General features: G+C 41.7%; 10 protein-coding genes and 1 pseudogene across 15 annotated transcripts; 4 read left to right on the top strand and 7 right to left on the bottom strand.

The window, feature by feature from the left end:
• Positions 1-2,002: 2,002 nt before the first annotated feature.
• On the bottom strand, positions 2,003-7,613 carry LOC103706974 (GDT1-like protein 2, chloroplastic). The gene is made up of 10 exons (XM_008791273.3): positions 7,160-7,613; positions 6,514-6,673; positions 6,200-6,383; positions 5,131-5,178; positions 4,044-4,140; positions 3,539-3,699; positions 2,923-2,988; positions 2,665-2,715; positions 2,445-2,549; positions 2,003-2,329 (listed from the first exon to the last, which is right to left on the bottom strand). The coding sequence occupies exons 1-10, from the start codon at positions 7,275-7,277 to the stop codon at positions 2,264-2,266; spliced, it is 1,056 nt and encodes a 351-aa protein (XP_008789495.2). The 5' UTR covers positions 7,278-7,613; the 3' UTR covers positions 2,003-2,263.
• An 845-nt stretch (positions 7,614-8,458) lies between these two features.
• LOC103706975 (ankyrin repeat domain-containing protein 13C-A-like) lies at positions 8,459-14,469 on the bottom strand. Of its 3 annotated transcripts, none has more exons than XR_003385694.2 (3): positions 12,424-14,469; positions 9,251-9,353; positions 8,901-9,041 (listed from the first exon to the last, which is right to left on the bottom strand). XR_003385694.2 is itself a non-coding variant. In XM_008791274.4 (2 exons), the coding sequence occupies exons 1-2, from the start codon at positions 14,065-14,067 to the stop codon at positions 8,679-8,681; spliced, it is 2,007 nt and encodes a 668-aa protein (XP_008789496.2). In that variant the 5' UTR covers positions 14,068-14,469; the 3' UTR covers positions 8,459-8,678. The 3 variants fall into 3 exon arrangements, 1 of the variants encoding a protein (XP_008789496.2); XR_003385693.2 differs by having other exon boundaries at positions 8,996-9,041; positions 9,251-9,436; XM_008791274.4 differs by lacking the exon at positions 9,251-9,353 and having other exon boundaries at positions 8,459-9,041.
• Positions 14,470-22,145: 7,676 nt separating this feature from the next.
• LOC103707025 lies at positions 22,146-24,240 on the top strand (annotated as a pseudogene).
• A 5,880-nt stretch (positions 24,241-30,120) lies between these two features.
• Positions 30,121-36,170, bottom strand: LOC120104382. 2 transcript variants are annotated; one of them, XM_039115328.1, is made up of 3 exons: positions 33,695-36,170; positions 33,291-33,570; positions 30,121-30,256 (listed from the first exon to the last, which is right to left on the bottom strand). In XM_039115328.1, exons 1-3 carry the CDS (start codon positions 33,908-33,910, stop codon positions 30,243-30,245), a joined length of 510 nt encoding a protein of 169 aa, XP_038971256.1. In that variant the 5' UTR covers positions 33,911-36,170; the 3' UTR covers positions 30,121-30,242. The 2 variants fall into 2 exon arrangements, with proteins under 2 accessions (XP_038971256.1, XP_038971255.1); XM_039115327.1 differs by lacking the exon at positions 30,121-30,256 and adding an exon at positions 32,049-33,186.
• A 515-nt stretch (positions 36,171-36,685) lies between these two features.
• On the bottom strand, positions 36,686-49,476 carry LOC103706977 (beta-adaptin-like protein C). Its single transcript, XM_008791277.4, has 16 exons — positions 49,110-49,476; positions 47,607-47,804; positions 46,302-46,415; positions 45,942-46,192; positions 43,968-44,103; positions 42,288-42,467; positions 42,100-42,192; positions 40,820-41,031; positions 40,626-40,689; positions 40,346-40,525; positions 39,683-39,775; positions 39,196-39,602; positions 38,892-39,081; positions 38,602-38,805; positions 36,958-37,250; positions 36,686-36,853 (listed from the first exon to the last, which is right to left on the bottom strand). Exons 1-16 carry the CDS (start codon positions 49,347-49,349, stop codon positions 36,820-36,822), a joined length of 2,889 nt encoding a protein of 962 aa, XP_008789499.2. The 5' UTR covers positions 49,350-49,476; the 3' UTR covers positions 36,686-36,819.
• An 872-nt stretch (positions 49,477-50,348) lies between these two features.
• On the bottom strand, positions 50,349-54,701 carry LOC103706976. The gene is made up of 4 exons (XM_008791276.3): positions 54,294-54,701; positions 54,154-54,207; positions 54,010-54,069; positions 50,349-50,705 (listed from the first exon to the last, which is right to left on the bottom strand). Exons 1-4 carry the CDS (start codon positions 54,636-54,638, stop codon positions 50,577-50,579), a joined length of 588 nt encoding a protein of 195 aa, XP_008789498.1. The 5' UTR covers positions 54,639-54,701; the 3' UTR covers positions 50,349-50,576.
• A 645-nt stretch (positions 54,702-55,346) lies between these two features.
• Positions 55,347-56,175, bottom strand: LOC103707026 (putative ripening-related protein 1). Its single transcript, XM_008791355.2, has one exon. The coding sequence runs from the start codon at positions 56,153-56,155 to the stop codon at positions 55,583-55,585; it is 573 nt and encodes a 190-aa protein (XP_008789577.1). The 5' UTR covers positions 56,156-56,175; the 3' UTR covers positions 55,347-55,582.
• A 2,411-nt stretch (positions 56,176-58,586) lies between these two features.
• LOC103706978 (mediator of RNA polymerase II transcription subunit 15a) lies at positions 58,587-77,987 on the top strand. 2 transcript variants are annotated; one of them, XM_008791280.4, is made up of 4 exons: positions 58,587-58,861; positions 59,864-59,975; positions 61,368-61,491; positions 77,357-77,987. In XM_008791280.4, exons 1-4 carry the CDS (start codon positions 58,743-58,745, stop codon positions 77,569-77,571), a joined length of 570 nt encoding a protein of 189 aa, XP_008789502.1. In that variant the 5' UTR covers positions 58,587-58,742; the 3' UTR covers positions 77,572-77,987. The 2 variants fall into 2 exon arrangements, with proteins under 2 accessions (XP_008789502.1, XP_008789501.1); XM_008791279.4 differs by having other exon boundaries at positions 58,589-58,861; positions 77,354-77,955.
• Positions 77,988-80,675: 2,688 nt separating this feature from the next.
• LOC103706979 (mediator of RNA polymerase II transcription subunit 15a) lies at positions 80,676-106,115 on the top strand. Its single transcript, XM_008791281.3, has 11 exons — positions 80,676-81,013; positions 82,026-82,134; positions 83,502-83,625; positions 86,153-87,535; positions 95,084-95,154; positions 96,404-96,478; positions 96,635-98,059; positions 99,681-100,025; positions 105,044-105,235; positions 105,313-105,401; positions 105,512-106,115. Exons 1-11 carry the CDS (start codon positions 80,898-80,900, stop codon positions 105,711-105,713), a joined length of 4,131 nt encoding a protein of 1,376 aa, XP_008789503.2. The 5' UTR covers positions 80,676-80,897; the 3' UTR covers positions 105,714-106,115.
• Positions 106,116-111,021: 4,906 nt separating this feature from the next.
• LOC103707027 (probable indole-3-pyruvate monooxygenase YUCCA5) lies at positions 111,022-113,530 on the bottom strand. 2 transcript variants are annotated; one of them, XM_039115632.1, is made up of 4 exons: positions 113,106-113,530; positions 112,821-113,066; positions 112,270-112,641; positions 111,022-111,776 (listed from the first exon to the last, which is right to left on the bottom strand). In XM_039115632.1, exons 1-4 carry the CDS (start codon positions 113,496-113,498, stop codon positions 111,552-111,554), a joined length of 1,236 nt encoding a protein of 411 aa, XP_038971560.1. In that variant the 5' UTR covers positions 113,499-113,530; the 3' UTR covers positions 111,022-111,551. The 2 variants fall into 2 exon arrangements, with proteins under 2 accessions (XP_038971560.1, XP_008789578.1); XM_008791356.2 differs by having other exon boundaries at positions 112,821-113,530.
• A 9,444-nt stretch (positions 113,531-122,974) lies between these two features.
• Positions 122,975-131,354, top strand: LOC103706981 (NADH dehydrogenase [ubiquinone] 1 alpha subcomplex subunit 9, mitochondrial). The gene is made up of 12 exons (XM_008791283.3): positions 122,975-123,109; positions 123,271-123,367; positions 123,748-123,812; positions 124,161-124,246; positions 124,398-124,482; positions 124,566-124,636; positions 127,985-128,116; positions 129,188-129,303; positions 129,466-129,589; positions 129,782-129,850; positions 130,747-130,867; positions 130,943-131,354. Exons 1-12 carry the CDS (start codon positions 123,016-123,018, stop codon positions 131,077-131,079), a joined length of 1,197 nt encoding a protein of 398 aa, XP_008789505.1. The 5' UTR covers positions 122,975-123,015; the 3' UTR covers positions 131,080-131,354.
• The last annotated feature ends 1,073 nt before the right edge of the window (positions 131,355-132,427 follow it).

A 132,427-nucleotide genomic window follows, 5' to 3' on the forward strand; every position in this document is an offset into this window, starting at 1 on the left:
CCAATTACGCATCTTCTTATTATAGATCAATTATAAATAAAGCCCATAAAAAGGAGACAATATGATTGATATGGTGTATAGTCATTTGTTATATGCAGATATAATTTTTCTTAGAAGAGGAAGACTAGCGCGAATCTTGTTCCTAAATGAAACAACAATTTCTCGCCCAGAGTCAACATCGTCACTTTGAAATCAAGCGCCAAGAGGTGATACCGATCATCAAAAAATGGGTGTCATACTCCATACATGCAGGTGAATGGGATCCCGTGCACCTGATGGGTTGAATGGATGATTGCAATGGTGTTAAGAGTATGGTTGCAGATTAATGAATCAAGATGTTTATGAACAGCTTAAGCAAACCCTAATAACATGCTTGTTCTGTTGGAAAGCAAGCTAGGCTAAAATTTTATTTAGAGTTTGAGCCATACATGAGCCAAACTTGAACACGTTTGACTTGTGAAAATTAAGCAGAAGCTTGAGCTACTCAACTCAAGTACCTGACAAGCTAAGCTTCGAGACTAATTCTCTTTCATATAATAAGTTGAACCGGAGCAACTTAGTACTGCTATGATTCATTCAATGATATAACTGCCAGTCAGAGATTTAAATCTGAATATTCAATAGATAGGTCTACATAGGTTGATTAATGCTCATAGCTTAGTATGCAATTCTGGATTTCAGTGATGACCAAGATTCCAACAGCAGCACATGGACTTGAGAAACATCTGATACGCTGGAAAGTTGAAATACTATGAACTGATATAATATAATATTTCTGTCTCCACCAAAAAAAAAAATAATTATAAGCTGATATGTGAATTTCAAAGTAACACCAAAAAAATAAGCAACGGGCAGAGTTGTGATCTCCCATTTCCGATGCAAGAGACTGGATTTGATTCAACCATACAACTCAACTGCGCTAAACCTTAATGTCAAACTATTTAGGGCTGGCTGTATGAATCCTTTTCTCATTTTAGGGGCAGACTTTCTACTAGATGCGGAGTTGAATCACACCCTCAAATAGCAAAAAAGAAAAAAAAATGGATTTCTGTCCTTTGATATATTATTTTGACATAATTCCCCAGAGTTTCTATATCTATTGTCCATTTCCTGCTTCCCATTAACATTCTTAACGGAGTTACAGAGGCAAATGCATTCATGAATAAAAAAAAAATCAAGAAAATATTATTTTATGAAGCAGAAGACGTCCACATTCATCATTGCCCAACATCTATCACACATACACACACTCAAATAAAAATAAAAATAAAATAATAAAAAATCATCCCAATAAACGGGCCAAAATCACTCCAGCATCCACTCTAAAAACCTCCAAACTATTTCTCAAGCTATAGTGTCAGCCAAGGATATCAACCCTTGTACAAAACTATAGTCCAGCAATTGTTTGCTTATGATGTTAGACCCACCAAACAGTTATTACTATTCACCAGACCCCATGAATCAAAAACACAACTTACCAGTCATATAACAGCTAAATTTTATTCAAGATCATTCTTTTGAAATCAAACTCCCGTATTTTTTCAGACATGGGCTAGCATTTCCTTTCTCACGAACCAGATCTTGTGTTTTCCTGCCATACGGTAAAATAAGGGGTGGTTGTGTGGAATCCTTGAATTAAGGGGACAAAGCAAAGAATGCAAGCTGAAGTATCCTGCTCATTTCATGGGACCCGTGTTCCAGCCAGCCAAAATAAATAGACAGAATTCAAAAGTTTTAGAGATGGGAGCATATGCACCAACTCTACTAAAAACCCAGAGTGATAAAACTATAAGATGATTTTAGAAACTTAAAAAGTCACTAGTTGTGCCAATCCACTCTTCAGATATTCAATTCTAATGGTTTCCATATTTATTGTAATACTTTAGTGCCCCATTTTCCAAATGTTATATGGGCTCCCGCTACTCAGCAATCAGATATCAAACAATATTACGACCAACTTAGCTGTGGGACGCCAAAGTGCTCATGCAGTTCACTACAAAGCTTTTGATTAACGTCTCTCCATTCCTTTAAAAAGAATTTGATATAATACTTTGGCAATTACAATTGAACTATAGCTACCAGATTCTCATATAAAGAAACTACATGTCATACATTTTTTGAAGTACAACCTAATGTATTCTTGGAGAAAACCATATACCTCGGGGTAGTCCAACCATTCTTGTGCTGCGCTGCAACATTTTTTTTCTGGAACATGGATTGTTTGTTTGACGGCTACATAATAATTTTGTTTGCACTCTCTGTATTAGAAAACTCCAAAAAGTGTAGCCACCGCAAAAATTAGAAATAGTAATCCACCAAAATAACCAACCTGATCATAGAAAATTCCATATCAACAGATATATGCATTTCCAGAACACAACATTCACTTGCAAGCATAAAACAAAGCAAGTAATAACCAAAAAATAAGTTTTAGTAGTTCTAACCAGTTTCTCTGAAATGTATTTGGCTAGAAAAGCTCCACCTAAAATTGCAATTGATGTTGCAAATAGGTGACCAGCAATGGCTCCACTAGCTACACCCCAAGGGGACTACAGAAAGAACATAAAATGGAAGTTAGTGACACTGTCCTACCTTAAAAAATGATGCTTGCCACAATAAATGATAGATATATGAAGTACAAAAGGTGCATTCACATGACCGCACCTGTGCAGCACCCAGAGCAATTGTAGCTAGCATTGACCTATCACCCCATTCCTGAAATTCATAATTAAAATTTTGGATGATGATAATCAATGAATGAATCAAAAGCTCATCTGTGACATTAGCATCGCCATGACATCATGCCAAGAACTTTATCCCTATTCTACTTCATATCTAAGCGCCGTTCGAGCTAACATAATGTGTACTTGTTCATTTTGATTTTTGAAAATGATGCATAAATATCAAAAATAGGTTGCTTACCGCGAAAAACACAAGGCTGAAAGACTTCCAAAGGAGTTCAAGAGGATTAGTGAGCTTCTTGGCTACCTGAAGGCATTCAACATGCCATTTATCACGTAAGAGCAAATGGTACAACAAGCAATTTCTTAAAATTAACAATTGTAGGAAACAAAATACTAACTATGTGAAGTCAATCTGGACTAAGGAGGATTACATAGAAAAGGAGGCTATTCTACTTACAGAGTATATGGGTAAGTAATCTATGTTGTCACAGAGCAAACTAGTAGATGTAAGTAGGTGATTTTCATACTTAACACTTCCCATGTTAACACCAAAAGGAAAAAAATGTTTGTCAAACCACAGAGGAGTAACCTCTGTCACAGAGACTTGTAACTGACATAGGTTTTAGACTAGGGTATGCCATATATGAAAAAATCATTATGATAGAGGACCTTGGCTCCATTTTGCTAACTGAGAATGAATACATGATAAAGTAAAGCATGAGTTTTGCATTTCCCACATTATCATTTGGCATGCACAAGCACGGCGTCTCCACTTCCACAAATTCACTTGATAAAAAAAATATTTATAGAAGAAAAAGGGAGGAAGGCTTCTCAGGCTCTGTAGGGCAGCTAACCTTTTCCTTCACAAGCTCCTCAGCTTCAACAAGCTCTCCAAGGTCAGAACTCTCTTTATTATTAGTATTTAAATATGATGGAAGTTCCCATGCATCTTTTATTGACTTGAGACCGAAGAATGTAAGAAGTGCCACTGCCGCATACTCTCCAATTGGCAAAGCTTAAAAAGTTCACATTGTAAGCAACATTACCAGTACCAGACATTTGAATTGATCAAAACAGAAACATGATAAGGAAATTATGCATTACAAAAATAAAAATCCATTGCACAAGATGTAGGAATTAGGAGATTAAGAGCATCTATCTGTTAAAATAAAAGTTGGATGACAGAAAAATTGTTTATGATATTTAAGCATCTAGTTAACTTCTAGAATGACTTACCTAGGAAAATAATATCCATTAATAGATTTCTCTAGACCTGAAATTTTTTTTTTCTTACTTCAAACTTAATTGATTTTTATCCTCTTGATTCCTCAATGGATATACCAATAGCTCATAACTTACTTGTCTGGAAATGTGCTGGTACAGAATGAAAAATCCGTCCTATCACCACGGATAAGACTGTCATAAGTGAAAGAGCACCCATTGATCCAAATAGAACCTGCTCATGGGCAAGAAGCCATAAATATAAAGAAAAAGAGCTCCAATATAGAAAAATATTAGTTAAATACACTTTCACAGGAGATAGCATAATAAAGCAAACAGTATGGCGATATTAACCTAAGGTTGAACTCCCATACTGCAAAATGTTGATTGTCTGATTTGCCATTTCTACATATTCCTAATTAGTCAATGAGTTACTGAACAGTTAGGCATGTCTTAGAACTAGCAATAAATGATGAATGTATCGCACTCCTCTTTCATAGTTTGCATATCCTTGAAGAATGGAGACTTCTCAGAGTTCTGTCTCGTTCATCATCAAGAAAAATGGTTGTACAAGATCCTGATGTACTCTATCCTTTAGGAGATTCAAGAATAATAATTATCTCCCTGAAAATGAATGGCTGATTAAGAGATGCAATCAAAATAAGTATTCTTAGTATCATGTTTAGGCATTAAGAATTTAGCTTATAGATCATTGTATGAACCCAAAGCAAGGAATCAAACTGTAAACCACTTTTGAGGAGTAGCAGAGGGGCTAGAAAGCCTTTAATATCATATATTCACATTACGTATTCCCATTATTGAAATTGTATAGATTGCGGCAGTCCTTGTGCCACCAACCATGGTAAATGAACAAAATAGCCAGTGAAAAACAATAACAATATGGGATTCCATGTTGATTATTTATGATGTAATGTGTTTACGTGTGTCTAAGTATGTCCAAATATGTACATAAACAGTATCATTTTGTTCAAAAGACAAAATTTAACTGCATGTTGGATCTCATCATCGATGCCTTTGTTCACTTTCAAACACTAAAACTGTTGTTAAGTTTCTCAAACAACACCCCCCCCCCCCTCCCCTTTTTCCCAACCCACCCACCCCAAACACACACAAAAAAAAGGGATAGATAAGTACAACAACTATTCAAACCGAAGCGACCACAACTAAAAAGATAAAACAAATATTAACAGGTTGGATGAAATACCAGTGCCTTGTCATATTGCATAGCCAACAATGCAGCAATGAAAAAAGTCTGCAACAACAATGAGCATCAAAGATATAATGATACTCTTCTTTGTATGAATAATAATCTAAAATACGGCAATTTTAGAAAGACGCATACTCAACAAATCAGGCCATAAAATTTCTGTCCAACACATCTTTAGAAATCTCAAAATTTCATCAATAGCATTAAAATATTCATAGAATTTGAAATTTTAAGGTAAATACTGATATAATATCACATCATGGAATGACTCAGTCTGCAAAAACAAGGGCATGCATTTTAAAAGATTCAGATGAGGGTAAATATAACTTAAAATGCTTACAATTTTCAACATGTGCCTATAGTCAGATGTCCCAGTTGGAATTCTAAAATTGACGAGCAACCACTTAGATGGACCATGCCCATTGGAATTGTGATATGAGCATCTGAAACTACATGGTTCAAAGTATTGATGATTCTATAATTTCTAAATGGTTTGTGACAAAATAATTCTGATATAGATAACTAAGCAACAAGCAAAAAAGCTACAAGCTTTATAGAAATCAACATCATTAAGCATTAGATTACAACTATAAACATTATAGAGGCATATGATTCAACCTCTATGCAAGATTCAGTATTGTACATATAATATTTTTTTATAAAAAATTGCCAACAAATTTTTATCTATATATTCATGAAGAAAGACTCAAGAAAATTTCTTCATTGTGAAAATCAAAACTCAGGAGCAAAGAAAATGACGATACGTAATCCAGGAGGTGCATGGCAATAAAAGCACACTACTTTTACCCTTTAAAATAATAATACGAGGGGCAAGAAAAGAACCCTACTTTTATACTTTAAATAAGCAATAGTTGTAGGAAATGAGTTAGAGAATGAACTGAACATAATCAATGTTGAAGTACGCGCACATACTCAAGAACAAATAACAGTTTGGCAAGCTATTGCTGTCGTAATTATGAATAAGTAGTTCTTGATGTAAAATAGTTCAAGTAGTCTTTCATAAGAACAGATAGAGGAAAGAAACAAGTTGATGTGAGTTGATCACCTTGTCTCCAATTTCAGAAACAAATATCAATGTGAATGCAGCAGTGAAGCCTGATTTTGCGAGTGCCGCCACAAGTGCAGACGGGCCTCCCTTCGAGAAAGCAACAAGTGAAAATGCTAATGCGCACACAAGGAGCACAGCAGCAATAGATAGCTGGTAACGAACTCCTGAAAGAGGCTTCCCTCTGCCATTTCATAAGTTATACATGAGCTTGCTCTGTCATTTGTATACACTACTGAAAAAGATTATAGCTGTTTTTTACTGCTGATGAAAAGGAAAATATGAGCACTTAGAATTAAAGAAGAACAACTCACGATCTAGATGAAGTCTCACTCATAGAACCATCCATGAGATTCCTGCGTCTCTCTGTTTCTCGTTCTCCTCCATAGCTCCCATCTCCGATATTGACATTGGATGCTTGAGCTCTGATTATATGACTTGTTGATTTCGACCTTGGTATGCATCTATATCTTACTGCAAACAAGCAAACTTTTACTAATTTTACAACCGTTATTTCTGAAACGATAACTTGCTATCATATTGCAAAAAGTAGATATACAGGGAGGAAAAAAAGAGAAGCTACAGAGATTTTCATTTTTTTTTTCAACACACGTACACACACACACTATCGAACAAAGCAAAGACTTGAACTTTTAACATCATCTATGATGAAATTGCAAGCTTCTTCTACTTAATTTCATTTATCTGTACATAGAAACGCATGTTACGAGATCAAAATAGCTTCAGGAATTGCAAAGACAGTAGATTTACCTTTGAGAACTAAGAAATTTGTTATCAAAGAGGGTAGAATTACAAACTTCTAGCAATGCATATAATGAAACTGGGAGGTTCTACTTTAGACTCCGCAACTGATCTTTTGAAATTAAAGAGGGAAGAAGAATTATTTACCAAAAAAGAAAAAAAAAAGAGGGAAGAAGAACAAAGAAGGAGTAGCCTTACAGGAGATGGAATTCCTCCGGGATCTCCGATCGAGATGATAGGGGGACGAGCCGAAGAAGGTTAGAGGAGGGGATCTCCCACTGGAGAGCACCTGGATCTGGAGATTGCCGCCTAGCATCTTCTCCTTCTCGGCTTATTGCCCAGATTAGAAATCCCTTTTTATCCGCCCTCAACTGTAACCCTAAACCTCATTATTGTTTTCTTTCGTTCTTTCTTTCTTTCTTTTAATTTAATCTTGTTTGTGCGAATTTTATTTTTTATTAGTGTTAAATATACGTTCAAAGAGAGCACTAGCAGCCGGAACAAGGAGGGAGAGCAAAGATGAAGCTCAGTCGCTAAAATTTCAATTGCAAGGACGGAGTTTTTCGAGAGGGAGCTTCCACAATCGGCCACGTGTTGGATTAAAGAGAAGAGTGCGTCAAGAGGGGATCAAGCCATAGGCTCCGGGTACTGAGAAATATGGTGAGCAATCCACGCCCCTGCACGCGTACTTTAATAGTTCCAAGCAAAAGGCAAATCAAATGCATATTGCACGCCAAAGATATTTCTTTAATTACAAAAAAAAAGATATTTTTTTTTTAAAAAAAAAACGTCCCAGGTTCCTTCATCGGTTTAGGTGTTCGCTTCATGGATCACTCCCCTCTGTTTAGCAAAGTTGAATTTCTAAACATCCAGATATCCATGTCTCACTCAAAAAAAAAAATAAAAAAAATTAAAAAAAAAAAACAGACAAGAGGAGTGAGAGGTGGTTATTGGAAATATGGATGAACAACTGAAACATGAAAACCTGTGAGGATTTTCATTGGAGAAGTCTTAATTTCTATTTTCAGAAATTTAGATTAAAATTTTTTAATTATATTTTCTCTATCCTTTTGTTAGTAGCATCAAAGGAAAATATAAGGTATTTTGACTTATAATACGAACAAATGTATTTTGACTTGAATAAGTTAACATCATGTTAAATTTCTTTCAAATTCCTTGTTTCTCGTAGAGTTGAAAAAGCATAATAATAGACTGCTTGGTCTAATCTTTTTTTCTCAAAAGAAAAGGTTTAAAGGGTATAACGTTTAAACTTGGGACCACATTGATGCTGATATATAAGAAGGAAACAATTAATAAACATGGTTACATACTTAGAAAAATATTATTTTTATGGAAAAGAAAAATAATATCAAAAGTAATTTAGTAAATTATTTTTTACAATTATGGTCAATAATCTCTTTTGTGCACTATGTTATAAAATTGAAAATTGTTATATTTAAAATATATGAGCAAGGACATGAGAGAGAGAAAGAGAGAGACTCACGAAAGCAAGGGTTTATGGTGTTGCCAGTGAAAAATTACACCACGGGGAATCATTCATCTCACTTACATTGGTCAAAATCAGTTTCCAGACGCTCTTATTTACCAGAAGACGTCAGGAATTCATTTCGCATTGAGCATAGATAGCCCAGGAATTTACTTCCAACTAGCATCTTCTCATAGAGCTTACATGCTCTTGTCAACAGTCTCCATCCAGTCACCATTCTTCTCTCACAGATTTAGGCCCTTGTCTCTTTTGCTCTGGCCTCTTCTTAGATTTGCTTCCATTCTCCTGCAACTTCTTTTTCTTTGTTTCAGGTGATACCCAAGCATAATCTGGGGGTATCATGAAAGGGTCCTGGATATTTTCAACACGGTTGCTGGGTCCTGATGATTTTGATGGTTTCTGACGGGAGGACCCCTTCATCCACTGAAGCCATGAACTTGAGGGCAGATTTTTACTAGGGTATTTCTTCTCAGGACTTGAAGAAGGTGTGGAGAAATCTTCCAATGGTTGTAAATCTTCAAACTTAGTAAATGTGACCAGGACTCTGATGGTAGGGACAACTGGAATGGCAACCTGAAAATAACTATCATTTACTCAGGGACTACATGAAAGCACGTCGGAAATAAAATGATTGGGAGATTAGTAAATTTATAGGAAGCAAAAGAGCGCGAAGGGAAATGCAAAGTTACAGAATCTAACACATGATAATCCATTGCTGGATTTCCTGACCTGCATCGAACTAGATAAAATGGGCATGGAGTATGAGATTAAAGATAACAGACCTGCTTTGAGCCTAGTCCACACTAGGCGAAATATCCAATACAGAAAGCATAGCACTGGTAATTGACCATGGGTTCACAAGCATCCAACAGTCCATGCATACCTCTTCAAACAATAAGCAAAGCCCAGTCATTTACAGTTCACCCCACGGATACTTGTGTCAAATTTTCAAGGTTGCTTGTGACAACCTGATTTAAAAACAAAATCTGGTCTGAAACAGGGTAACAAAACAAGAATCACTAAAACTTTGCAACCACAAGAATCTGAGTGATCATTAGCATCATCTAATTGGTTGTTCAATGATCCTATCATAAAATAAGCTAGCCATTCAAACATTTATACAATAACCAAGCAAAAAAGTTTTTACTACAAAAAAGGGAAGCTTTAAATGCCTCTTCCTACCCTTAATAAATCCGAAACCGAACCAACAATCTATAAAAGCCGCTTGAAATCAACCTGAAAAATTCGATTCAATTTGGTTCGTAGGGTTGATATTCAATGGGCTAGCCTAAGTCTAAACATAAAAAATTTTATTTATATAGGGTTGATATTCAATAGACTAGACTAAATAGGTTGGACTAAATCTAAACATAAAAATTTTATTTTTTATATAAAAAATATAAGAAAAATTTAAAAACAAAATTTATATGTATGGACATATATAGGTTGGGTTGGGTCATGATTTGAATTAGATTTTTTGAAAACTTAAACCAAAATCGAATTGAATTTTTTTGATTCAAGACGGTTTCATATCAAAATCAAACCAAATTAAAAATAAAAAAATCATGGATACCCTTCCAAATATCTAAATATCATGGCGGCGGCGGCGCCGGGGGGGGGGGGGGGGGGGGGGGGGTGGCGGGGCGGTGGGAGGAAATGTAAGAATAGTAACGTCATTTCAAATTTTTATTTTATTTTTAATTAATATAAATATAATTTTTTTAACACCGTTAAAACAACCGTTATATTAGGGGTATTTGTACAATAACAGAGTTTTACGAGGATATACATGCAACTATCAATTTTGAAAGGGTATTCACGCAAAATTCGATATTTAGAAGGATATCCATGCAAAAAACCCTAAAAAATAATATAAACCAAATTGAACAGACCGGTTCAAATTGGGTTCGCACTTTGGTTGATTTTTTGCACACCACTATTAATAATGTAGCACTCTTAAAAAATGCGAAGTACCATGGCCATGCCAGTTATTTCTATATGTTATACATTCCTCTTTAATTGTGGTTGCCAGCCATCACAACTGTCCTGTCAAATAGCACCATCCAATGTGGATTAGTTCCAATTTTGACTCAAGAAACAGAGCAAACTTTCTCCCGTTGAACTACCCAAGTGTTATTTCACAAGCCATGCTTCTGTAACACAATCCTGTTCACCATACCTGCTTTATATCTTAAACTAATAATAAAATCCTAGTTACCTACCTCCTAACAATAACCTTCTACAGAATATAAAAACTTCTTACATAACTGGTACTCCATTCATTCCTTTCCCTGGGGCCTGGTGGTGCATGCTTTTACCACTTGGGACACCTCCAACCCCTAGAATAACCCCCAGCCAATCCCAAAATTACAGGTCATGCAAACAAAACCTGAGAAGCTGACTAAAGAGCCCAAAGGGCCAACTCAATTGACAGACTTAAGCCCCGCAAACATTTCCAGCCAATCTGCCATTTGCTCAGCTTGACCACAGATGTGAGAAATCATAAGGGCATAGAGAGAGTTCAAACAGTCCCACACAAAGGCGGCATCCAATGGATTCAGACTAGAGTCTTGCAATCAAAATAATACCAAAGGTAAGCATAACAGAGTTCTCTAATTCTGCATTCAAGGATAGACAGCACCATCCCTCCTCAAACTCCACGTATTGCAGCCATGAGAATAGACAGAAATATGATATGCAAGTTCTGCTGCACTAAATTTGCACAAATTTGCCTCAAGCCTGAAATCAATAATAGCTCTAGCCATATGTATGTTCATAGCCCTATCAAACTTAGCTGCAAAATTCTAAAGTTTAAACACATCTCTAAAGGTGAACCAATTATGGTCCGTGAATAAAGAATCTTTTTTCCAAGTTCATCAATGGAGAATCTTTTTTCCTCGTTCTCCAATATCTATCAGGTAAGACCTATAGAAAATTAGCGGTTTTTGACAATTTATCGGTTCATACCACAAGGATGACGCGTACATATCGCATAACCAGTCCATCTGCCTAGAACTAGCATTTCTCTAACATCTACTTAGGCTATTTATTTATTTGGTTGCTCCTCCTTCCAAGGTAGTTCAATAGAAGCAAGGAAAAAGAGTCATCCACCTATCAAGAAGAGCACCTAATATAATGAGGCTGCAGGGAATGACTGTTCTGGCTATGAAAGTGCAAATAGGAGCTTTATGTTGTTATCTGAGGAATTTCTGATGTTCCAATTTTTGAAGATTACCTTTCCAGACATGGATTAACAAAAAAGGTATGTAGAGGACTTGTCAAAAAATGACTACGCGACGATGGAAAGCTATGCACGCAAAGGTGGGGGAGCCACAAGCAGTTTCTTGTGTAAGGAACAAAAGGTCCATACATATTGAGAGGGATATGGAAAATAGTTTGCTGATTAACACAATCGCTGTTTTAGAATTCCATCTCAAATTGATATACTAGTGACATCCACTATAAAAACGAAAAATTATATTAGAAACGCCAAGCATTTATCAACCATCAAAAACTTAAACATCTTCCATTTTTTCTACTCAGGGTACTAGCACACAATTCAGAGTGATCAATTACTTGTCTTGCAATCACAAATTATTTTCTCTGAAGACAAAAGCTGTCTAAAAATCAAGATAAAAGTTGACTATTTGAAGCATGCATCTTCCACTAAAACATACTGATAGCAACACGTAGAGATCTATCTAAAGAAACAAGATGCCACAAAAAGAATTGGCCGATACCATGACAATTCACAGAAATGGCAGATGCTAATCTACAGATGTTCGCAAAAGACATGACCTGCTCCAGCTAACAAGATGAAACTACATCTAGCAATTAAAGAAAGATGCAGCAACGGTTATCATCACAAGCAATGGATAAAGAGACTGTTTGCCGAGCAAGTCATTAAATTAAAGATAAGTAAAAGACCCATGCAACATATATCATTATGACATACCTTGACTGGAAAAGTCCCGGAAGGAAGTTTCGTAGTAAGTAGTTCTCTCAAGCGACGTACAGCCTTCACCTTATTTGAAAGTATGTCAAGCAGCGGCAGAAGCTCCTCAGTCCTCAGTGGAAAGTTGGGGGATAGCCAGAAAACAGGAGTCAAACCTCTCTTAAACTCGCTCTCCCGGTTACCTTCTTTCCGTCGACCCCCATTCGCCGAATTCGCTGAAGATTTCTTCGAATCCCTGTCCCTTGCCTCTTTTAGGACCTCCCTTCTGCAGGCAATCTCTATGGAATGCCTTCCCTGACTACTACGAGCCCTAGATGGAGAATCCCCAAGGAGGTCGCTCACCTTCTCATCTATACAAAGCGAGCTTCTTGGTGGTGCCATCTTCTGCTGCAAATCCTGGTTGTGATTATTTTGATCCCCCTTCTTTCCCCGGTTCCCGAGCCACCGTTTCTTGTCTTGCTTCCTCCCACCATTGCCACAGCTACTCGCATCCTCGACCGGAATTTCTCTCGGCTCGTAGCAACTCTGCCGGTGCCCGACGAAGTCATCGGAGATATCTTCGTCGATCGCATCCGGTGACTCCATTTTCAAAGCGATTTCCAATTGCTTCCGCTCTTCGGCGTTCAAGATATCCTCGTACTCATCGTTCTCCGTCTCATTGTCATTGGAAGAAGAGACGACGGCCTCCTCATCGTTGGCCGCCGCCACACGGGGGACGCGCCGGGACTTGACGCTCACGACCACATGATGCATCTCATACACCTTCGCCTTCCACGAGCCGACGGCCTCCGAGCGCTCCTGCCGCCTCCAGGTCAGCTGCGGCAGCAGCACCGCCCGCGCCACGTCGATGCCCGGCCGGCAGATATTGGTCTCGGACATGGCCGAGATTTCCTGCTGGACCTCGGCGTTGCTCGCCGGCGCCCCGGCGGCATCGAGAGCATTCACCACCTCCTTATCCTTATGCGAGACGATGCACAGCGATCCGGAGGACACGTTGCCGTCCTCCGAGCCCTCCCCGAGGAAGAGAACGCTCTGGTCGGCCCGCTGAATCTTGAACCCGTCGAATCCGGAGAGCGTCATGTCGGCCCGCAGATTGGAGCCCCTCTTCCAGATCTTGTAGGTATCGGAGGGGGCGATTCTTGAGACAAAAGGGATGACGGAGCTCTCGAAATGGAAGGTGATCTCCATGTAGAAGTCTCTCATCCTCCGCATGGTGGCGATGAGACGGGGGAGGCGGCGGCACCACTTAGCCCAGGCCTGGGGCTGGCGGTGGCGGACGATGATGCGGGCGATTTGCTCCTCGCCGGCGCAGATGGCCTCGTGGAGGGCGCTCCAGCCCTTCTCGTTGTGGAGGCTCCAGTCGGCGCCGGCGGCCATCAGGAGCTCGGCGGCGGAGGCGTCGCCAAGGCGGACAGCGAGGTGGAGAGGGGTCTCGCGGTTAGGGACGTCGCGGCGGTCGAGAGCGGCGGAGATGGCGTCGGCCTTGGCCTCCTCGGCGAAGGAGTCCGCCTCGGTGCCGATCTCGGAGGGCTCGGCGAGGCGGGGAAGGAAGGAGATGATGGACTTGAGGGCGTCGTAATCGCGGGCCAGGACGGCCTCGTGGGCAGGGCTGTGCGAGTACATGGACGCATCGATTCCGTCCATGCTTGCTTTCTTTTCTTTTCTTCTCTAGAGAGGGAACTAACAAGCTTCCCTCTTCAGCCCAATGATAACGTAATTTTCCCCAAGAAAGAAGTTAAAAGATTGAAACCAAGAACTGGGTTTACATAAATATATAGAGAGAGATGAAGGTCAAACTATGAGAATATATGGATAGAGAAAGAAGAGAGGAATCAAGAAAGGGATGGAATGGAATAAGGGGAGTTGTTAAAGGAAAGAAAAGGAAACGGAAGAGGAGGTAACGTAGAGAAAGAAATTTACATTGCCCTTTGTCTGGCGTTCTTCACTTTGGCGGAGGAGGCGGCGGCGGCGGCGGAGGCTGGAATTGGACGTGGATAGAGAACAAAGAGATAGAGGGAGGGAAGAAGTGCGAGGGACGGAGAGGAATGCCATGCTCCCCCGGCCGAAGACCACCCAGAAAGTATACCGACCCATTTTTATAAAGTACTGCTTGACGTACTTTTTAACGTACCGCGAACGAGCACAGAACAGGATTTAAGATTTTTATTTTATTTTATTTTATTGGGTGGGTAGGCTGCTCAAACTGCTCTCACATGCGTGCATAACCAGCTACATTACTACAGAGTGCAAAAAAAACTAAATATTGCTGGGACCATAAACTCTTCGAAATGTTGAGCAACGAAGGAGGCAATCCAATCATCAGTTTGGTTTGCCTCCCGAAGGACGTGTCTGACTTGGATAGCCCGAGACTTCCGTAGCATCCGACGCATGTTGTACAGTAGCGGATGCTCCACCTCCTTCCGTCCCTTTGCCTAGAGGAGATCAATCAAGACAGAGGAATCCCCCTCCAGAATAATCCTGTCTGCCCCCAGCACATATCTCGCATGAGATAGCCCCTTCCATGCCACCCCGAGCTCCGCTCTAAATGTCGAGGCCTCAAAGGAACGACATCCCCCTGCAGCAATTAGTCTAGAGCTATGGTCTCTGATCACAAATGCCACACCTACCCAATCTCCACTGGCGTACAGGCTCCCATCGAAATTGACCTTAAAACGGCTAGGAGGTGAGGGCTCCCAAGAGACAAAAACAAACTTGGGCGCTATAGTAGCAAAGGGGGGTCCCAGATGTCCCTAGCCATCACCGGTGAATACAGCCCAAAACACTCAATGGTCTGCACTACCTAATGGAGTGCCCGCTCAACTACAGCCCTCAGTGGGACTCTCCTCTCCTCAAGGACTCTGGTGTTCCTGTCTAGCCAAATATGATAAGCCAAGTAGACCGCAGCAATACCCCACCCCGCAGTGCCCAGTGATCGAACGGCAGATCTCACCTGCCGAAGAAAGTCCTCTTTAACAAAACCGAATCCTGAGAGGGAGAACGATGCTCTCCTCCAAACCTGGGCAGCCCGTGGGCACTCAAACAAAACATGACTGATAGTCTCCACCGAATCAAGACTGTCCACACACAGCGGCGAAATCGTGACCCCTCTCCTAGCCAGCATGCTCCTAGTCGGCAGGCAGTCTTAGACCACCTTCCAGATGAATAATACCACACGTGGGTGAACCCGTATCCTCCAGATCTAGCTCCCATCACAACGCCTGACCATCCACCCCTCATCACAACATGGATATCAGCCGCCCTCACCCCGGCTAACCGAGTTGCCGCCTACGCCAGTCTATCCTGTCCACCCAGGGGTATCAGAATGGCAAGTATCCTCTCCACAAACTGTGCCCCAAAAACCTCGCGGATCAAGGGCTCATCCCACCAGCCCTCTCTGGGAACCATTATATCGCAAACTTTGAGACCAGCCAGTCTCGCAGAGTCCACCATCGTCAACATTCTGCACAGCGGAAGCTCCACCTACCCTCCAAAACGTCAATGGACTGCCCATCGCCAACTATCCACCTGATTGCCGGTAGCACCACCTAGGTAGAGGAACAGATCTCCCGCCAAATATAGGAACAATGACGCCCAGCCCGAAACTCCCCTCCGGACGGGAAAGCACCATACTTAGCCCTCATCAGGGCGCTCCATAAGATGTCCGGCTCCAAGATAAACCTGGCCGCCCGCCACGCTGCTAGGATCTCACGCCTCGCCCGTAATGACAGGACCCCCAGCCCACCATATCTGAGCGACTGACAGACAACCTCCCATGCCATCAGATGAATGCCACATCTATCGTCTTGTCTAGAAGTTTGAACATCACCCGGGTTCGTCGTGGAAGAATCCCAAATTTGGATAGTCGAGGTTGTTTGTATCGATCTATTTCATGACCGGTAACAACTCGAAGCACTTTTTGTTCTACTTCTGTTTGCATCTCGAACTTTTATATTTTTCATACAAGAGTCTTCACTTTTGAGTTTTCCTTAAAGTCAACTTCAATGGATATGTGCTTGATAGTGGCAGAATAGATGGTGCAGACTCCGTCATCAGAAGCTCGGACTCCAGAGTAGTTGCTACTCGCGGGTGCTAAATCTTCGACACCTTTATTCTGAAGGCAGAGTTGAGAGCGGCATGGGCTGGCATGGATTATGTACGGAATGTTCTGCAGGTCCAAGTGGTCCCGCTTAAAGATGACTTGACCATAATGATCGGCTAAATCCAGAAGGGCATCGGTGGTATAGATGGGTGCCACCCCTGCTCTGGAACATCTGAGCCATAGTGAGAAGCGATGTTGTGTTCTACGTTGGGCATGTTTACAGAAAGGCTAATGGGGCTGCGGATTGAATGGCCTCATACGTGCCGATCACTCCGAGAAATCCTATGGGTCGGGGAAGAGGAGCTGCCTAAAGCACTAAGTGATGTGTTATTTTGTGACTTTGTTTTTTGATATATTCATATTAAAAGCATATGAGCCATCTGATGTCATTTTATTTAGATTGTAAAAAATTGAATCTAAAAATACATGAATCATTTTCCAGTTTCATATTCTTTTCCCTGTTCACAGAAGTTTGGGCCGGCGGGTTCCTTGTTTATTTTCTCAGTTCTCATCGACGGAATATGACAATTTTGCCAGCAAAACAGCTGGGTTACTTAGCTCGTTCCTTTGGGTGGCATCGTAAGAGGAAGCCTGTCATTTTCCCGATTTTTCAGTTTCCCCTTCGCCCAATTTCTAATAAGAGGGCAAGGTAGGGGGGCGTGCAAGGGAGAGGAGACAACGGTCGTCGAGGACACGTCTCCGATCCCAGATTCCCCGGCCACGGAGCAATCGTAGTACGGCGCGTGTCGACTGAAATATTTGCTGTTTGATGTTCAATACGAGTTAGCGAGAGTTAATTATCTGATATCCGAAATCGACCGTGGTCCGCGAGGATTTCGTCCACCGACCGGTGCATTTTTGGACAACGTGTCTCTCGGGCTTGAAAGGTACTCGCACCGAAGTACAGTCACATCTACGATTTAAAAACAGTTCACGTTTTCAGAGTCATGGTATACGTGTTGGTCGCACAACTGTGAGTAAATTATTCTGCTGTTCCGGCTCCACAGCTGAGCTGAAAGTAGCCTCTAGCGAGTGAAACAGAGTCCAACGATCAGACGGTCAAGGTCTCTCCGCGCTTTTAATTTTCGCAAGTTTTAATTCCGTGGTCGTCAAAACGTTTGGTTAGGCTTCTTCCCATACTCACATCGTGGCTGACGGAGAGCAAGACTAGGTACAAAAGAACTTGGAATTATTGGGCGAGTCGGAGAGAAGACTGCAGAGTGTCCCATTTCTTTTTTTTGGGAAGGGACAATGATGCCTCCGTTCCTCCTTTGTCTTCTTCAAACAAAAGCGCTTGAGCTACGTCAGTGAGAGGATTGGTGTGTTAGGATGAAAAGCAGTACCACTCAAAAATGACTCGGCTATTTTATTCAAATTTATATAACTCATTTTATTTGGATTTGTAAAAAATAGAATCGAGATATACTAAAAATACACGAATCATTTTCTAGTTTCATATTCTTTTCCCTATTTACTAAGATTTGGGCAAGTGGTTCCTTGTCTACTTTCGCAGTTTTCATCAATGGAATATGACTGCTTGTTACTGGCCCGAACGACAAAACAGTCGGCTCCAGCGATTCAGAGGATTCTGGATAAGTACCATATAGTGTCCGGACAGCAGTTCAATTTGGCGAAATCAGCTATCTATTTCAGCCCGAAGATCCACCCAAGAGTGAGGACGTCTATTAATGGCAGCTATGCAGGGCAGATTGCACCCCTGTGGAGCAGGGCATCGATGCAAACTAGAGAGTTGGTAGACGAGTGCTTTGTTGATGATGGGTAAAGTCATATTGGTGAGGTCAGTTTTGACTTTAATCCCTATTTATCTGTTATCCCATATCTTGGTGCCTTTCGCAGCATTGCGGAGTATGGAGTGACAGTTTAGGAGCTTCCTCTTGGGGAGACATGGGGGCAGTAGTGGCGTTCATCTATTGGCATGCGACACCATCTGTCAGTCGACCAGCAGTGGGTGCTGAGGGTCCACTCTTTGATCGAGCGACGAGAGATCTTCATGACTAGGTTGGCAACCAGGTTTCTTATGAAGCGGGAGAGTATCTAGGGCGCTCTGATAAGGGCCAATGGAGATCTGACTAACCCGACAGTCTTCTGTATAGGCCGTCGCAGCTCCTTCATCTGGAGAGAGATTTGTACTCACGCCCTAGAGGTACCAGAGATCAGATGGGAGATTGGGGAAGGGCTAGCCATCGACATCTTGGAGGACAGCTGGCTTTTTAAAGTGCCATTGAGTAGCTAGCCTACCTTGAAGGGGTGCAAAGTCTACAATTTGTTTACTCCTAGTAGGTGGGCATGGGACGAGAACCTCTTCTGACGAATTTCTGAGGATAGGCTGGCTGTCACTGCCAATCCCTACTGGAGAGGCTGCGGACAGAAGGGTCTAGAGTGTGACTGGGAGGTTAGAGGTGAGGGCCCGGGACTTTCTCCGGGTGGTCAGGAGGTCTACAGCTCGGCAGATTGATGGAGGATGAATCTAAAGGCTCCGCATCCACCCACGAGTTGCCTTGTTTATCCGGAAGGTGGCGTGGGAGTGCTTGGCTACCAGAGGTGTGCTAGCTCGATGAGGGATAAACATCTCTCTAGACTGCGTGGACTACCTAGAGGAGAAGGAGACTATTTTCCATGTCCTCATGGAATGCCCGAGAGATGCCCATATCTAGGGGTACGCCATGAGCCCCCATGACCCTCGGCGGAGGTGGACGTCTATTGAGGACTTCTTGCATTTTCTGGAGACCTTGCGGAGACCTGACCGAGAGGAACCAAGAATCACAATTGCCTACCTAGCCTATCATTGTTGGTTAGATAGAAATGTCTGGGTCTTCGAGGACAATAGAGTGCATCTGAGACAGGTGGCAGACAATGCTCTTCTTCATGCGGCGGAGGTCATCTACACCACCACGCCATCGTCCCTCGGGATGGCCAGAGAAATCTGGGGGCCCCCTTTCGCTCTTGCAACGCCTAGGACCGTGTTGGTCTCATGGGCCCCACCTTCTAGTTTTCTCAAGGTGAACTTCGATGGGAGTATTGGCGAGGAAGAGTGCACAGAAGGCATGGGATTTATCATCAGGGACCATGATGTCAGGCTGGTAGCGGCTGGGGGTCGACGGATCTTTGACACGTTCGCGGTCTGTGCCAAGCTCAGAGCTGCATGAGAGAGTATCACCTATATAAAGCGTATGCTGGGGGTTGATCGCATCCTCCTTGAGGGAGATTCGGCCATGGTAATTGAGTGGATCAGGGGTTGGGGATGTGGCACTAGCTCTAGACTGCTACTCTATAACATTCGTAGGTTTTTAGATGTTTGTGGTCTTTTGCGAGCCTCACATGTTTATAGGAAAGCGAATAGCGCTACTGATTGGCTGGCTTCCTTCGCGACTCACCATTATGAGGGCTTCATCCAGGTAGATTATGTATTGGTGTCTTTTTTCTTGTGTTTTTTTTTTTGATTTTGTTGGCTGCATTCATATTTTTTATGTGTGAATGACTATTGTACTTTATTAAAAAAAAAATAGAAGGGTTAATTGGCTCGTCCCTTTGGGTAGCCTCGTAGGAGGAAGCCGGTCATTTTTCCGATTTTTCAGTTCTCTCCGCCCAAGTTCTAAGAGGGCAAGTAGGGAGCAATGCAAGGGGGAGGAGACACCCATCGTCGAGGGCCCGCCTCCGATACCAGATTCCCGTGCCACTGAGCAATAGTAGTACGGCACGTGTTGACTAAAATATTTGCTGTTTGATGCTCGATACGAGTTAGCGAGAGATGATTATCTGACCAATCCGAAATCGACCGTGGTCCGCGAGGATTTCGTTCACATGCACGATTTTAAAGCAGTTCCCGTTTTCAGAGTCATGAAATACGTGCTGGTCGCACAACTGTGAATAAATTATTCTGCTGTTGCGGCTCCACAGCCGAGCTGAAAGGAGCCTCTAGCGAGTGAATCAGTGTCCAACGATCAGACGGTCAAGGTTTCTCCACGGTTTTAATTTTGGTAAGTTTTAATCGCATGGTCGTGAAAACGTTTGGTTAGGCTTCTTTCTGTACTCAAATCGAGGCTGACGGAAAGCAAGGCTAGGTACAAAAGAACTTGGAATTATTGGGCGAGTCGGGAGAAGACTGCAGAGAGTGTCCCTTTTTTTGGGGGAAGGGTCAAAGATGCCTCCGTTCCTTCAAAGCAAATGGCCTTGAGCTACGTCAGTGAGAGAATTGGTGTGTTAGGATGACAATGAACAAGTAGGTAAGGTGTTGTTTTATTTGCAGCCATTTCGGCTATCCCAATGGTATATTCCATCGCTTTTCGTTTTTAATTTTTTTTGTTAAAAAAAATTAAAACCAAATAGCTATAAAATGATGGTTTTTATTTACTAGTTTGGAACCATTGAATTCATTAGATAATAATTTCATATCGAAAAAGTGTATGGTATTTGATTTTTAGCTTGCTCAAATTATGAACATAATGGGACCATGAGCCTTTGCACAGGAGAGATGGAGTTTTTGAATGGAATTTCATAACAGTTGCAGATGGGCACTCCATTAGGGAATTTGCTTCCAAAATTATTCCATAGACAATGATCTACAATCTATTCTCAACCTTTTCCATTCTGCCTCGGTTTTTTTTTTTTTTTTACTTTTTTTATTTTTTTGATAACAAAGCCATTGATTCTGCCCATGTTTATATATACAGCGGAGTTCATCAACTTGAATCTTTCAAAGTCAAGGCCCAAATTGCAAGATTTATCATAGGAATTATATATCTTCAACCTGGCACTTTGAGGTGGAGAATATTAATTCCATTTTAAGTGAAAGAAATTTTTTGCTCCATTCCATTGCTGAGAGATCCTGCCCCATGTTGAACCATTGTGATCATGGGATCATCTCCTGATGAACGAGCTCTCAACGCTTCTCTTGTTGCTCCTTTTTTAGCAAAACTAATAAACATATATTTTTATGAAAATTATATACTGTATATGATGCCCTAATTATTAATGGTATATTGAAGGGAGACTCGAGACCATGTAAGAAGGCTCAAAATAATTTGTGTCATAAGAGAGGACAGTAAATATTCCACATGTCATGGGCTGGTAGGTCAAACTACTAGCATGTAACTATTTCTAGAGTTGCAAATAAGTTAGATTACTCATAGATCTTACTTCAACAAAAAAATCCAGCTTAAATCAGTCTAAATATATGAGCTAGACCTAGATTTGACTCATCGATCAGTTTAGGCAGGAGCCATTCTATAGTCAATTTTAACTGATCAATATCTTCAGCTAACGTGGTAACTCCTTAATTTAACGTCAAAATACAACAAAATTTGTAGTTGACTTGGTTGATATAAGTCACAATTAAGTTTTCAGAGCACTTCAATCCAAACCCCGGGCATTCGAAAATCTAGCCAGGTAGAACGACCTCGCGCCACGTGTCATCCGCCCTTTCCCCTGGGGAGGCCATTGACACGTGGAGCCTACTTCCTCCCGACGTATGGCCGGTCCCTGGTCTGGATACCGACAGCTTCGTGTCACCCTCCGCCCTCTTCTTCATGGAGGCTGCTTACTCTCGCTTAGTTGGCGTCCTCCCTCGCCGCCGCGCTGACCCCAAGCCCACCCCTTTCCGTGATAAGATAGGGACCCTCCTCCCACCCCTTTACATCCCCCAAACCCTCCTCCCCTGTCCCCTCTGTGGATCACTGTACAAAGTTGGTGCAGTTCCCATGGGACCTGAAGAAAAGAAGCACAAGAAGTGCTGCCCTCTGAGGAGGTCCAGGAAAGGCTGCATGAAAGGGAAGGGTGGGCCTGAGAACCAGGGCTGCACCTTCAGAGGTGTTCGCCAGAGGACCTGGGGGAAGTGGGTCGCCGAGATCCGGGAGCCCAACCGTGGCACCCGCATCTGGCTCGGGACTTTCAACACCTCCCTCGAGGCCGCCCAGGCCTATGATGCCGCCGCCCGCGGCCTCTATGGCGACTGTGCGCGGCTCAACTTGCCTGATTCGTCCTCTGTCGGATCGGCATCGGTCAAGTCGGAGATCTCGTGCTCTCCGAACCAGTCAACCAGCACTGATACCGGAGGGTCAAGGGTGAGCTTCCCCGATAGCAGTATCGAACCACCGACCCATTTCTATGACGGCGGCGGCGGCGGCGGCGGCCGTCTTGATGAGTTAGATGATTATGTCGCGAGGGTTGCTGAAGGCTGAGGATTTTGGGCTGGAGGATTTCCAGTATGTGCCGCTGTTCGACGATATCGGATACTCGAGTACAGGATTTGATGGAGAGCTGATGGGCCTCCATGCCTTGCAATCGTCTTGGTGTCCGTAAGCAGATTGATATATAGCATAAAGTGCATGTGTGCGTGCGTGTGCGCATATGCGAACCTTTGTGGATGTGTATATATATATACATATAGCCTGTAGAATGATGCAAATAAGCTTGTTCGTGTGCTGTATACGGTCACCAGCATCCCCCTTTTATTCAGTGATGCGCTTTGGTGATAGTTCGCTCAATGGATATATGGATGGATACAGAGTATTTCTTTTTAAATAATACCTCTTTCATGAGCTTCGTTGCAATGAAGGTGGTTTCTTTGTTTTTTTTTTTTTTTTGAGAGAGAGAGAGAGAATAAAAATCTGTCCCATCTGGCCATAGAGGGGTGATCTCTTCCATTGGACCAAGTGAAGTCCCAACACTTCAGTTCAATATTAATCTAGTCACCACGAGGGGAGATCTATTTCATGAATGCCAGTTTTTCATCCGCCTATCCCAGATGGCCTTGGTGATGTTGAAGTCTCCACCAATCAACCAAGGACTGTTAAATTCTTCGATCTCTAATAATAGATAACTCTTGAAAACTTCTTGATGGAGGATTTAAGCGATGAGAAGAACAACTGATTCCATCCAACCACTATCCCCCTGTAGAGTAGAGCTGGTAGCATGCATCCAGGCAAACTCGATCTGAAATTTTTGCTCCTCCCATGGATTGAAGAATAGCTGGAGAACATCACAACTAAAATCTTGAACCACATCCTTGACAGTACACCTCTTTGCAGGATCCCCTAAGCCTCTCGCGTTCCACGTCAAAATGATCATAGAGGGGTGGAGTCAACCAATTCAACAACAAAGCATCCAACTGAGAGAAGCAGGCACCATCATTGCAAAGCGAGAGAACCAAAATATCATCAATTGAAGAAGCTCCAACTGTTCGTTCCATGACAAGAAGAGGCCAGAATATATAAATAGCAACCACCTGGACAGGGATGATCAACACAAAACCGAGAGGAAGTAAGAAGAATCCAGGGACTCCCGAGGGTGCAGAGGGGAGAGGCAAAGAGAATTTTGAGATACATGACGGAAGCCAAACAACAAAAGCTGTCACGCCCCGAACCCGGGGCCCGGGGCGCGAGCAGACGCCGCGCACCTGCAGGGCGAACCCCGCAGGCACGCAAGGCAGATGAATCAGATTCCACATCAATAGCTAAACAAAGATAAATTCCAACTTTCAATTCAAATGTCCATATATACATAAGTCAAAAGAAAAAGTCAATATCTACTAGCTAACTACATCATGATCACTCCACCCCGTAATCCCCATAGTCACATATCATCACCTGTAAAAAATGTAAATAGTAGGAATGAGCTAACAGCTCAGTAGGCAACATCATGCAATAAAGTCATCATATAACATGTCATAATGCATATAAAAGCAGCTAAACTCATAAATCCAAAAATCCACACAATAATCTGTAAACCCGATCCGAGACTCAAAATATCTCAACCGCATGACTACGGCCACATCACCCAGTGGCATGGTTACACCGAAGTGCCAATACAACTCTCCGAAGAGCCGCTCCACTGAGCCAACGCACCACTGTGCCGCACCCCCTGGTGCCAAACTCACGCTCCACTGAGCCGCTCCGAAGAGCAAAACGCACCCCTGTGCCGCCACTATTCTATCACCGGTGGTCGCGGTGTCGGAACTAGTTCCTCAGTACAAGTCGACAGGGCCAACGTATCATCCCATTGGCGGGGCCTAGACTATAGTCACGCGGATTTTAAAAATCAATAAATCAACTTTCCAAATCAAAGTCATAATCATACTCCCAACAGTAAAGCACATAATAATTTATAAAATTAAATATTTAATTCTAATTCTAACACGTATTGCCAATAATAAATTAATAAATCAACATATGCAAGATACATGTTAAAATTCTACTTTAAAGCAACGGTCACCTACCTGGGATCGCTTAAAAAATTCCTGCCACAGATATCACGAACCCCTGGTTAAACATAAATATTAATTATTTAATTAATTTAGAAACATAATTTAAACTAATTCCAACCCCTTAAATTCCTAAGTTCATAAATCCAAGAATGGGCCCCCAAGATCAAACATATACCCTAAAATCAGAATCCTTTAGACCCAAGTCAATTGTGGCCCAACACAGATTAGGCCCAATTGAACCAAACCAGATTACAGGTCCAGATCAGATCTCGGGCCCAAATCAAACCAGCCTACAGATCCAATCAAGCCCAACTCAGCCCAAAAACAGACCCCCAACCCAACCCAGACCAGGTCTGATCAGACCATAACAAAACCCATTCACTTAAACTCAGACCCAACCCAAGCCAGGTCTGATCAGACCAGATTAGACTCAAGTCAGACTAACCCAAATTTCTGACTCAGATCCAAACCATAACCCAAATCCACTCACTCAATTCTAGATCAAACCAAATACAAGGATTAGATGGAACCGGTTCATAATCTAAATCGGCTCATGGTCTGATCCCCACTTGAGGCACGGATTTCAAAGCAAGGAAAACCCAGCCGGAAGAAGAAGAAGAAGAAGAAGAAGAAAAAGAAGGAGAAGAGGAAGAAGGAGAAGAAGAAGAAGAAAGAAAGAAGGGGGGGTGGCTGGTGGCTCCGGTCGGTCCTCGGCGGCCGACCGTGGCCCTCGGCGGCGGTGCTCGGCCAGCCGCCGTCGGCCACGCCGCTGTCCCGAGCCGGGCGGAGAAAGAAGAAGGGAAGAAGAAGAGGAAGCAAGGGAGGAAGGGAGGGACCGAGGCTAGGAAGCCCGGCCTCCGTTCGCCCACCTCCGGCCGAACTGGTTTCGGCCGGATTGACCCCGACCGGCCACCGTTGGTCGGACGAATCCTACAAAAAAATCATCTCCGAAATAGGGAAGTGAAACCGAAAACATACTCTCATTCCTTTCCCCTTAAATTCATAAAAAAAATAGTAAATAAGTTATCTTCCTCACCTCCGGTTGTCGGGGAATGGATTCCCGACGGCGTTGGCGGCTCCGGCGGCACCTACGGCTCCGGCGATCGTCTCAAAAGAGGGGGAAAAGAAGAGGAAGGAATGGGGCTCTCAGAGAAGAGAACGAGAGGGAGAGAGAGAGAGAGAGAGGGGGAGAGAGGGAGAGAGGGAAGAGAGGGGTGGCTTGCGGAGATCACGCTGGCCGTTCGGCCGGCATGGTCTTCGTGGGCAACCCACGATGATCCAACTGAAGTCGGCACTCCTTGCCGACTTCAGTTCGGGTCTTCACACTCTAACCAACTAAAAAGAAATTTCGTCCTCGAAATTAAAAACATACCTCAATCCGAGAACAAGGCTGGATACTTCTCTCTCATCTCCTCCTCCAGCTCCCAGGTGGCTTCTCTCTCACTATGATTGCTCCACTGGACCTTGACATATGGGATAGTGCGTCTTCTCAAGACTTGGTCCTTCCTATCCACTATACGGACAGGCTGCTCCACATATGTAAGATCGGCGCGAAGCTGCAAAGGTGCCACATCAATCACATGATTTGGATCAGCAATATACTTCCTCAGCATGGAGACATGAAATACAGAATGAACTCCCGATAGAGCAGGTGGAAGTGCCAGTCTATAAGCAACAGATCCAACTCTCTCGAGAATCTCGAAGGGTCCCACATATCTCGGACTGAGCTTGCCTCGAACTCCAAACCGCATGATCCCTTTAGAAGGGGATACTCTGAGGAACACATGATCTCCGACCTGAAATTCCAATTCCCGCCTCCTGATATCTGCATAGCTTTTCTGTCTACTCTGAGCTGCTCGGAGTCGTTCTCTGATCAACTGAATCTTTTCCACTGTCTGCTGCACCATCTCTGGACCCAAGATCTTCCAGAATATCCTTCTGAGTAGTAATCAAGGCTGCAATATTCCCTGAAGATTTTTGGCTCAGTGCATCTGCTACTACATTTGCCTTTCCAGGGTGATAGTGGATAGTCAGATCATAATCTTTTAACAACTCCAGCCACCTCCTCTGTCTCATGTTCAGCTCTTTTTGAGTAAAGAGATATTTCAGGCTTTTATGATCAGTATATACCTGACATGTCTCTCCATACAAATAGTGCCTCCATATTTTCAGAGCAAATACAACTGCTGCAAGCTCGAGATCATGTGTGGGATAGTTTTCTTCATAAGGCTTGAGCTGTCTAGAGGCGTAGGCAATAACTTTTTCATTCTGCATCAGCACACAGCCCAAACCCTTCTTAGAGGCATCACTGTAAATAGTATAATCAACACCCGTGACTGGCAGAGTCAAAATAGGTGCTGAACTAGCCGGCGCTTCAATTCCTCGAAGCTCTTCTCACACTGATCTGACCACTCGAATTTCACTCCTTTGCGAGTGAGTCGAGTCAAGGGCCCAGCAATACTAGAGAAGCCTTCTACAAATCTTCTGTAATAGCCGGCTAATCCAAGGAAACTGCGGATCTCTGATACATTTGTCGGTCTGTTCCAGTCAACTACAGCTTCGATCTTCTTCGGGTCAACCATAATTCCTTCTTTAGATACCACATGTCCCAAGAACATCACCTGATCCAGCCAGAACTGACATTTCTTCAGTTTCCCATACAATTGATTCTGTCTCAAAATTTCCAAAACAATTTTCAAGTGTTGCTCATGCTCAGTATGACTCTTGGAATAGATTAAGATGTCATCAATAAACACAATTACAAATTTGTCCAAGAAAGGTTTAAATACCCTGTTCATCAGATCCATAAATGCAGCTGGAGCATTTGTCAACCCGAAAGGCATCACCAGATACTCATAATGGCCATATCTGGTGCGGAAGGCAGTCTTGGCTATATCAGACTCCTTTATCCTCAATTGATGATATCCAGATCGCAGATCAATCTTTGAAAACACCTGGGCACCCTGAAGCTGATCAAACAAGTCATCAATCCGGGGCAGGAGGTACCTGTTCTTGATAGTCACTTTGTTAATTTCCCGGAAATCAATGCATAGCCTCATACTGCCATCCTTCTTCCTCACAAATAACACTGGTGCACCCCAAGGAGAGACACTGGGTCGAATGAAACCCAGATCCAATAGCTCCTGCAACTGTTCCTTCAGTTCTTTTAGTTCAGCAGGGGCCATTCTGTAAGGAGGTCTAGATATGGGTGCCGTACCAAGGTTTAGATCAATGGCAAATTCCACCTCTCTAACTGGTGGTAAACCAGGAAGCTCATCAGGAAAAACATCAGGGTATTCCCTGACCACGGGTATGTCTTCAATTTTCTGTTCCGACTGTTCAGAATCCATGACGGCTGCCATATACACAGAGCACCCCTTCCTGAGAGACCGAATACCCTGTAAGGCTGCCACTATCTGAGGGGAGACACACCCTCCATCACCCACAAAATAAAACTCTTCAATGTCAGGGATTCGGAAAGTCACCCGCTTCGAGAAGCAGTCAATGGTAGCGTGATATATAGCTAACCAATCCATACCCAGAATTAAATCAAATTCATGTAAGTCCATGACAATAAGGTCAGCTTTCAAGTCTCTACCCTCTACAATTACTGGGCAAGACTTGCATATCAGTGAGGTGATCATCTTACCCCCAGCTGGGGTACTAACACATAATTCTCTCTCCAAGGGTGAGCAAAATATGTCATGCTTATGCACATATGTGGATGAAATAAAAGAGTGTGTGGCCCCTGAGTCGAATAGTGCATATGCATAAGTAGAATGTACTAATAAGGTACCTGTCACTGCCGTGTTGGATGCCTGAGCATCCTGCTGTGTCAGTGCATATACCCGTCCCTGGGTGCGAGATCCTCCTTCCCTTTGCTGCCTGAGGACAGCTGACTGGGTAGCCTGTACTGGAGTAAAGGAAGTCTGTCGTTGAGGAGCTACAGAACTCGGTGGCCTCTGCGCAGATCTAGTACGAGGACAATTGGAAATCCTGTGACCCGGCTGACCACACCCGAAACAAACTCCAGAAACTGTCTGAGTCTGAGGGCACTCAGCTATCCGGTGGCCCTGCTGACCACACCTGAAACATGCCCCAATACCAGGCCGTGTCTGAAGACACTCAACAGCTCTATGTCCAGTCTGGCCACACTTGAAGCACATTCCTGATATCCCCCTGCGATCCGGTGCAGTCCTCCCATATGGAACTCGCTGCCCTGCTCCTGGACGGAACTGCATAGGTCGGCGCAGATGCCGCTCACCGTCAGAATCAAAGTCCCTGGTCCTCTTTGACTTCCCTTTCTGAGCATCCTGTGTCTCCTTCCAGATGATCTCCATATTTTTAGCTCTGTCAACTAGGTCATCATAATCAGTCGAGTGAACAGCAGCTAAACCCTGACGCAGGCGAGGCCTCAGTCCTTCCTCAAATCTACTCATCCTAGATTTAGGGTCTTGGACAAGAGATGGTGCAAAACGTGACAGTCGATCGAACTCAGCCTCATAATCCTCCACAGTCATACTCCCCTGAGAGAGACTCAAAAACTCCCTCTCCAACTCCCTGATACGACTGGAAGGGAAATACTTGGAGTAGAAGGCCATGCGGAATCCCGGCCAGGTCACATATCCTGCATCCTGCATCATAGTCCTCTCCACAGACTCCCACCAATGATGAGCCCGGTCCTGAAGCATATAGGTGGCAAATCTGATCTTCTCCTCCTCAGTACAACCCATGGCCCTGAAAGCCTTCTCCATCTCATCTATCCACCATTCGGCCTCTTGGGGATCGGTAGTTCCCTTGAAGGCCGGAGGAGCCAACTTCCGGAATTCTGCAATGCTCCTCCCCTGATCCGACGAGCTAGCAGAGGGATGCTGTGGATGTGGGTCCCTCTGCTGTCTGACCAAACCACCTCCCTGACCAGTTCCAATACTGGGGTCGATCCTCCCGCCTGATCCTGTTCTGGTCGGTCTAAAACTGTCGGAGCAATCTCCTCTTCCTGAACTCGCTCAGCTGGGCGAGGAGTCGCCGGATCATCTCCCATCGTCTCAATCAGACGACGAGGTGGTATACGAGTACGGCGGGGCGGCATCCTGATACAGACATAATACCACAAGTTAGGGTTAAGTCAAAAATCTTCCTATGAGTTTACTACCCCACTCTCATTTCCTCACATGTGTCCCTATGCTCCTAGGGTTTTCATTAGTTATTGTTTTTTTTTTTTTTTTGTTCTGATGTCCCTAGTGATCGTTAACCTAAGCTCTGATACCAATAAATCTGTCACGCCCCGAACCCGAAGCCCGGGGCGCGAGCAGACGCCGCGCACCTGCAGGGCGGACCCCGCAGGCGCGCAAGGCAGATAAATCAAATTCCACATCAATAGCTAAACAAAGATAAATTCCAACTTTCAATTCAAATGTCCATATATACATAAGTCAAAAGAAAAAGTCAATATCTACTAGCTAACTACATCATGATCACTCCACCCCGTAATCCCCATAGTCACATATCATCACCTGTAAAAAATGTAAATAGTAGGAATGAGCTAACAGCTCAGTAGGCAACATCATGCAATAAAGTCATCATATAACATGTCATAATGCATATAAAAGCAGCTAAACTCATAAATCCAAAAATCCACACAATAATCTGTAAACCCGATCCGAGACTCAAAATATCTCAACCGCATGACTACGGCCACATCACCCAGTGGCATGGTTACACCGAAGTGCCAATACAACTCTCCGAAGAGCCGCTCCACTGAGCCAACGCACCACTGTGCCGCACCCCCTGGTGCCAAACTCACGCTCCACTGAGCCGCTCCGAAGAGCAAAACGCACCCCTGTGCCGCCACTATTCTATCACCGGTGGTCGCGGTGTCGGAACTAGTTCCTCAGTACAAGTCGACAGGGCCAACGTATCATCCCATTGGCGGGGCCTAGACTATAGTCACGCGGATTTTAAAAATCAATAAATCAACTTTCCAAATCAAAGTCATAATCATACTCCCAACAGTAAAGCACATAATAATTTATAAAATTAAATATTTAATTCTAATTCTAACACGTATTGCCAATAATAAATTAATAAATCAACATATGCAAGATACATGTTAAAATTCTACTTTAAAGCAACGGTCACCTACCTGGGATCGCTTAAAAAATTCCTGCCACAGATATCACGAACCCCTGGTTAAACATAAATATTAATTATTTAATTAATTTAGAAACATAATTTAAACTAATTCCAACCCCTTAAATTCCTAAGTTCATAAATCCAAGAATGGGCCCCCAAGATCAAACATATACCCTAAAATCAGAATCCTTTAGACCCAAGTCAATTGTGGCCCAACACAGATTAGGCCCAATTGAACCAAACCAGATTACAGGTCCAGATCAGATCTCGGGCCCAAATCAAACCAGCCTACAGATCCAATCAAGCCCAACTCAGCCCAAAAACAGACCCCCAACCCAACCCAGACCAGGTCTGATCAGACCATAACAAAACCCATTCACTTAAACTCAGACCCAACCCAAGCCAGGTCTGATCAGACCAGATTAGACTCAAGTCAGACTAACCCAAATTTCTGACTCAGATCCAAACCATAACCCAAATCCACTCACTCAATTCTAGATCAAACCAAATACAAGGATTAGATGGAACCGGTTCATAATCTAAACCGGTTCATGGTCTGATCCCCACTTGAGGCACGGATTTCAAAGCAAGGAAAACCCAGCCGGAAGAAGAAGAAGAAGAAGAAGAAGAAGAAGAAGAAGGAGAAGAGGAAGAAGGAGAAGAAGAAGAAGAAAGAAAGAAGGGGGGGTGGCTGGTGGCTCCGGTCGGTCCTCGGCGGCCGACCGTGGCCCTCGGCGGCGGTGCTCGGCCAGCCGCCGTCGGCCACGCCGCTGTCCCGAGCCGGGCGGAGAAAGAAGAAGGGAAGAAGAAGAGGAAGCAAGGGAGGAAGGGAGGGACCGAGGCTAGGAAGCCCGGCCTCCGTTCGCCCACCTCCGGCCGAACTGGTTTCGGCCGGATTGACCCCGACCGGCCACCGTTGGTCGGACGAATCCTACAAAAAAATCATCTCCGAAATAGGGAAGTGAAACCGAAAACATACTCTCATTCCTTTCCCCTTAAATTCATAAAAAAAATAGTAAATAAGTTATCTTCCTCACCTCCGGTTGTCGGGGAATGGATTCCCGACGGCGTTGGCGGCTCCGGCGGCACCTACGGCTCCGGCGATCGTCTCAAAAGAGGGGGAAAAGAAGAGGAAGGAATGGGGCTCTCAGAGAAGAGAACGAGAGGGAGAGAGAGAGAGAGAGAGGGGGAGAGAGGGAGAGAGGGAAGAGAGGGGTGGCTTGCGGAGATCACGCTGGCCGTTCGGCCGGCATGGTCTTCGTGGGCAACCCACGATGATCCAACTGAAGTCGGCACTCCTTGCCGACTTCAGTTCGGGTCTTCACAAAAGCAAAGGACCAACAGAAGCCATCGCACAAGCACAGCAGCTCTCTCTTTTTCCTTGGCCCGAAGGGAGTTCGAGATCTCCACGGCTGTTTCCTCCGAGATAGAATACCCGCAAGCCCTCCCCCACCCAATTTAAGAAGTTCATGCGGAACTGTTAAGGGCAAAATCTTTTTCCTCCTCTTACATTATTTTGAATAATTAGGCTAAAAATTTTATCGAATTCATAAATTAGCCTAGTACAAAACTATTCAAAACTATCCAGCAAAATTATAAAATTATAAATTGGATTAGACCTATATTCATAAATATTCTTGAATCGATTTGGAATGAGCCGGCCTGAATCATATAACTCTAGGGTTACATACTATTTTTTTTTTCCTTCTTCCTATATAAGGTTCAGATTGGCTCCTTTCAAAGCTATTCATGGGCACTTATGAATATAGATTTAGTCTAGCATATAATCTTACGATTTTGCTTACTAGTCCAACCAACAAATTGAATAAAATTTTTAGCCTAATCATCTAAACAAACCGTAAGAAGGAACTAGTTTCACCGTATTAATCTTTCACCGCCCCCATGGCTCTCAAGCAGGCAGCTCCTTCTATGATCCCCGGTGGCTTTGGAAGACTCGAGCGCCGGACCTGATGCCGTCTGAATTGGATTCTCTTCCAAGGGATCCTGAGGTTGGAGAGAAGACTTATTGATCCAAACATTAAAATCAATCACTCAGAATTTTTTCTCAAAACTCATTGAGAAGTAAACAGATCCCTGCGTGGGTTACTCCATGTCCACCATTTTGGTCTTTCAACTTATTGGTCCATTTTCTCCCAAAAACAATGCACATCCTTCGGTTTGAGGAAGCCAAAATATTAACCCTCCACAAGACATCGTGCTTGAGAACCAAGAAATATCTGAGCAATCCATCAGTTTGCTCAATGCCGCAGGTATCTGAAAGCATGAGTGCTTCAGAGTTCCAGCACCACAACTGCCAATTCATGGAACAGATAAGAAAAGGTCACACGTAACCCTTAACAATTCTCTACCTCACATGGGAAGACATGGGGAAATTAAAGATTTGATGAAGCTTACAGTCAGAGTCTGTAGTTATCCAATGTCCGGTCCTCACGTAATCTTCAGTCTTCGAGCTAGCATTCGCATCACATTCTGAACTCCGAAAATTAGCTGAAAGATTGGAAGAATTCTTCGCCCATGTTTGATCATATCCAGACATCGATGCCAGCGATACTGGAGAATACACGGATGATGAAGTCGAGCAGCCGCCCACATCCCATCTGAAACTTCTACTAGAATTTGAACTTGTATCATCCACTTGGGCTTTAAGAGCCACGCTCTTTTGGAAGTAGAAGACCTTCGTCGATAAGAATGAGATTAAAGATCAGTACTTATACAGCTTAAAGAAAATAAGAGATCAGTAGCTTCAGATCATAGGAGCAAGCAACCAAGACGCAGCTTCCCCTTTGTTAAGTGCTTACCTTCTTCCATCCCTTGCTTCCACCTTTATGGGACTTGGCAGCAGCAGCCCATCTAAGAAGCTCCTTCATTCGAGAAACTGCCTTCCTTGGCTGGCCCTTGCGAACATCTTTCTCGGAGCCATTGCTGCTCTCCCCACCATTAGAGCCAGTCGACGCAGAATCACATATTGGTAGGACTTTGCAGCCTACGTTTGGGGACCCTGCCTTGTGGCCCATCCTCAGCTCGCTGTTCTCAGGGTGCCACAAATTTTGATTCAAATAGAGGCTTCTGAGATGCTTCGAGTGCAGTGTGTTATAAAAGCATGTCCTCTCTCCTCATTAGAATTGCGAATGTTCTTTTATTTCCCTCCTCATCCTCTTCTTCTTCCAATTCTACTTTCCAGCTCTGGGGTGAAACACCTCGATTATATATGACCAAATCTGTTGGTTTCAGTTCATCTAAGCATTTGACAAATGTCGTTAAAAGTAGGTCGAAAACGATGTCGGCAAGATACTTTGTTCGGCAAACAAAATGAAGAAAGATCAGATTCATGAGCTGTACGTTACCTTCAAACTCCCTCTTCCTTCTGCCACGAGTACTAGTGACCTCCGAATGGTCATGCGGTGGTTTGAACAGCCATCGCAGGATCTAACGTCAAGCAATTCACAGCAATTTGTAACGTGAGTGAACATGCATAGTCATAGTTCGAGTTATCTTAAGACTAATTTAATCACCAAACTTTACATGCATGTTCGCTAGCTGTAATGTGATGACAATAGTTGTGGTACGTGCGAATCTTTGGTGGTCAAGGACAGCAACCCTGATAGATTTCTATACAAATATTTTCTCTGTCGCTCCTGTCTCTCTCTATCTCCACCCTTAAAATAAAAAAGCATCAGATCAGAGAATCAATTGAGAGTTGGAATTTATCAAAGGCAAGGTGGTGGGAAGACAGCAGAGCGCAAGATTAGAGTGTGTTGGCTATTAAGAGAGCATATGGATGGTGGTCAAGGGGTAGATTTGGAGATGGTTTATATGCGCAATGAGGTGGTCATGTGAGGTGTGTGTGTATATATATATATATATATCTGCCCTTTTCGGTGGGTGTCCCACATGGGCGACACGCCATCTAACGTCAACCAATCCTCCTCAGGTAGTATTAAAAGGCTCGAGACGTACTTACTTTTGGTAATGCATGTGTTGAAGTTCCGTTTGCTTCCTTACCTTTGAGGCATTTGCGGCACTCATGGGACGCGTCGCGACCTTTTCCATTTGAATGCGAAGCGGTAGTTCGAGCTGAAGCACCCAACGAGATAGAGTCATCACACATTTTTCAAACGAGATAGAGTCATCACACATTTTTCGGAAGACAAACAGAGCTATAGATTAGATTGCTTTCTTCATGGCTCGGCACTTCGATAAGTTTGTTTGAACGAGGGCCACTGGAATCTCTTCTTCTTTGTATCACTTTTTTTCTTTTGACTTGTCTGGCTGTACTCATGTGATGGCAATATGAAATGCCAGTTAAAAAAAAAAAGAAGAGGGCATATAGTTGTTTCAAGTCAAGGTGGAGAGTTTTGGTGAGAGAAATCTAGGTAGGCTCTCCATATTCGAAGACCCATGTGGTTTCTGATCAGACCGTCCAACTCTGTCTCAATTGCTCTTTCACGTATTTATTTTTTAAAAAAAATATTTGTTACCTCATCTAAATTCTAAGATCTTTCTCCCCAGCATGCTCTGTCTCCTTATTCTTTCTTGTTTTTTCCTTGATCAAATGAGATGAGATCTAATTAGATTTCAAAACTAAAATAACAAAAAATTTCAAAAGAACGAAAGAAAATTTCGGAATATATCTCCAATCCCGTCTCAACAGCCCATCTCTCTCTCACACACACCCCATCCCCATAAACCCTCATCCTTCTTCTTGCCCTTGATGCCAGACTTTCTTATCCTCATTTTCATCAATCCTAATCTCGGTCGTCAGCAGTTGGGAGCATAGCTAATCACGGGCCAAACTTAAGTATAAATAACATCAAGTTTTACATCAGCCCAGCCTGAAGTGTGATTAAAAATGAATAGAATTTAGGCCCGAGCCTCGGCCCATAATTAGCTCTAGTTGGCGGGCCCTTTGCCGACATTTTATTGAGGTAAAAAGACAATAATAGCCTCCATCCCATCTCCCAAGTCCTTCAGCCTTCTCCTTCCTTTAATAACATAATAATATTATATAATCAATATTTAATATGATACAATGGATAATATTATATTATAATAGTATAATATTACATAATTAATATTAAATTATTCTCTCTTTTTTTTGGAATATATAAAGCAATTAACTTGAATTGTGTTTTTTTAAGGAAGAAATAGTGAAGTTAGAGAGGACAAACCTATCCACTTTCCAGAAATATAGCTTCAAACCCCTATAAATAACTACACAGTATATTCTAACATGTCCTTAGCATCCAAACACATTCTCCCAACAGCATCTTTTACCAAACACGAGATAAATTTGAAACCCATAAAACCGAGTCTCATTCACGCCGCTTGATCTTCCTTCTCTAAAACTAGGTGTCATCAAAACCGGTTCCAAACAAAGCCTACAAGAGAGCAACAACCAGTTTTGTATCATCCTACGATTAAGAACTAGAAGCTTTTCAAGCTGGTCAATTGAGATTTTTTCTTTTGACAGAAAGGAAAAACATTCCTCCTTCATTTTCTATTAAAAACCATTGTAATTGCTTGCAGCAAAACCTGATTTTAGACAACATAGATTAGGAACCATGGACGCCAGCACCTTTCCCTGGTAATGCGCACCAAATCACCTTCAAATGACTATGGTTAATATACCTTCAGCTGCAATATAATACTTCAGAAATGGCACACTACACAATACATCAGACCTAAGTTCTTGACCGGCTTTTGCCATTTCACAGTGAGGGGAGAAAATGGTTTTATATGAACTGTTAAGACTCCTAACACAACTCATGTCATGCCACTGCCAAAAAGGCTAGCCTCAACAAAGGATGGTCTATCACTTTCAAAGGGGCATTCCGTCGGTGAGACGATAGTACATGTAAAACAAAATAATAATATGAGCTATATTCTTGAAGCAATTCAAGGTCCTGGGAAGGTTGTTCCTAACCTAATTTATTGTTTGCAGATTTGTCAAAACCGAACTGCATAAGAAAAGATACCCACAAGATTACACTAGAGCCTTCCACCAACAATCAGAAAGAAATGAAGTAATGAATTTTACGCAAATTATAAAAATCCGCATTACTTGAGAAGAGTCTCCATGGCTTCGAAGAACAGTGGTACCAGTTCGGGGCTTGGTGTCTTGACTGCACATTTTACACCAGGTATACCAACGACAACTGTAAGCTCTATCAAGAATGGAATACCTCGAGGAATCTTGGCCGAGAGATACAAGAGCTCTTTGTTTGTGTTTCTGCGCTTTGCTACAAAGAACACATTGGATGCAGCCAAACGTTCAAGGGTAACATCAACACTATTGACAACAGAGTTCGTCAAGTCCTTCGAGGCCTCATTTGCATCAGGAAGTGATTTCCATGTCTGCATGTGAGAGAGGTAATTATAAGTACAACATGTAAATTCCCCATTTTCAAGAAGAATTAAAGATGTAACCAATGACATTGTTATTCGCAACTAAATAATCAAATACTTGTTTCTATAAAGTAAGTGCAATAGAAGATGCCATATAAATCAGATTCAAATAATACAATATTTTAATATTAAGAAAAAGAAAAGTCTGTATATCATTGCTCCTGATAGAATTACTTGGGTGGTAACTTTAGTAGTTCTCTGAAATACTTCTGCTTGGAAATGGGAACTTAAAGAATGGTACAACTTGAATAGCTAAGAAATCATCCAAAATCAGATTCAGCATGAGCAAGAAGATCAAGGGGAAAAGGTCATGCCCTTCAGTCTTCATCATTATATGACTTCAAGCAGGATGTGAGCTTCCACAACATCAGAGCCCACCCAAAGTGTCCTCTCCTTATCCATCATTGCGATCCCATTCCCAACCTTCCAGTAAACCATGTTTTTATTCCACTCAGTGAGGTTTTCTCTGTTTATATGTTTCCGTTTATATGAATCTCATTTCTTATCAAAGCCATCTATTATCAAAACATTTGGCTATCATCCATACCACATGTCAATTGCTTGTGCCTACACTAGTAAGAATATCAGAAGCAATAAAACATTGAATACCATATGTTCTGCAAAGTGTGGCATAAAATAACAGGCTTAATTTTAAGGCTAGCATTACAATGACAAAGAAAATGTAAGTGATAGAATATACGATAAATACAAGGAGCCTTTTCCAGGGTAATGGTCCTTATGATGAACTCCATCTTGAAGCACCCTCTGTGTTCATGAATACTGTCTGGCAACACCACTTATGGCAGTTAAAAGTAACATTTAAATTTGGATGCTGTGAGTGTCTGAAAATAGAGGTTTTATTTGTGTTCATGAATACCGTCTGGCAACACCACTTATGGCAGTAAAAAGTAACATTTAAATTTGGATGCTGTGAGTGTCTGAAAATAGAGGTTTTAATTAGAAACAAGCATTTGCTAATATTCATATCAGCAACATGTTAAAGAGGTTATTGGCACAGCGACATAATTGTCTGGATGCAGTAGGAACAGGTCAACTTAAACCAAAACCAGGACAGATTCAAAATTGACATCTTAAACCAAGGCTTGGAATAAATTATTAGATCCAGATCATGATGAAGGATTTTTCAACAGCATGATCCAAATTGAACCATACACCATGCAAACAGAATCGAACTGCTTTAAAAATGGATTCATGTAATGCTTTGAACTGATCCAAGATTCGTTTTCAATAAAAAAAAATGTTTAGGAAAGAAAACAGTCACAGTGCTTTAATCACTTACCTCCAGAAAATTTGCACGCTCCATTCTACCATCTTCCACAAAGAATACATGCAATGGCATTTTATCATTGAAATACCAGACTGGCTGCTGGTTATTTTTCACCGCAACCTGCAGAAGCAAGGTTGGAGGCCCAGGCGAGACATTCTGGAAAAGAACCATAGGTAGAAGGGTCCTGGCTGATGTTCCAGGTTGCAATGGTGGGACCTAATAAAAGAGAAGAATGCCCAATACATTTTAAGTTTTGTCCAACCAACATCTTAAATATCTGGAGTTCTAGACAATATAATCACCTGTAGAGGTCCAGCAGCTGCAAGACCAAATGTATTTTTGTTAAATTGTATCATGAACCCATCTAGCACAGCCTGTGAATTGTTCTCAAATAATAACCCATAAAATATTTGGCCATCGCGCCGCAGTAGCTGTGCACTTATTTGTAGACCTTGACCAGTTGACGAAGGTAGTAATACAGGTAAAGGAGGCCTGCCTCAACAATTAAAGCAATTATTACATTGACAAGCAGGAGGTTGATCAATATTTCAAAATGCAATAGAATAGACTAAAGAGATGCAGAAAGATAAATCATGTAAACCTCACCCTGAAGGCGGTGTTGTTGGCTGGTCGACAGGTACAATGGCATTATCCAGACCAATCAAATCACCAAGTAAATCAGGCACAGGAGCAGCAGGTGAAGAGAGTGCTGGTGCTGCCACTGGCTGCCTTGTTGAAGCATGTGGAGCAGTACTTGGACTAGACGGGGCAGGTGCACCCTCAACTGCATGAGATGGTGACTCAGAATATGCAGTTTCACCCCCATCAGGATATTCATCATCATCTGGTCGAGGTGCAGCTTTGACACGGCTTACAAATGCATCTGGAGGCTTATGATAAACAGAAGATAAGGTAGCAATGTTTGCAAGGAGCTCATCAAGAAGCGAAGGATCAAGCTGATTTGAATCATCACTGATTACTGGCTTCTCGGCTAACACAACATCTTTAGCAGCCTGAGAAAAAGAAAAGAATCATACTCACCAAATAATATGGCATTTTGAAAATGACCGACTATCCAAACAGCTTATTATACCTCAGGATCAGTAGAAAGAAGACGCCAATATATGTAGGCACGATCACGCAAATCGGGATTGTCAGTCTCCACTGTGGCATTATTAAGAACAGCCTATAGCACATGAATGCATGCCAATTAGGGCGCTAAATAACAAACAGAATTGCTTTTCATAGTTACACAATTAACCCTTACACAAAGGTCTATAGAAGTTAAATGTTCTTCATGTATGAGAAAAAAATAGATTTCCTAAAAAAATATAATACGTCAAATGCTGGTAACATTGTACAGAAAAGAAAGAGAGGGGGGGGGGGGGGGTGAGGTCCAGATTTCTAGACTTCTTAAAGAGGGTTGTACGAAAAATAATAATGACTAATTTGTAAAAGAATGCTTTCTGAGCATTAGAAGATCCATACAGCTGAAGATTTCATTATAAGATTGATGCTTTCAATATCATCCTAAGTGACAAGTATAAATCTGTCCTGAAAAGTGCATGCAAAAGTTCCGATGAAATTGGAATGGACAATCAGAAACAAATTCGAGAAAAGTACAACAACCAGCATTCTCTTGCACGATGGTGATAATTTCTTGTTGATGCTAAGCTCAACATATACTTTTTATCAGCAATATGGGAACATCAATTAAGTTCAAGTCATGCGAACATAAGAAATAAATATAGGAAACCTGAATCATCTGCTGTGGACCTTCAGTTGGCTTTTTAAGAAACAACTTGACAGTTGCAGTGAGTAATTGCAGTTGAACAAGTGGAGGCTCTTCGGGAAAGCTTTCTAGAAAGCTCTCAAGGAGCTCATCAGCATTGTCAATTCTTTCTGCATATTCCCCAATTATCCAAATCATTGATGCCTGCAGCAAGAAAAGCAGTTGGGCAGAAACAAAAATACTAAATACATTAAGTTAGAACTTAAACTATTTTTCTAGCTAATCTTCAAGGATGAGACTTTACCTTAGCTTCTGGCTCATCTAATGTGTCCAAACTCTCGCAGAGCGTTGCAATGATGGATTCATAGCTGTAAATATAAATTACAGTGCATAATAAGGTCCAAAGTTATAAAGCAGCCTAAGCATCCTAGTGTTAAAAATGAAAAACAAATGAAGAAGCAAGGCATCCGCAACAAGCATTAAATAATCCACACTCACGTGTTCGGATAACGCCTGAAGATATCCTTGATGACAATGATAGCCTCCTGCACAACATAATTTACTTTTATCTTTATGAGCTCGAGCAACACGCTGATGCACCGCTCAGCAGCTCTCTCTAACTTTATGGCACAGCGACCAATTGCACGCACAGCCTTCCGAACAAAGTCAACATCTACTTCTGTAGCATACTCTTTGAACTCCAACAGAACCTGAAAGCAAGACCATTAATTTCTGAAAAAGAGGTAGTACCAGAATCTCAAAGCCCTTGAATGCACAAATATTACTACAAAAGCCAGAACTCTCAAAAAGGAATATCAAAAAACCAGAATGAAAAGCTAGTTAAATGTTGTCCTAGAATTCAATAAATCACAATAAGGTTATAGCATTGATAACATGCTTGCTCAAAATACAATTATGTAATATGTCAACTCTCATCAAGAAAAGCTGCCTTTCAGCATCTTGCTACATGTTTGTACATTACATATTTCAGTAAAGGCCCATTGGAGGCTACATAAACCTTTTGACTGTAAATTCTAGAAACCAGGCATTACTAGAAGAGGTTAGTCTTCAGCAAAGACCTCAGATCACAAACCAGGAGCAGATAGAATATATAGGGGAAAGAAATTGCAGAACTAGAGCTGATTGGATGACACGGAGAGGGGCATCCGCAATATTATAGGCGCACGCCTGCAAGATTAAAGGAGAAATAGAACAACAATAAAGCCTGCAATATCATATAGCTTGGAGTATTGGGCAATAAAGAAAATATACAAAAACAAGTTGAGTATGGTACATGTGAGAATTTTAAGATGGATGTATGATAAAACCAGAATTAGGTTGCAAAATGAATATATTGGAGGAGTTGTAAGAATTGGATGAATTAAGGACAAAGTGATGGATAATAGATTAAGATGGTAATGGACATGTACAACAAAGATATGAGAAAGCTCCAGCAATGAGGGGTACATTAGTTTGTATCGACGATTGTAAGAAAGGAAGGGAAGACAACAAGATAACATGGATGGAGGTCGTAAGGAAGGACAGGGAGAAGTTTATGACAACACCAAAGGTGGCCTTACATAGGAAAGCCTAGCGAATGAGAATCCATAAAGCTGACCCAAATTGTTGGGAAAAGGCTGGATGCAATAAATAAACATGTAATTTCTTCCAGAATACCCTTCTTACATTAATGGAAGAAAACTCGTATAAAGTAAGATTAATAAAGCATGGACTTGATGTTCTTCATCGGAAATCACATTAAGTGTTTTAATTAATACCTGGTCTATGTTCCGATCAGATGCAAGCTTTATCATAATCTCCAGTTTCTCCATCTTAACATAAATTGGATCATTGTACTTGCAGAAAAAAACCTGTAGATAGTTTACTCAGAACAACAAAAACTGTAACAATAGTTTAAATCAAGAATTTGTTGAGAATTCAATACGACATATTCATCTAATTTCACCTTAATTTCATGTGCAAGTATTGTAGGTCGTTTCTGTACAATAAGATTGATGTTGCGTAATGCTACATACTGTATTTCAGGTTCTGCGGAAAGAAGAGTTACTAGAGGAGGTGCCATCTTCTTGCAAAGATTTCGGACCACATCAGTACTAGTAATAAGTTCCATCTGCTGAAGAATCATCTGCAGCAATCAAATCCATAATCATAAATCTTGCAAATGTCACGTACAAAAGCAAATCTTCAGTTATGAACCAACAGGTGTTGCTTTGAAAAGCAAACTAGAAAAAATGTTCTCCATATCTACCTTCATATAATTAATGGAGATGTTATATAGCCAACATTCCCTTCTAGTTCACTTCAAGAAAATGGCCAGAAAAGTTTACGGATCTAAAATTATCTTCTGAAGTTCTCATTCTTTAGGAAATTTGAGGCCTTTCCTATCTTCTACAAATATTCAATCTTTTACAACCATCTATAGTTCCACACCAATGAATGCTTTCTTCTTTTCCAACCTTTACAAATTATTTTCAAGAAAATGCAATTTTTTTCATATAAAAGATTGAATGAATTCCATGATTCCTAGTTTGGTTGCTGTACCACACAGGAAAACCATATATTTTCATGTCAGTCACGCATACATTTGTCCTAATATAATATATGACCTGTACCTGTTGTGTCTAAATCCTCTAAGAAAAACTGACTAGCCTCTTGTAAGGATGTTGTGCCTTGCAACATATAAACTCTGTGAATCAGGTTTCCATCATATTCACTTGCAAGTCATCTAAACCTTTTCATATCAACTCTTACCCAAATCCATAACATGCAGACCGTATCCCCACCCCCCCCCCCCCACCCCCCGCGCTGGAGCCCCCAAAACCCAAAAAAAAAAATATCATCTTAATTTCTACTCTTTATTCCATGGAAACATTCCCTTAAAATATTGCTATGTTTCCCCTCTATTATTATCCATAAACAAGAAAAAAATTAAAAAAAAGGAGAAGTCCCCGATCTATTGGATCATCAAGGATGATCTTGTAGACCCTTCCCCACCTCATCACTCCAAAAAAGGTGACCTCCTGGGGGTGTGCAAGGTATAACTTCATGAAATTTAATAAGTGAAAAAATATGAGCTTTCACACGATGCATTTGCTCTAATACTATCCATCTGCACTCTCTCCACCTAGACGCAGTCCCCTCATCCCTTGCCAAAACTCCGATTATTTAATGACAAATTAATTTGTGATTTTGCATGTCACAGATTAATCTAAGGAAGACAATTATAATCTCCTCAGCAGTCCAAGTATAGGCAAAAACTAGAAAATTGTTGTCTTCTGTTAGAACATCCTATCAAACATAACATTTAATTGCAAAGTAGCCTACTTTGTTCATATACTATACATGGATTCTCCTGCTACATAAAAAACATTTTATACCAGGCACTTAAATGCAACCATATGAAAATGATTTTTCAAAGAGAACTATACGAAATGCTATTCGAAATGCATGCTAGCTAGGCATCAATCAATGGAAACAAAAATTGTTATATTTAAGATTCATCATGGTGCTAGACCAAGAATATGCCATGGCTGTCTTTTACGTACAAATCAGTTATTCATGTTTCCCTTGTTCCCATTAAAAGTGCAAACGAATAATCTTAAAAAAAATTGAAGAGTATACATACTTTGACAGCAGAAAGCACAACTGCACAATTTGCATGCTGGAGACGTGGTGTAACTCTTTCCACTATGTTCTCAGCATCACGGGCATCAGATGCTTTGTACCTTGAAAGGGCATCCAAAATGAAAACCTGACCCCATCTGCAGAACAATCAGATTCTCCTCATAATCTAGTTTTGAGCAAATATAAAACAGAAATGCATCTTAGCAACAGAAAAAGGTATAGGGTTATCTTTCGTTAAAAAAGGTTCTAGGATTTAGTGTTATACATAGTGGTTACCAATAACAATTTACTGTATTATTAGACTGATTGTTAAGAAGGGGAGGGAAAAAACCTCAAGCTAATGCAGAAAAGGTACACCATAATAGGAATCAATGGGACCAAAAAAACACCCATTTTATTCAAATGGATGTTCCTGAACAAATGGATTTGAAATTTTGAATTCCATGTGCAGTAAAAATATCAGACCCCAATCTAACCATTTAAGCACTATGTTTAGGGAAATAACTTGTTATACGTAAATGTATGCTTTCAAGTTTTATGTTCTTGTTAAAATCATGACTTTGTAGTTTTTATGGCACGGAATTCTACCATCTTCCAATGAAAATTTTTGAATTTCAGATTTTCAGGTTTGGCATGATGATTCACCAACATAATCATTTATTTAGCAATTTTTGAACATAGACTCATGCAATATAATCAAGAAATAAGGCATATCAAACAATTTATAATTGATAACTTTTACAACATCAAGAGGAACTCCCAAATGAGGTTAATTGTTAATATTTATTATCTGAAAAACTCGACTTCTGACAAAAAAATGCTTGTGTCTTTCCTCTATTCCCATTTTAACCGATTTAGTCTATTATTACAAATATTATAATGTCTTTAACATTTTTGCTTTCTATACATGTTTACTCGTGATATCCCACTTTGGGACATGAAGGTTTCTCTTCTTCCTTACAACAGAGGATAGAGAATGTAACAGCATCAGCTCATCATGGACCAACACTAATAGGTACGTTTAAGTAAGACTGTAATGAAACTTGATAGCCTGTGAAGCACAAATATTCATAAGACTTATCATTACAAAATATGTTACATAAATTTATGGACAAACACATATGTAAGACTGTAACCGCTGCTGACTATCAACCATATTGACTTTGCATGATGATCCCAACTATCAACTATATCCAAAGGTACCATGCAGTACAAGTATGGGAGCACATCTCTCTATAATATATAACAGAGACAACGATGTGGTTGCTAGACAATTGCACAAGAGATCATGTGTCACATTTTGGTAAAGTTATGTATCCCACATCCCTTCCATGCATACACTATTCTTATATAAAATACAGGCTTTTCTAAAAACTTATGATATATGACTAAATGGCTACCAAAACATAGGTACATAAAGTAAAATGGAGATCTATTTATCACATATAGTCTAAACAACCATGATTGATGGGATTGCAGCCATCTATCAAATGCTCCTTACTCCTGACCAAGCACGAGCACAACACAAGCCCAACAGATGCACAAGTATAAAATACTGATTGTGAAGCTAAATTTACACGGACACTATGTAACTAATGCCATATAATGGATAAAATAAACTAGCACATATTCATGCCAACATATTGATTATATAAGCAAATTTAGCCAGTTATCCTAAGTCCATGAATAAAGAGCATAGGGTTGCAGACAAGGTTCGCCGTACCGGTACCGAACCCCGTACCGGTGCCGCACTAGTATAGGCGTACCGAGTGTCGGTACGGTACGGTATGCGGTACGCCAGGCGTACCGACATTGGTGTACCGATACCGGTACCCATCGGTACGGGTACGGTACGCTCGGTACCGACCGGTACCGATCGGTACAGCGAACCTTGGTTGCAGACAAATGCCCCACAAACTACTTATCAGCAAAACAGTGGTAATGATGAAACCAGCTTTTCCATGCATAAACATACTCGGTGCATTCATTCAATGCAGTCAGGAGTTTCGAAAGAGTATGACTGGTGATCTCAAAGATTGGTCTAGAACTACATTCATGGATCTCTGCAAGCGCCGCAACTGCATTTGCTACTACCATTGGATTATTATCAGATATCAAGTCCTTGAGACTCTCAAGGAATCCTCTGTCTTCCACTAACTCAGCATTTATATCGTAAAGCTTAGCTACACAAATGGCTGCAGTCTTTCGAACATAAGGATCATCATCCTGTATAAATTAAACTAAATTAGATTATGACTCATAATGAAGAAAACATATGACGCTGCACTAAAAAAATGAAAGAAGTAATTATACATGTGAAGGAACACAAAGGGACCTTGAGGCATCTCTGAAGAGGATCACATAGATATTCTGTAATTTTGTCAACACGAATGCATCCCATTGTCCTCACAGCCAAAGCACGAATTAGTGGATTGGGATCTTGTGAATCCTGCAAAGATGATACGGCATATCAAATATAAGTGCAATTAAATTTATGAAATGTCGGAAATTTTGTTGCAAAGAATTAATATCCAGGTTTCCGAGAAGTTTCCAATCAAGTCCAAGTAGAATCAAAAGAAAATCGAGTATATATCTATTGCAACCTTGAAAAGCAAAATTGAGGACTTGAAAGCACCAATTTTATACCTATGCAGAAAAGAAAAAGATCATGGGTCATGGATCTTGTATTTTAGGGGGATTTTTTTTTAATGTTTGGTAATTGAGATGTTGTGAATGTTTAGTTTAGTTATCAAGAAGATACAGCATCGCAAAAGATCATCACTTAGCAAGGAACTGCACTAACAAAAAATAATCTAGAGGATTTGCACAGTTAACTATTGATAACCAGGCTATCTGTTCAGAATATTTACAGCATCAAGCAACCATCAACAAAATTCTGCCAAATGAACCACTATCTCAACCAGATTACAGCTGCAATGTTAAGCATTCCATCATTTCTTAGGTCATATCTTCCACTTGTCAAACCCAGATAATTGCCAAAAGGTGTGTCAGTTATCATCATATCGGGGGATAAAAAGCAGGCCATTACTCAAGAAAAAAGCTTTCACCATTTGGTAAACAAATGAACTACCATTGCCATTGGATTGTGACATAACTTTGCTAATGATCGCAAGTTATTTGAAAAAATCTTGTTCATAATTTATATAGTGGCACAATAACTGTTTGCAGTGTTCCACAGATTGATAAACACTCAATTACGAACATATGAATTACATAACGCATCAAATGCCTTACTATCACAAATTATAAAATATCATTTCAGGCATATATTTGCCTCATATGAAATTCATATCTTTCTTTTTGGTGGGCAATCTAGCCAATCTTCTTTGTATTTAATAATTTTCTGCATCTCCAAATTCCACTAATTATATCCTCTTCTTGAGCAACAATTGAATACTGCTACAAAGCCATATGCTGAATGTATAGCCCCGAACTTTCAAACAGATGTTCAAACACAGTATTGTAATTAAGCGTCGGACAACTCAAAGTAAGTTAATTATATGTCAAAAAGACATTTAGCATCCGAGATTCAAAAATCAGTGATGCACAGCCTCTATAAAATCCTGCCACATAAAATGCTTTTTGCGAGTATATTTGTAGCAAGTAGGATATGTCTTACCTTAACAAAGGTATTCACAGCAAGTATGGCTAGATCAGGTTGGCTTTTAGCATAGTTTATAAGATATAAATAGACGAGTTTCTTCAGCTCCAAATTCTCTGTTTGCATGCAGTTGACAACATCCGTGAACAATGATGAAACATCTTTTCCAACAGTCATTGCAGCTATCACTTTCTTCACTGCATCCTTCCTTTTGTCCTGCAAAACAGAGTAGGTAACATAAGCTTCTTACAATCAACTACCAAAAGATTCCATCTCTTAATAAAAATCTTTTTTTAAAGAAATTCATCCCTTAATAAAATAAAAATCACATTACAAAAAGACTGAATTAAGTAGCATTAATAAAACTTAAGGTCATGATTCACAAAGCATATAGCCCTATTCTGTTCTTTAGATCACATGGTGCAAAATACTTCCTTACTTGTGTTTTACCATGCGAAATTATCTAATAGACAACCAAGTTGCTAGCAGAAGATATAGTCACTAGGCCTATGTTTGTCCTATAAATATTTGCTTATAGAGCACATGTATATCCAACTAGGAACCTTGAAAACAAATAATGGGAAGAACGGATCAAAGAGGTACTTTAACGTATGGTCCAGCATCGAACAAGTCCTGGTAAGGGCTTAGTTACAGTGCTGTTTACATTCTACATGGGAAGTTCCACCGTGCTGGTTTTTTCACGTCCTGCTGTGTCAAACCGTCAAAGCCATAAACGAGAACAGAAGAAGTGGGAACGACGAAGGAGCATAGGAATGACATTCTTGCACAAGGATCAAGAGCACCAGAGCACATTACTGTTCTGGGAGCCAATTCAGTACTAAAGAGTTAAGTCTTTCCTTCCCTCACAAGCCAAACACCGTGAGACACTGCTCCATACCATGCTAACAAATCTATAGACAAGAACTGAACAATCCTTACATTGCACCCTTTTCCATGAACAAATTAGAGAAAAGATTCTTTCTTCAAACATCTTGCTTCACTTTGTTCAGGCTTCTGAGATGACATGTTCGGAAAAGAACAAGAACCACATCATAGAACTCAACCAATAACCGCACTTTTAACAAAAGAAAAAGAAATTTTTCGTTTTTCCGATTCCGAAAGAGGTCGTGTTCTTAAAATCTTCTGCATAATCTCAACGAAGAACAGAAAAAAAAAAAATGTCGTCCTAATTTGTGGAAAAGAAACCAAGAAGTCGGAAGTCGGAGAAAATCTTGTATTAAGCTTATTCTACATGCCAATCATAGTTTGCTAAGATCAGATTTACCCTCCGTGAAACCCATTTAGGTAACAAGAGGGGGAAACTACGAGGTCATCGCCCTGGTTCCCATAACGCGAGATCCAGTCAAGAACCAGAAACATTCGAAGCAGAGAACGATGGATCTGAAGGCATCTATCTCGATCTAGAATCTAGCACAAGGGATCCGGGGATAACAACCCTGATTCGTTTCGATCCAAGGGAAAGGGGAAAAAATAGAGAGGAGGGGGGGGGAACGTATGGACCTTGTACTGGGAATTGAGCTCCTCCTTGAGCTCGGGGATCTCTCCCTTCTTGGTGGTGGAGAAGTACTTGGAGTCGTGGCCGCTCATCGTCGCCGAGCCCTCCTCCGCTACAGCGGATGCTTTCTTTTTTTTCCCCTCTTCTGCCTTGGCTCGGGAAAGCGAAGAAAGAAGGGCGTCCTCGCCGGTCTTTTTATTAGGAGCTCTAAAACGGAAGAGAAAGTCCAGTCCAGTGAGCCGCATGATCGCGCCACGTCAGCATTACTTCAGATTGACGGCCCAGATGTAAGTCTCCTCCATAGTTTGACAATTAAGACCGGATCTGTGTTTGGTTCCAAGTCCCCGAAAAAAAGAGCCCGTCGTTGTGAGAATGGCGGAGCGGGCGCTGGGAAGCAGCCATGGTCGTGGCGTGGCGAGCGAATGGGAGAACCATCTGAATTTTTTTTTCAGCAAAAAAAAAAAAACCAAGATTCAGGGGTATCAGATAAATAATTTTTAAATTTTTAAATTTTTAAATTTTATACGTTAAGATGGCAGATTTATAGAAATTATATTTCTTGATTTACTTAAAAATAGCCTTTTTATCAATTGTTAGATAAAGAGGGGGAAAACCAAAATTACGTTAGTTAATAGCTTCCTAGATAATAAAGAAAATCTAAAAGTTTTTGTGTCTCAAAAATTAGCACCTAAATTAGTCTATTTTCATTCGAACTTTGGTCTGCGGGGACATGCATATCTACAGAGAAGCCAATAGGGTTATAGACTGGATGGATGTATCCATACTAAATCTGTATGAATCACCTTCCATTTCAGCCAAAAAAAAATGTCTGTTTTAAATTTGTTATTCAAGTCAATATCCAACCATTCATGAACCCCAGGCGACAAAGGCTGTGGATCTGGAGTTAGATAATCTTAATCACCCTTTGGGGTACAGAGGGAATTTCGATTGCTAACTGGTCTCTGATGTTCTTTGGTTCCCAGGGTAATTAAATAAGGTTCACATTAACTTCAGAAAGCTGGACTGCGTTGTTGATGATGAACCCTAATTCAGCATGGCTATATATTGTGAGAATTTTTGGTGATAAGTCCTCATTCCTGAAACAGTAGAATATAGTAGTGAATCAAACACAAAATGCAACCATTTTCACATGAGACTGGAGAAAAATTATGATTTTCTAATTTAAGGTATGAGAAGAGGCAAAAAAATCATATGTCGAAAGAATTGGCACACATGAGAACCAGACAAGAATGAACAATTAATATTACTCATACATGCAAAACTTAGTTTCCTCATCACCTGGCAGTACGATGGAACGTTGAGAATTGAGAAGACAGATATCTTTGAATATTATGATAGGTAAAGTTGCTAAGTCAAGATTTAAAAGCATATCTTTGAACATATTATATATTAATATTACAGCATTAATTAAAAAAATCATAACCAAGAAAGAGATCCATCAATATGCAAAGCTAGTTGATAGCATCCTCTTCATCCTCAAAACTCAAATTGAGAGTTTGCAACTTAAAGCCTGATCCTTGTATGATCTCAACCAAATTGGAAGCCACTCCTGTAGCTTGCACAGTAGTCTGTTTTGTTAACTGCACCCAAAATTAATCCATCTATTAGAGCAATAAAGGATGAACTTGGAACTGTTATCAAAAAAAGGATGAACTTAAAAAAATCATTGCACTTTTAGCAAGCAAATATTATGTGCACTTGTGATACCTTTTTAAGGCCATGTAGATTTAGAAGTTTCCATGGAAGGTTGGAGCATATTATAATATATGCCAGTAATGCCTTCACCATTCTTTCTATTTTTTTTCTCCAAAAATAAATAATCAGATGGTCTATCTGAATCTTTGTCTCGATGAGAGTCATACAGCATAGAGGCAGGCAGTGCCGGGAACAGTGGCCAAGGTTTAAAGAATGCAAACCAATTGTTTTCGCACATCAGGAAAGGACTGCTTGCATGTTTATGTTCCATTCCCCAAAAGATTAGAAAAAAATCATCATACTTTATAATGTTAATTCAATTAGCACAACCATCATTGACATTCATTTTTTAAATATTTGACCTTAGGCCCTCCAATAGCGGGGCAATAATAACAGAGATTAGAGCAATACTATGCTTGACTTAAAATGCCATTAGAATGCATGTATGTCCGTGGACATACATTATGCACATAATGAGTTGGAGGGAGTGAAAAGGTTAGATTGCCTGCTGGCTTTGGTGGCATGATAAAATGAAAGGAAAATTTGAAATTGAAGAGAAACAAAAGAAGCAGAAGATAGACGGAGGGAACATCCGTAGATCCTTATGAGGAAGGGAGACAATGTTCTTTACCTACCTCTGTCCTGTTTTAGGGAACGCAGAAAAAAATGGCGAAAGATGATGCCATCACCCCTCCAAAAGGAGGGCAAATAAAAGAGAGAAGGCGAAGGAAAGGAGAGAAATAAAATAGGGTATTTAGTAGCTGATCATATTGAGGGAAAAGAGGAAGAATAGAGTATAATGGAGTCAATAGTCAATACATGCTCTTACTCATTTTGTTGGCTTATGCCCCTTTTTATAAAGGTCTCTGTGTGATTTATTTTATAGTCAGCAATGGATTCCATAATTGCAAGATTAATTTTGGTGTTTCATATATAGGATGTGAGCTCTCAGCAACTAGAAATACTTGGTTTTGTAGCCAAATAAAAAAAAGTGAATTCACACCATCATTTGATCTTTAAGCTTCAAGAATATCATACACAGTTTAGTCATTTGAATGAGGTACGATGCAACTTGAGAAATTTCAGCTATTGAAAGTTGTTGGAACATGTCACCGGGTTTGTGCAGACATGCCTATATGCAGAGGATGCAAAAACCATACAACTCCACCAAAGTAAACATATACTGGATAATCAAAATACATAGAATATAAGGTTCAAGGTCTTTTGCACAAATACATTTTGAAAATGGAGTTTAACTTTTTCTTATCCAACAAATGATCATTTATGGAAGCTTCAGGTATACTTTATTACACAAAAGGAAAGTTGAACGTGCATAAGACCCAGGAAATAGGAGAGAATTCAACCATGAAGTCTCTAAAGTCAATTGTCAAAATAGCAAGACTTCTTGTGATATAGCACAATGAAGGCATAGCTCATCATTAGACAGTGACAGGTGATGGTTACAACTTGGTGTAGTCAGATGGATAAATGGAACACCACTTGAGTATAAGATCAAATGGATGAACACCCAAATGATCTTAATGGGTAATGTAAAGCACTGAATATTTTAACCAAGTAACCCTCTATAATCATCAATCTTAACATTCCAAAGACGCAGCTTATGTTATGCTTCTGACGCATGCAACACACTTCAACTAGAATCAAGGTCAAATAAGTATCTTTCCTGGAACCAAGGAGTAAAAAGACATAAGATTCAGTATTGCAAATCACATACACTAGTAATGATGTTGATGTTGATGTTGACATGCTATCGTACAATGCCTAAATGCTGGAATCAAATAAGAAGAATATGAACAAAAGCAATTGTTTTTTTTTCTTTTTCTTTTTTTGAGGGAGAGGAGTGGTGTGAATCTACTAAACCTAAGAAAGTGGGAACATACGTGAAAAGAATGTGACACGAAGAGTACAGAATTGTTAAGAATTTACGCTGACATTCAAAATGGTTTTAGAATGAGGATGGTAGCAAGGATGAGGAAATGAGAAGAAGAAAAAGAGCATTGACAACTTAACTTTTCTGATCATAAACCAAAACAATTCTAAAACTGGCACAGCAGTAAATTGGTTTCACGAGCATGGTTGAAACAAAGTAAGCTGGCCCTACTTTTCAAGAAGAATTGCACAAGAACCTTTGATGTGGTTTGCAAGTAAAAGTTAAAATAAAAAATGGAAAAGTACACAATCTGTTAATTTCAGCTCATGTTAAAAGAGTACAAACATGAGAACATGCTTTACTCTGAAATTTTTCTTTAAGTACTGATAAATTGCAGTTCATGTTCACAATCGTTCAAACATCATTTGATACATCTTGCTGCAAGAACAGTAAAAAGAAGTTGGAATAAACAAATTTAGCAATCCAAAGGTTCAAGAAGCATGGAAGAGCATTTACAAGCAGACGAAGTCAGCACATCTTCTAGAGCAACTTCGACTATATCGGCACAAGAATTTTTTCCCTTCTCAATGATAATTGAATATACAAAAAAGGGATTTATATTAGAAGTCATAGGGTGAAGTCATATCCTTCATGAGGTTATATGTTCTGCTAAGAGCTGTTGGTGATATTTATCTTTTGAAATCTCCATTGAGCAAAGAATTATAGATAAAAGTAATGTTACAGGTCAGCTTGGATTTTCATGGAGATTGGAAGATGAAGTGTGGTAATCCAAATGGAGATATATAGCAACAAGCATAAAGTGACAAGTTAGGAGCATGATTATCCTGAAAAGAACAGAACGGAAAAATAACTGGGATTTGCATTTTGCAGTCAGCATGCCAAGTACATATGTTATGAACACAAGCCGGGAGCATTAACATGCAATAATGTGCACTAAAGGCTCTACCACTATTTTACTTTGAAGAATTTATTCTCTAATTACAATAATGATATTGGTCACATCGCTTGTATTGCAACCATCTCTTGGTGTAACTCATACAACACGCCTCTTGCTGCATTCACCAACATTTTTAGTATCATTTGAGGGGAGTTATTTGCATTAGTAGCAACTTTTTAATAAAAGTCAAACAATACCAACCCAATCATGAAAATTCAAATCCCACAACAAGTTCGGAACTTTGTTCTTGAAACACAAAACATTTGATTGCAAGAATTCCCAATTAATGTCAACTGCGAATCTATACACGAGAAATCATCCCAAAAGAGTATTGTATTACCTCAACGCTTGCAATTCCCTCGGCGACTTGAACTTTCAGATCGCCAACGCCCTCTGTTCCCTGTAAGAAAAGACAAAGGACAAACTTTCATAACTAGAACAAGATCAAAACAAGAATCTATGAATCGGTCATGGCTAAACCAACCTCCAGAGCCTTGGCGACTGCAGGTATCGCCGACTCAACCATAGTTCCCTCAGCCTTCACATCAAGAAACCAGTGAACAAAACGACTAGAAAACTTCATCCATAAAGCAATAAAGGGGGAAAGGGAGGGAAAGATCGTGCCTTGAACAATATGGTAAGCATGTCGGAGGGTGACACCGGGACGGAGACGGTCTGGTCGGCGGACGGGCTCTCTTCCTCCGATGCCGCCGCCGCCGCCTCCGCTGCTGCCTCCGCTGCTTGTTCTTCTTCCGGGACTAAGGTTTCCTCCTCCGCGACCGCCCTTACGGCCCTTCCAAAGCTCGGGAACGGCCTCCTCCTCTGAGACCGAGATAGAGAGAGGCTTCGAGCGAGGCGGAGGGAGGGGAACGAGGCGAGAGAGGGAGGAGAAGATAGCCGGAGAGAAGGGGCGGAGAGAAGGCAACTTTGGCAGTGAAGAGAGGAAGAGAGTGCGGAGATTGTCGCCATATTTTCTGGCTCGAAAAGGCTTTCTTCTCCCCTTCGCCGGCGTTTTAGTTGAGGGATAGATAATGCGGATTGCTTGGGGATTTTGTTTGAGCCGCTATCTCCGACTCGGCCCTGACCGGTCTCCGCCGGTCTGGGTCCCAAGGAACCCGGTTTAATCTGATTCCCCGAGCTTGTCCACTAGACTAAGACCCCTCCTTTATGTTAAATCAAAACTTACAATATTTAATTCATCGCAACTCTGTATATTTTATTTACAATAAAAATTTCTAGAGAATTTATTAGATGAATATTTCTAATAAAAATAATTTGTTCTTGCATATCTTTATCAGTTTTTTAAATTAGTTGCATGGGTACATATAATTCAAAAGAATATGTGAGTGATTCATACACAACATCTTTTTCTTTTATAGAGAGTTTCACTAATTTATATGAATGGAATTTGTTGAATAGCTAAAATCTAAGTAAACAGGGCTATAGTCATTGCACATAAAAGGAGGAAGAACAGTCTGATATCGAGAGGAGTTTTGAATCATTGCAGATAAGTGGAGGCTTAGACTGCATACTACTTTTTTATTACGGATGTACACTACCATACTTTGAGATCCATATTTGGACCATGAAGTTGATGGTTTTCCCATGCTCTAATGAATCGCTTCGACCGCATCAAATCCAACTGCCAAATATTCTAGTGACCAAAACATTATGTGCTGATTGGCGTTTTAAATACCAAATGAAGATATTGATATTTATGCTCGAACAGATTTCCCTTGCATACATATTACAACTTGCTACATAAATATGGTCATGAACTCATACTGGATGACCAAAGAGACAAACTAGATTACCATACTATTATCCATACAGACATGCAAACCACAGCATCACAGACACACTCAAATTTAACTCAACAAAGCTGTATATATCTTTTGCCTGCGAGAAATTGATCACTCATCAGACCAAGTGATATCATAATCACCGACGGAACCCGGGATGCCCAGTGCCTTCCACACAGCGGGCGATGCGTCCACTACGTTATTGGGACATGGAGGTTGGAAGTCATGGTCGGTGTCGCAGCCATTAACAGAATCGCACTCGTCAACCACTTTGGCCAGCACGGAGTTGCCATTTGCATGGATCCTAACGTTCTTTAAGCAACGGCTACCGTGACTGTACCATCCGGTCGAAAGAGCTACGACCAACTCGTCATCGCTGTGGTACTTGTTGTCGCACTCCGAAGGACCTCCGCCATCCCCGCCTTTGGCAAAGCTGTTGATGGTCATGGTGGCTCGAGTGTCTCCGGTCAGCGGCGGCGAGCAACGGTACTGTGGGTACATTTTGCCCGGCTTGCAGCAGTCAGAGTCGTGTTCCTTGTTGCAGTGGCCGGCCTTGCCGCGTAAGTACCCACTTGGACTGCATTCTCCAAGGAGAGAGGAATAGTGGAAGCAGCTGCAAAGGTTGAGGCTTGCAAATGCAATCACTAGGAGAAAGAGCGATGCTAGTTGATGAGAATTCACCATTGTGGTCGTTGTAATGAAGATTAATTTCAATGGTTTTTGTAATGGCTATGAAGTTCCAAGGGGCAAATGGATGGGTATTTATAAGAAGTCTCCAGGAATAACTCAATCCCCACGGCTCTTCTTGGTTTAGTATATCATTTCCTTGAAAAGAGCCTTAATCAAAATATAATTTTAGTAGTTGTCAGGTAAGAGATCACACCGTGCTCGCCAAGGCCAGTAAAACTCTGAATCATTTTCAAGTACAGAGCCAATGGAAGATACCTTTCTCTCTTTTTTTTTTAAGGATATGGTGGGGACAGAATTCGAACGAGATTTTTTCCCCTTTAATTTGCTTTTTTTTTTGCAAACACCTTCAAAAAACTAATAAAATCCACCATCAAGATCCCTGTAATCTCTATCAAACAGGTATGAACATGAAGGCAAGCCCATGCAATGGCTGGGGCAGAGTCATTGATGAATGCGACTCTTCCCGTGGCTGCGACGCTAACTATGACTACCATCAGCCCTGGGCAAACAATGTGGTGGATGCATCGCTTGCCGTGTGCTGCATTCGCGTGAAAGAAGGAGCATCCTTCTTTTGTGCCAAAGATACACCCCCTGAACCCATATTGAATACTTCCAATCCTTTCCTACTCTTAAGTAGTCTATGAAGAATCACACTGACATGAACGAAGAGTTTTAACCTAAAAAACTTCTCCAAGGCACGTACCATGTAGCCGTAATTTCTTAGAATATCGCCAATTTTAGACCAATGAGTAGTACATGGTACTAAGAGAAGTTTGGTCATTCATTAAGAGTTGTTTATCATTCTACTATATATGTTAATAAATCTTATAAAAATACTTAAAAATTTTATTTTTATTGACATAAATCTAACTCTGAAATGCCAGAATTAAGTATTGTGCCACATTCCTGTTTTAGCAACAAGAAGATCAAAGAGCCTCTATATCAACAAAGCCCTAAGAACTATAACTTATCAACCTTTCATGAAGCCTATTGTGTCCCTTACAACTGTCATCAACAATTGGCTATTTACAGCTAATGATTGACCTATCAATGGTTGAATGATCAATGATCAGTAATGTGCCAGGTTCTTTGACATACCTTGGTGGAGAGAACATAAAATTTGTTGCATGATTGCGAGTGTACCAAGAGCACTAGCTTAGATTTAACTCTTCAAGTCGTTCATAAATTGTTTGATATTATCTTTTCAGGCATTCTTCTATATGTTTAAGGTGCAATCCAAGATGACCGTAACATGGTTTTAAATCATTGAAGACAAATTCATCAATTGAGTGATTAAAAATAAAAATATAAAGATGAGAAAGTAGCCAAAAGTATGATAATTGGAAGATTATAATAGATAAAAAATAGCCATAAAATACTACCACCAACAAGTAATTAAAAGTACAACAAGCAAAAAGCGTATAAGCCTGGGCCGATGCATAATTCTAAATTATATCCTGAATTGAATATTGTGTGTAGAGAGTTTTCTCATCTAATAGCCTCATTTAGCATTTGCAGAGAGATAGCAATTTCTTCCACAACTAAAAATATTTAGGTAGTTATTTTCAGAAAAAAATACTTCTTTTAGGTGATTATTTTTAGCAATAACTACATATCAGTATGCAATAGCTACTTTAGAAAAAGGCCACATATCCTAATTAGATTGCTTGGATAAGTGATCAACTCATTAATAATCCAAATATAGTTAATTAGAATATATCTGGTCATTGATTACCTGATTTGATAAATCAATGATCAACTTCCATCGCATATTTTCCGATTGACTAAAACTTTGTCACTATTTTATTTTAGAGCTCTAATTTATTTATATTATTGGTAAAAATACTTACAACCTTAAAGTGATAATCAAAATGTTGCTTTTATCACAATGGCAATCTTATAGAAGCAATCCTTAATAGGACTATCTTTCCCCAATCGATAGCAATTAGTAACTTCAAAGAAATTCTTCCCACCTATCAAATGTTTGTTGACACTTGGAAATTTTCTTTTGAACTATTAATTGGTTTATCACATTCCTCTTCTAGATGTTTTTACTTAGGTCAAACTTAGGAATTCCTTGCATCCCAGCATTTATTTGATTTGCGGAAAAAAAAGTGGAGAAAAAGTAGGGTCTACAAGAAAATGAAAAAAAAAGAAGCTTTTTTATGGTTATTTTTTTTTAAAGAATAGCTTTTTATGGTAATAAAATTTTTATATTTGAAAGAAAAGAAAAATCTATAGAAAAAAAATTCAATACCTAAGAATCAGAAATTATTTTTTTTTAAAAAATACTCGTAAGCTTCTAAATAAAATAACATAAAATTATTTTTTATCAAAAATATAATAATATTTTATATAATTTCTTCAGCAGCTAAATATAAAACATTCTAGATTGCACTAAAGCACACATAAAAAGTTTTTTTTTTCCGCATGGTATACCAGGATTCGGCGTGGACAAGGCCGCATTTTCAGAAACCTAGGACCTGGAGAGGGCTGTCGGTCTTCCGGCAAGAGGAATCTCGCCCTTTCTTCTTGCCCTTTTGAGCTTTGGCCTTTGCCGGAGGCGTTTCGATCGCCGCGGATGGAGGCAAACAGCTGGAGGCTCGCCCAGGGGGAGGCTTCTGCTGCCGACGCCGCGTCCGGCGACTGGCGGACCCTGCTGCCGCACGAATTGCGGCAGTGGATTGTCGATGATCTTATGTGAGGGGATTCCCGACCCTTTGTTGCGTAATTCTTTTTAGGTTTTTAGATGAATCGGAGACATGCGTGAGTGATGGATCATTATTGGGCCGGTGGTTTCTTAAATCTTGATACCGTGATGCTTTCCAGGGTCGAATTTTGTGTGTTTGGAATCATCCGTTGGTTACAGCGAGAAATTTTGAATCTATGGAATGGTTTCCTTCCATCCTTCCTTTCTTTCTTTTCATTTTTTACTTAAATTTTGTCGGTATTGGTTCTTGTTTTAGAATATATTTGGGTGTGATTAATTTCGGAAATAGAAGAATTCATTCGGAAATTTTCGCTTGAATTTAATGAAGACTTTGTCAGAGTGTATTAGCATGTTAGATCGATTTCAATCTTGATGTGTCATCTGGGCAGAACTGTAATAATTGCAATAACAAAAGAGCTTCTACGTCCCAATAATTGCTTCTCGAGTTTCCTTAACTTGATAAATGGAGATGGTCGAATTTTGCACTGTGAATTGGGCACGATGCTACGTCGTTCTTTAGCTTGGGAGAGAATTCATGGAGGCTGAGGTTTAATGCTGTCATTATAGATATAAAAAAGACAGGGATGAGATTGGAAGAAAAAGTGGAAAAGAAGGAGATTTATTTCCATTTTCCGGGAAGACAGATGCCCGGTCAACTTGCCTAAGCTTGTTAAAAAAGATATCCTTTCCTTTCGACTTGATATATTTGAAGGAATTCATGATTTCACTCTGAAATAAGTGGGTTTGAGCTTATTTTAAGGGTAAGCTTCCTTATACATACATACATACATACATATATATATATATATATATATATATATATGGACTAGTCCTCATCCATGATATCTCTGCAGGCATGAAGTTTTCATAGTTATAATCTCTGCATCCTCTTAATAGTTTCTGCATGAAATTGTACTCCATTATTAATGACATTTTTTGTATTGCATGAAATTGTACTCCATTATTAATGACATTTTTTGTATTGTTTGCAGAATGGGCACGTTAAAGAGAAGCTTTCCTATCGCTGTGCCTGGGGCCTTAAATGAACTTCAAAAAATTGCTGAACGATTTGAAGAGAAGATTTATACTGCAGCTACAAGCGAGGTACATTTATTTACTTGAATTTCAAACTTTTTTTGTGATTCTTTTATGGTGCAAGATGAATTATTTGTTCTATAAGCAGTTAGGTGCCATTCTTTCTTAGTGACTATTCCTCCAAATTTAAAGTACAACTGCGACCATGCTCCAGTGTGCATCCTGGAAAATATATTTTGCGCTTGTCGGATAACCTGGGCCTGAGGGACATGAAAGAGTCTCCTGGAACTGGTTATCATCTTATAATCAGAAGATTTTAGTGACCATGTACATGCGGAGTTCTGAAGTGCTCGACTGCAATGCTTGTTCAGGAAGTTAATTAAGTTACCCTTGTCAGGATATGTTTGTTTATTTACAATTCTTGTCAAGATAACAATCAAATCAAAAATGTTGAGATTGGTAGAATTGAATAGGTTTAGCAGCAAGAACTCTCACAATGAATTTGTTGACCATTTGGAATTGAGTAGCATGAATTAATGCTAATAACAGAGTGCAGTACAAAGATATGCTTGTTTTTATCCAGTTCTCATCAAGGTAATTCATGTCAAAATCCCTGAGATTGTGGAGTTGTGGAATTTGGCTGTTTGGAATTTGAGAATTAGTGTGAATTGATACTAATGATGTGTTGTAATAGTAAAAAATGATTTTTCCCTTTATTTTTCTGTCACTTTATGTTATTTCAAAGTGGATGGAGGATAGGAAAGGTCAATTTGTCTACTTTCCTGTTCCATGGATTCACCCATGTCTTTGGGGGCATGGCCGCATGGGAGAGGGGTGGATAAGAGATCGAAGGAGTTCAATTTTCAATGAAATATGAAAAATGCATGGCCTACAACTATTAGGTCCAGTTATTACACTCTTAGTCAAATCTGAATAAAAACATGTGGGGGAAGCTAGATTTTATATGAATTAATGCGTACATTAGCTATCACGATTCAGCATGCTGAGCTGGCAGTTATAGGAAGAATTGTTACTTTATTACTTGTCAGTGTTTACTTCAACTTGTCAAGAAAAAGAGAGAAAGGAAAATATACCAATGTCTTGTAGCTCTGTCTGAATTTACACAATTTCCTTGACTTTAGTTTGGGTACTTGATCTACCTGATGTTGGAAGCTGTCTGCTGTTTGCTAATCTTCCGCAATGCAAATCATGCTTTTGATTTCCCTTTGACTGTTAATTTTAAAGACTTGGTTTGAACTGTGGATGTATCGTGGTAAGTATCTTTGGATAGCTTATAAGGGCCAGTCTAACTGTAGGTGACAAATCAGTATCCTTACTTCTAAATATTCATTTGCTTGGTAAAAAATGCTTGTGCCTGTCTATTCCTCTCATTCTCATTAATTTGAAATTTTGAATTGTCAGCTTTCACGGGAAGTAATTTTTCTAACTCTGATATTGCAGACTGATTATCTGAGGATAATTTCTCTGAAAATGCTTACAATGGAGAGAAAGCCTCAGCATACTCCTCCAATTAATCCTTCAATGCCGAACCCTGCAGTTCCAAACCAAAATCCTACAGAGCCAGGTATTGCCTTGAAAAAATACATCGCTTCTTATAAATGCGATATCACAAAAGATCTAAAAGGAACTCACTGATCTTGTTCCATTCATTTTAGCATATTATTGTTTATTTTAAATTTTTTATTTTCGATGTATGATCGACGTGAGGCTGATAAACGCTCTGAGCTTGTTCTGTACGTGAAATATCATTTGGCGTTGCACCATTTACATTCTTCCTACCTTTGATATGGTTTTATTTAGTGTTTTTCTGTATAATTGTATAGTTTGCTTCCAGTATTCTTTATTAGTATGTTTTTCTCATATTTTAGCTCTTCTTCTGCACTTGTTATTTAATAATTCAAGTGGTCAAGGTGGGACAATATTATATGAAATCTGGAACCATAATTAACCTGGACCAATATCACATTTGGATTCTTCAATCCATATACCCACTGGCACATTACCCCCATGACTCAACCTGATCCGAGTAAAACTTTATTCTCATTGTGTGAGTATGGTCAAAGCTTTCACCCACATCTGACATATTTAAAGTTTGGATAAAAAAAATTAACCTGTACCTAGCCCAGACTGAAAACCCTGGCCTAAACCTGATGTAAACAGGTGCGGGTCAGGCCAAGTTTTTTTTTTTCACGTCAAGTTTTGCCACCCCTTTTGTTGGTATAAAGCCCTACCTTGTTGTTTACATAGCTTAAGTTCACGCAACTAGGAGCTAGCCTCCACTGTTCCTTTAGACTTGATGACAAACTAGATGAATAGAAATACAGTCTCCCATATTTTGTTAAACTGCATAAGCGAATTGGCTTGTCAATAGCTTACAACCAAGGGATTCAACATACTTGCAAAAGCAAAGGTCAACATATTACTTATTTTTGCTTAAGTTGGTTGGAGGGCTGTAATATATGTTCCATCCTGTACTTACACTGGACAAGTATTAATATCGAAAGTTTTGCAAGATACTTGAAATTTTCAATTTTGATATGCTTTGATATCATATGATCCCCTAACCTTTTCTTTGGTTTGTTTTATAAATGCTTCTTTCTTGAAAGGAGACATGCTTTAACTCGATCTTTTTTTCTTGACCAATTTAAACCATTTTAGCATCCTATACCATGCCAAAGATGCATGACAAATAACTAATTAGCCTGTCATATACATGCACAGCAGACATTTAAACAAGTCTAGAATAAAAATTAACATGAATTAGCATTGTCCTAGATCAAATAGACAATAATGGAGAAAGGAACTCAACTTTGAAGGCAACTATCATAAGAAACCGCATCGTTACTGTTGCTGGTGGTCCAAACCGAGAACGATTGGCACAGCGGTGTGAACGGGGTTTCCTTGGAGTTGGGTTGATCGCGCTCCACCTTCCACCGGGAAACCTGCAGGCAAGCCTCGCACCACCACTGGGGTAGTGGGGGCCCTCCGACGATCAAGTCAGAGGAGATTGAAGGAGAAGGAGAGATAGTAGTAACGGATAAGAGAATACTCTGGAAAACCTTTGCTTACCCTCCCCCTTCCCCCCCCAGCCCCATATATATCAGGCTGGGGGGTTTTTCCAGGGATTCGTCATCGTGTGGCACGATGGGGCTGCCACTGACATGGCCGTTACAGGGCGTCGTGGGGCAGCGCTGGGTACGGCCCTGGCAGGGCATAGTGGAGCTCCGCTTTGTACGGCTGTTACAGGATATCGTGGGGCAGCGCCTGATACGGCCGTTGCAGGGAGTAGTGGAGCAGGGGGCCGCGGCGTGCCTCAGAGGAACAGTCTGTTGTTGTCGAGAGATTGCCGACTCGGGGTCGGATGACTGGATCAGGGGGCAGCCGACTCGGGGTCGGGCTGCGGAGCCGAAGATATCCGACTCGGGGTCGGATTGCTGGATCAAGGGGCAGCCGACTCGGGGTCGGGCTGCGGAGCCGAAGATATCCGACTCGGGGTCGGATTGCTGGATCAAGGGGCAGCCGACTCGGGGTCGGGCTGCGGAGCCGAAGATATCCGACTCGGGGTCGGATTGCTGGATCAAGGGACTGCCGTAGTCTTCCTGGGCGCGCGTGCCGGTCACGTGGGGCATGGTGGCTAAATTCCCCCGTAACAGTAGCCCCCCACTTCCGAGCCTGGAACCAGGAGGGGAACGGGTGAAGGGAGTGATGCTTCGAGATTGCCGCCATCCCTCGGAAAGGCGCGCGCGCTTCGAGCTCCCCGCCTCCTTTATGGCGTATAGCGGTTGTCGCTGATCTGGCAGTCTGCGGATTTCGGCGGACATCCTTCCTTAATGGCGTCGATTCGCCTTTGGGGCGCGAGCGATCCTTCGGCAGCCAGGCGTCCTCTGGCGTCACCGAGGCGTCACCCGCCCTTCCGCCTATTTAACTGGGGGCCCTCCTCCGTCCGCTTTTCTCTTCGCAGGCATCTTCGAGTTTCTCCCTTGCGCTGCTGTCGTTGCCGTCGGACTGTTTGCTCGCTCCTCCTTTGACGCCCTCGGAGCCGTTCTTCCTTCCCTTCCGGTGAGTTGCCCCATTCTTCAATTTAGGGCTCTCCATACTTTCTCCTTCCGTATTAGTGTACTTCAGTCGTTCCGGTCCTTTCCCCCTTCTTGGCCCCGTCCTGACCGTAGATCCACTGGCCATTAGGTATGGACGAAGTAAGAGCGGACCGCATTCAGTCGGATCTGGTCCCCGAAGACCTAGATAGGTTCGTGGCCCGGTACCACCTTTCCGAAGCCTGCAACGTTACGCTCCCGGGGCCTGAGGAGAGGATGTCCCATCCTCCTCCAGGGAAGGTCGCCATCAACGAGGACATCCTTCGGGCCGGGTTCCGCTTTCCCCCCTCGGACTTAGTTGTGCAGGTGCTTCGGGGTTTAAGAGTGGCGCCGACGCAACTGGTGCCGAACTCATGGCGCGCCCTGACGGCCTTCCAAGTTCTCTGCCGCATGCACGAGGTTCCCGCCACCCTGAATGTCTTTTGGGAATGCTACGGCCTGAACGGCCACCCCCAGGACAGAGGGTGGTGGTGCTTTGCGGCGCGGCGAGGGTGCGGCCTCGTCAAGGAGGCTCCTTCCTCCATCCACGGCTGGAAGGAGCGTTTCTTTTTCATTGACGTAGATCCCTCTTGGGGAATCAGGGCAACCTGGGAGACGCCGATGAAGTCCCCGATCGGCCTATCGAGGTTGTCGAGGGAGGAATCCGATGGCGTCGCCGTCTTGAAGGGGTTGGTTGCCGAGGGCCGGCTCCCCCCGGTGTCTCGCCTTATTTCTGAGGACACCTTGGTGAACGTCGGCCTGAGCTCGGTCCCCGCTGACCGTGAGCCCGCCACCACTTCTTTTTTAGCTTTTTTCTCCTCTTTCGTTTCTTCTTTCCATCAGCTTCTCAGTCTTCGACCATCTCGTCCTTTTTGCAGAAATCGACGACGTCATGCGGTCGGACAAGGCGATGGCTGTTGGTAGGACGTCCCTACTGGAAGCGGTCCGGAGGAAGAAACGGACTCCTCCGAGCGGGGTCCCATCGGCGAAGAAGTCCCGCCAGCAGGCGACTCCGACGCCGACAGATGGGTCCGGACCCACCGATCAGGGGGACGCCGCGGGCTCGGACCGACAGTTGGCGCTGTATCAGCCCTCCAGTGATGAGACTACCGTTATTCCGGAGGTGTCATCCGAGCGCGCCCGAGACGGCCGGGTTGGACGCGATCGGTCTCCAACCCGGCCTTCGACTCGGTCGTCTTCGGATGACACGAGGAGGGGCGCGCCGAGGCCCCGGCCGAGCGGGACCCTGTCGATTCCTGGAGCGGCCCCCGCCCCGAGCACGGTCAGCATGACTCTTCCCCAAGCGATGGGTAAGGGTAAGGCTGTAGAACCACCGTCCGGCTCCGGGGCGAAGTCGGGGTCGGCCTTCACTTTCGCCGGCGCCCGAAACCTCATCGAGACGGTGCTGCTGGAGAAGGACCGTAGGCAGGTCCGGCAGATGAGGATCCCTGACGTCGGGGCTGCCAGCTGCGTCTGTCTTATGTCGGTGAGTGTTCTTTTGGTCGCTTCCGCCACTCATAAGCTCTATTGATCCCCGTCTGACGCTCTCATTTTTCCTATCTTTTAGCTCGCCCAGTACATGATTCGTCTGGAGGAGAGCCACGAGGAACAGGCGAGGCTCCTGGCGAGGGCCGAGAGCCAACTGAAAGCAGTAGAGGAGGGAGGCCAGGCTGCGGCGGGGAGGACGACCAGGGACCTCGAGACGAGGCTCCAGGTGGCCGAAGAGCGGGCACTCGGCTTCGCCGCCCTCGAGAGGCAACTGTTGGAGGCTCAGGAGCAACTCAAGGTTGCCTCGGGTCTCGAAAGCGAGGTCAGAAAGGCGGAGGAGCGGGCCGAAAAGCAGTCCCGGAAGGCTGCCGACTTCCGGGAGAGGTGGGAGAAGGCCCAGCGGTCAGCCGACAACGCCCGCAACCGAACCCGGTCTCTTGAAGCCAAGCTGGGCGAATTGGAGTCGGTCTTGGAGGAGTCCCGCGCGAGCGACCAGGAGCTTCATTCGCGCCTGGAGGAGGCTGAGGCTGCTCGCATTGCTGCCGAGGCGAAGCACAAGGAGGCTCGGGCTGATCTGCTGAGGGTCTCCTCCGAGGCGGACGACCGGATTGTGGCGAAGGTCATGGAGGCAAAAGCTCAGATTACGGAGCGAGCAGAGGCGGCGCTGGCCGAGAAGAGCGCGGAAATCGGGCGTCTGGCGGTACAGGCCTATCGTCAGTCCGATGAGTTCGTCCGTGACATGTCGGACGCGGGGTCCGACTCCTTTGTCTTAGGCTTCGATGAAGGCTTGGCAAGGGTGTCGGCTAAATACCCCGGGATTGACCTGAGTGGGGTCTCCCTCCTCGACTCCCCTCCGGCGCCATTGCCTGCTGATTTTCCAACCGCCTCCCTACCCCTTGCGGACGTGCCCGGCGTTCCCGACCCAGGGGTTCCTCCAAGCTGACCCTCTGTACCTTTCTTTGTCCTTTTCTTTGTATGTTGGCGTTTTGCCAAGTTGTATGGGTCTCGGCCCTGAAACAATGAAAGTTAATGCAAATAGAGTGTTTCTTCATTTCACTTTCGTCCTTCCTCTTTTTAACTCTTGGTAGCGTCTCGCCGACTCCTAACTCTTGAAGTTCTTCCGGCGCTAGGCCAGGCATCCGAGGGTTAGGCCTCAGAAAATTCTTCCGGCACTAGGCCAGGCATCCGAGGGTTAGGCCTCAGGAAATTCTTCCGGCGCTAGGCCAGGCATCCGAGGGTTAGGCCTCAGGAAATTCTTCCGGCACCAGGCCAGGCATCCGGGGGTTAGGCCTCAGAAAATTCTTCCGGCGCTAGGCCAGGCATCCGAGGGTTAGGCCTCAGAAAATTCTTCCGGCGCCAGGCCAGGCATCCGAGGGTTAGGCCTCAGGAAATTCTTCCGGCGCTAGGCCAGGCATCCGAGGGTTAGGCCTCAGGAAATTCTTCCGGCACCAGGCCAGGCATCCGAGGGTTAGGCCTCAGGAAATTCTTTCGGCGCTAGGCCAGGCATCCGAGGGTTAGGCCTCAGGAAATTCTTCCGGCACCAGGCCAGGCATCCGAGGGTTAGGCCTCAGGAAATTCTTCCGGCACCAGGCCAGGCATCCGAGAGTTAGGCCTCAGGAAATTCTTCCGGCACCAGGCCAGGCATCCGAGGGTTAGGCCTCAGGAAATTCTTCCGGCGCCAGGCCAGGCATCCGAGGGTTAGGCCTCAGGAAATTCTTCCGGCGCCAGGCCAGGCATCCGAGGGTTAGGCCTCAGAAAATTCTTCCGGCGCCAGGCCAGGCATCCGAGGGTTAGACCTCAGGAAATTCTTCCGGCGCTAGGCCAGGCATCCGAGGGTTAGGCCTCAGGAAATTCTTCCGGCACCAGGCCAGGCATCCGAGGGTTAGGCCTCAGGAAATTCTTCCGGCGCTAGGCCAGGCATCCGAGGGTTAGGCCTCAGGAAATTCTTCCGGCGCTAGGCCAGGCATCCGAGGGTTAGGCCTCAGAAAATTCCTCCGGCGCTAGTCGGCCAAGGCTGGCGCAAGCCGAGGCGACCGGTCGGGGCTTCAGGCTAGTCTGCTCCCGGGATGATCATCGGGTTAGCCTGGCATCCGAGGGCCGAGCCTCGGGAGATTCCGCTCGTTGGTCGGCCAAGGCTGGCGCAAGCCGAGGCGACCGGTCGGGGCTTCAGGCTAGTCTGCTTCCGGGATGATCATCGGGTTAGCCTGGCATCCGAGGGCCGAGCCTCGGGAGATTCCGCTCGTTGGTCGGCCAAGGCTGGCGCAAGCCGAGGCGACCGGTCGGGGCTTCAGGCTAGTCTGCTCCCGGGATGATCATCGGGTTAGCCTGGCATCCGAGGGCCGAGCCTCGGAGAATTCTGCTCGTTGGTCGGCCAAGGCTGGCGCAAGCCGAGGCGACCGGTCGGGGCTTCAGGCTAGTCTGCTCCCGGGATGATCATCGGGTTAGCCTGGCATCCGAGGGCCGAGCCTCGGGGAATTCCGCTCGTTGGTCGGCCAAGGCTGGCGCAAGCCGAGGCGACCGGTCGGGGCTTCAGGCTAGTCTGCTCCCGGGATGATCATCGGGTTAGCCTGGCATCCGAGGGCCGAGCCTCGGGGAATTCCGCTCGTTGGTCGGCCAAGGCTGGCGCAAGCCGAGGCGACCGGTCGGGGCTTCAGGCTAGTCTGCTCCCGGGATGATCATCGGGTTAGCCTGGCATCCGAGGGCCGAGCCTCGAGGAATTCCGCTCGTTGGTCGGCCAAGGCTGGCGCAAGCCGAGGCGACCGGTCGGGGCTTCAGGCTAGTCTGCTCCCGGGATGATCATCGGGTTAGCCTGGTATCCGAGGGCCGAGCCTCGGGGAATTCCGCTCGTTGGTCGGCCAAGGCTGGCGCAAGCCGAGGCGACCGGTCGGGGCTTCAGGTTAGTCTGCTCCCGGGATGATCATCGGGTTAGCCTGGCATCCGAGGGCCGAGCCTCGGGAGATTCCGCTCGTTGGTCGGCCAAGGCTGGCGCAAGCCGAGGCGACCGGTCGGGGCTTCAGGCTAGTCTGCTCCCGGGATGATCATCGGGTTAGCCTGGCATCCGAGGGCCGAGCCTCGGGGAATTTCGCTCGTTGGTCGGCCAAGGCTGGCGCAAGCCGAGGCGACCGGTCGGGGCTTCAGGCTAGTCTGCTCTCGGGATGATCATCGGGTTAGCCTGGCATCCGAGGGCCGAGCCTCGGAAGATTCCGCTCGTTGGTCGGCCAAGGCTGGCGCAAGCCGAGGCGACCGGTCGGGGCTTCAGGCTAGTCTGCTCCCGGGATGATCATCGGGTTAGCCTGGCATCCGAGGGCCGAGCCTCGGGAGATTCCGCTCGTTGGTCACGCGCCTGTCGCTTGCCGCTCGACGAGATTTTTCCGTGGCCAGCTACGATCGTGTTTCTCCTCTTCTCCAAGCGTCGCCTGGGGAACACCAGAAGGGTATTAAATGCTAATTGAGGCGTTACCTGGGAAATCGGATCGCCAGTTGCTGCTTGCAAGGAGTGTCAGTTAAGCGGCCGCGATACGCGCGTTCTTCGAGGCGGATGCGGCCTGGGCGCGAGCGGAGATACGTGGGCCGTGGGATACACACCGCCCGGAGTGTTCTGCATGAAGAATGCAATTAAGGAGAACGACGCTTAGGAGATCGTGGGAGGATACGCCTCGAGAGCTGGAACGGCTCTGGATTCGGTGCGCCCGCCTTTATTGGAGCCACCCGCATCGGAACGACCGGGGGGCCACAGTTTGGCTATAAATATAAGTGCAGGCGCGGTGGAGCCTGCCAAGCCGGAGCTATTCAGGTTACCATGGATCGTGGACCTCCTCTCCGGCGTGTGGCTGGGAAACCCCCGCCGGTGGAACGGGAGGCGCGCCCCTCGCGACTTCCGCCAACTAGCCGTTTCATCTGGGATCAACAAGGAGGTTCTCCCCGGCGGAACTCCGCTCTAGGCGTTTCATCCGGGATCACATCCCCCCTCCTTTCAGCCTCGCCTCCCGATTGAGCTCTGCGCCAGACGCTTCATCCGGGATCGCGCCTCCTCGCGCTCTTCTCCCTTGTATTCCTTCCCTCCCCTTCTCCTGGGGAGGACCGGAATATCCCTTGGAGGTGGCGTTTCTCTGGAGGCAGCGGGAACTCCTCCTTCGTCCACTTCTTCTTCGTCCGCGCCGGCTCTTCGTCCTTTGCGTGAGGCGTGGATGGCGCCTCCGGGGAGAAGCACCCACGCCCGGTGGGATTGCAGCTGCTTCGGATGGAGGGTTCGGGGTCCCAGATCTTCAGCTCCACGGAGTCTCCACCTCTTCCTTGTTTTCTTTACTCCCCAATTCCCCTCTGGGAATTCTTTGTAATCACACGAACACACCTTTGTAACCAGGAATTATTGAAATGAAAAGAATTGTACATTTTTCGAACTGTCTTCCTGGCTTTGTCGCTCTACTGGTGATACACCCGCAGGTTAGCGGAATTCCAGCTCCTCGGAATTTCTCGACCATCTAGGGCCTCCAACTGGTAGGAGCCAGGTCGGTTTACCCAGCGAACCCTATACGGGCCTTCCCAATTTGGCGCCAGCTTCCCACCTTCCGCGGGTTGAGATGCTTTGGCTCGCCTTAGCACCAGATCTCCGATTCTGAAAAGTTTCGGTCGGACCTTGGAGTTATAATATCGGGCCACCCTCCGCTGATACATCGCCATCCGAACCTGTGCCATTTCTCTTGCTTCTTCCAAGAGGTCCAGGTTCCCTCGGAGTTGCTCCGAATTGGCCTCGGGTCGGTGCGCGGCGACCCGGGGCGAGGGGAGTCCGAGCTCCACGGGAACAACCGCTTCCGTGCCATAGGTTAGGCTGAAAGGCGTCTCCCCGGTAGGGGTCCGATGCGTGGTCCGATACGCCCAAAGGACATTCTCGAGTTCTTCGACCCAAGCTTGCCCCGTCCGACCGATTCGCGCCTTAATTCCTTGGAGGATTGTCCGATTTGTGACCTCGGCCTCACCGTTGGTTTGGGGATGCGACACAGATGTGAACCGATGCTCGATCCCGAACTCCTCGCAGAAGTCACGGAAATGCTTGTTGTCGAACTGTCGACCATTATCCGAGATGAGGAACCGAGGTACCCCAAATCGGACAATGATGTTTTTCTTCACGAACTTCCGGACTTGCGCCTCCGTGATAGTGGCCAGCGGCTCTGCCTCCACCCACTTGGTGAAGTAGTCGATTGCAACAATCAAAAATTTCCGCTGGGCTGAAGCGACGGAGAATGGTCCGAGGATATCCATTCCCCACTGTGCGAAGGGCCAGGGCGCGGTGATTGGTGCCAAGGGGACAGAAGGGACTCTCTAGACATTGGCGTGGCGCTGGCAGGCGTCGCATTTCCGTACGTGATCCTTCGAGTCCTCCAACAAGGTAGGCCAATAATAGCCTTGCCTCATGATCTTGTGCGCTAAGGACCTAGCCCCCAAGTGCGATCCGCAGACGCCCTCATGGACTTCGCCGAGGACGTAGGCCGCCTCCGAGGGGCGGAGGCACCTTAAGAGGGGGGCGGTGAACGAGGTCCGATACAGCCTCCCTTCATAGAGTACGTAGTGGGCGGACTTCTTGACAAGTCGCCGAGCTTGATCTTCGTCTTCAGGGAGGATCCCTTCGGCGAGGTAGGCGACGAGCGGGTCCATCCAAGACGGCTCCGGATCAATCGCCATCACCGCTCCAGCCTCGCCGATGCTCGGGGCATCCAGGGTCTCCAGGTAGATTGCCCTCGACAAGTTGTGCGCCTCTGTGCCCACCAAGCGGGACAACCTGTCGGCCCTGGCATTTTCGCTTTTGGGGACCTGCTGAATGTCGACACTGCCGGGGTCGGGAATGAGTGCTTGCACCTTCCGGACGTAGTTCTGCATGGTCGGGCTCCGAGCCTCGAACTCCCCACGAACCTGCCCGACCACCAGCTGGGAGTCGGTGAAGACCTTCAAACGCCGAATGCCGAGCTCTCTGGTGAGTTTGAGTCCCGTGACTAGGGCCTCGTACTCCGCCTCGTTGTTGGTCACTGGAAATCCAAACCTCAAGGCATACTCGGCTATCACTCCATCAGGACTGGTAAGGACCAGCCCGGCCCCTCCACCCTCGGGGTTCGACGACCCATCGATGTGAAGCGTCCAAATCGGGAGGTCGAGGCTGGGCATTTCCGGCGGTCTAGGTTCCGCCTCCTGCACCGTGCACTCAGCGAGGAAGTCTGCGAGCACCTGGGCCTTGATGGCGGGTCGAGGCTGGTAGCGGATGTCGAACTCACCGAGTTCTACTGCCCACTTCACCAGTCGTCCCGCATTCTCGGAGTTGCTGAGGATCTGCCGTAGTGGTTGATCGGTTAAGAGGGTGACCGAATGAGCCTGGAAATAGGGGCGAAGCCTCCTGGTCGCGGTCAGCAGCGCGAAGGCGATCTTTTCAGCCTTCGTGTACCGCGTCTCGGCATCCCGTAGGACCCGGCTGATGTAGTACATAGGCTTCTGGAGCTTTGCCTCTTCCCGAACCAGCACCGCACTGACCGCGGTTGGGGAGACCGCCAGATAGAGGTAGAGCATCTCCCCTTCTTGCGGCTTGGACAGTAGGGGAGGAGACGCCAGGTATTCCTTGAGCTGGTCGAATGCTGCTTGACATTCGGCCATCCAGAGGAAGTCTTTCGGGCGTTTTAACACCTTGAAGAATGGTTGGCAGCGTTCGGCCGATTTTGCCACAAATCGTCCAAGCGCGGCGACCCTTCCAGCGAGCTCCTGAACCTCCTTTACTTTGGTCGGAGGGGACATACCTTGGATGGCCTTGATTTTGTCTGGGTTGGCTTCGATACCCCGCTGGTTGACAATGAAACCGAGGAACCTCCCGGCCGAAGCGCCGAAGGCGCACTTCGCTGGGTTCAGCTTCATGCGAAACTTCCGCAAGGTGGTGAAAGTCTCCTCCAAATCCGCGATGTGCTGGTCTGCATGGCGGCTCTTCACCAGCATATCGTCCACGTACACCTCCATGTTCCGGCCGATTTGCTCTTTGAAGATTTTGTTGACGAGGCGCTGGTAAGTGGCGCCAGCATTCTTCAGACCGAAGGGCATTACCTTGTAGCAGTACAGCCCCCGGTCTGTTATAAAGGCAGTTTTCTCCTCGTCCTGTGGGGCCATCATTATCTGGTTGTAACCGGAGAAGGCGTCCATGAAAGACAGCAGCTGATATCCGGAAGTCGCGTCGACCAGTTGGTCTATTCGCGGAAGCGGAAAGCTATCCTTAGGGCACGCCTTGTTCTGGTCGGTATAGTCGATGCACATCCTCCACTTCCCGCTCGCCTTCCGGACAAGTACAACATTTGCCAGCCACTCGGGGTAGCTTACCTCCCTTATGAATCCTGCCTCCAAGAGCTTGTCTACCTCCTGGTCGACCACCCGGATCCGATCCGGGGCACAGTGTCTCTTCTTCTGCTTTATTGGTCGGTGGGTCGGGTCGACGTTGAGGGCGTGAGAAATGACCTCCGGGTCGATCCCAGGTACATCGGCCGCCGACCAGGCAAATACATCGGCATTGGCTCGGAGGAATTCCACCAACCGGGCCCGAGCTCCCGGGTCGAGATTGGCGCCGACCCGGACCGCCCGGTCGGGGCGGCCTTCCTCAAGGGGGACTTCGACCACTCCCTCGGCCGGCTCCCCGTGCCGCAAGGCCACCTCGTCTCTGGCATCAAGGGACTCGACGCTTAGGGCTTCCACGGGCTTCTTTCCTTTGAGGGTTGCTAGAAAACATTGCCGTGCGGTCGGTTGGTCACCTCGGACCTCTCCGATCCCGACCGCCGTGGGGAACCGCATGAGCAAGTGGTACGTGGAGACCACCGCGCGAAGGGCGTTCAGCCCGGGTCGCCCGAGGATAGCGTTGTAGGCCGAGGGGATACGGACGACCAAGAACCCGAGTCGCACCGTGGCTTCTGCGGGTGCGACGCCCGCAGTCACAGGCAGCTCAACGACACCTTCCGCCGGGACAGCGTCACCGGTGAATCCTACGAGGGGGTGGACATTTTGTGCAACAACTGTCTGGACAAGCTCATCTTTTGGAAGGCCTCGTAAAACAAAATATCAGCTGAGCTTCCACTATCCACAAGAACACGCCTTACATCATAGTTTGCCATAGTGAGGGAGATCACCATGGCGTCATCGTGGGGAGTCTGAACCCCCTTTACATCCTCATCAGAAAAGGTGATTACATTGCCGACTCTCTGCCTCTTTACGACGGCCGTCCCTGACGCTTCCGTCGAGCCCCCTGCGTTCCTCACGGGCCGAGAGCAGCCCCCAGTGATAGTGTGGATCACGTCCGCAACGGGTCGATTCTGCTCCCGAGGCTCCGGAGGAGCCGGGTCGGCCGGACGCGGGTCTGCGGGGGGACGTCGGTCGCTCACATACCGACCGAGACGCCCCCGACGGATAAGAGCCTCGATCTCGTCCCGAAGCTGGAAGCAGTCCTCTGTGTCGTGGCCGTGGTCTCGGTGGTACTCACAGTACGCCCGGGAGGGCCTCTTTCCAGGGATCCTTCGTATCTGTCTCGGGGCCGGGAGGTCCTCCCGCCCCTTGATCTCCATAAGGATCTGGGCCCGGGGAGTCAGGAGAGGGGTGTACCGGTTGAAACGTCGGGGCGGAGAACGAGGGCGTGGGGCGCCGTGGTTCTTCGCCGGCGACGGGCTTCTGCGCCGACGCTGGGGCGTCGGGCTCCTCCTCTGGCGTGCCTCTTTCCGCCTTTTCTTTCCAAGCTTTTGTGGGATCTCGGCGGCCTCCTTGCTCCGGTGGGCGGCCGCCTCCTCGGCGTCCGCATACTGGTTCGCCCGGGACAACAGCTCTGGGAAGCTCCGCGGCAGGCGTTTGTCCAGGGAGAAGGTGAGTCTGCCCTTCCGGAAGCCACGCTTCAGGGCTGAAAGAGCTACCTCCTGACTCAGGTTCCGGACCTCCAGCGTAGCCCTGTTGAAGCGGGTAAGATAATCCCGCAGGCTTTCTCCCTCGTTTTGCCGGACATCAAAGAGGGAGTCGGAGACCAGTCGCCGCCGGCTACTGACGGCGAAATGAGTGATGAAGAGGCGAGTGAACTGGTCGAAGGACCGGATTGAGTCAGCCTCCAGCCCGGCGAACCATGCCCTCGCCAGGCCACGGAGGGTTGCCGGGAAAGCCTTGCAGAGAAGGGGATCTGATGCTCCGTGGAGGAGCATAAGGGTCCTGAAACTCTCGACGTGATCTCGCGGGTCCGCCGCCCCGTCATAGGGCTCGATCGCCGGCATTTTGAACCCCGGCGGATTCGGGGTCCACAGGACCCTCGAGGCGAGCGCCGGCTGGGAGGAGATCTCTAAGTCGGCGAAGGGATCTTTGGAATGGCCCTTCAGGACCTGGAGTTGTCGGTGGAGATCGTCCACCCGCCAGTCCAGGGAACGCGACCGGTGGGTGGGAGACAAGGAGCGGCGAGAGGGGGATCGACTGGAGCGCGGGTTCCTCGAGGACTGGGGGGTCTGGGAACGCGCCCGGGCCCGCCTCTCGTACCCCGCGCAGCTCCGGTGGGAAGGTCCCGGCAGAATGGAGCATGCTCGAGAATCCTCCTCGCGTCGGCGCTCCTCCCCATGGGAGAGGAAGGAACGCGGGTTGAGGAGGACAAGCGAACGCTCAGGCAGCGGCGGCTCCTGAGCCTGCTGCGGCGCCCGGGACATCGCATCCTGCAGATTCTGCACCGCCTCCGCGAGGGTGCGAACCTGCTGGGTTAGCTGGTCGAACTGGGCGGCTTCGACCATCTGAATGGGCGGTGGGGCGGTGGAGTGTTGCTGAGAGCGTGTTGGGGATGCAGCGGCCTCCCGGCCAGTGGCGCGAGAGGCCCCGCGACCGGAAGCATTGGAAGCTCCACGACCACCTCGCCGTGCCATTACGATCGCTCTGAGATCCGGCCCTCCTTCTAGCGCCAACTGTTGCTGGTGGTCCAAACCGAGAACGATTGGCACAGCGGTGTGAACGGGGTTCCCTTGGAGTTGGGTTGATCGCGCTCCACCTTCCACCGGAAAACCTGCAGGCAAGCCTCGCACCACCACTGGGGTAGTGGGGGCCCTCCGACGATCAAGTCAGAGGAGATTGAAGGAGAAGGAGAGATAGTAGTAACGGATAAGAGAATACTCTGGAAAACCTTTGCTTACCCTCCCCCTTCCCCCCCCAGCCCCATATATATCAGGCTGGGGGGTTTTTCCGGGGATTCGTCATCGTGTGGCACGATGGGGCTGCCACTGACATGGCCGTTACAGGGCGTCGTGGGGCAGCGCTGGGTACGGCCCTGGCAGGGCATAGTGGAGCTCCGCTTTGTACGGCTGTTACAGGGGATCGTGGGGCAGCGCCGGATACGGCCGTTGCAGGGAGTAGTGGAGCAGGGGGCCGCGGCGTGCCTCAGAGGAACAGTCTGTTGTTGTCGAGAGATTGCCGACTCGGGGTCGGATGACTGGATCAGGGGACAGCCGACTCGGGGTCGGGCTGCGGAGCCGAAGATATCCGACTCGGGGTCGGATTGCTGGATCAAGGGGCAGCCGACTCGGGGTCGGGCTGCGGAGCCGAAGATATCCGACTCGGGGTCGGATTGCTGGATCAAGGGGCAGCCGACTCGGGGTCGGGCTGCGGAGCCGAAGATATCCGACTCGGGGTCGGATTGCTGGATCAAGGGGCAGCCGACTCGGGGTCGGGCTGCGGAGCCGAAGATATCCGACTCGGGGTCGGATTGCTGGATCAAGGGACTGCCGTAGTCTTCCTGGGCGCGCGTGCCGGTCACGTGGGGCATGGTGGCTAAATTCCCCCGTAACAGTTACCTTTAAGAATAATAAGAGTGATTTACAGGAACGAATGATAAGTGAACAAACGACAAAAGGGAACAAGGATATTAGTCAATAAACTGTGCATGCAAACTTAGCATGTTAGCTGGTAGTAGCCAATTAACTAAAAAACAGATTTAATTTGCTGATAGATTATTTTTACCCTCTTTTATGAAATCTGATTTTAATAATAATAATTTTTTAAAAGCAAAGGGCATGGACATGTGAAATTTTGCCTGCCACCTGACAATATCTGTTGTTGAAACAAATGGATGAAAAGTTTCCAACAGTAAATTGATATAAAATCATTTTCCACAAAAACACACTAATGTTGTTAATTTTCATGCAAAATTGCATCGAAATGTTGAAGGAAGTTTATTTTTTTATAGAAAAATCCATCAACTTTTTATGAAAAAAAGAGAGAGAATATTTTCATGTCAATATAAAAATTCAAAAAATGTCCAAACCTATTCTCATTTCTTTGCATTGACAATTCATCCTCAGTTCGAGGAAATCCAGGGTAGGATCAATGCTAATGTCGATTTAGGAATGGTTTTGCTCCCATGTCTGTAAAGCTATTTGTGCGACTCTATTTATCATGTGTCGACCTCTTTAAATTTTATGGTAAGTCTCTTTCTTCTCTAAAGATGCCTGAGCTAGGTATGACCTATATTACATATGCTCCGGGGTGTTGGTGCATGCCCAAATGTCGGATCCTTTCATTATCTAAGAATTTCTTTTTATGGACCCATGTTCGAGTGTCATACACATGCCCTTTTTTAAAAATATTGGGGTGGATGCTTAGGCTAAAATAACGGTCTAGGTAAGGGTATAGCCTTGATCCATTAGGTTGACACTAGGTAGAGAGCCAGTTGGGAAATTCTTTTGACTCTGATAAATGATACTTCTATACTAAAGCCAACCCTGTATGGATGGCATAGAGCTTGGTTTGCTAAGGTAGGATGATTGTTCTCATGATAAGCTTTTATTTCTATGCCGCTTACCCAAATTCTGTGAACTAACAACCACCCTGCTATCTTTGGAACAACAGCAGCAAGGCAACAACTTCTACCCCAGAACTTTCAAAACAACACGCCAGCTGCTGGCCAAAGTTCTGCCAACCTGCCTTCTGCACTATCATCTATCACAGGTCTTGGTCAGTCCAACATATCACAGAACATGCCTGGCATATCACAACCACAGGATCAGCAACAATTCCAAGTTTCTCAGCTGCAGCAGCCTGGCAATCACCCAAATCAGGTGCAATAAATGAACTTACAAGGTTCAGCAACTTCCATGCAACAGCTGAGAATTCGTGCAATACATGAGGAGCAGACTGGTGTCTCATGGGTTTAAGCCATTTGGGTTACAGTCAGCTTCATAGTGCTCTAGTTCTTAAATTCGGCAATTTAAGTCTACGTATGATTGAGAATGTGGGTATTTGTATGTGTAGCTTCATAATCCTCCATGTAGTTCTTAAATTCGGAAATTTAAGTCTATGTATGATTGAGAATGTGGGTATTTGTGTGTAGCTTCATAATATGCCATGTAGTTCTTAAGTGTGTGTGTGTTATGATTTAAAAATTTATGTGTGCATGTGTGTTGGAAATAGAACAAAAAATAGAGCAATGTTGGATAGTACTTTTCGTATCAGAGTTAGTATGGTTACAGTCAAATTCATAATACTTCATGGAGTTCGTCTTCTTAAATTTGGAGGTTTAAGTCTACATATGATTGTGCACGCATGTTTGGACTATGAATTTTACGTTAGCTTCTTAAAAAAGAAGTTTACACTTCAAAATCAATGATCCAAGATACAAATTAATGAAAATAATCTACACCAAAAAAATATTTATAAATTAAAATTTATGTATTTTGGTAGTTTCTAACTTAATCATTAAGTAAGCATTAAAATGGATGGTTTTAACAGTGTGGCACTATGTTTTATTATGATTACTCATCAAAATCTAATAAATTTAAATTTATCTATATTTTAAGATATATAGATCATGATTTATTAAGTGAATTTTTGATTTGTATACTTAATTATATATTTTTTCTGCCAGTGCCTTTGATGCTGTTGATTTTTACATTTGCTTAACTATAACTGGTAAGATACATAAATTTTGATTTCTAGCTATATTTTGAACTATAAATCATATTTAATGATTTGGATGTCATTAATTTAAAGTTGTTAATTCCTTTTTCTAAAGACATAACATAAAGTATGTAGTATAGATATATAGCCTGGCTAACATATACTATATGTACATACATAAACACGCATACATCCATATATATTTATATATAGAAAGAGAGAAAAGATTGCATAATGATGTGTGGGGGGTGTATCTTTCACACGGAAGAAGGATTCACCTTTCTTCGCACGGGTCTATCATTAGACCATCCATTGGCCACTTTGATATTCATGTAGGTAGATGAATGACTGCATTCAGAGTGCATTGAAATCCCATGGTGCATTCATATGAAAAAAGGCGAATCTTTCTTTTGTGCCAATGATGCACCCACAACCCCATAATGAATACTTCCAATCCCTTCCTACTCTTAAGTAGTTATGAAGAATCACATTGACATAAACCGAAAGTTTTAACCAAAAAAACCTTCTCTGAGGCACGTACCATATAGCCGTAATTTCTTAGAATATCCCCAATTTTAGACTAATGAGTAGTACACGGTACTAAGATGTTTCATTGTTCATTGAGAGTTGTTTATCCTTCTACCGTATATGTAATTAAGTCTTATAAAAACATTTAAATTTTTTTATTTTATTGACATTAATTAAACTCGAGATATCATAAGTATTGTGCTACGTTCCTATTTTAACAAGAAGAAGATCAAAGAGCCTCTATTTTAACAAAGCCCTAAGATCTAACTTATCAACCTCTCATTAAGCCTATTGTGTCCATTAGAATAGTCATAATTACATAGTCGTTCGAACATTTAACTTCTTTCTGATCAACAATTAGCTATATACAACTAACAATTGACCTTTCAATGGTTGAATGATCAATGATCAGAAATGTGCCAGTTCTTTGAAATACTTTGGTAAAGAGAACATAAAATTTGTTGCACAATTGCAAGTGTACTGACGGCACCAGCTTAGATTGGACTATTCAAGCCGTTCATAAATTATTTGATATTATCTTTTCATACATTCTTCTATATGTAGAGGGTGTAATCCAACATGATCATAACATGATTTTAAATCATTTAAGACCGATTCATCAATTGAGTGACTAAAAATACAAAATATAAAAATTAGAAAAATAGCCAAAAGCATGATAATTGAAAGATTATAATTGATGAAAAAATAGCCATGAAATAATATAACCAGCAAGTGGTTAAAAATACAAGCAGCAAAAAACGTATAAGCATGGTCTGATATAAAAGTTCAAATTATATCTCAAATTAAATGTTGTTTGAAGAGTGTTTCCTCATCTAATAGCCTCATCTACGTTTGTAGAGAGACTATGATTTCTTAAGCAACTAACTATATTTAGATAGTTATTTTCAGAAAAAAATAATTTTAGATAATTATTTTTAGCAATAACTGCATATCACTCTGCAATAATTTCTTTGGAAAAGGCCACATATCATAATTAAATTGCATGGATAAGTGATCGGATCATTAATGATCAAAATATAATTGATTATAATATATTTGGTCATTGATTACCTAATTTGATAAAATCAATGATCAACTTCCATCGCATATTTTCCGATTGAATAAAACTTAGTCACTATTTTATTTTTGAGCTCTAATTTATTTATACTATTAGCAGAAATACTTGAAACCTTAAAGTAATAATCAAACGTCGCTTTTATCTCAATGGCAACCTTATAGAAGCAATTCCTAAGTGGACTATCTTTCTCCACTCGATAGCAATTAATAACTTCAAAAAAATTCTTCCCACTATTAAAAGTTTGCTAGCTCTTGAATTTTTTTTTCAACTATTAATTAATTTATTATATTTCTCTTTCAACCATTTACTTTTCACCACTGGTCAAACTTAGAAAGCTCGTCTGTTTGGTTCGTAGAGAAAATAAAATAATGTCTAATATTTAGTTAGAGTTTTGAAGAAAATAAAAAATAGTTTTTTATAAAAATATTTTTTTATATTTTATAAAAAAAGAAAAACTATATAGGATACAAGAAGTCCAATAATCATGGGCCGAAATTAGAGATTTTTTTTAAAAAAATTTTCTTAAGCTTTTTAAATAGATTTTTTTTTACTTATCATAAATAAATATTTTATAATTCTTTTGACAAAATAAATACTCAACTAAGTATACAGTAGTTTTTATATTATCAACCAAATATATGAAAGTTATTTTTCCGAGCATCGTGTGCCCGGGACTTTTTCCGAGCATCAGCGTTAACAGGGACCTCTTTGTTAGAAACCTGGGACTAGCGGAGGGCTGTCTGCATTCCAGTCGGAGGAATCTTCCCAGTTTTCTTCTCTCTCAACGGGTTGGTCGTGCCGCTGGTATTGGCCGCCGACGGGTTTTCTCCTCCCCTCTCTCCTTCGCTGCTGAGATCTCGCCGCGGTTTGTTTTCTTGTTGCCCTTTTGAGATGGAGGCGAACAGCTGGAGGCTCGCGCAGGGGGAGGCTTCCGCCGACGACAGCGCGTCCGTCGATTGGCGGACCCAGCTGCAGCACGAATCGCGGCAGAGGATCGTCAATAAGATGTGAGTGGATACCGGAACTTTTTCTTGCGTCTTTCTTTCGATTCGTTTTAGGTTTTCAGATGAATCGGAGACATGCTTGAGTGATAGATCATTATTGGGCCGGCGGTTTCTTAAGTCTTGATACCGTGATGCTTTCCAGGGTCGAATTTTGTGGGTTTGGAATCATCCGTTGGCTACAGCAAGAAATTTTGAATCTATGGAATGGTTTCCTTCCTTCCTTTGTTTCTTGCTTTTCATTTTTTTTCTTAAATTTTGTCGGTATTGGTTCTTGTTTTAGAACATATTTAGGTGTGATCAATTTCGGAAATAGACGAATTCATTCGGAAATTTTCGCTGAAAGATGGTCTGGCTGGTGCTGGCATCTGTGGTGCACATATCGAAACGGAGATGAAACTGGTTGATTCGGGCGAATTTAATCAAGACTTTGTCAGATTGGATTAGCATGTTAGATCGATTTCAATCTTGATGTGTCATCTGGGCAGAACTGTCATTATGGCAATAACAAAAGAGCTTCTAGATCCCAATAATTGCTTCTTGAGTTTCCTTAACTTGATAAGTGGAGATGGTCGAATTTTGCACTATGAATTGGGCACGATACTGCATCGTTCTTTATGTGGGAGAGAATCCATGGAGGCTGAGGTTTAATGCTGTCATTATAGATATAAAAAAGAAGGGGATGGGATTGTAAGAAAAAGCTGAAAAGAAGGAGATTTATCCCCATTGCTGGGAGGAGGGGTGCCGGGCCAACTTGCCTGAGCTTGTTAAGAAAGATATCCAAAACTTGCCTTTTTTTTTTCCGACTTGATAGATTTGAAGGAATTCATGATTCCAGTCTGCAATAGGTGCGTTTGAGCTTATTCTAAGGGTAAGCGTCCTTATATATATGGACGAATCCTCATCCATGATATCTCTGCAGGCATAAAGTTTTCGTATTTATAATCTTTGCGTCCTCTTAATAGTTTCTGCATGAAATTCTACTCCATTATTAATGACATTATGGTATTTTTTGCAGAATGGACACTTTAAAGAGATGCTTGCCTATCGTGCCTGGGAGCTTAAATGAACTTCAAAAAATTGCTGTACGATTTGAAGAGAAGATATATACTGCAGCTACAAGCCAGGTACATTTGCTTACCTGAATTTCAAATTTATGTTGCAAGATGAATTATTTGTTCTATAAGCAGTTAAGCATCATTCTTCTTAGTGACCGTTCCTACAAATTTAAAGTTACGACTGCAACCATGCTCCATTATGCGTTCTGGAAAATATCTTTTGTGTTCGTCATATAACCAGAGCCTAAGGGAGACGAAAGAGTCTGCTGGAACTGGTTATCATTTTATAATCAACAGATTTTAGTGATCATGTACATGTGGAGTTCTGAAGTGCTCAACCGCAATGGATGTTTACCTGATCAGGAAGTTAATTAAATTACGCCTGTCAGGATATGTTTGTTTATTTACAAATCTTGTCAAGATAACAATCATATCAAAAATGTTGAGATTGGTAGAATTGAATAGGTTTAGCAGCAAGAACTCACAATGAATTTGTTGGTCATTTGGAATTGAATAGTGTGAATTAATACTAATAACATAGTGTCGTACAAAGATAAATATGCTTGTTTGTATACAGTTGTGATCAAGATGAGACGTCAAAATCACTGAGATTGTGGAGTTGTGGAATTTGGCCATTTGGAGTTTGAGAATTAGTGTTAATTGATACTAATGATAGGTTGCATTAGTAAAAAATGATTTTTCTTTATTTTTCTGTCACTTTATGTTATTTCAAAGTGGATGAAGTTCATAGAAATGGTCAATTTGTCTTTCTTGTTCCATGGCTTCACCCGCGCCTTTGCGGGCATGGGAGAGGTGTGGATAAGAGATCGAAGGTTCAATTGATCAATGAAATATGAAAAATGCATGGTCTACAACTATAAGGTGCAGTTCTTACACTCTTAGTCAAATCTCAATAGAAACCTGTGGGGGAAGCTAGATTTTATGTGAATTAATGAGTATGTTGGCTATCATGATTCAGCATGCTGAGTTGGCAGTTATAGGAAGAATTGTTACCTTATCACTTGTCAGTGTTTGCTTCAACTTGTCAAGAAAGAAAGGAAAAAATACCAATGTCTTGTAGCTCTTGCTGAATTTACACATATTTCCTTGACTTTAGTTTGGGTACTTGATCCACCTGATGTTGGAAGCTGTCTGCTGTTTGCTAATCTTCCACAATGCAAATCATGCTTTTGATTTCCCTTTGACTGTTAATTTTAAACACTTGATTGGAACTGTGGATGTATCATGGTAAGTATCTTTGGATAGCTTATAAGGGCCAGTCTAACTGTAGGTGACAAATCAGTATCCTTACTTCTAAATATTCATTTGCATGGTAAAAAATGCTTGTGCCTGTTTATTCCTCTCATTCTCATTAATTTGAAATTTTGAATTGTCAGCTTTCACGGGAAGTAATTTTTCTGACTCTGATATTGCAGACTGATTATCTGAGGAGAATTTCTCTGAGAATGCTTTCAATGGAGACAAAGACTCAGCATACTCCTCCAATTAATCCTTCAATGCTGAACCCCGCAGTTCCAAACCAAAATCCTACAGAGCCAGGTATTGCCTTGAAAAAATACATCGCTTCTTATAAATGCGATATCACAAAAGATCTAAAAGGAACTCACTGATCTTGTTCCATTCATTTTAGCATATTATTGTTTATTTTAAATTTGTTATTTTTGATGTATGATCGACGTGAAGCTGATAAGTGCTCTGAGCTTGTTCTATATGTGAAATATCATTTGGTGTTGCACCATTTACATTTTTCCTACCTTTGATATGGTTTTATTTAGTCTTTTTCTGTATAATTGTATAATTTATTTCCAGTGTTCTTTATTGGTATGTTTTTCTTGTTCTTTTTAGTTCTTGTTCTGCACCTGTTATGTAATAGTTCAAGTGGGTCAAGGTAGTACAATATTATCTGAAATCTGGAGCCATTTTTAATCTGGTCCAACATCGCACTGAGATTCTTCAATCTATATACCCATGACACATTACCCCCATGACCCAACTGATGAACATGGCCCAAACCCAAACTATCCAAACTCTGACTTTTTTGACCCAATTCTTGCAACTCTTGATGCATCAAGTTTAAGGTGAATATTCTAGTATTAAAAAGAGAGAAGTGACTCTCAAAGTCTTTAAACCAAGCTCAAGACTCAACCTGATCCGAGTAAAACTTTATTCTCATGGCATGACTATAGTCAAAGCTTTGACCCACATCTGACATATTTAAAGTTTGGATCAAAAAATTTACCCTGTACCTAACCCAGACTAAGAACCCTGATCTAAACCTGATGTAAACAGGTGCAGGTCGGGCAAAGTTTTGTTTTGGGTCAAGTTTTGCCACCCCTTTTGTTGGTATAAAGGACTATCTAGTTGTTTACATAGCTCAAGTTCACTAAGCTAGGAGCTAGGCTCCACTGTTCCTTTAGACTTGATGACAAACTAGATGAACAGAGAAATACAGTCTCGCATGTGCTGTAAAACTGCATAAGTGACTTGGCTTGTCAATAGCTTGCAACCAAAGGATTCGACAGACTTCCAAAAACAAAGGTTTACATATTACTTATTTTGCTCAAGTTGGTTAGTGGCCTGTACAATATTTGTTCCATCCAGTACTTACACTGGACAAGTATTAATATTGAAAGTTTTGCGAGATACTTAAAAATTTGCAATTTTGATATGCTTTGATATCTTATGATCCCTAACCTTTTCTTTGGTTTATTTGATAAAAAGCTTCTTTCTTGAAAGTAGACATGCTTTAACTTGATCTTTTTTCCCCGACCAATTTAAACCATTTTAGCATCCTATACCATGCCAAAGATGCGTGACAAATAACTAATTAGCTTGTCATATGCATGCACAGCACACCATCTAAAGAAGTCTAGAATAAAAATTAACATGAATTAGCATTGCCCTAGATCAAATTGTCAATAATGGAGAAAGGAACTCAACTTTGAAGGCAACTATCGTAAGAAACCACATCACTACTTCTAAGAATAATAAGAACGATTTACATGAATGAAGGTGAGCAAATGACAAAAGGGAACAAGGGTATTGAGCAATAAACTATGCGTAACAAGGGTATTAAGCAATAAACTATGCGTACAAACTTTGCAAGTTAGATCTAGTAGGCAATTAACTAAAAAACAGATTTAATTTGCTGATAGATTATTTTTCCCCTTTTTATGAAATCTGATTTTAATAATAATAATTTTGTAAAAGTAATGGGCTTGGGCATGTGAAATTTCACCTGCCACCTGACAATATATGTTGTTGAAACTAATGGACGAAAAGTTTCTGATAGCATATACTAAAATTTACAACCTTTTTGATGTAAAATCATTTTCCATAAAAACACACTAATGCTGCTAATTTTTATGCAAAATAGCATCGAAATGTTGAAGGGAGTACATTTTTTCTAGCAAAATCCATGCACTTTTTATGAAAAAATGAATATTGTCATGTCAATATAAAAATCCAAAACATGTCCAAACCAATTATCATTTCTTTGCATTGACAATTCATCCTCAATTCGGGGAATCCAGAGTAGGATCAATGCTCATGTCGATTTAGGGATGGTTTTGCTCCCATGTCTTTTAAGCTATTTGTGCAACTCTATTATCATGTGTCGACCTCTTTAAGTTTTATGGTAAGTCGCTTTCTTCTTGAAAGATGCCGAAGCTAGGTATGACCTATATTACATATGCTCAGTGGTGTTGGTGCATGTCTAAATGTCGGATCCTTTCATTATGTAATAATTTCTGCTTATGGACCCATGTCCGAGTGTCATACAAGTGCCCTTTTTTTAAATATTGGGGCGGATAGTCTAAAAAAAGGGTCTAGGTAAGGGTATAGAATTGATCCATGAGGTTGAAATTAGTTAGAGAGCCAGTTGTGAAATTCTTTGGACTTTGCTAAATGATACTTCTGTACTAAAGCCAACCCCTTATGGATGGCATAAAGCTTGGTAATTAAGGTTTGCTAAGGTAGGATGATTGCTCTTATGGTAAGCTTTTATTGCTATGCCACTTTCCGAAATTCTGTCAACTAACAACCACCCTGGTATCCTTGGAACAAGTGCCTCTCGGTAACGAAGGACAATCGTTAATGACTCCCATGGTTAATCTGCCTACAGCAAGGCAACAACTTCTACCCCAAAACTTTCAAAACAACACATCAGCTGCTGTACAAAGTTCTGCCAACCTGCCATCTACACTATCATCTATCACAGGTCTCAGTCAGTCCAACATATCCAGTGTTTGTCAGACGTCCAACCTGCAGAACATGCCTGGCATATCACAGAACTCTGCAAATAGTTCTGTAGGGCAAGGTGCAACACCAGATATTTATGCCAATGCACAAAGGCAAATGCAGGGAAGGCAACAACAGCAACAAATAAATTCCCAACAGCAGCAGCAATCGCAGAATCAGCTTAATTACCAGCATCAGCTTCAACAACAGTTACGAAAACAGAAGTTGCAGCATTCTTCACTCATGCAACCGCATCTGCAACAGCAATCTCTGCTGCAGCCAACACAGCTGCAATCTTCTCAACAATCTGTGATGCAAATGTCATCAGGTCTTCAGTCAGGCCAGTCTAGTACTCGGCAGACACAGCCTACGACAATGCAGTCTGCTGCACCACCTGGCCTTCAACAGAATCAACTGAATCCAGTGCAGCAATCAGTACCACCTTTGCTTCAGCAACATCCACAGTTAGTTTCCAGACAACAAGCACCGCCTTCTAGGCATCAACAAACACCTTCACTTCAGCAACAGCCAACTCCAGTTCCTCAGCAGTCAAATTTATCATTGCAGCAACAGCAGCAGCAGTTAATGGGGAAGCAAACAAATATTTCAAATATGCAACAATCTCAGCTGCTTGGACAACAAAATAGTGTCCCAGACATGCAACAGCAGCAGCAGCAGCAGCATCAGAGACTGCCAGTTCAGCAGAATAGCCTTTTGGGCATGCAACAGCCTCAGCAGATGTTAAATCAGCAAAGTATTTCTTTACATCAGCAGCAGCAGTTAGGCCACGAAAGCAACATATCAGGGGTGCAGCAACAACAGCAACAACAACAGCAGCAGCAGCTACTTGGATCCCTTCCTAATGTTTCAAACATGCAGGTACATCAGCGCTCGATGCATATTTTGCCACAACCAAAGACAGTTACACAGCCACAGCAGGAAAACCAGCAGACGTCCTTGGCGTTGCTGCAACCACAAGGTCAACAATCCCAACATCAATCAACACAACAGCAAATCATTTCTCAGTTTCAATCTCAGCCTGCACAGTTGCAACAACAATTGGCAATGCAACAACAACCAAATTCCTTAGAAAGACCGATGCAGCAAAGGCTTCAAGCTTCAGGTGGCTTACTTCAGTCTCAGAATGCAATCGAGAAGCAGAAGCAATTTGTCCAGGCACAAAGAGTGCTTCCAGAGGTCTCCTCTAGTAGTAAGTCATGAAATTTATAAATTTTCCTTAATCTCTTGCATGCAACCAATGGATATTTTGTTATCCAAATCTAACCTTTTCTTCACATCCCTTTTGGTTGTTTTATGTTATTTGTAAGGTGATCTGCTACCCCATTGTGTATCTCACCCACTAACTTGATGTTTCATCACATTCCCAATGTTCTTGTTACCTAACACGAAGCAGGAGTGGTGAAACAGCAATCTCAATTCTCAAAAATTTAGAAAGCTAGAGAGCCTATGGAAAAATTATATAACTATGTGAAAGAAGAAATAAAATGATACATTCACTTATATAGAGGAAAAGAGAGAGAGGATTTAACTTCAAGAAGTTGATTGCACTAAAAATAAATTGGTCAATATGCTATCAGTAATAGGAACTTTACAATAAAGCATGGTGGAAGCATCTTGAAGTGGATTATATTGCATGTTTGAGATTATTATGTTGATGTGATGCCCATCTTAGAGAATTCTACATTTGCCCAAAAGTGGGTGAGGTGGGCTACGAAATATGAATCTTATTGTGACTTGAATTGTCTACTGAGGGGACTCTTTCTGTGTTATTTGAATAATTATTAGATACTAGTTTTAATGAATCAGACCCTTTTGTCAAAGACTGGTGAATACTGAATGGTGATCATGTCTGGTTAAGGTTGGCGAGCAGTGCCAGCTACATCAGCACCTGATATTTTGCTTTCTGAGCTCTCTAATTAGGTTTGATGGATAGCCTTTTTTTGCTTTTCCTTGCCTCTCCTTAATATTTATGAGCTTCTCATTTCTTGGCCTGTGATTTCCCATTGTAACATTTTAATCTGCTAATGACTTTTACATGCATGCTCTGCTGGGTTTTCAGCAGCTGGTCTCCATTATTTGGGGATTGTAAGATATTTATTCTCTTGCTTTTGGAACCTCTTCTTCCATCTAAGGACTCGCTAATTTTCCTAAATCTCTATTGAGCTGGTAACTTGCCTTCCTTGCCTTTTTTGACTAGCTGGTATTTTTTACCTATTTCATCTGTTTTGTCTCTTGTCCTGGGTCCACTGTTTGACTTTTAGCCTCTTCAACCTTGTTATTTTTTGGTGCTTGACTGCTTGGTTTGATCCTCAACACAACTGTGTTCAGATCAAGATCCGCTGAACCGGTATCGAGACCCATACCAGTCGATGAATGGGTCAGTACGGTACCGGTTCAGTATCGTACCGACACACGGTACACTTGGGCGTGCTAGTTCTGTACTGGCACACCATTTTTTTTTTGAATTTTTCAAGTTGATTTAATTGACAAGCAATCTTTTTGAACTTTTTTAATGATTTTAAGGCTAATTTTATGTTTTTTGATTTTTTTAATATTTTTTATTTTTTTTATGTTTCTATGATCCCAGTTTAACCTAAATGATACATCTTATTGTTTTAAAATGATACAAAACATAAAATGATTAGTGAGATGTTGCATGCTATAAGAAACAATATGAAATATCCTCAAATCAAATAGTGAGATAAAAAATATAAAATAATACAATCAATTACATATATTTAGAGTACAATATACATACCAATATCTAAAATTTCGTCGAGTGGCAATGCCTCTCGTAGATATCCAGATCATTAGCATAGTCAGGAGGCATATCAACCCATCCCTCTAACCAAGCGACGTTGTAGTCTTGTATGTTCATCCCATAAGGAATGCACTCCGGGTTATAAGTACTCTCGGATCTCTCGCTGAAGCTCTGGCTCTGAAAGATGCCCTCTGGCTGTTAAATTGGTTGACAAAACGACTGTGAAGGGGCCCATCTGAATAAGCCGGCAGCAAAATCCGACCCATAAGATGCTTCGGGCTGCATAGGCTTCTAGTAGTAGCTACTAGAAGATGCCTCAGACACACCGTATCTATATCTATATCCTTATAAATTATAGGCTGTCTTTGGCTGCGGGTAATAAGATCCAGTAGACGACTCGGAACCTGATACATTTATCGATCTTACTCCATGTGCGAGATCATCTGCAACTGCATCGTATCCGTCTGAATGATCTCGAGGAGCTCGTCTCCTATATGCAATCGGATCTTCGTGGGTTCCACCAGATCGTGCATCGTGGTTCCTATCCTGTGCAGCATGCATAAATTGGGACTCACAAATGAATTGAAGACCACCTTGCGTCTTTCTCATAAACGGCGGTCTCATGTCCTCCACTTCCTTTCTGGATAGCAGATCCATGACCACCAGAACTGCTGCCTCTGGTTTCTGAATCTAAGTGAATTGACTCTTCCTCGACACTCTTCATTGGGGCTGCAGGTGCCTTTTGTTTTCTTTTTTTTGTGTACCGGATAACTGCCTTTTTATCCTTCATGCTACTTGTTGCCTGCTTACTCTTCATGCCCATCGTCTGGCTATATTAGGAGCATAGTCTGCCATACTAATCGATACGAATCGGTACGTACCGGTACCGGACGGAACCAGTACGGTACATCTGTATTTTTTGGTTCCGACTATTCACAATCCGTACCGTCTGTACCGACCTCAATTTTTTGGCTTTTGGCCCGAACCTGCCGAACCGGTACAATGCTAGTTTGGTTTGGTACGGTACCGGTACCGTTTCGGTACCGGTGCCCACCGATATGTCGATATGGTCGGTACAGCGGACCTTGGTTGGGAGGATGTATGCCGCCCTCTTGACCGGGTAGTATAGTGGTCTCGTCTAAGCATCTCTCGATCATATCTCTGAGAGGATGTCTCGGACAAGGAGCCGTGGTGATCGGCTCTTCTGTGGCTGTGACTTATAAGCTGGAAGGATGCGTGGAATACTGCTCTCTATCCATTGTTCTGCATCGATCCTAGCCTTGTTGGCTACGAAATTGGCCGATCGTGGAGGCAATTCTCGCTCATCAAGCTCTGGCTTTTGCCGCTGGCCAACAAGGCATCCGATTATAGGATTATCCTCATCATTAACAAAAGCACTATGGATCAAATCTGTGTACTTCAGCTCCACTTTCTCTTAAATGCACTTCAACCTCAACCTCGAATTGTAGTGAATATATACAAGGTCGTTGAGGCGCTTTGGTGTCAAACGGTTCCTCTACTTGCTATGGATAAGGGCAAAGGTGGATCAGTTGCGCTCACAGCCACTCGAGGAGACTGTCTGGGAGAGGATCCGAATAGCAAGCCGCTTAAAATTTTTTGCGGACAAAACAAAATGAATCCACTATTCGGCCGCAAAAATATTGAAGAAATTATATATAAGATAGTACCATATTAGTAACCATTAACACCAGATAAATGTCCTTCTAATGTGTAATATACCTGGATTCATATTTTTCTTACTTACGACAGCTGCCGAGACTTCAAAGCTACTGGTGTTCTCTCTAAATATTTTGGTCTGTAAAAAAGAATCGTGTCGTGTTTGTACCAAAAAAAAGGAATAGTGTTGTAATATGTTAATAATTGAAGATACCAGTTAATTTGCACGTCACTTAAGTTAATCTACCTCTTGTAGACATAGGGCCGCAACTTTTGGATCAGGCTCCATATTGTAAATCACATTACGTAGAGCGGCAAGAAGTTCATTATCCATATCGATTCTAGCTACGATGTACTGACATAGATGGTTCGAATAGTATGCTGCAGATAGAGTTCGTTATTGTCCCAGTAAAATGTACAAGTACAAGAATAGTCTAATTTTCAATATTTTTGTTTACTTATCAGATGTAAATTTCTACTCATCTGGTAGTCCCACCATTGCTCAATAATGTCGATATACTCCTGGGCATACGTCGAATCTGCCTCAATGATCTGAATCTTTGCCATCTCCATCATGTAATACAAGAAGCCCATCTGGGGGTACCTCTCGTTGTCCACGATCCGAAGCACTTCATTCAATGGTCTGATAGCCTTCACTATTGTAGTGGCCCGCTATTAGAATGTCTACCTCGCACCAAGTCCTCGACAATGCTTCCTTCAGTGCCGGCCCTCACATATCTCCTTTTTTACCACTCGAGACTGATAAACATCTGACATATGGCTGTCTTTTCTCAAGAAGGCTATCAAATGCAACGTAGCTGGTAGCAAACCGTGTGACTTTTGGTCTTAAGATCTCTTCCTCTGCATACCTCTTCATCAGTGAAAGGATCTATGTATGGTTATAAATATATCCGGTGATGGTTTGGGTTGTCTCCACTGTCTGCTGTACCCTACGAATCTTTGTAATGTCCATCAATATGAGGTCGATACAATGTGCAGCACATGGGGTCCAAAAAATATGGGGTCGCCGCTCCATCAAGATCTCCCCGATCTTATATTGTGGCTCATTATCAGTGGTAATCTACACGACATTCTTCTCTCCTACCTGATCAATCACCTCTTCCATCAATTTGTGGATGTACATGGCGTCATGCACCTGATCAGAAGTATCAACCGACTTGGAAAAGAAAATCTTCGTATCACAAAATGTCAAGAAGTTGATAATGCTTCGCCTGTTAGGACCGGTCCAACCAACACACACCGCTGTCAATCCATATATAGGTCACTTGCTCTTGTATGAGGCAATCTATTTCTCTAGCTCATTATTGTCAAGAAACTCACTATAGATGTCCTTCGGGCCTGGAGGATCTACATCAGGACCAATAGCCTGTATGGCAGAAATAGTAGACCTATAGTACGTATTGTCTGTCATATTCACTGGAATGTGGCTGAAGTGGAATCGGAATCCAATAGCTCACTATATATCCTTCTTTTTATCCTTCTTCAGCATTGTGTCAACCCTCTACTGCTTCAAATCTCTGCTGGAGAAGGCATATGGATCTAAATCATGAATTGCTGTTCCTGGTGGAATATCTCTGAATGGCTCTTTTTTGCTATCAAAAACTCTTAACATAGATGCAATACGGCCATTGCCTTTGCTGACAGCCTTTCTGACTAAGAAGGTCCTCCTGAACTCTGGATCTACCCTGCTGCTCGTAGAACTGAAGTCCGATTCGTAATATGAGAGCCCAAATTGAGCTCTATGCCTTGCCACCTCATCTTGCTACCACTGATCATCTAGGCTTGCCTACATGGCAGCCTGGATATGTGCCTTGTCATCTGGAGCGGACGCCTTCTCTGACTCTCTGGAGTGATAGGAAGGTGGCTCTACTGCTCGACGGTCTACCTCCGCCTTCTTTTCGGAAACCCTCTCCGTCGCTGCTTTGAAATCAGCGAAGTATTTTTTATTAGCTGCTGAACTTTCTGTGGATATTTTTGGCACATAGATACGTCGTAGTAACTACTAGCTAAGTGCTGCTCCAACCTGGTTACCTCTCCTCTCTTGAACTCTGTGTTGCATCAGTTGTACTTCCAATTGTGCCAATCCGAGAGCATTTGTCCATGATCTTAACTAATATCACGCTCTGGCTTCTTTTTCCTTGATGGCTCTATTTCTGCAGGTTTATCAAATACGTCAGTTTATCAATTATTTAAAAATATCAAAATTTCATTATGATAAAGATATTTTTTTACATAAAAAATACATCTGATTTATCTAATACATAATATTAATTTTTTATATTTTTTATTTATTTATATATTTTTAATAATTTTTAAATTTAAGAACATGTTTAAATATCATAAATTCAAAAAAGTATGTTTTCTACTTCAGAAATTACTTTTGAATTATGTAATACATACTACTAATTTTTTACATTTTTTTGGTATTAGAAATAATAATCATGACACGCCACAGGGGATCAACCAGCTTAGAGATCCAGTCTTTCAAAATTTTGGAGTTGGTTTCAATCCAAATTTTTCTCGACCCGGATATATTTTTACTTAATTTTAAATTTAAAAATAATTTTTAAATATTAATATTTTGAAAAATTAATTTCAGCTCAAATCTATGTAGAACCTAATAATGGATGCTATATATAATTTTTTAGGCCCGTGGGCATGTATCAAAGGCTACTTATTTTTCATTTTTTTTTAAAATTTAAGCTTAAGTCACTGTGCGCATGATCGCATCAAAACTTAAATAAATGAATACCAAATTTTGTCGGAGAGTAGCTTGCATGCCCCTAAATACGCTTCTAATTTTACATTTTTTTAAAAGTATTATTTTTAATATATTTTTTATTTTTAATCAAAAAATATATTTCTAATTTTTTAAAATTATATATAATCTGAAAATTAAAATTTTTTATGTCATTGTGTAGATTATCCATAGATCTACAATATTTAATAAAATCAAGCCCAAATCAAAAATGTTGCATGATCTTTCTTTATTTTGCAAATTTCGAGCTATTTTTTCAAATCCCCCCCAAAATAGTAGTAATGAGATAGGGAAGAGGAAGCACACTTTATTTAGGTTTAGATATTCCTTCAATCGTGTTAAATCGGTATGATTTTCGCTGTGAGAAGAAGGGAGAAAGCTCTCTGATTTAGAAACACAAAGGATGTTCGGAAGGCGTTCTCGAGCCTTTCCAACATCCTTTTGTCACGAAACAAAGAAAGAGGGAGGGGGCTTGGTTTCGAACCAGGTCGACTCGGTGCGAATCAGACAGATTGCATCGAGTTCGAAGGGAAGCAGCCGGTTCCGAGCGGTTTAGGCAGGATCCAGGCTGGTTTAGGCCTTTTTCGGCCGGTTTCGGAACCGGTTCCGGCTGATTCGGAGCCAGAACGAATCCAATAGGCGAACCGACCCGGTTTCCTACCAGATTGGTTTGGTATAGGCCGAACCGGATGGTTCAGTTCAGTTCGGCCTACCTTGGTTCAGATCATTACTGTCTTTCTATCTTGGGTTTTTAGTTTGTTTGTGCCAACGACCATGCTATATGGTTAGCTATTCTCCATGCATGTTGCAAAGGTCTTAACATCTGGGGCCTTATTGATGATTTGTTTCTTATTTCTTACTCGTCTACAATTTATAATACTGCCTATAATCCATAGCCAACATAACTGGCGCCCCAGGGATCAAGAATAACAGGTGTTTTGCCTTTTCTATTTTGAATTGGTTATTAATTGCACTGCAAAGTATATTTCCTGGCACATGCCTGCAAATTCTATTCAATTATACAAGATTGTGCATTTTGTTGTCTCATTTTCTTTATGTGCTTGTTCTTCTATCATGCCTTGATCCATGGATGAGATACATTCTCTAAAAATAATTCACCATTTTAAAGAATCTCTGACATCGCTTATGCCATGCTGAACAAATTGCGCGCGATAATGTGTAATGATTTGAGAAGGCTAGCGTATCATGATCTGATAAGCTGACAGGCTTGCTTTAAGGATTTCACAAAGTTTGAAGGGCAAGCGTTCTTCATTTGTAAATAATTGCATAGCAATGTGTCATAGTTCCTTGATTCCTTCTTTGTTCCTTCTACATCATAAAAGCTAATTTGAAAAGCCTTAGGAATTTTGGTTCATGTAAATAATCTGTTCCTTTGTCTAAGCTGATTTCAATCCCACTACTTGAAAATTGAAAATATTCTTACCAAATGATCGAGTTATAGGCTGAATTCCCGTGTATATTTTTATCCTTCATGATATAGGAATCCCTTTTTTTTCCAGCATCAGTGGATTCAACAGCTCAAACAGGACATGCCGGTGTGGCTGATTTGCAGGAGGAGATCTATCAAAAGGTAACATCAAAACAATTTGAGTCTTCATGCATTATATTCTGTTCCTTCTCTGTAATTTTTTGATGTAATTTTCTTTTTTCACACAAATTCTGAAGTTGAAAGCTTGATTAATACCATTGTGGTGAGTCAAGGGGTTGAAATTGGGGGCTAAATCAGCACCAAGCCATCCACGGTTTGAATTCACTAATGATTTTCTAAATGCTAACATATATTGTCAACCCATATAGAGGCTAAAAAGAGAGGCTAATGTTTCATGTTTGATTGCTTGATACATCTATACTGATTTTGAATAACCATTTATATCTGTTTAAAATAATTTGGAAGCATCTGATATCTCCATATCTAATTGTAATAAGTAAAAAAAAAAAAAACAAATATCCCCTAACTTTTCATATTGGCCCTTATCTTTGGAAATAAAGTTTTAAGATTCTGACTACTCTGCTCTGTGCTGTATGTTATATGAAACTCATGAACTTGGCCCTGTTGAACAACTACCTTTTTTATAGTCCTTTAATTAATACAGCCCAGCTTGGCATGTTCTTATCGCTTAAATTTGTTTTTTTCATGAAATGTCAGTTAACTTTTATGTTAAACCAGGAGTATAATTACTTAAAGATCAAGATTCTTTTGGCAGCTCATAACATCAGTAGCACTTCCTAGAAAAGCAAGCAGAACATTCTACTTTCCTCCTTACTCTTGTATAATTTACAAGATGACTCAAAAGAAAGTTGATGGATGGCCATGCATGGGATGTATGTTTTCTGATATGTAGTTTTGTTGACGATTTTGAGTCAAAAAACCTCCAAGAAAAATTTAGGAAGAGAATGACAAAATTAAGAAGTAAACCTAATTGTTTGGGGAAAAGCTAGGAGGAAAATTTATAAGCCCTGAGGTTGAAAAATAATTCATGAGAGGTTATAACTCTGTCCAGCGTCTATAATATTTTCTGTTAGTTCAGATTACGTTATCTGATGACAAATAGTGGCATCAAAAATTTTTAGACCCAATTCACCATTCTTTTAAGTGTATCTACTGAGAAGTGACAACACGAATTGAAGTCTTATTTCTCAATGTCAATAAACATTGGTAGATCTTATCATATGTTCTTTTGGCAATGAACTTTATGTGCTGGTGACATAAACCATTGGGTACATCAGCTCTATAGCTTCTATAATTAGAATATAAGCTACATGTATATATTCCTGTGAAGCTTTATCATTAATATTTTCATTATATTCATTGATGACAGATAAAATCCATGAGGGAGATGTACTTTGCAGACCTCAATGAGCTTTACCAAAAGATTGCTTTGAAGTTGCAGCAGGTTCTAATATCTCTTGTGAATTTGTTGCACGGAATTTAGATTTTCTTTAAAACATTAATTGAAGAAGTTCTTTTATTAAAAACAAGCTTCTGCTACCTTTCTGATGTGGATAACATATGTATAATGTATCTATCTTGGTATTTGTATTGTCCGCAGCATGATGCTCACATACCGCCTGCAAAGCAGTCAGAACAGTATGAAAAAATGAAAAGCTTTAAGATAATGTTAGAGCGGACTTTAATGATTCTACAGATCTCAAAGAATAATATTCAACCTGGTTTGAAGGAAAAACTTCCTCTGTATGAGAAACAGATTGTTAGTTTTCTAGCTTCCAATAAAAAGAAAATTGTACCATCACAACCACAGGGCCAGCAACAATTCCAGCATCCTGGTGGACTTGCTTACTCATCCCAAGTTTCTCAACTGCAGCAGCATGACAATCACCCAAATCAGGTGCAACACATGAATTTACAAGGTTCAGCAACTTCAATGCAGCCAGCCGCTGTGACTGGCATGCAACATGTATCCATGCCTTTGCCAACCCACTCTGGTGTTCCAACAACCCAGCAGAATATCGCAAATGCATTACAGCCTGGTTCTAATTCGGATTCAGCTCAAGGCAGTTCATTTAATTCATTGCAGCAGGGTGCTACAGGCTCAATGCCACAAGGTGGTGGGGGATCTGGGCCAAGTACCATTAATGCACCTCAACAGACCAATGCCAAGGCTCTGTCAAACAGCTCTATGAATACATTACAACCTAATGCTAGCCTTATGCAACCAAGTTCTAACACACTACAGCAGCAGCATTTGAAGCAACAGCAGCAGGAACAACAACAGCAATTGATGCAAACTCAGCAAATGAAGCAGCAATTTCAACAGCGCCATATGCAGCAACAACTGCTTCAGCAACAGCAAAAGCAGCAATTAATGCAGTCGCAGTCATCGCTTCAGCAACAGTTGCACAAACAACAAAAACAACAACCAGCACCGATGCTGGCACACCAAATTTCACAGCTTCACCAGACAAATGAAGCCAACGAGTCAAAGGTAAGACCAGGGTTAGGCATCAAACCTGGTCTTTATCAACAACATTATTCTGCTGGCCAGCGCCATGGATATTATCATCAACAACTGAAGCCAAGTGCTTCTGGTGCTTCTTTTCCAATTTCTTCGCCGCAAAATCTTCAAGTCTTATCTCCTCAAATTTCCCACCATTCTTCTCCTCAAGCTGATCAGCACAGTCTGTTACCTTCTCAAGTAAAAGCTGGAACCCCTCTGCAATCAGCTAGCTCACCCTTTGTTCCATCTCCTTCCACTCCCTTGGCCCCATCTCCTCTACCAGCAGATTCTGAGAAACAGCTTTCTGGGATCTCATCGCTTGCTAATGCTGGACATGTTGGACATCAGCAATCAGCTCTTGCACCACCTCAAGCACTTGCTGTTGGCACACCTGGCATATCATCCTCATCCATTCCAGCAGAAAGTACCAGTCCAGATGGAAATCAGGCTAATGTACCAAGTATAGCTCCTGACAAAAAAAGTGCATCAGAATGGCCTCTAGAGCGCTTAATTAAAGTGGTTAGTCATCCTATTTACTGTTTTTTCTTTCCAAGTTATCTTATGTAGAAATCTGTACTAATCAAGTATCATCACGTCTGCTTCCTCTGGAAGGGGTCAACTGTTAGATCACATACTGCATTGCTTAGATTAGCACAAATTTCTTATGTAGTTGTTATTGAGCTACTACATTTTTTGCACAATATAAAACTTGGGTCTTGCTTTGTTCAAAAATTCTTGTTTATCTGACCTTTATTCTTTACATCTTCTATAGGTGTATATTCAATTGAAAAATTGAACCGTGCAGAAATGCACAAGTTCATCTTATACAAGGATATGAAAAATCGCAGCAAGGAATGGTATGCCCCATGTACCGTCCTGCATTCCAACATTCTGGATGCAGTGCGTCTGATTTAAAGTGGACCACAGGGGTAAAACGGTTATTTGGGCCCAATAAAGCACCTATCTCACTTATATGGTGCACAAAACCTTGTTCAGTGCTAATTCCATGTACGTGAAGCAACAAGGAAGGAGGGGAGGAATGCGAACTCCCCCCTCCTTTAGCCGACTCTGCTCCCCAGTCCCCTGGCTCCATCCTCAACTCTGGCCCACCCCTGTTTTTTCCTATTCTGGTGTCCTGTAGCCGCCTTTTCTGGTGCCACTGCCACCCTGGCCCTACTTCTGCTTGTTTTAGTATCCTGCAACCTCCTTCTCTGGCTCCATCCTACATGACCCATGGGGCATCCCAATCCCATTTTCTGGTTGGAACCTTATGGTACCAGTGGTACTGTCCCTTTCCGCTAATATTCAAATCCATGATCTTATATGCTGTACTAAAGAAAGACAATAATATGATATCATATAATTTTTAAAAATACAAGTTCATCATAAAATTTCTGCTTACGTTCTTGCAAGTCATTGAAATTAAGGTAGAGTTTGGACTTCTTAGCTACTTTACTAAATTGATGTATCATCAATATACATCTATCAGTTCAACTCTTTTTTGATGTTATTATTGAGTTATATGAAGTTAAAAAAATAATTTTTAGATTCTGATCATTTAAATTTTTGGAAATTTGCGCTGTAACTTGCTGCATTTGTTTCTTGTAGGACTACAACACAATGGTATTGACATTTAAATATTTTTTTAGTGTTAAAAGTTCTACTTAAAGAAAATGAATGTAATCAAACCAAATATTGGCAATTGATAGGTTATACAGTAACCCAAAGAACATTACAGAAATTGATCCATTTATACAAGTTTAGTCAGATTATTGTTTTGGGTGCAAATATGAGAGAAAAATGCATTCATCACTATTGAATCAATCCAGTCTTGCTTTGATCATGCTGGATAAATGAACATGTCATAGATTTTTTTTTTTTTTTGTTTGCATTCTCCTGATCCCGAGATTTGGTTACATCTGATCTTATTAAAGATAATTTAACATCTCTTCATTTAAATATTTGGTTGTGAGTATGCATGATGCAGTGTATATTCTAGAGTTCAAGACTCGGAAATACCCTAACACTCGTGGAGTGTATTGTCTAGAGTTCAAGACTGAAAAATACCCTAACGCTCGTGGAATGTATTTTCTAGAATTCAAGACTCGGAAATACCATAACACTCGTGGAACTCTTTCAGGTAAAGTCATCATCTCCGAAGGCTCTGAGCTCTGCCATTAGTGATATTGGATCTGTTGTTAGCATGATTGACAGAATAGCTGGTTCAGCACCTGGCAATGGTTCTAGGGCTGCTGTTGGTGAAGATTTAGTTGCCATGACCAAGTGCCGTCTGCAAGCTAGAAACTTCATGTCACAGGATGGAAATGCTGCAGCAAAGAAAATAAAACATAACACAAGTGCCATGCCCTTGAATAATATGTCATCAGCTGGCAGTGTAAATGATAGCGTCAAGCAAACTTATGGTCTTGATACATCTGAGTTGGAGTCAACTGCAACATCTCGTGTCAAGAGGCAGAAAATTGAGGTACATATCATCCAGATTATTTCTTGAGTACGACAGTTATTCAGTTTGTTTTATTGAGTTGTTGGTGTATACAGTTCCTGTAATGTGGGTTTGATGATACTTTGTAATTTTAAAGTCTCGCAATAAGCTTTTCTATCAGCTTCATACCATGAAGAAGTGTGCTTATATACAAAATTTATATACTTTGTAGTTTGAAAGTGTGGAAACATCTACTTTTGGAATACTGCTTCTCAAGCATGATGAAGTTTAACCACCCTTCAATTTAACAATCTAAGTCAAACCGAAATCATACAATAGTAATCTGTATATGTGTAATATTAATTTGATTACACATTAAATTTTAAATATTTGGTAAAAGGTTTAACTTAGAAAAACAATGATGGGCTATCTAAACCAGAGATCCATATTGTTGATCATAATCTATTCCATTAATAATACCTAATAATAATGTATATATCTTGCAGGTTTCTAACCTTTGCATCGTATGGGTGCAAAAAAGACAATTTTAATAGCACGAAAGATGTTTTGTTATGATCTAAGCATCAAAACCTGGTTAATTCCAAATATACATGTTTTAAAGTCAGATCATGATTTGTATTTTGGATTGTCAATTTATTTGCCTTGTTATGTATTCTAGAATATTAGCATAACTAGTACCTTCATTTTTTGCTTGCACGAGTGAGATACCGCTAAAATATATTATTTTTAATTTGGATGACTCTTCATTAATTTTTGAACCATCAAATCTTTTGTCAAATATTTAACTTATGATACACATTGGGTATACAAAGATAACTTTTTTGCTGATGGTAAAATTCAATGTTTGTGGTTGGAAAATAGGAATCTAAACCATTGGGTATGTTTTAAAAGACTTAAAATCATGGTATGCTGAATCGGCCCGTACGGGCCGGTACGAACCGGTCCGGCCAGCTACTCGTATGCTGGAGCCGTGGAAACCGGTACGGGCCGGTTTCTGTACCGGAGACGAAGAAGACGAAGAGGAGAGAGAGCGCGGGGAAGAGAGGGAGGGAGGAGACCTGTAACCGCCATCGGAGAGCCGCGGAGGGGCGGGGGAACCTGCGGGGGCGCGGCGAAGGCCCCTCCGCGGCTCTCCGATGGCGGCCATAGGTCTCCTCCCTCCCTCTCTTTCCCGTGCTATCTCTCGTTCTCTTCTTCTTCCCTGGCTCCGGCGGGAAAGAGCTGGCCAGTTTGTACCGCCCGATTCCGGTACAAACCAAAACCATACCGGTCCGGTTGGCGACCGGTATGCCTACCGGATCCGGTACGGCGGACCTTGCTTAAAATACTAATGCACAAAAAAGCGTATGTTTTTGAGGCTGTCAACCCATGAAGCAAGTTGTTCATTAGTAGTCCATATATTGGAAGGCCTTGATGCATAAGCAAGAGGTATATATGTATATATAGACATATGAGAGGCGGTCTAGAATCCAGTCAACCAGATTTTAGATCAGATCTGGTTAGTCCTTGTTGGATGATGGGGGCCTAACACCTATTATCGGAGCCATTGATGTGATCTATTAGCACTGAATTGCTTACAACCCGCCAATGCATCAAGTGGTCGAAAATATTTTAGATCTTATAGATTACATGAAACAATTTAGATTTTCATGTTGCTACCTGGGCCATGGGAATTTGTAGCAGGTGTACACTACTCCCTTTACACCCCCATGTATTATAATTGCACTCATAATTATGTGTGTGTGCATGCGCGTCCCACATGCATGTGTGTAGGTATGTATGTAGCCCAACAACTCCATATGGCTATGCCATCATTTATACCATCCAAGAAAACGTAGATAATTTAGTTATTGTAAATTATCGTATTATTTTTCCATGCTCTGAGAGATTTGGTAATTTGAGATGGCTGTATGATTTTGACTATCTGATCTTGTTGTGTGGTCAATGGTATTATATTTAACGTTGTTTATTTGGAGCTTGGTTTAGGAACACTTAACGGATTGCTTATTGAAGATGCTATATGCTATTGGTGATGGTGGTATTTTTGAAAATGCTTACTGTTCGTGTCTTTCCCATGCTTGTTTTGTCATGAATAAATATACCAAAATTAAGTGTTATTGCTACGTCCCAAATCCGAGACATAACACGACCATGCTATCGAATGGTACGGTCCACGGTAACATGAAGCCAACAATCATAATCTGTATAAAAAATCCATCTCAAATAAAATATAACAAAATGATCAAAATCTATTGTCCATTAAACAAATAAACGAGAGCTGGTTCAGAGCGACTAAATCCAAATTGAAATATCAAACCCCACAATCTCAAAATTAAAAATGTCCAACTATAAATTCGTAGTTTATTAAAAATACTAAAATTTTTCTACAAAATTGCCAAGCCTGCTAGCGCGAACTCCAAACCTGGACCTTTCTTTTTTAGTGCCCTATTCGTCAAGAAAGAGAAAATAAAAAGAGATGAGCTACACAACTCAGTAAGTAAATCTTACACTACTTTACAGATCAAGTATAAGTTTTTGCATGAATTGATACATCTTATAGAGAAAATAACAACTATTGCAAGATAGAATATATTTCATACTACCATATGATAAAGCAAGTCATAAAGTCAATCATGCATGCATAAATCATCAGATATTTCATAAACATGGTTCCAAGTATATAGCATAAATAAAATCATAAATTATTTACCTTTTAACCATGTCAGATCAAGTTGCTTCTCTCAAACTAAATGCTAAGGTCACTATTATACTTGTGATAGGGCCGTGATTGACAACATACCAGCTACTATTATCCGTTGGCAGAGTCGTATGCTAACTACTATTACTTGCTGGTGGGGTCATATGCCAACTACTATTATCCGCTGGTGGGGTTGCATACCAACTACTATTACTCGCTAGCAGGGTTGTATGGAACTAGCTTCGAATATCGATCTACCCAACTTTCAGGGACTATATATGGCTATCTAAGAGCCTTTGTCATAGTTCTTAGAATAATTTTTCTTAAATCATACTTAAATCATATTTTCTTGAATCATACATAAATAAATCGCTAAAGGGCTCTAAAGAGTTCGTAGTCCATAGTTAAACCTTAAAACAATCATGAAATTATTCTTTTCATAAAAAAATACAATTTTTCATAATTTAAAGTCCATAATTCTTTAATTCATAGAAAAGTCATTAGCATCAGAATATTCATGGAACCAATTTTTCATACCAAATCATGATTTTCATAATGTCATATGCTCGATCCTTAATTTAGGAAAATATGATATCATTAATGTTTAATATTATTTTCGTATTTTTTTATAAAGCATGAGCATGAAAAATATGCGAAAATTTGGAAACTAATAAGAAGTGCTAAGTTACTTATCTTTTCCTCCTTAGACCTTCAATTCAATAGGTGAACATGCTAAAACCTATTTACAATATTAAAAGTGAAATTAATTTTCATTCAATGACTTGATGGAATTAAAATACAAGAAATAGAAAATATTGGGCGGATGACAACGTTCAACAACTCTGGGTGGGTGAGGTCTAAACAACTCGATCAATGAATTGTGAAGCATGGACTCGCTCAAGGCCAAGATCGTTCAATAGAGTTCATTAATGGTAGGTTTCAGGGATACTTAACAAAGTTGGGGTGATTGGTCGATAGGCTGCCTTGGCATTAGGGCAGTTCAGGGCCTCTTTACGAGGGTCAACTCGGGTCCATAAGATAGGAGATGGAACCCTTCATTGGGGTCCATAGATCTGCTAGAGAGAGAAAGAGGGAGAAAGAAAAGATAGAGAAGACAGAAAAAGAAAAGAGAGAAAGAAAGGGAGGGTCTTCTCTTTCTTCTCTCTTCTTTTTTCTACTTTTTTTTCTTTCACTAAACAAGGGAAGAAGAAGAAGAGGAAGAGGAAAAAGGAAGGGGTGGTGGTGGTCAGGCATGGTGGCAGTAGGTGGTGGTGGCAGGTAGTGGAGAGCGGCCAGCGATGGCATGTGGCCGGCCCAACAGAAGAGAAAGGGGTCTATTTGATAATGAAATAGGGGATAGGGACTTGGCATTGATTTGATGCTAGGCTGCTCGCCGGCAGCCACGATTTCCTCCGTGGGAATCACAAAGAGGACCAAAGGAGCTTGGCAGGGGGTTCATCAACCAGAAATAGTTGCGACAGCGGCCAGAAAAAGGAAAAGAAAACAGCCAAAACAGCGGTGGAGCAGGGGAGATTAAAAAGGAGGTTTCTTGGTCGATTTTCGGCCAATTTCTCGGCTGGCAGGGGGTTATATCACTGGGTAGGATGAATAAGGGGGAGCAGGGCTCTTGCCTACTCCGGTGAGTGCCACGGCCCCGATTTTCGACGGGCATATTGACGGAAAGCCGTGGACTCAATGGGAGCTAGAGTCTTCAAGGAAGAAAGAAGGAAGACTCCCGATAAGAGTCTTCTACCTGCCACGTGTGAGGCATGTGCGGGGCTAGCAACAGGCTAAGCCCATTTGGGCCGGTCAAGGGGACCGGGCCTCGGGCTGGCCTTCACATTATTTTTCTATATCTGCATTTTAGTTATCCATTCTTTTTTTAACTTTTCGTATGTTTGCTACTTTTTCCAAGTTCTGGATTTTTGCCTCTAATTGAATTGTTCCTAAAGGCTGAACCTGTCATTATGCACCGAATTTGCTCGTTCAATTGACTCCACTAGCAGTCATAGGTATTGGGCATTTAAGGGTCAATTTGTGTATTGTGTTTTGTGTTGTCAATGTTGATTGGAGGTGTGATGTCTCTCTGTTTTATAAATAACAAGAGAAAATGAATCAGAAAGATTTTGAATGGTTGAAAATTTTAGGAGCGAAAGGGGAATTCCAGATGTTTTTGATAATGTCATTGATCAGTACATGCCATTTTCTGGATGGAATTATGCATAATTACCAGTTTGCGCATCTTGTAGATAATGCTTTAATATAGCCGCCCCTGGGAGCTGTTCAGAGCATCAACATCATCAACATCTCAACATTATTGAATTGATACATCTGACTGCAGGTAAACCATGCTCTACTGGAAGAGATTAGGGAGATAAATCAGCAGCTAATTGTTACAATAGTCAACATAAGTGAAGAGGATGCTGATTCAGTTGCTGCTGCATCAGATGGAGAAGGAACAGTCATCAAATGTTCTTTCACTGCAGTGGCTCTCAGTCCAACTTTCAAGTCACAATTCGCTTCATCACATATGGTAAGCTTGGCGGGGATAGAGTTACATATGTGCTTCTAACATATATTATTTAGCATAAATTATTTTGCTTTATGCAGAGCCCAATTTTGCCTCTGAGGTTGCTTGTCCCTGCAAACTATCCAAAGTGTTCCCCTGTTCTCTTAGACAATCTTCCAGATGAATCAAGGTGGGATGTAAAAATTACATTATGTGCTTATTGGTCGAGGCAATCAGTTTCATTTAAAAGAAGGTTAAAGTTTAAACTGACATGTAGCTCTATTACATTTGGACTTGCAGTGGAGAGTCTGATGATCTGTCTGTCAAGGCAAAGTCAAGATTCAGCATATCTCTCCGTGGCCTATCACAGCCCATGTCGCTAGGAGAAATGGCGAGGAGGTGGGATGCTTGTGCACGCAAAGTCATTGCAGAATATGCCCAGCAGACTGGAGGAGGGAGCTTCAGCTCGAGATACGGTGCTTGGGAAAACTGTGTTGCTTGACCAGGCCTCAACTGATGCACAGATTTTTCTTTTTTTTTCCAAGGTTCCTTTTGTAGGCTATTAAATTACTAGCTCGGTGTCTTGTAATTAATCATTCCACAATATATGCTGTTCTGGAGTTGAAGCTGCAGATCCCTGGACCCTAATTTAGGGTCCAAACTAAAAGCACAGTTGGTATCTACATTGTTGATATAAATGTTATGCCAACGGTATGAAGCATCAGATATCTATGCAATGGTTTGTAATTATAACATCTCCACCATTGGATATAAAGGCTCTATGTATGCAACCTTGAGCGGTTGCGTGGAATATGAACTTGTGAGCCTGTTGCATATGATGTTCACAGTGGAAGAACTTTTGTTTCAATTTTCTGTATCGATGCAAAATGGGCCTGTTAATGTTTGTCTGTGCATGATATTTCCATTTTCGCCTTTCATTCCCAACTGATTTCCTTCATATGACGCACCCTGTTGCTGTCAGTTCGTTCACATGAGAGAACATTTACAGTTATTTTGAGAATGAATTTTTGAACTGAAATGCCTGCAGCAAATTAAACATTAAACTTTGCAATGTTCATGCTCTTCTCCCTCAGCTCTTTAATTTTCTCTGGGGTTTGCCCTTTCAAGTGAGACTTGGAGTAACTAACTAGCAAATTGCAGATAGATTCCTTGAAATCACTAGGATACATTTGAAGAGTTATCGAGGGAAGTCCTGCTTCCATTTGCCTATTTTACATGGAGTGAAGTTTGCTGTTTAGCTGGAACTGATGGTGGGAGTTGGTTTCATTCTAAGAAATACTCATGCTGAACTTTTCCAGGGTTTGCTCCTAGGCTCCTGCCACCACAAAACACATCACTGAGGCTAAGGAGCAATAAGGTCGTCTCCTGATAATTCTGATAGGCATGACGTACATCCGATAAGCATGATATACATTGTGATGGATGGTCATATCCATCATCTTTGATTGTCCATGGGAAGTAAAGCAGTTTGAGTAATGTTGAAAATAAACCTACCTGTTAACTATCAATTTTTTATGCAAAACATCAACGATCCAACCATTATGAGAGACTAAGACTAGACATGACCACCAAAAAATTCATTTGCAGCTGCTACTTGGATGCACCATATTTTCGCATATTTTATCTATCATTCACTTCATGGCAAATGCAGCCAACACGAGATGTAATTATTCCTTTTTTTAGCATGCTCCATCTTCCGTTTACCTCATTCTTCAAGAGCTGAATGTCCATAGTATGTTTTTAAACAGTTGCAGATTACTATGCTGATAGTATATACATTGATTACATGCATTATGAAGAGCCTTTAATATTGTAATACATGGAAGGTCGCATCTTGATTGATAATGCATTTATTGCTATGATTCATGCTGATAATTATTTTGCAAGAAAATACATAGTACATTCTATGATTTGTAGAGGAACAAGTTTTTGAAATGTAGATGCATTCCAATTTTTCAATTTGCAGACCTAGATAAATTTATTAAAAAAAATTGTGTTATGTAGGGCTAAGTAGGAGAATGTTAGATTTGATCTAATTTAAGTCGATCCGGATGTGGCCTCACTAACATGACACCAAGATTTAATTATTTATTCATTTTAGTTTGATTTCTGCATTTAAGAATAAAAGCCTTCGATACGGTCATAGGATATGGTTTGGTATGGTTATGGTAAGCGATAAGTTTCTAAGTAACCATATTGAAGATAACATCTACCTTAATTTCTATAACTGGCTCCTATAGCGAGGCACATTATTAAAAGATACTTTATGGACTTGGTCCTAACTCATCTGAGGGTATTTGCGAGGTCTATTGAGGAATTAGAATTTAGAAACTAAGGTAATGCTTGTGGGTGACAAGGAGCATATCCAGCTCTTCTTCCTATGTTACAGCTAGATTATCTGGACGAGCAAATATAATTTCAACACTTCTTAGTTTAAGGCGGGACTCCCCTTTCTGAGTGTCAACACTTTTTAGTTTAAGACGGGACTCCCCCTTTTGGAGCAGAGATTCCACATGCAATGTTGGTGACCTGGAGAATAGGGTTAGGCACTAGGTAGACCTACTCAAAAAAAGTACATGCTCGAACATCATTGACTAACTCCTTATCAATCTCGATTCATTTCAATATGAACAACAATTTAACTGATTCGATTGATTAGAATAGAACAATTACAGAATAAGAGAAGGTATTCGCAATAGATATGTTTAACTAAAATCCTTATAAAAATCTTAATCTTTCCATTTATTTTATTTATTTGGAATTTGTAAATTTTAAATGATTCTATTGCCAATACAGTAGAATATAGCTGTCTACTATAAAAAGAAGAAAAAAAAAAAGAGAATATGAGGACAGGCGCACAAAAAAAATGATTAGTAAATTCACAAAGAGTATGCTGATAATTATAATTCAGCTTTTTAAAAAACAAAAAAAACAAAAGCCGCTCGCCTTAAAAGTCAATACAATGAAATGGCAGATTTCATTCATGAAGCTGGGGTGGCAGGGCTGGTGCATGGTGATGCTTACCTTTCCTGACTCGTATCCTTTTTAAATAGCCCCTCTCACCAATAGAAACTTCCACAACTTAAGACCAGAGAGTACAGGTCACCACATATTTGTTAGAGCATTATGTAAGAATCAATGCTTTCCAAATTACACTTGGTTCATAAGTGTCCCTAATAGAGAAGCATGCTAATAGCTCTTGGTAAGGAAGAAAATTTGGGGAAATTGTCTTACTTCCCCCGTTACATATCAAAAGAAAAGATAAAGAAGAAGAAGAAGATAGAGAAGCATGCTAATAGCTCTTGCTAAGGAAGAAAATGACAAGAACTATGCAAAGAAAGTTATATGAAATAGATTTCTCTTTAAATAGTGGATTCTTTTGATCGTGGTCTTTATTTCTTACAAGGAGAAAAGGATTACGGACTCAATGAATGGCTGATATCCTTGAGGTGGTATGCATTTAAGCTGAGAGGTTAGTCAATGGGCGATAGACAAATCTTCTCTCTCTCTCTCTCTCACTCACTCTCTAATTTGGAGGTTGGTGACATAACTCTGTGCATGGTTAGCGTGCATTTAATGAAAGGGAGACAAGTCACAGGTAACTAAAATTTCCAGGTTGAACTGTGATTGAATGCTGGCCCATGCAGACATCACATGGTCCAACACTAAAAACAGGATTAATCTCTTTGGCAAAGGTTTTAAGGGCCCTCATGACTGGTGACAAGATGCCATATGGGACCTCCTCCTCGTGACAAAGATATGCAATCCTTTCTCCATTTCACAGCCAAGCGGATAGCCGGGTCCGGGCCATCTAATTAATGTCCACATCGACCATTAGCTCTCTTCCTCGGCGTGGAAGTCCATTTGCTCTCTCTTGATATCCTCCAATGAAGAATCGCAAACAAGATCACGCTAGCTGTAGCCGACAGCAGGGTGTCATCCGATAAGGTAGCCCAACAGTGTCTAGATTGATTTGATCGTTCTGAGAACACAAGGAAGAACTGCTGTGTTAAAAACAAATGGATCTCGAAATGTGTTCGAGCTAGCACGTAATATTAAATATGTAACCAAGTGCAGTTTCTTCTCTTCAGGGCCTGAAACTTACCCCCTGCAGTCTACCTTCTGTCTCAAGTGTGGATTAACACTCAAACAAGAGAGAGAGAGAGAGAGAGAGAGAGAGAGAGAGAGAGTTAAGCAGCCCAATTGGGCCTCGTAGATAGGAGTGTAGATTCCGTATCCAACAGTAAAACAGTACCTGAACAACACTTTTTAGCATACCTGGCGTCTCTGTCTGCCCGTACGTGTGCGAGCATTTGCTACATTTTTTCATGATTTGCCAATCCATCCTTGAGCTGTAAACATAGACAGTACGGCGTGCGCCAACAAATGAGGGGCCGTGGGGGGAGAGAGAGAGAGAGAACGAGAAAGGCAGTGGCCACAGCATGTGTCATGATCCATGGAAGCATGTAACACTGGAGAAGATGGTCTGTATTCTCCGTGGGAAATAGGAAGGAAAGGATTTGATGACTCAAGGAAAAATTAAGAAACGTTCGTGACGCTAAAGCAGAATCATGCCTCGAGACAATTGAATAGATACATGTAAGTTAAAGAACTGAGAAAAGTTAATTGAAGTTGACCCCAAAGCGCTGGCTGACCTGCTTCACAAAGCCAAGCCGTTGCCTTTGTATGGATGTCAGAACTACTGCACATGAATACCAAGGTTCAGTATTTAGACAGAAAAGTTAATTATTATGGCAGACTAGCTATTTTTTTGCCGTGGGACTGTAACAAATGCGCCTAAGGTTAGATGCTTTCCAACCGAGCTTGCTACCTGTTGATTCTGGAAATTGTTTATTTGCCAATCAGTTCAGTTTAGGCTTTTCAAGATGAATGAATAGCCTGTAGTTTTCTAGTATATATATACATACACACACACACAAAAAAAAGAAAAGAAGCATATGTTTAATGACATAAAATGTTCATGACATCGTTTGATTCTCTTTTGGTGCCAGAAAGAAAGCTTGTTGCTATTCTTAGCCGGAAATCTGAAAGTGTGAGAGACTTGGCATTAGCATTCTCAGTGAGAAGCCACCAGTTAATGCGGAAAGAAGAGGATGCTATATGATTCTCACGTTCCCCTCCTACAGAGTACAGACCGATCCTCCATAATTGTTGATGATCTGGTCTATCATCGATCTAGATACACGGTGCAACTGGAGACCAACATTGTTGCAAAGGGTCCTGCCGAATTCAACTACACTTCCATGGAACATTTGGTCGCGAAATAGATTCGACTCTTATCTTAGTGGGTAAACGACCGTTATCTTGTTACCAAGCATGTATCCTGGAGGCAAATTAGCCAACTAGCTAGCTAGCCAGTGAACCAGGGCAGGACCTTAAACAAGTCCATTTCATGAACTCATAAAGTTATTGATGAATCATATATAGAAGGATATCTCTGCTGGGTTCACCCAAGGAATGGTAACTGTAGAGCCTAGGGCTTTAAAGTTCTGAACTTCTGTAAAAGCTGGTGCAATATGTTGTGGGTGGAACAGGAATTTTATGGAGTTCTTAGGCTACAGATGCTTACTTACTAGGCTCCTGACTTTATCTCTCTTCCACACTAGCTGCAGTATATTTTGCTGCACTGTCATAGATTTCCACACACCCAGTTCATATCAAATAATTGATTCTTTCTAGCTGCTACACATATCCAACTTCCTCTTCCAAACATTATTATTATTATTATTATTATTATTATTATTATTATTTGGTAAAAACGTCATTTCATATAGCTCTAACGTGGGTACATCCAGCCATATCAGAAGAAAGAAAAGAGTACAGAGTAGGAGGTATCTCTCCCACCGATGTCCAAAGGATCTCTCCGAAGTGTCGGGCAACATAGGAGATAACCCAATCTGCTGCGCTGTTTGCCTTCCGAAAAATGTGTAAAACCTGAAAATCGCTTAACTCCTGAGCCAACTTACGAGTATCACGGATAAGAGGATGGCCATCACCATATTTGTCCAATCCTTGAACCCAGTCAATCACCACAGAGGAATCCCCCTCAAGGCATAGACGCTCAGCACCCAGTACCTGCCTGGTAAAGGATATCCCTTCCCAAGCTGCCCGCAGCTCCGTCCCAACAGCAGTAAATCCTGGCGTACGACGGCCACCAGCTGCTATCATCCTTCCAAGATGATCTCTGATCACAAAACCAACACCTCCGGATAATCCGTCCACCAACATACTATCATAGAAGTATATTGTACACACACATCACCAGGGAACAAGTACATGGGAGATTAAAATCTTCTCATCATATATGTGAGCTGCATCTCCTATGGCAAGCAATGATATGCTTTGCCTGCTTTGTTTCCTCTTTCCAGACCCTGCCAATGTCCTCAGCTATCCTCACAGCATCCAAGGAGACACCAGAGAGCCCTCTCCTTGTAAACCCAACAGCATAGAGCCCTGACTTCCCTTTCCACCCATTCGGGAATGGCTCTTTTGGAAATCCATCTTTGGAGAAGAAATCACTGCCCTGCATAGATAAAACCCCATAACACACCTTTCAGCATATAGAGTAGGCAAATTGTACCAAAGAATCTCCAAATTCTATTAAGTCAAATATTCTAAACAGTCAGCCAACCACCACAACCACTTCTTCCCATCTCAATTCCATTGTTATTGTATTCAATATCTTCGGAAACGCATGCAAGGTGGGAGGAGTTTATGCCTCTAGCAACACAACCTAACTAAATTCAGTCAAATCCAATGCCCCATCCAGCATCATATATAAATTAGAGAAGTGTCGGAACCCAACTCCCATAACTGTCATTTTGATAGGACGACAAGAAACGTGGAAAACATGTATTACAGCATAGAATCATGCACAATGTCATCTATTATAGTATATGCAATATGTGGGAGCTGTGATATTATATGAAGATTGTGCATGCAATATGTGAAAAAAATAGATATATTTAGTACATTATAACAAAAAGATTTTTTTACACAAAAGAAGATGAATATACCTGCAGCCATGAAAGAACATTGCTGCGGTAACCGGTGGCCAAAATAACTGAATCCACGTAAACGACCCGACCATCAACCAACTCAACTCTGCCATGCGAGAACCTCTTGATTCCAGGAACCACCTTTATCGCGCCGGATCTAATTTTTTCCAAAGCACCAATGTCCAAAACAGGGGTCTTCCCCTGCGTGTTTTTTAGCTGCAGGGGACCTTCTGAAGGTCGCTTTAGACCGTCCTCCTTTATATCTCCGAGTATCATCCATGATAAGGCCAATAAAATCCTATCAGTCAGCCAGATTGGGAGCCATTTCATCAAGGAAACAGCCAACTCGAACATCGGTTTCCCGAGAACCTCCCTCGGCAGTACATGAACCTGTTGAGCAAATCATAACTCCATCAGTAAAATAATAGTGCACCAAGAGTAATGTATAAGGAAAAACGAAGCTAAAACAGAGGAAGTAATCTTAATTCTATAGTTAGTTTTCTGCAGTTCGTAGAGTAGAATCTATCCTTTTGTTAGATTGTAGTTTTCAGCTTGTGTAACATACTGACCGAGTCACGGACCACCATTGTTGGGAAGGCCTTGTGGTGGCAGAGATCGAGGCAGACTTCCATGCCAGAGTTGCCGCATCCCACAACCAACACCTGCTTCCCTCGGTAGGCCTCTCCAGACCTGTAGTCGCAAGCATGGATGATCCGACCACCGAATTCTTCCAATCCTTCCACCTCTGGCACCACACTCTCTGCATTCTCCCCTGTAGCCACCACCAGCCAATGGCAGATGTACTCCACCTCCACCTCAGTGTTCCTGCCGGCAGTCCTGCTCCCCGACACGACGGTCCTCACTCGCCACATGCCGGCCGTCTCATCGTGCCTCGCGGATCGGACCGTCTCATTGAACTGCGGATTGAGCTCAAAGATCTTGGCGTAGGACTCCAAGTAGTCTACGAATTGTTTCTTGGATGGGTACTCGGGGAAGTCGTCGGGGAAGGGGAGCTTGGGGAGCTGGCAGAATTGTTTGGGGAGGTGGAGCTTTAAGCGATCATAGGTGCGCTTTTGCCAGAGGGAGGCAATGCAGTCGGACCTCTCGAGGATGACAAATGGAACGCCTCGCTCCTTTAGGCATGCGCCTACGGCCAGGCCCGAAGGACCAGCTCCGACGATGAGCGGGCCATGCACCCATTTGCATGTTTGCTTAAAAAGATCGTTGTCGTCCGACAAATGGGCCATGATGACAGAGCCAGGTGAAGAATGGATTTGGTTTGGATTCTGGAGTGGACTGGTACAACTAGCTCTTTACAAAGATTCTGTGATTAGAGAGGAAAATATGGAGAGGTTTACGATGGGCTGGTAGACAAAAGGGCAGTAGAGTATGACACAAGGGAAAGTTTTGTAGTTGGGTTGCTAGAAATGGAGGTACGAGGGAGGAGGACGAGCACAGAGGCGACTGCAGAACGGAGAGGAGAGGATGGAGCTTGTTGAAGTGGCGACGGTTGAGAGGACGAGGGAGGTTTATAAATAGAGAGCGCCCAGGTTTGCTTTATTTTCTTCGGTGCACAAACAACCCCCCCAAGTCATCTCTTAAAGCATATGGAGAAGTGGGCTTGGCAGGAGGTCGGCATACTCTTGGCTCGGAGGTGGAGCTCCGAGCAGCATGGAAGGACATCTCTTATACGAGAAGGGTATTTGGCACAGATAGGGTAAAACTTGAGAGGGACTTATCTATAGTGATCGAGTAGATACAGTAGATCGATATGGGGATGGCCACCTACTGATTCGTGAGACTCGCAAACTGGTCAGAGAGATGGTATTATTTCAACAGCATATGTATATCGAAAGACGAATAAAGCGGCAGAATAGGTTGCCTCCTACATTGCCCGACATTCCGGAGAGTTTATCTGGACTTGTGCCACTGGTCTTCCTTCTTCATTGTATCATTTTATTTTTTTTTTGACTTGGCTTGCTGTACTCACATAAGAGCTATATGAAATGCTGTTTTTTAATAAAAATAAATAAATAAATAGATATAAAGTTGGGCTGCCATGAGAGAGCTGCATGTGACGAGAGCGGAAGCTGACGCTTTTGAGCCCTCAAATGATAAGCTTCGCCGTCTGTATGGATTTTAATATATACGAGAAAGTACGGATGCATTTCAATGTCTAGAACAAGGTTTTCATCTATAATATCCACCTTCCCGGCTACATGGTTTGAGCTCACAGCCTCTTCCTCCTCGCTTCCTGAGTGGTGGTTTTAGCTCCCTACTTTAGCTAGGTACTCAATCATCAACCTTTTCATCTTTTCTCCTTTATCTTTCAGTTGCATATTCTTAATGCTACTGCTCTTGTACATAGCTTTTTTTCTTCCCTTAATAAATTGGATGGTGTAGCCTCACAAATATGTAATCTATTTGAAAGTTTTACGATTATTATGCCAGGTATTGGCAGTATCTTCATGTCAACCCTATATCAAGCCACATATCGGGGATTCATGATTTTAGAAATTTTGAATTCTGAATTTCTAGAATCATGGATCCTTATTGGAGCTGAGATGAAAATATCAGAAAGAGGAACGAAGTTACCCTAGATACCATCGGCAACCCTATGAATGGTTTTCTGCCATTGTATTGCAGACCATAGGAATGATAGGGAGTCACTAACCAAGCTCACATGTAGACTTACAATAACACTTATCTATATGATTTCACTTTGTGCTTAATTTAGTCCATAATTACTGCAAGTTAAGGTTCTGTTATTGGATATTTTACTGTGGGATTGCACCATCATAAGCTAAAAGCAATACATGAAAGATGATTTTATTACAAAGTCTGATGTTTTCACCAAGATTCACTGCTGGTTAATTAATGGATAGCCACTTTCCAGGAAAATTGTGGCCAAAGGTCTAGCATGTGTTGCGCCCATCAATCTATCTTTCCAGGAGAATTATAACCTAAAGTCTCCCATGTGTCGCACATTGATCTACTGAAATGCTGAAAGCAGTTTGACCGGATTCTGTCCCACCAAACCAAGTTTCTCCAGCTTTGTTGATCAATCACTTTCAGATGATTAGAAAAAAAATATATAGTTTTCATCCTCCTTTTCGATGGAGTTCGAATCACAACTGTGGACCCCCTGCGAACTTCTCAATGACTTCGCCTTTTGCAATGACCAAAATCATCGTTGGCAATTGAGCTAACAATCTCCACCAACTGTTCCTCAAAAACCTCCGGTTCCATTCCAATGCTTGATATGATATCCTAATGCATTTGTTGCAGTCATGAATGAACTCATGTAATCATTGTAATCTCCATATTTTTTTCTAGTTATTTTTATTCTGGTTTGGTTATTTTGCGTACGGGCAAACTTCATAGTTTAACTAATGGGGAGGATGACACCTTTTTTGCAGCACAGGTAATTTCATATTAGCAGATTCACATATTGGAATGGACTCTTATCAGATTACCACGAAGTCTATGCAACTAGATGGCAAGAATATGACCCTATTGTAGAAAGTTGCAAATAGCAAGTAAGAATAAGAAATCAAGAAATTACTTTAACATCAAAAGCCTAGGCTCTAAGATGATAGTTGCTGATGGATGCCAGATTTTTGACATCTCTGCTCTGGGGGCGGATCTGAGAGCGGCTTGAGCGGGTCTGTGTCAAGCCCGGTGCGTTTTGCAGGCCAACGTAGTCCTGCTCGAGGGTGGCTCGTCTATGATGATTGGCTTGATCTATAAGGCACCGATGGCGTGGGTGGGTGTCACCCTCTGCTTTCGAATATTCGGACTATGGTAAGTGGAGACGTTGTCTTCCAAGCCAAACATACGTTTCGAAAGGTTAATGGAGCTGCAGATTGGGTGGCCTCGTATGTAGCCGACCACTCGAAGGGGCAGTGGGTTGGGAAGAGGGACTTACTGTATTTTGATTTTTTTAGATGTATTCATATTAGAAGTGTATGAGTCATCCGTTGTAGGCAAAAAGAAAAAAAAAAATACTTTAAAACTGCAATTCCTAAATTGAACGAAAAGTGTTATCAGATCAAAACTACAACCCTTTTATGAATCATCCCAAAATACACGGATGGATTGCTCGAATCCTTCCAAAACTCAGAAACTGTAAAGCTTCGATTCTTTGATTCTTTTCTTTTTTTTCCTTGAGTTGTTTGCACTCGGTTTCTTAACAGATAAGACATTCCATCGTGGTAATAGATGAAATTGCAGAATAAATAGGCTGACATATCCTACACTGGAATCTATCATTTTTCTGCACTTGAGAATATAAAATTGCCATACTTCTCTCTTGAAATGCTCTTGAAGTTCTGCCCAAATTCTCTCTTGAAATGCCATACTTCATTTTTCTACACGTCCACCGGCTATCCAAGGCTAAACCAGATGCACCAAGTAACACTCCCTCGCTGCATGGCAAATATGAGGATTCATATAGATATGTATTTAATTTCATATCGATTATTCATTGAGAAAATCTTGAATACTTATATAGAACTTAGGAGCCCAAAAAAATATCTTCCGACCAGCCATTTTGGATGAGGTTATAGATTATTATAAATAGTATCAAAGCAAAATCGGCTCAGACACTATGTAGATTAGGAGACACTGCAGCATAGGCTCATAAAAGTGATCGCGAGTCAATCATGGTGCTTGTGAATAAATTTGAATGATTTTGAACTTTTAGCCTGACGAGTACGTTAGGGCTTGAACAGAAAAAGTATATAAAGGCTCGTGCGGGTGTGTGTATAGTCTCACGTCCGTTATTCGTCGAAAAGATCTTGAGTACTTATATAAGACTAAGGAGCCTAAAAAATACTTTCGGACTAATCATTTTAGGTGAGGTCCTAAGTTGTTACAGCAAGACCACTACCGGTAGGCACCCCATCACGGACATCAGGAACACTGAGCAAAATGATCATATCTCCGGACATGTTATATTTATAATCAGTATCAAAATAAAATTCAAATATTAAGAGAAATAAAGATCGGATTGGAGGCTTGGGACATCCGTCACCTATTCTATGTGGAATAACAATAAAATAAATAGAATAGAAAGTTCTAGTAAGAGTAGGGCAAGCAATAACTCGCATGCACAGGTTAAGTCAATGGCTCCCCGATGCCACGAGAAGATAATATTAAGAAAATTATACGAGTTTAAGTTCTTGAGCCATTTGACCTCTGAAATGGAATTATTCAGCAAAGTAAGGATTGACATAAATAATCCCAAATATTTCTGGGAGCCATGAGTCAACCCTTTTTTGTCTTCGTCAATGACTTCAATGGGACCCACACCACGTTGCGGTCGGCCCCTCACCATTCTCCACGCGGTGCACGCCGTGGAGGATGGGATGTATCCGGGTTTTTGGAATCTAGCTGCCGGTGATTCGTTCTTTTTCGACACTTCTGTTTGTAGTTTGACCCTAGCCCACAACACCCTAGACACCTATGGATTGGCTGTAGACTTTATAGACTTCACAAATGGTATCCCATGAAGCTGCTACAAGATATTGCATGAAAAAACAAACCCTGATACAACGAATCTATATATAGTTTGATGCCCAGGAGGTAACTTTTAGAAAGCATGAACATCTATGCCGACACCATGTAGCAATTCAGTTGCCGTGAAAGAAAAACATGGCAGCTACATATTGCAATTCAAATTCAATTTGAGTTTGAGATCAACCTTGTCCGGATATAAGTTCATTTTATAGCACATTCTTTTTCAAGTTTTTGTTTCAACTCTTTTGGAGCGTGGTAGCCAACTCTTTTAGAAAGCTGCTACATATAAGGTTTATTTTTCACACGAAAGAATGATTGGTCTACTTTTTTGCGATGTTGGCAGTTGGATCGCATTCTGCATCGATATTTACGCATTTTGAACTATTTCATTCATCCGTACGAACAATGACCATCATGCAAGATACAATCTTGTCCTTTGTCTTTTGGAGCGTGGTAAGTAGTTGATGACTGAAATGCCAGGGCTTAGACTTCCATTTGTGAAGGGATTCAGATTTATCTTTCGCACGAAAGAATGATTGATCTACCATTTTGCGATGTCGGCATTGTATCTAGCATAGATATTTAGGTATTCTGAACTGTTTCATTCATCTGTACAAACAACAACCATCGTGCAAGATACAACCTTATCCTTTGTCTTTTGGAGCATGGTAGGTAGTTGATGACTGGAATGCCAGGGCTTAGATTTCTATTTGTGAAGGGATTCAGATTTATCTTTCGCACGAAAGAATAATTGATCTACCTTTTTGCGATGTCGGCATTGTATCTTGCATAGATATTTAGGTATTCTGAACTGTTTCATTTATCTGTACAAACAACAACCATCGTGCAAGATACAACCTTGTCCTTTGTCTTTTGAAAAGTGGTAGGTAGTTGATGATTGGAATGCCAGGGCTTAGATTCACATTTATGAAGAGATTCAGATTTATCTTTCACACGAAAGAATGATTGATCTATCTTTTTGTGATGTCGGCTGTTAGATTGCATTTTGTATAGATGTTTAGGCATTCTGAACAGCGATCATCGTGCAAAATACAACCTTGTCCTTTGTGAAGTAGTCGGCAAAGTTGCCTTTGGTTTTTGCACAACTAAAAGTTTATATGGTTTATGCTAATGGTGGTATTTCTGTTTGAATTATTCTAAGGCTGTGTAGGCTTTGAGGGATGAAGAGAGTGATGGTGAACCCCCACTCCCGTTTGAATGAGGAATCATGGTGCGGAGGCATGTGCATGCATCCTTTGTTTTCTTTAGGAGTCTCTCCTTTTCATGGGAAAAGAAGACAGTATAGGCCTTCGGCGTTTCTTAGGCCTAATACTCTAAGGGCAGTTGGAGTGAGAAGAACCATCTCGCCACCTTTGCTCCTGTCCACTTCCTAGACAAATATCAAAACTAGAGGCCTCCAAAAGCAACATGCAAAGGTGATGGCAAAAAAAATGCTAGCATTATGCATCAGAACTTCGATCGGATATGGATATGCATGAACTGTGATCACTATCTTTCCTAGACTCCCTTACAACAACTAATTAAGCACCCCGTCGCCATTTGTGCGTTGGCATTTTGGAATGGGTCGGGGATAATTCGCCTTCTTTCATGATGCCAACTGTTAGATCGCACAATGGCTGCTTCGAGATCTATACAGATGGATGAAGAAAAAAAAGTTGGAGTGCTTTGTGATTGGTGCGATATACGATCTGATGGTTGACATCACGAAAGAAGATCGATCATCCCTTCGTGCAAAAGATACAACTCGAACCCTTCTGATATGCGGTGTAACCTTGCAATTTAAAGTAGAAGATCGGAGGCCTTGCGGGCAAATACCACATCAGTGCACTCTCACTGAGGTCTAAAGCAAACTTATAGACTAAACCATGGGAAAGCTTGATGATCATCATGACCAGGGCTTTTCTAAGGGAAAGATTGTGGTACCATCAATTTTTTTTTTGGCACCAAACAGAATATGAAATATCCTGTGGATAGGGTTTCATTCACGCAAAAAAATAAAAAAAAGTTGGTGGAAAGTAACTTGGGAGCTTCTCTATGGCTTCCTAGGGGGCCTGGCAGCCGCCGTTAAGCCTAAACTGTGGGAGGCTTTGGGAAGAGTAGTTGAAAAGCGAAGAAGAAAGAGTGATACAATTTCTTAATGCGTATTATGGGGTTAAAGCCCGTTGCCACATAGGATGAGCCGATGAGGAAGTTCTTTAATGAAACTGATGAACATATGGGGCATATAAAAATGTGATCTGCATTCTTATTGATGATGAGGGCCCATTTAATTTTCAAATAGGAATAACTTCTCTTTTGTACATTGATTCACGAACTTTTCATAATTCTTTTTTTTCTTCCCCATTAGAGCACAACAAAAAAAATGCACCTTAATTTGTAGCTTTCACATGAAATTTGAGTAGAAAATGTTTACTTACCTACTAATTGAGTTGTCATACATGGTTAATAATTAAATTGAAGCGCTAAAGTTAAGGACCTTGATCGATAGTGCAGCTGATTGGATGGCGTCTTATGTAATCAATCGAACCAAGACTATATTATGGGATTCTGCAAACAGTATTTAGTGATTTGCAAATTATTTCCTCACCAAATCACTTTTATCAGAGCACTGAAGCTATATATATTTTTGTATGGAAGGAGAGGACAGATTAATTTTAAAAGTAATGATCTTGAAAGACTCTTTTTTTTCAATGTAAAGATGGGGTAACCTGTGGACCAGTCTTGCAGTACAGTTCTTTAATTTTTTATTCACTTTGAAGAAAGTCTTGCAGCACAATTCTGAAAGCAATAGAACTTATATATTCGATTTCATTGTAGAAGAAGAACTGTAAATAGGAAATCTTTGGCAGTTTACATTGACAGAGAACTCGATTTTAGCAGTGAATGAAGCACTCAGAGATTTAAGCATTGCTCGTGATCAAGTCGATATCATCCATGCCAAGTGATTTTTGGTACAATGAGATAAGGAAAACTTCTAGTTAGTTATTCTTGCCATGTTGGTAAACTCATCAAGTTGAATCTAACCTATCCAAGTCGATTTGACTCGATTATATATCAGTAGACAAGATACTATATAGTGAATACAGGAAGTGCCTTAGATTTCGATGAACTTGGGGACTTTACATAAATCATATATACACAATTTTAATGGTGATCACATGAAGAAATCAGTAAGCTTAAGTTTTGAGGGTTCTGAGCATTGTTTTCAATTGCATTTTTAGGTCTCTAAGGTCCACACATGAATGTGGATGACCTCATCCTTCTCTGATTTCATTCCTCAACATTCGACTGCCTCCTGAGGACCAAGTTCAGTTAATCTGGCTGGTTGAAAACTGTTGAGAGAGTGAGTTAGCTACCATGTTAGGCTTGCATGTAGCAAGACAAATCATATTCTGACATCATATAAGGTTAAAATGTTCTAGAAAGCAAAATCTCAGACTAGATCTTCTTTACATCTTAGATTGTTCAAGTAGTTCTTAGGGCCTGAAATGTGCTTTTCTGCAATGATATATTGGTGGCGATGGTTTCGTGGAAATGTGTGCCTAGAGGCATTCGTTTAGTCTTCTACCTACAGACCACTATCTTTAGTAAAATATCTTTATTGCTCTTTTGTATTTTTCTTTCTTGCAAATCCTTTGTGAATAGTTTCTGTAAACTCTTTTTTCCTAAGGCCGGGTGGCTTTGCCTCCCTCTTCAAAAAAAAAAAGGTGCTCTTTCCTAGATGCATCACATGATATGCAAAAATGAATTCAAACTTTTTTTTTAGATTGAGAGTCTTAAATTAAATCAATCCATATCCCTGTACTCATTGTAAATATACGGTACTTCCCCTACCTTAAGGAACATACTTCACATGAAGTCATATCCTATAAAATGGAGGTTTATAGGACTTCAACATTAGGGTTCATCGCCTCTCTTCATTTTCCAGCTGCATGATTACCATATTGCGTCTTGATTTGGTTCATGCTGATTGCCGGTGGAGTTTTATGTTCCCATTTATTGATAATTGTAAATTAACAGGTCCACCAATTGGTCATTCAAGGAAATACTCTTCATGAACTTTGATATATGTCATATTGTCATTCTTTTGATGCATTATTGATATAATTTTTTCAAAATTTAGTAAACGCATGGCTTATAATTGCAGAGAGATATTCATTTGTTAAACATCGTTTACTCTTCTTACAGACATGTAAATTTTAACTAGTAAGACTTCACGAGATACAATGTAATGCCGGCATCTAACGATTGTTATAAATACATAATTTACTGATATTTTCGGGGAAGCCCTACAATGAAAGTTGTACAAATAATATAATGTTTGTTATAGACTATGGTAAGGGTCAACTTTATTTTAGAATCATTCACATTTTCGTTTTGATTTGGAAGAGGGGTCCATTTAAACTAAGAAGTTGCAACCAGTTCCTATTACCTAGAACACCAGTTCTACTGAATTCCCATAGAGTGTTTAGCACCTTGGCAAATCATTTGCAACGTGAAGAGTTATCATCAAAAGCTCAGTACCAACTCCTTAACAAGCCTGATGAAGATAATTTGTGAAAGGCTCTTTCAAAAGAAATCATGAAGTCATTGATTACAAGTCATCTTTAGTCCATCATTTGATGACTTGGGCAGGTTCAGATATTGCAGTCAATAAACAAAAACACTACAAAAAAAAAACAAGAAGAAAGAAACTACATTCAAACTACCATACTAGTGCAAATAGAATAATAATTAAGAAAATATCCAAGTGCTCAAACTAATACAATAACATTGAAATTTATAATTAGACCAGAAAGATGTGTGGTATTGCTAGTTCATGGGAAGTGAAAAGAATGCACATCTTAATAAATCCATCAACAGAAACAACTAAAAGCAAGCAATCAAAAAAAAAAAAAAACCTCCTGGCACCACGTAACAAGTACACAAAAATTATGAATCAAAGAATTTCCAGCTTAATTATGTAGAAATATCCAAAGAGACCTTTCTAGGCCCACTCTTTCCGTTAGGTTTACAATAGGTTTACGGAACGAGGTTTGAAAAGCCAAGGCCCATTCATCGTTGGCCCCTCAAAAATCCTGCAGCCCATGTGTCAAGCGGGCCTTTGGGCTTCACGTCGCCCAAACAGTGGTAGCCAAATATGGGTCCGTCCACGCGAGTCCGCTTTATAGGCTCTCTGCTCCACCTCAGAAGGTCTTCTCGCCTCCCTCTTCCTCCGAAACGATGCAGGCCTGCTGGAGGCGCTCCGGGCAGCGACTTCTTGATCGCTCGCCTGCTCTCTTTCCCTTCAAATCCATTTATCCCCTATCCTCCGATGGTAATCTCCCTCCCCAATTCGCTCCCCTTACCATGGATCCGTCGTCTAGGGTTTGCCAGAGATAATCCTTTCCATGGCTTCTCTGTTTTGCTGTTCTGGTTGAGATTAATCGCTTGTTTTCCCTAATATTTGATGGATGTTTTCTTTTTCAAATATGTCAGGGTATGGGATCGATCACCCGCGGCATGTATCCACCATTTCCGTCAAGGGAGGGGGGCATATCATCCGCAAGGGCACGGGCGGAAGGTCATCCGTGAGGCAAGTTATGCCCTTTTATCTGTCAATTCTTTGTTTTCTCTCTTGTCTTGGACCACCACCGTTTTTAAAGACTTTGTTTTAAGAAATCTTGAGATGGTTAACTTGGATCGAACTGATTTGGTTAAAAAATGATGCCCATCGCTTTGCTGGCTTGTGTTGCTTCAAGATTTGATCTTGGTTACGTGGGGGGCGAAGCTCATTGCTTCCTGTTATGAAATGTTATGTCTACTTGATTCTGAATGGGTGGCTTATTCTTGTACGCAGAGCTGCATTTGCATTCGTGCCAGAAATTTCTTCTTTTGGGGTGTAACATATTTATTGATTCAAGTAATTGTATGGTTTGGTTATCTAATTATGAAACTGGTTCCCCATTTTGGCAGTGGAATTGTTGCGACCGTGTTTGGAGCTACTGGGTTTCTTGGTCGTTATGTTGTCCAACAGCTTGGTAAGTTCTGGAGAAGCATAACTTAAACACTGTGGTCATATGCTGACTGATTTAGCGTGGCTCTGATTTGCCCCCCTCACCTTTCATGGCAATAGCTTTCTGCTACAGGACTTGCCTCTGATACCAGTGGTAGGAATATCCTGTAAAGATGATTCCACCTATGTAGGATAAGACATAGTGATGATAGATCTGATTAACATATTGTGGATTGGTTATTTGGGGCCTGTTGTTTGAGCACAGAATTTGTTTCTGTTCTTGTTAAATGTCAACTTTCACTGCAGATTTATGATTTTTTTCCCAAGTTCTCAGAAATGGTGATCATATAATACGTCTTTTGCTAATGGGCAGCAAAAATGGGGTCTCAAGTCCTAGTTCCTTTTCGAGGGTCTGAGGATTCTCACCGGCACCTCAAGTTGATGGGTGATTTGGGTCAGGTACTGGTGTTAGTTTTAATCTTCTTAAGATCTGTTGCTGCACCTAGTGATACCTCTAGCTTATAATTTTGTCTTCTTTGCATTTGTTGTACCTCTTTTTGCTTAAACACTTATCTCTCGATCCTGTTTGGTTTTTCTTTCTGCCACTCAGATTGTTCCAATGAAGTATAATCCAAGAGATGAAAATTCAATCAAAGCTGTGATGGCTAAGGCAAATGTGGTTTTGAATCTTATTGGTATATGTAATATACTTTATATATGTGAAGATTATAAAACAGGTCATGAGATGTATATATTTGATTGGTTCTGGTGATGGCAGGAAGGGAGTATGAGACAAGAAATTACAGCTTTGAAGAAGTTAATCATGCTATGGCTGAGCAGCTTGCAGTGGTATGTTTTTTCATAAAGCCTTTCTGATTCAAATTAAAAGATATAAATCACTAGAAGAGATGTTTTAGGTTCCTCCTTGGTGATTTGGAATTTCATTTTTTTGGCACAGAGTTTCATTGCATCAAGTTGTTAACTTTTTTGCGAGTAATAATTTTGGTTAATGTATTGTGAATGGATGCATGACACAATGGAGGGAACATAGTGTTCAAAATTCTTATTTATTATTATAAAACATGGCCTACCCAAATTGGGAAACAAATGCATAGATTTATATGCTAAATTAACTTAATCATACAATAACTGATCAGCCCTATCTTCCTGTTATGCTTTCTCTCTTGTGTTTATCTTGCTTGTTTTTCCTCTTTCATTTTCTTAATGGAAGTGATTAGGATTTGCCAACCTTCCCATCTAAAATAATAATCGATCAGCTCAATATCATCCGTGCAAGAACTTTCTTTGATATCCCCTTCATTACTCCCATTAAGTTCCAATTCCTTCGTTAATAATTATCATAGCCCTTGTCAAAATTGAAAGCTTCCTAGCAACCTGCTTTTAGGTTTTATTAGGTTTTATGCTTTGTTTTCCTGCTCTATCTCTCTTTATTAGGGTCACCTTTTTGTCTCTGAGAGCCATGATTCTGCTATCCCTGATTTTGTAGCATCTTATTTGTCATGGGACCTATCCATATTACTTCCTTAAGATTCTAAGGAGGGCAAACTCTATTGACTTTTTGAGGAGATTCTGTGTTAAATCCTTGAAACTGGAAGTATTGACAAAACAATGGAGCAAACTCTATTGACAGTTTTATAAGCCACAAAAGTGACTTTTGGCTTTCCTTTTTTTTCCTTTCTTATCATTGACTTTCCTGGATTCAATGTAAAGTGCAATTGAGCAATCTATTCAAAGAATTATGTATACTTTTGGCTAGGATATCTGTCAACTCATTTTATATTGGTCTTGAATTTATGCTCCAGTGATCTATGTGTAGTTACGGATACACTTATCATGAGCAATCTTCAGTTTGAATCTTGGCTTCTCTTTGGACAAGTAATGAAGAATGACAAGGAGATCATTTCCTTCTTCTTTTCCATTTGCAGTATTAATCTTATAGATAGCTTTTATCTGCAACCGGAGCTTGCTTAGTGATCTCCATTTTGGAAATTGATTTTTCTTCTAATCGGAATTTGATGAGGATGCCATTACCTTTTGACTAGGGGTGCAACTTGGCTGAGGCGGACTCAACCAAGCCCAACCCAGCCAACAATTACCCAACCCAAACCCAACCTTTTCAAATAATGTTTCTGACTATCCAAGGCCAACCTGACCAGATTTTTCAAAATCATTCAAGCCATATAAAATACAGATCAGACTGAATGAGGTTCGACCGACCAACTAGGTTGGGTTGATTTGACCGTGGTTCAATTTGGGTTGGATTGGAAGCTCGATTGTAGAATCATGAGTTATATGTTTAATCTCTGAGCTCTTCATACAGTTTAATTTGGGTCTCAAATTGGATTAGAAGTCCTATTATGGAAATTCAAATTGGTTTGGCTTGCCTGAGTGTTCCATGCAGTCCCCACCAAATATGAAATTGGATTGGAAATTCTCTGCATTTTTCTTAAAATTTGTTATTCCTGTGCTTCTTTTATTGTAGAGATATTTGGGTGTGAAAATTTTGAGTTACCATCCCAAGTTTGTGCTTCATGATCTAGGTAATTCTGGTCGTAGATAATAATTTAAGGATTTTTTACATAGATACCCTTCTAAATATCAGATTTTGCATGAATACCCTTCCAAAATTGATATTTGCATGTATAACCTCGTAAAATTCTGTTATTGTACAATGTCCGTAATATAACGGTTGTTCTAACGGTATTAAGAAAAATCATATTTATATTAATTAAAAATAAAATAAAATTTTAAAAATATGCTATTGTCCCTGTCTTCTTTTTCTGCTATCGACATCGCGATCTATTTGCATATCTATTCGTTAAGGATATTTTAGTTATTTTAATTTGAAACTGTTAATTTTTTAACGGTGTTAGATAGCATGGGTACATATGCAAAAACAAAAATAAAAAAAGGGTAGAATGGCAAACAAGTGTTTTACGAGGGTATACATGCAAATATTAATTTTGGAAGGGTGTTCATGCAAAATTTGATATTTATGAGGGTATTTATGCAAAAAGCCCATAATTTAAACCAGCTGGCTTTGTTATAGTTATAGGACAAATGAACTCGGATTAAGTCTGTCATTTTATCATCCTATGTCCTAAGCTTATAGTATATATGCTATTACCAAGATCATCTTGTCCATCTTTATTGAGATCTCCTATATGTGAAAATCTACTTATTGGGACATCGGCCTGTTTATCCTATATCAATCAAGGGTGGATCCCATGTTAATTGATTATGATGGCTGTGTTGAAAATAAATATGGGGCCATGCTTGAAATGAAAGCATCAAACGTTTCATTTGGCAACAGGCTTTTATGTGGCTGAGAAGTGCATGAAACTGAAAGTTACATATGGTGTATTTGTAAGCCTATAGGCTATAGCCATGCCTGCGGCAAGACATCTTTCCCCATTCACTTTTGAGTCTTCTGCCTTTTTCCCTTCCTTTTTCCCAAGAGTTCAATTTAAGGAATTCTTAGAAGGTTCTAGTTAGCATGATTTTTTGAAGTAGATAGTTAGTGTGTTTAGGTTGCTTATCTGCATAGCATGACACATTTCATGCCACTGCCTTACTGATGTCAGATTTGTGCCCTAGTGCTTGTTACACCACTGCGCCAGTGCATGCCAAGCACTAGCACTGCAGGAAACTTTAAACACCATGCCAGCTTCAAGTTGGCACCATGCCAGCACACTATGTTCTAATTCTTCCTAATAACGGTTAAATGTTTAGTCAATCAAATGTTCCCAATCCTAGTAACTATGATAAATTAGTTCAGAAGTAACATGATGAATCATCTAAATCCTGAAAGTTTTAGTTATAAGCGGCCCACAAATGCATCCGACAGAACATCTGTTCATTCTTTCAAACCAAAGAATTCATAAGCCAGTTAAGAGTTATATGTGGGCATAACCAAGGATTTGTTTATCTGGCTCCCATTTTTATGTGTCTGGAGGCATTTCTTTCCCTTTTGTTATTTGATTCTTGATTGGTTTTATTTTTTATTTCTTGCCTGCAATCTTGTGTTGCATCATGTTCATACTCTGATAGGGCAACTCTTTGCTAATTTTACTCAATTTATTGCTCGGATAACAGTATAACATATTTGCAATGCAAAGCATAAACTTCTACCTTACAGGAATATGGTTCTTTTTCTCCTCCTTTAACATCAAGCAGATTGCTAAAGAACACGGAGGTATCATGAGATTCATACAAGTTTCTTGCTTAGGGGCATCTCCTTCTTCTCCTTCTAGAATGTTGAGGGCCAAAGCTGCTGCAGAGGAAGCTGTATTAAGAGAGTTTCCTGAGGTTAACATCTTTTTATATGTTCTTGTACAATTTTATTTATTAATGTGGATTTTGTTGTTATGATAATAATCATAAACACATGAAGTTGTTCGTGCTTCATAATCATTAAGTTTCATGAGAGAATTCTTTTTGCACAATATAGTGTTACCCTTATTTGGTTTCATACTGTCCACCTTCAAAAGAATTACTTGCCTCTTTTATTTCTATTTTTATGGAAAAGGGAGGGAGGGGGGGAGGGTGGGAGCTGTGAACAAATCAAAGAAGATTTGAAGAAGCAATTTAGTGGAATGGATTCTATATTAGATGTTTCATGTTTATTGAATTGTAAATTACTTTTTATTTATTTAAGTCAAAGCTACATCTAGTCTTGAATTTGATGATCAGAACTTAATCAGACTGACATGCTGGACTGTATCTTACATAGCTTAGAGAATGGAAAAATTACTTCAGATCTCTAAGAATTTTCTTTTTAGAACTTTCATGAATTATGATGCGAATGTCATTCTAATTTTTAAAAATTGTGTCATTAATCTGAGAAATTACATGGGTGTTGTGAAAAAACGAACATAACTAGATGGCTTTCAACGTAGGTATGAGATGGATATTATATGACTATGGTCTTTGTCTGTACATTCTTAGTGTAAATAATATGGGGCATTACAGCTCATTTTAAAGTATATTTTGAAAAAAAATAGAGTATTTAAACCTTGATTTGTTTCATCACTATAGAGGCCATTTCTTGGTGCAATGGCACAGAATTGGGCTGACATGTGCAATGGCACAGGTTTGATTCCTGAGAATCCGGTGTGTCACAAAAGAAAGGTTAGGTTTGTCCTCAATTTGTCCCCCCTCCTCTCCCCCCTGGGATCCTGGATTGCCGGACCATAACTGTGTGATGGCCTTTTTTCCATTTCATTACTATCATCGAATGGTGGAATCGTAAAAATTGATGGTGAATTTGTATGAGAATGTGCCCTGGGTTCTTCGGTGGCACAAAGATGGATAGCCTTTGTTCATCTTGTTGCATCAAACATTCTATTAGACTACTAAATGTATGTGCTTTATTTTCAGGCCACAATCATGAAACCTGGAACCTTGATTGGTACTGAAGATCGAATATTGAACAGATGGGCACAATTTATTAAAAAATGGAGCTTTCTTCCACTTATTGGTGACGGATCTACAAAGTATTTACAATTACTTATTTATGGTTAGAGGTTGTTTTGGCTGTAGCTACCACCATAATGGCATGAAGTAGTTTTTTCTTCTTTTCTTTTTTTTTTTCCTGCACCAACATAAAGCTCTGGTCTACCTGCAAGTTACAGCTAATGGAAATAAAAAATTTGCAGGATTCAACCAGTTTACGTTGTAGATGCAGCTGCAGCCATCATAGCTTCCTTGAAGGATGATGGTAGCAGTATGGGGAAGGTCTATGAGCTTGGTGGACCGGATGTTTTTACTGTACATCAACTGGTAATTGTTGTAAATAACTTTTTTTTCGTTTGTCAAATTCACTGGCAAATGTTGTAGCCATTGAATGGAACCCCAGGAATTCTGAAGCCCAGAATTGATGTGGTTTAAGACTTGTTGGTTACAGTTCTCTTTATGTTTCTGTGTTTTAACAATCTATAAGGACTTCATACTAAGCTCTCTATCATGTTGCAGGCTGAACTCATGTATGATATGATTCGTGAATGGCCACGGTATGTGAAGGTTCCTTTTCCTGTTGCAAAGGTAAGAAGATGATACAATCTGATGTGTTTCTTATGCCAAATCTGTCAGTACCTTCATAGAAAATTTTCAGGTTCACCATGAACTATTTATTCTATGACTGTGTTGTTAATTGTACAAGAATTATTGTGATTGTTTAGTTGTATTTTAGATCTTTCATATGTGCTTTGATGGATATATTCTGCCCTAAGATCAGATCTGAATTTAAAAAGAAAACAGGGTCAAAGTGGTAGAGGGGGTTTGAGGGAAAAACAGGAGAAAGCTTGGGCCCTTAGAGAGAAGAAACTGCCAAATTTTTGCAATCATAGAAAATAGTACGTACTAATTAATCACTCTATGAGAACAATGTGATCTACTCCTGAAAGGGGCCCTTTAAGGTATTTATAAGAAACCTATAATTCTAACTGACAGAATTTGACTTAAAAATGGGACTGATAATCGACCTAAAACTCCACTACCTGAAAGACTGCTCACTTTCCTAAATACCTGTAACTATAGATTCTTCAATTAAATGAACCAATCTTGTTCCTTCTAGGACTATCTAAGCTTCACAGGAAGACAGATGTGTGAGTGCGAATCTTCTTCCAAGCATTGCAATTTTTTTGTCGGGATGGGTTGGGGTCTGGGTGGTGCTATGCCATTTTGGGTTTTTTTGGTTAACTAGTATAATCTGTTTTAGGCTTTTAGCCTTTAAACATCTGCTTATTAAACTGACTATAGGATCTAAAAGGAGGAAGGGATGCCTTTTTGGAGACTGCCATTTTAATTTTCAGTAGCATTAGCTTTCTACGGCTCTACCTTTTATTTGTGCACGGCCGTTTTTTTACCAGAGTATTTCATTTTACACTATGCCTGTGTTTATTACCAGTTGGTTACTGCTAAGAATTGTGCGACTGCAGGCACTTGCATCTCCTCGGGAATTCCTTTTAAACAAGGTTCCATTTCCTCTGCCAAATCCAGATATATTCAATCTTGATCAGATCAATGCACTTACTGTAGATACAGTAGTGTCTGAGAATGGTTGGTATCATCCCAAGAGCATTTAATGGCATCACCACTCATTGACCCTGCTCACATGATCTTGTTTTCCTGCAGCTCTAACATTGAGTGATCTTGGCATCGTGCCGCACAAACTGAAAGGCTACCCTGTGGAGTACCTTATCTGTTATCGTAAGGGCGGGCCTGCTTATGGCGCTACAGTCAGTGAGAGGGTAACAAGATCTGATTTTTAGGTTTTTGTTGGACTCTTCCAGATCTTTTAATTGCAGTTGTGTTCTTAGATCATTTTCTTGCCCTTGGCCGTTGCTAGAATGTTCTATTTGATGAGAAATAAGTGAGGTTGGGCCATTAGTTGATAAACCAAGTGGCGAGGGTGGATGGATAAATTATCATCGGGTTCTAATTTTCCTTCTAAAATTGATTAAGAATTGCAACATGAAAACCATGCAGGAATTTACTCTCTTTGTCAAAAAAAAAGAAAAAGAGGCAGCCGTAGCCCATTTCTGTGTTGGAATGTTTGTGAAGAGGTTTGTTTTTTATAGATAAGATTAGGCTGTGATCTGTGCTTATTGATAGAGACGAACGCCCTAAGACGTTCAGCACCAACCTTGAACCCTTAAGACTGGTGATTTGGGTAAATTCTTGAAAAACTTGATGATGCTAGACTAATCTGTGGCACGATCAGGGCAATGCATGAACCGAGCTGACAGTCTTGGCATCCGATTGAGCCATCTTAATCGAATTATGGATCTTGTTGTTTATCAAGGTGCCAACTTGAACCGTCAAGTCAATTAAAGTGATCTAATGTATTTATAGCAATTAATCGTCATTAAAGGCACAATCATAATCCAATTGATCAAGGGGCGGTTACAGTTCATTCTGAACGAATCCCTCGAATCACTCGTTACTTAGTGCAGTTAATGTTTTCTATATATGCAACGAGGGGACCATTTTCTAAGCACTTTCACGCTCTCTCATGTCTTACAATTTTATCAAAAAATTTTTTTTACTGACTTAGTGCATGGGAGAGTTCCTATCATACAAAGGCAAACGGACTTTTCTTTATAATCTCAGGTTGGATTAGCCGCACCGGACAGGCTTCTCCGGCTAAGTTCAAATTAGATTATTATTAACACTCTTCAGCCTAAATACATCGCGCCAACCGACATTACCATTTTACTTTAGATTCTATCGGACCACAACAATTTAATTTGGATTTTGGCGGCAACGGGACTTCAGATCTTTTAACGACCATCTCCGTGAGGATTTCGCGCTGTTGCGTGCGGTGGGGCGGGGACAACGGTTAAGAATAAGTCACGAATTGAAAGTAGAAAAATAAAGCTTTTTAGATAAAATACGTTAGTGCCGGACGATGCGCTGCTGGACTGTGTTAACCTTCTCGGCTAAACGCCGTTCACCGACAATCTCATGGCTATTATTATTATATCTCGTGTCGTTTGCGTCGGAGCATCATCCTTCGGTGTACAGCGTCTTTATAGTTCTGTCGGAACGGAAACTTCAAAAAGAAAAAGAAAAAAAAAAGAAAAATCCATCATCTCGCTGGAGTTATATAAATGGCTC

This window comes from Phoenix dactylifera, chromosome 18 (assembly GCF_009389715.1).
Source record: "Phoenix dactylifera cultivar Barhee BC4 chromosome 18, palm_55x_up_171113_PBpolish2nd_filt_p, whole genome shotgun sequence".
Classification (NCBI taxonomy): Eukaryota; Viridiplantae; Streptophyta; class Magnoliopsida; order Arecales; family Arecaceae; genus Phoenix; species Phoenix dactylifera.

Coding starts and splice junctions, on each gene's coding strand:
- LOC103706976 (XM_008791276.3), bottom strand. CDS start 54,638: ATGGCGACAATCTCCGCACTCTCTTCCTCTCTTCACTGCCAAAGTTGC. Junction 54,208..54,293: donor TGCTTACCATATTGTTCAAG/GCACGATCTTTC, acceptor CTTGATGTGAAG/GCTGAGGGAACTATGGTTGA. Junction 54,070..54,153: donor CAGTCGCCAAGGCTCTGGAG/GTTGGTTTAGCC, acceptor CTTTTCTTACAG/GGAACAGAGGGCGTTGGCGA.
- LOC103706974 (XM_008791273.3), bottom strand. CDS start 7,277: ATGCTAGGCGGCAATCTCCAGATCCAGGTGCTCTCCAGTGGGAGATCC. Junction 4,141..5,130: donor TGCAATATGACAAGGCACTG/GTATTTCATCCA, acceptor GCCCATGAGCAG/GTTCTATTTGGATCAATGGG. Junction 3,700..4,043: donor ACCAGCACATTTCCAGACAA/GTAAGTTATGAG, acceptor GAACTTTTTAAG/CTTTGCCAATTGGAGAGTAT.
- LOC103706981 (XM_008791283.3), top strand. CDS start 123,016: ATGCAGGCCTGCTGGAGGCGCTCCGGGCAGCGACTTCTTGATCGCTCG. Junction 123,110..123,270: donor TTATCCCCTATCCTCCGATG/GTAATCTCCCTC, acceptor CAAATATGTCAG/GGTATGGGATCGATCACCCG. Junction 123,813..124,160: donor TTATGTTGTCCAACAGCTTG/GTAAGTTCTGGA, acceptor GCTAATGGGCAG/CAAAAATGGGGTCTCAAGTC.
- LOC103706977 (XM_008791277.4), bottom strand. CDS start 49,349: ATGCGGCTCACTGGACTGGACTTTCTCTTCCGTTTTAGAGCTCCTAAT. Junction 39,776..40,345: donor GTCCACAGCAGATGATTCAG/GTTTCCTATATT, acceptor CATGTGCTATAG/GCTGTTCTTAATAATGCCAC. Junction 36,854..36,957: donor GCCATGGAGACTCTTCTCAA/GTAATGCGGATT, acceptor TTTCTTATGCAG/TTCGGTTTTGACAAATCTGC.
- LOC103707027 (XM_008791356.2), bottom strand. CDS start 113,498: ATGGCCCATTTGTCGGACGACAACGATCTTTTTAAGCAAACATGCAAA. Junction 112,642..112,820: donor CAATGGTGGTCCGTGACTCG/GTCAGTATGTTA, acceptor TTTGCTCAACAG/GTTCATGTACTGCCGAGGGA. Junction 111,777..112,269: donor ATGTTCTTTCATGGCTGCAG/GTATATTCATCT, acceptor TTATCTATGCAG/GGCAGTGATTTCTTCTCCAA.
- LOC120104382 (XM_039115327.1), bottom strand. CDS start 33,910: ATGGGCCACAAGGCAGGGTCCCCAAACGTAGGCTGCAAAGTCCTACCA. Junction 33,571..33,694: donor GAAGCAAGGGATGGAAGAAG/GTAAGCACTTAA, acceptor TTATCGACGAAG/GTCTTCTACTTCCAAAAGAG. Junction 33,187..33,290: donor GATAACTACAGACTCTGACT/GTAAGCTTCATC, acceptor ATGAATTGGCAG/TTGTGGTGCTGGAACTCTGA.
- LOC103706978 (XM_008791279.4), top strand. CDS start 58,743: ATGGAGGCAAACAGCTGGAGGCTCGCCCAGGGGGAGGCTTCTGCTGCC. Junction 58,862..59,863: donor TGGATTGTCGATGATCTTAT/GTGAGGGGATTC, acceptor TATTGTTTGCAG/AATGGGCACGTTAAAGAGAA. Junction 59,976..61,367: donor ATACTGCAGCTACAAGCGAG/GTACATTTATTT, acceptor CTGATATTGCAG/ACTGATTATCTGAGGATAAT.
- LOC103706979 (XM_008791281.3), top strand. CDS start 80,898: ATGGAGGCGAACAGCTGGAGGCTCGCGCAGGGGGAGGCTTCCGCCGAC. Junction 100,026..105,043: donor TCAAGAGGCAGAAAATTGAG/GTACATATCATC, acceptor ATCTGACTGCAG/GTAAACCATGCTCTACTGGA. Junction 105,236..105,312: donor AATTCGCTTCATCACATATG/GTAAGCTTGGCG, acceptor TGCTTTATGCAG/AGCCCAATTTTGCCTCTGAG.
- LOC103707026 (XM_008791355.2), bottom strand. CDS start 56,155: ATGGTGAATTCTCATCAACTAGCATCGCTCTTTCTCCTAGTGATTGCA.
- LOC103706975 (XM_008791274.4), bottom strand. CDS start 14,067: ATGGACGGAATCGATGCGTCCATGTACTCGCACAGCCCTGCCCACGAG. Junction 9,042..12,423: donor CCGGGACTTTTCCAGTCAAG/GTATGTCATAAT, acceptor AGTTATTTTCAG/GTTGCCATTCCAGTTGTCCC.